General features: G+C 45.8%; 2 protein-coding genes, 3 long non-coding RNA genes and 1 pseudogene across 6 annotated transcripts in view; 1 reads left to right on the top strand and 5 right to left on the bottom strand.

Annotated features, from left to right (window-relative positions):
- Positions 1–464: 464 nt before the first annotated feature.
- Positions 465–45,909, bottom strand: P32 (complement C1q binding protein P32). Its single transcript, XM_065433704.1, has 6 exons — positions 45,548–45,909; positions 45,147–45,294; positions 42,255–42,351; positions 29,471–29,582; positions 16,065–16,153; positions 465–850 (listed from the first exon to the last, which is right to left on the bottom strand). Exons 1-6 carry the CDS (start codon positions 45,756–45,758, stop codon positions 701–703), a joined length of 807 nt encoding a protein of 268 aa, XP_065289776.1. The 5' UTR covers positions 45,759–45,909; the 3' UTR covers positions 465–700.
- A 260-nt stretch (positions 45,910–46,169) lies between these two features.
- Positions 46,170–51,348, top strand: LOC135903395 (uncharacterized). The gene is made up of 4 exons (XR_010564783.2): positions 46,170–46,632; positions 46,702–46,870; positions 49,176–49,408; positions 51,183–51,348. It is a non-coding gene; the product is annotated as an uncharacterized lncRNA (long non-coding RNA).
- A 365-nt stretch (positions 51,349–51,713) lies between these two features.
- On the bottom strand, positions 51,714–55,467 carry LOC139056412 (uncharacterized). Its single transcript, XR_011512356.1, has 2 exons — positions 55,316–55,467; positions 51,714–52,246 (listed from the first exon to the last, which is right to left on the bottom strand). It is a non-coding gene; the product is annotated as an uncharacterized lncRNA (long non-coding RNA).
- Positions 55,468–61,994: 6,527 nt separating this feature from the next.
- Positions 61,995–67,797, bottom strand: LOC139056411 (uncharacterized). Its single transcript, XM_070534620.1, has 2 exons — positions 67,426–67,797; positions 61,995–65,845 (listed from the first exon to the last, which is right to left on the bottom strand). The coding sequence occupies exon 2, from the start codon at positions 65,625–65,627 to the stop codon at positions 64,263–64,265; it is 1,365 nt and encodes a 454-aa protein (XP_070390721.1). The 5' UTR covers positions 65,628–65,845; positions 67,426–67,797; the 3' UTR covers positions 61,995–64,262.
- Positions 67,798–68,534: 737 nt separating this feature from the next.
- On the bottom strand, positions 68,535–69,392 carry LOC135897331 (uncharacterized; annotated as a pseudogene).
- An 11,292-nt stretch (positions 69,393–80,684) lies between these two features.
- Positions 80,685–121,896, bottom strand: part of LOC135897317 (uncharacterized) — a 115,842-nt gene continuing 74,630 nt past the window's right edge. For both annotated transcript variants that reach the window (XR_010563010.2, XR_011512355.1), the window contains exon 3: positions 80,685–80,823. This is a non-coding gene — a long non-coding RNA (uncharacterized lncRNA). The remainder of the gene's footprint in view (positions 80,824–121,896) is intronic.

Here is a 121,896-nt window from a genome sequence, read left to right as displayed (position 1 = left end):
CGAGGCTACACATTGTGCAGGATGAAATTAACCAGAATTTTGCACATAAAGCTAAAGCTAAATTACTACACATAAGACTTTTAAGCTTTGTTTCAATGCACATTACATAATTTTGTCTTGTAACCCAGTTTGGGCACTGGGTGTTCCAGCTTAATTTTGACCATTGAGGTTCACCCAAAGCATTATACTTGAACACTTTTTCACTGTACCCTCAACACTGGAATGAAGCCGCTGTGGTCAGGAGCCAAAGTGAAGACCACAAACATAGCAGAACACTAGCCACTGAGTTGCTGCTGTGAGTAGCTAGAAGACAGACTATCAATCATATAATTTCACTCCACAACCCACGGTATTACTCCTTTCGCAAATCCGAGTGCTGTCAACTGCTTTCAAATGGCCCGAAAGCATATTCCAAATTAGTGAAATGATGTCACTAGCATCAGTGTTTTCTTCAGAGCACAGAGTAAAGTGTATACACTGCTTCCGCAGTAACATTTATTGTTTACAATTAAAGAAATTTTTGTTTGTGTGAACAGAGTGAAAGCTTCAGCAGAATACACATTAAACAGACGTATTAGCAACGTAATGGACTGCGTGCACATCTGCTGCTTACTCACAGGATATAAATGTATCTACATCAACACAGGCATGGTACTACTAGAGTCCTTGCGGACAGGCTTCATGATGATGAAGCACAGCTCTACTTTTTTGAGACAAAGTCCTTCAGCTTTTCCAGCAGGCCAATGTAAAGACTATGTTCATAGATGGTGCAGAAGTTGACAAGATTGTAACCAAACTCGCTGGAAATTCCACGTTCCTCAAGCATGTTCATGAGCAGGTCATACAGATACTGAAAGAAAGAACACAGAAAAGGACCATCACACATTTGGCACTTATTGCTAAAGCAACTGCAGTTCTCTGGCAACAGTACCATTGTCCAATAAGCAGCCTAGCTAACGAAGAAGAAAGAAAAGCCTATTACTGTAATTTTCAACATTCTGCTGTTTTAAAAGGTGATAACTAAAAAGTAGCAGTTTCACCCGAAAGGTGAAGCATTGATATCGATAGCATGTATTAGAAAACTGCATGAAATAAGGCTTACAGGTTTATTAGCTGTGTAAACTGCAATAAGAGTTCACTTACTAATTAAATTAACAAGCATGGTGTCACAAGTGCACAGGAAACATGGACAAATTTCGATCAATTGTGAACACTCGGTACCATAACACCAGCATGATGAAGAGTAATGCATGTAACATAGCGCAGTAAGGACGAGGGACAAGTTGAGACAGGACAAGTGCATCATGCCAGAACATCCCCAACATGCCCAAAAATATTCACTTCTGAAGTGATCAAAAGTGCAGCCAGAAGGGAGTGAACATGTCATACTGCTCTCTTGCATCAACGTGCCCCTGAACCTTGAGATAGTGTGACCTCCAACATTAGAAGCGTAGGACGACAGCAAACAAGCCCACCAGCTATAGCCACTCACCCAGCCTTTACACCGCAGATTACCATTTAGACCGTACTAGAAAATTCAGTTTTGCACAAAAGGCGAAGCATTTGATAGCAACAGCAAAACACGTTACACAACTACACAAGGTAAGGTTCATAGCTTTATCAGTTCCAAAGGTTGCAGTAAACATTCGCTTATAAATTCTATTGGCAAGTGTGGTGTCATGCACGCACAAACATGAACAGATCTCACTCTACAGGGTGTCTACCAAGTTGACATTTCCAAATTCCCTTTCCAAATTTCGAGTTTTCCAGGTTTTCCTCGAGCACCTTTGCAATATTCCCTGAATGAGCCAGAACTTTGTTTTATGTCAAGACAGGCTGACACCATGTTGTCCGATGCTGTCACTCTCGAGTAAGCAAGTTGAAACAAAGAAATGACTTAATCCAATTTGAATAGTAAGGAGTAATATCTATTTTATTTAAAAAGAAAACAGAAGGAAGGTGTTAGTAAAATGCACAGCAAAAAAACAAAATGGTAAAACCCATGCCAAATTGAGTAAAACATTTTCCAATACGAATGAAAAGGAGATGCATACATAAGCAAATATTTTTGAATATGAGCTATTTCTGTCAACTGATAGCAAGCTCATCGGTATGAGGCCTGAACTTCGTCACAACTAAGATTCTCTCTCAGCAGCTGGGAAGTCAACCTCAACTGTCCTGACATACTCTCAGCCCGTACACAACATCTCAGTGTTGGACTTCACTGCTTTAAAGATCAAAAGCGTGGCAGTTTGAGAGAGTTGGTATGTCATGACTGTTTTAGGCTTGTAGCGCAGCTCAGAAAGAGCAAAAAGAGCTTATTTTGGTTTGGATGCGGGACACCTGCATCATGGCATCAGCCAACGCTTTGTTTTTTGAGCTCAAGCTCCTTCAAAGAGGCGGCGGCACGCTCCCTTTCCACTTAATTCCTTAGTGCATCGGTCCTTTCTGTTTTCATCCTCCTTCTGCCATGCTTTCACCCCCCGGATCATTTGAAGCATCCTCATGGTCAGTTGTACAGTCAACGTCCGATTTTTCGGACTTCCTAGGGGCCGCAAAAACATTCGAAAAATCTGGCAGACCGGAAAAAACTGAATGCATGTCTTTAACTGCAATTAAGGGCTAAAATTGCCACACACACGTCCGAAAAAGCTCTTAAGGCCTGCAAGTGCACTTATTAGGCATATCGGTGCTCGTACTGTGACAGGGGACAGGGGTGCACACGTGTATAATTAAGGAATACATGACTGTTTCAGGCTTGTAGCGCAGCTCAGAAAGAGCAAAAAAGGAAGGAGGTAAGGGTAATCAAAGGGAACAGAAAACAGAGTGAGCGACATACAAACTCGCCCTAACTGCCACGCTAAGGAATACATACCGTGTCCCGTGAAAATTTCCCCTTCCTACGCTTGTTATGCTTCACTGCTTAACACTGCTGTACTGAGGCAAAGCTAACTTTCGGAGACTGGCATTACGCAACGCGTTGTGCTCTGCGAGCTTCGAAGCCAATCGCGAGGATTACAAAGGCAGAGTCGGTGCAATTGCTGACAGCGGCGAATTCTTTCAATGAAAAACATCGCACCGCACGGCAAGAAGCAGCTAGGCCTAACGTTGCCGCGGTGGTGGCTACGGCTGTCAGCGGATCTGCGTGCGTGAGTGCCAGTTCGAGGCGGCGAGATAATCAAAATGGCGGCTGTGGTGGCTTTGATTAATGCCATTTCAGAGCTGCAGTCAAGGCAATATACATTGACTATATGGAGTACGTTGTGGTGCCTCAAAACCGTGCGAATTATCGGGCATGTCCGAAAAATCGGGCGTCTAGAAAATTGGTCGTTAACTACTCTGGCAATACATCGTGCCGATGATGCGGCGTCTATGACGATTCTTTGCAATTCCTCTGTTACTGGAGCCAGCATTAACACGACTTTCGTTCCCTTTCAATAAAGTTACAGCTAATTTTCCCTGATGATTGTGTTGTCTATCAAACTATCACTAATAGTAATGACTGCATTTATCTTCAAAATGACCTGAACAACATTACAACCTGGTGTGATCAATGGTTAATGGTACTAAACAATAAGAAATGTAAATCTACGTCAATTTCCCGCAGCCGTAATCGGCATGACTTTCTTTACACAATTAATGACATCCCAATCGACACTGTTACCTCTATTAAGTACCTAGGCATTACAGTCACGCACGATTTGAACTGGTGCTTGCATATAACTAACATCATATCATCTGCTAACAAAGCCTTGGGATTTCTGAAACGCAACCTCCGCAACGCTCCTCAACAGGTAAAACTGCTAGCATATAAAACACTAGTTAGGCCAAAACTCGAATACACATCACCCATATGGCATCCTCACCAGATTTACCTCAGCAACGCATTAGAAGCCATACAGAACCGCGCCGTAAGATACATTCACTCGACATATTCATATGATATCAGCGTATCACCATTAAAAGTAAAGTCTGGTTTGGACACACTAGCGCACTGTCACCATATCGCGAGCTTATCATTACTCCATAAATTCTACACCAGCTCGCTTCGCCACACACCTTACATTGTACCACCTTCACGCATATCGCTGCGCAAAGGCCACCCACTAAATGTTGATCGCCCTAGCGGGCGCACTGTCACCTGCTCGTCAACATTTTATCACCGTACAGCTAAAGACTGGAACGGCCTTCCCCACCACGTCGCTGCCATCACCACCTCATCTGCCTTCGTGGAAGAAGTAACGAGTATTCTGTCTGTAAAATAACATAGTGGGCAACCGCCTGTATTTTTGTACCACCCAACTCTTATGATACCCCACAAGGGGTCTTTAAGGTAATAAAATGAAAAATGGAAAATAGAAGCACAAATCTCGAGAGTATTTCCAGACTCTGTTTCCTGTTTCCAGACCCTGTTTTCCTGGTTGGTAGACACCCTGCTTTATGACCGCGAACACTCGCTGTCCCAACACTGTCCCAACCCAGAAATGGAAGCAGCCAAAGAAGTTTTGGAGTACGTTTGGAGCAGGAATTGTCTGTTTTGGAGTAGCTTGGTAAAGGTCAATATGAGTGAAATACAGGCATATGAATGTGTTCCTCATTTGACTTTGCAGAACACTATTAGGTTATGGCAGATCAGTTCTGCAGAAGCCTGCAAGGCGAGCAAAACTCATGACGGGAAAGCTGTCATCCTCTTGGCTGTAACTATAGGTGTGCACAGAGACACACCGCCACCACCAATGCAAACTGGGTGCCGCGCCGCCGCTTCATGCGGGTGAAATCGGCGCGCCATTTTAATAGGAATAAAGATTTGTTTTATGATAAGTCAATCCAGCTTCATCTAAGATATCGTGTTGTCTTGTTTAATTCTTTTGCCTGTTTCAAGCATTGAATCATGTAACGAAGGCAAGCAATAAACAACACAATACAGTCGCTGACTGATTTTCTGGACTCCAAAAATTCGGACATGCTTGACTATTCGGTCTGCTTCGCGGCACCACCATTCTCCCCATAGACCGTAATGTATAACAACTGTCGAAAGTTTGGACACCTTGCAACCTCTCGTCTGATTTTTCGGGCACTCCTTGAGCCAACTCGATCGGGTGCGTGGTTCGACTTGCTGAACACCATTTTTGTTTTGAACGGAGCCTCCTTGCAGCCCCACGAAGTGGCGCTACTGCAAATCCCTGCTCATCATCATCATTTCTGCCTGGTTCGAGGGAGTGGTTTTGCAGCAGTTTCGGTTTCAGCTTATAGCGTCCTCGATCACCCGCACCGGTGCGCACCAACCATCCTCGATCACCGGAAGCGCACCCTGTTGGAGCGGTTTTCCATTGCTCCGTCTCGCACCGAGAAAATCGGCGGTGCGCCGGGGTGCAATCCCAGCAAGCACTGCGGGACGCGCGCGTGCACTGCCGACTGTAGAACCGTGGATGCTCTGGCCCGATAGCTGCAGTTGCAACGGCGTTGACGGAGTTAGCCAGTGGAGATGTCGGCAATGAGAAAGGAAGCGCTGCTAATTGCCGCAATCAATGAGCTTTTTTCAAGTTCGGCTGACAGCGAAGACGGCATGCTTATCGACCTCTTCCAAAAACAATGTGGTGAAGAGCGGCCGAAAGTGGACAGGTTCGTTGAAAGGGTCGTCAGGATTAATTATAAGATTCATTGGTGTTTGCTTGCAACCAGGTATGTCGGAGCACGCAGTTTGACAAGGTTCGAGCGCTTGCCGCAGATGCTCAGCACCTGCAAACCTAGTGGTCATGAAGAAATCAGTGGTACTACAGTAGAACCTCGTTAAGCCGTACCCGCTTAAACAGTAGTTCCGTTTTAAAAGTAGTAAAGTGAAATCCCCGACTCAGCGGCCATTGAACATAACGCATTTTGTATCCGCATAAACCGTACCAGCTTGTCGCGTACGTATCGGTTAAAAAGTAGTGTTTTCACTTTTCGTCGCGCGATCACGGCGATACATCGTCCCCGTCGGGCGGCCCGGCAGAACAACAAGCCTCAGAGATCCGAACGGCCTCCAAGCGCAAACGCAGAGGGCGCTTGGAAGGGTGAAGCATTCATCCATCTCCCATCCGAGAAGCCACATCAACATCAACATCACTTCGGCGCCGTGCCAGAGAGTTTTTTATTTCCTACGAGAAAGCGTTGTGACGTCGTGCAAGCTAAGACTCGTCATGCCTAAGCTCGGGCAAAAACACCGCGTGCTTAGCATTCAGGAAAAAGTGGACATCGTTCGTGCCATCGAACGTGGCATGAAAAAGTCGGCGCTGGGACGCGAAAGGGATTTACCTCTAACTACCGTGTGTGGCATATGGAATGCAAAGGAAAAGTTGTTCAGCAGTGCTGCTGCGACCGCGAAAAGATGTCGTATACGAGGTTCGACTTTTCCTGACGTGGAGGAGGCGCTGGTGAACTGGTTAAAAGCAGCGCGGTCGAAGAACTTGCCTGTCAGCGGACCCCTACTTGTGGAGAAGGCCCTGGTTTTCGCTTCGCAGCTGAACCACGATGACTTTGTACGCAGCAATGGCTGGCTGGCGAGGTTCAAGGCGAGGCACGGCGTAAACACAAGAGTCGTTTCAGAAGGTGCCGCTGGCGACGTGGATGGGGCAGAACACTGGCAAAGTGGTCAGCTGAGGCACATCCTGACCGACTACGCGCCCGACGATATCTTCAATATAGATGAGTCGGCGCTATTCTTCAAGCTGCTGCCAAACAGAACGCTTGCGTTTAAAGGTGAGACGTGCACCGGCGGCAAGCATGCCAAGGACCAGATTTCGGTTGCGTTCGGTGTAAACATGTCGGCAACTGAAAAACTTCCACTTCTCGCGATTGGGAAGTCGGCCAAGCCGAGATGTTTTAAAGGCACCCGACTGCCCTCCGGAGTTGTCTACCGCAGCAACACAAAAGCGTGGATGATGTCGAAACTCTTTGAAGAGTACATGCGCCTCATCGACCGCCGTTTCGCGGCGAAAAACAGAAAAGTTGTTGTCATCTTGGATAATGCCTCGGCGCATGTCGCGCTTGATAACCTTGCAGCTGTGAAATTGGTGTTTCTGCCTCCTAACACCACAGCGATTGCACAACCCTTGGATCAAGGTGTCATTCGGGCTGTGAAACAGCTTTACAAAAAGAATTTGCTGCGCCGAATTCTTCTGGCCTTTGAGTGTGGCAAGATTTTTTCAATTGATCTGCTGGGCGCAATTCACCTGCTCGAATACTCGTGGCACCATGTTGAATCGGCGACTGTGCAGAACTGCTTCAAGCGCGCTGGCTTCACGGTGTGTGCGGGTGACGCCGAGGATGCTAGCGACACCGTCGACCAGTCTTCTGACGCCGTCGACGAAGCCTGCGAAACACTGCTCGCCGAAGTGCTGGAGCGGCACGGTGTTACCCAAGGCATTTCTTTCACTGACTTCAGGGTCATCAATAGCGATGTTCAGACTTCTCCGGACATGTCCGACGAAGCTATAGTTGCCGCTGTAGCCGAAGTGTCGCGTAACGACAGCGACAGCACGGGCGATCCAGGCCCGACAGTGGCAGACGCTGCACATTATGTCAGCCTCCTGCGGGTGTTTGCCGAGGAGAGGGGGCTGGTGGAAAAGCTGGCTCGAGGCTTAAGTGAATTTGAGGCGGCTGTCGTCGCTGCCAGGCCACCGCGCCATCAAACAAAAATCACAGACTTTTGTCGCCCGAAATGAATAAATAGTGTACGTTTTTTGCCCTTTCATTGCATTCTCTCAGAGTTCCGTTTTTGACAGGTAAGTGGGCGATCTCACGCTATTTCGGTTAAGCAGTACTACCGTTTAGTACGTACCTTTCCCGAGCTCCGGCCAACTACGGTTTAACGAGGTTTCACTGTACAAGCAAAGCAGGAAGCAAGAAAAGTCATTTTGAGAAGAAGGCTTTTCAAAGTTGTACCTTAGATTTTACATTATCAAAAGGCACTGGGGTTGTAGTCTTGTGTCCTTTTTAGTGCGCGGCTTCTTGAGTACCCTGCCTTGGTTTGGTGTGCCTTGCTTGACTTTTTTTTTCTACAGGACATCCTTTTCCACTGCTGTGCGAAGATGTACCGGTTGCAGTCCAAGTGTTGCACAATACTCAGCATACGCATGGCGGGCCCCAACATTGTATTTGCAGCCTGCCTCATTGACAGGTGTCTACCGCAACCAATGATACGTTTTTATCTTTTGGCAGCAGTGACTATATGACCGAATGAAGGCTTTCAGCCGCGTTTTGGGTTTTTTTCCTTAGGCAACGGCTGAGGAGCTGCATGTCAGAAAGGCGTTGGTACACGGGCAGCAATGCATCGGCAACATGCTTTCCAAGTCAGTAATTGTGAGGAGATGGAGGCTTCTCTGCTTCTGCAGCCTGATGTTGGCGCCAGCTTTTGGGCCCCTGCAGGCAAACGTCATGATGGGGGTCTTCATCGGTAGATATTATACGATAATATGTTGCCATCACGGCCTTTTGCATGTCTTGAACATTGTCGTTGTCATGCAGAGCCATGCCATAGTAATTGTCAGTTTATTAAATCTTGAGTGAGTCCACCTTTTCCCTCCAAGAGGTTGCCCTTTCTTACATTTTGTGAGCCGCCCCCATCCTTTTCTGGACAGGATTAATGCAGTCCTCCTTTGTAAATGGAGTAAATCCTTAAGTCTTGTCTTGACAGTGTGCTACAAAGGTTCTACTGTCATCATCGCAAACAATGTTTGTGCATAGCAAACCATGTTTGCTAAGGGACCTCCTGAATAGAGTCAGTGCTGCTTCAACCACCATTCTGTCAGAGTTCACATCTGTGTTTTTTTGGCAGACGTGTGATGCTTTCCAATCATCATAGCCTTCATCCCCTTCTTTGGGGCCAAGCGTGCAACAATGGCATCGGTTCGATAGGACCACACAGTTGAGCACCAGTACTGTGAAAAATTCTATTACAGTGCCAACACCTATGTGGGATGTATGGCCACGTGTTAACCATGTCCCATCATAAACCACCATTAGGTTGCTATTAAAGGTAGGGTCCATCTCTGTGTAAACATTGCGCACTGCCACAACAGCATCAGAAAATATATTGGCAGCAGCTGTCTCACTGGCAGGTCTGAACTCAGCCTTGAGATGTTTCTGAAATGTTTTATGATGCAACCCTCTATGGGACACATTCATTATTGACCAGAAATCGGTCAAAGCTCTTACCCTTTGCCAATACGTTTAACAGCCTGTACAGCTCTCATATTCACATAAAAAATTTTGCGACCTTCTTTTCGCGGCGATGACCACACCTTCGCGGCAGCGCCGCAGAACGCGCACGTCAGTATCACTTGCGCTGCTAATCCATGTCTTGTTCCCAGCTGAACTGAAGGTCCTGGTTGGGAGCACTGCTGGCACTTAGATTTGCCGAGAAGCACGTTCAGGGCAGTCATTTGTGCGATGACAAACTCCTCCGCTTGTTCCGTACCGGCAAGCACCTCGCCTTCACCTGTCAGTTCCACTTTCCGCGCGGTCGCCGACACCGAACTTAGTTTTGCTTACACTTTCGTGGCGACCTCCCGGGATGCTTCGGCCGATACAAAACATGGCTCCAGGTGTGCCTGAATGGTGCCGCCCGTACTTGTAGACGGCGTAGCAACATCGTACTAAGTGCTGAGACGACAATCGGACATATCCGAGGCGCGATCGCTGGATGCATCCGGCGATGTGGAACGCGCACGACAAGCTCAATGGTGCCACTGTTGCTTGCATGAGATGTTTCGCCCGCGTAAGAAATGCCAGAGAGCAACTCCTCAACATTGTCGACACAAGTGGGTATTCTACCCGCGTGTGAAGCGCTCGGCGGCGGCTTCTGAACGGCATCATCGGCACGTGTACGCATCCTGCCTGCATGTGGAGTCCTCGGCTGTGCATCTGTGACTTCTGCACTATAGTGCACAGTACTGCCACGCGACCTTGAAGCGGCCCTTTTCACCGCCGGCGATTTTTGTTTATGAGTGCCGTAAGCACGAGCTATCTTGTACTTCAGCGGTCGCCGACCTTTGGTCACCAGTAAACTTCCGAAACTACACACCCCAAACACTGGTGAATGCGTCGAGCCAATATGCCCAGAGTAGCGTATCACAACACAAACCAGCTTCCAAAACTATGCTCCTCACACACTGACAGCGAGCCGATATGTACACAGGCACATATCACAACACAAGTCAGCTACGTTCTGCAAGTACTGGCGATCCTGGCGAGCCGAGATGCGAGGAGGCGTCCTATCACTTGTGGAGTCTGCTGCCGAAACCGCTCCAAACGTGCTCACGAACAATGCGAGGCGATTATTAGATGCGGGAGTCACGGGCAATATCAGATGTATCAGATGAAATCATACATCGCGCACTGAGAGGCGCGGCCTGTGTGCAGCAGCAGAAGATGCGCACTGCCAACGAGACCAATGGCGAAGCTCCAATTGGCCACGTGACGGGCGTGACCAATCAGCGGCCTCAAAACGACCTTGAATCATTTGCTTTTTGTGCACTTGCGTCTGAATGGAGGAGGTGGCTGGCATGGGAAATTTAAAGGCGAAGAAATGTGCTTTCGTGCACTGGCAAAATGGCGGCGTTCAGTTGCGCCATTACGGAGATATTGTGCCTTGAAAAATGTTTTTTCGTGATTTCTGCGGAATTTTTTTGTCACATTGGCTGCTACAAACATTTTTTTTAGCACTTCTACGCGGTTTTCGGTGTTCACATTTTGGAATCAGATAAAGAAATGGTTATAGAAACAGAATACCGTAAAAACCGGAATATAGGTCCAACTTTTTTTCAAAAAACCATCACGAAAAGTCGACCCTCGACTTATATACCGGACATATTGGCGGAAAAACTACAAAAGTCTTGCAACAATGGGCGGATGAAGTAAACAGCCGCCTTCGCCATCACCATCAGCAGCGCGGCGTTGGTTCTTTATTCTATGGCGTGGCGACATTGTGGCACCACCGGCATTTTGCGTTTCCACTGTCGCAAAGTTATATTAATTAAAGGCTGCATTTTCATTTTGTTTCAAAATGAGCGGAAGCCGACGTCAATTCACCGTCGCCTTCAAGAAAAAGGCGATTGAGTACGCGGAAGCCCACGGCAACCTGGCGGCACAGCGCGAACTTGGAGTATCCAAAAATAGCATTCGGTAGTGGTGGAGGCAAAAGCAACGTATTACAACTTGCAGCAACCAAAAGAAAACGTCATTTCGTGGCCGGATCGCAGCGGACTGCAGAACTGGAAGGCAAGGTTGCGGAGTCCGTCGGAGAGCTGCGTGTAAGATCGCTGCCTGTTGTCGAATGCATTTGTTTGAAAGCGGTAGAGATCGCATGCGCCTATGGACTGGACAGCGAGAAGCAATCGTCATCTGACTCTGTTCAAACGTGTTGCTCTGATTCGGAGTAGCGCTTGCGGACTTCGTGCCCTTCTGTGTACAGTACACCCGACGAATTTTTAACAGTATCGCCCGACCGTCGACCCGCGTGTTTGTCAGCACCTTTTATCATCACGGCACGGAGCGGCGAAATAGCGAAAGTGAGCGCATGTGTACACATGCGCGTATCTCGTTTGTTTCGCTGCTGAGCGCCGTTAATACGGTGTTGACAAGCACGCGGGTTGATGGTCGCGCGATACCGCTAAAAACTTGGCCAGGTGCACATGCGAGCAGCATTTAAATAAATACTGTCACCATTGCGCAACCCGCTGAGTCGCATTTGTTTATAGGTAAGGGTGTCATGTCTTTCGGTACTTTCGCCAGTGAAAAAGATTTTTTTCATTTTTAGAATTCGTTAGTTGGGGGATCGACCTATATTCCGGTCCGACCTATAGTCCGGTTTTTACGGTATGTGCTTTAAAAAGAATCAATCTTTTGGTCATTTTTCAATATACGAAAGCCGTATCCCCCCTTAACTGGTCCACATATACGCAAACGCGTAACACTTTTATAAAACGTTCATAATGCATTGTATAGCACAAAACAGTTTTCATTTTCTTGTGTCCTAGTTACAACTATGCCACCAAACACACGCACACTCCAAAGATACGGACGTTAATAAGGATTGCTTAAGCTTGGATTGCAGGGCTAAGCGCTAGCCCATGAGTGCCTGAGGCTGTGTGTGGTTGCCATTAAATACACACATCTTGCTAAATTTGGTAACTTCATTCCAAATTACCGTATTCGCTCGCATAATCATTCCATAAAAAAAAAATGACGCAAATTTAGGGGTGTGGTTATTACGCAGGGTAAATCAACACTCTTAAATTCTTTCCAGTTCTCAAACTGCTGAGCGCCGCGTGACCCATTTTCATTGCACGCCGCGAGAGGGTGTGCACGACGGAGTTAGCCTGGCAAGGCGCAGCGTAGCAGCACGTTTTGGGCAGGTGGCCGCTGTGTGTAGCCGTCGTTTACTCACGTTTGCGCTCGCACTCGCGATATTTAATGTTTGTGCATCGCACTGCCAATCACATCAACTATGCCATGCTGCTTCATTCCAGGCTGTAAAAGCAGCTACAACTTCACGTGATCTGTGGACAAAAGACATTTTTTCAGGGCACCTCGCAATACTGAGCACCTTTCAACTGTGGGAGTGCGCCATACCACGGCTGGAAAGAAAGCTTTCAAGCTCATGTTCCATCTGCGACCTCCACTTCATTAATAATGACATTTTCATGGTCTTCAAACACAACACTTGTGGTGATATTGTGGTCATACCGCGCGACAAATGGACGCTGAAAGAAGACGCCGTGCCTTGCCTGTTTCTGAATTGCCCAAGTTATCTCTTGAAACCCACACGGAAACGCAGAGCACCAGCTCACAGACAATCACCAGTAAAACAAAAGCGGCATAAGAAACAAGGTGAGTGAGTGTGGATGCTGCTGTTGGAGTTGCCGACGATCAAGCGAGCTTGTCTACCGATGACAGCATGCCGGTGGAGAATGTGTTTCACGTGCCCAGTCTCATGGCGAAAGAGGGACAAAAAATTCTAGGTTGGTCCCTTGACGTTGTCGAGGCAACGGTCGTTTTGTACAAGCTCAAAATAAGGAACAATATCCCGCTTGTAGAAATGTCTGTGGTGCTGTCAGACAGCCTTAATTTATTTGTCAGTGCAGATGGTCGAGTTGTGCCACGCAGTGTGTATGCCAGGAAGCAGAACACTGAGTTCAAGTGTATGGAAGACTTCACATGCCTCGTGCTATACGTGGAACAGCTGAAGCTGTGCAAGGGCTGTCCTGCAAAGAAGTACCCAAAAATCTCTTCGTCAGTGGTGGCATCAAAGCATGGTGAAACATGGAGGCGCAACACATGCACGGTATTGAGCGTTAATGCTACATGTGCTCAGTGCCGGACTTTTGAGAAGCTTTTCTTGCAGCGAACAAAGCAGCAAAAAAAAAACTGCAAGAAAAAGCAGGCTGCTCGGTTGAAGTTGCTTCGTCGCAAAGCCATTCGGGCAATCTCAAGGCGAGAAAAACTGAAGGAAGAAGTCATTCTGATGAAGAGGAAGCTTAGTGCAATTACGGAAGAGACAACTGACAGCTCTCTTCATGCTACAGTTCGTAAGAATTGCAAATGACTCCATATCATTTTCCCTTGATCAGCCAGGTCTCTGCGGTGACTTATACTAGAAAGTCCTGGATGAGCTAGATAAGTGCAGTCTTGCTCGGCTGGGTTGTGATGAGCACAAGTGCGCGTTCACGTGCCAGATACTTCACTTTTTCATTGCCACGCGAATACATTTCCATGCGAGAGATGCGAACCGCCGCCTAGAAACATGAGAGAAAGCAGCCATCGCAAACAAAAAAGTTTGTCTTTTGTAAAGCCACCCAGCAAATTCATGAGCCGTATGCTGCTCCTGTAATAAAAGCTGTTGAACTTGTTGAGAGAAACAAATCTCTTGTCTTATTTCTTTCTCTTTTAGTTACTAGTAACTAGCCACAGCCACTGGATAAAAAGCAGCCGTGCTCCAGCAGACACAAACAGCGGTCACAGTAAAGGGTGGTCCGTCGCAGCTTTGGCCGCAAGTGCTTTCCTTGTTCAGTTGGCTAAGTCGTGGCCTTTTACCAACTTCGGAATAGCTACGTAATAAGCTGCAAATAGATTAGTGATGCGCTGTGCATATTTGGTGATTTCAACTAAAAGAACGCCACTCCCTAGGCAAACTACCAGCGCTTCGCAGCGTAGGGCGCCGAGCCCGGCCGGGCTAACAGCGGCCACCGCACCACCTGTTGAGTGGAAACGAAAAGGGGCCGTGCATCGACGGCCACCGCAATGGGAGTTTGACGACTGAAAGGATCTAGTAATGTTGGGGTAAACATACCACGAAAAAGAGAGAGAGAGAGAGAGACTTGTTCCCACGGATACTACGAAAATGCGGTGTCCAAGGGAACGTGCCAGAATGTGTTTGCTGCGAGATGACAGTAGGCGGCTGCCACTGTAACGGAGCGGGACATCAAAACAAAAGGGACAGCTGGCGGCACAAGCTGAACGCGACTTCTTTCTTTCTCATGAGTACATGACGTGCATCAAAACAGTTTCTACTGTGCCAATAATGAATAATGTCTTGAATATTGGCAAGCCTGCTGCAATGACATAGCCATGTTAACTCTGAGAGGACAAAAACGGAGATGGGCAAGCTCAGCTGCCATTGACATAGAAACACACGGCGGCATGCTGCGAAAACTGCGGCATTTGTCTTCACTACAATCCAATCACAGCAAGTTTCTACTAAGGGTGACAAATATCTTAGCTGTGTCATAAGTGCCAGTATATGAACAAGGTACACCTCTACTGCATGAATGCAAACGTGGCTAATGCTGTAGCCAGTCGCAATTTGTTGTATGCCCTCAAGTACAGACAATAAGAATCAAGAGGTGCCTCTTTTTCTTGTTGCTGACCACAAGCATTGTAAGCCAACAAATAATAAAGCCAAGACAAGTTTGGTGGTCCCCCCCTTTTTTTTTCTTGAAGTGCAGAAAGCGATAAAGGGAATGAAATGGGGCATCTCCTTAAGAATGTTTGGAGCATGCAGACCGTTTGGTATGTCTTGAAGAGTCATTTGTTCCTATGGGTGGGCAGCGCAACCCGGACGAAAGATGAGAGGAAGTACGCAATACAAGTGCAGACTAACAACTGGTTTATTTTTTCAAACAAGGGACTAAAATATACAGAAAATGTAAACACGTGTAAAGTGATGCTTACAAGGGTGTCAGCCTATCTTGCCATTCAAAAACTCAGTTTCTTTATCCTGTAGAGTGATAGAAGTCTGGCTGACGCATGCGCCTGAGTTTACATGCATGAAGTAGGCTTCCACAATCTCACTGTTGATTTGATTCATATTTTTATACAATATTTCCCTTTGTTCAAACATAGCTTTCAAACTCTAAAATGCACGGACAGACCTGTGGCATTCCTGATCGCACCTTGGTGCTTCCTAAGGCGGATGCTAAGGCAGCGTCCTATCTGCCCAAAGTACTTTTTGCCATATGAAAGTGGAATGACATAGACCACTCCCACCGAGCATGCCACAAGCTGCCCCGAGTGTTTGACGTGGCACATAGCCTTGGACGCCTGTTTAGGTCTATTGACAAGATTGCAAATCTTGTTTAACGAGTTCTTTGCTGAAAAGACGACTTGAACACCATATTTCATGGCTCTTTTTTAACACATACCCCATCTGATGTACATAAGGGATGACTGCATACTTTTTAACTTTTTCTATCTGTGTCTGGGGTGCTTCCCCCCTTTTTATTTACTTCATTAGCCCTTCAGTCATTTGTGTAGCATTCGAGAGAAGGTAAATTCTGTCATCATCAGCTAGATGTGGAGCACGACGTATTGCTGTGTCAAGTTTGGGGTGCGACTATTACATGAAAAAAAAAACAACAACAACAACAACAACAAAAAAACAATCGAATTCTAACAACGAAATTCAGGGGTGCAATCATTACACAAGTAAATATGGCAATGTTATGGCACAGGTTGGTGCAGCACTTTCACCTACCTACCATATGCACACACATCTTAAGCATGGAGAAGCAGGCTTCACAACTTACCCCATCCATGATGTCACCAGACACAGTGTAGACCTCATCTGTCCATTCTCCTTCATAGATAGCAAACTCAGCAACACCAAAACTGTCGGCTGAAAATAGAAATAAGGAGAGCAATGCAAGGAAAAACTGCCATAAGTGTATCATGTACATAAAACTATGAATAATGTTCCAAAGATGGCATGGACTATATTATTTAACAATGGCACCATGCCTCATGAACAACTCGAGTCCCAGACCAGAACGAATTCTTCTTCAACTGTGAGGATTTTCTCTCGAGGAACCCGTATGGGTTTTCTTTGTAGCAATTACTATGAATGGGTGGATGTCTGATTTTTCTTTTATTAGTTACTTCTCTCTACCTTGCGGGTTTCTGCAGAACTATTAGGCCAAACTCTTGCTTTTGCTTCAAGTTGTTGACAAATTCGACTTCGCCGTGCCATCTGCTAGCTGCCTGGTTAGCTCAGATGATAGAGCAGCTGCCCCAACAAGGCGGTAGTCGTGGGTTCGAGTCCTGGACCAGGACAAATTTTTCTTCAACTGCGAGGCTTTTCTCTCGAGGAGCCTGTATGGGTTTCCTTTGTAGCAATTGCTAAAAATAGGTGGATGTCTGATTTTCTTTTTATTAATGGTATTAATTTGACACTGCATGCACAAAAGGGCGATGCCTCCGCTCACCACTTTGCTCAAAGCGGGTTAAGGGGCCCTCACCAGGCCCCATAGCAAATTTTGGTTATACGCTGGAAGTTTTTAGGTGTCCTCTAGGGAGTGTTCTGCCACAAAAAGTTTTTGAATCGGCTCATTAATAGCAGAGTAGAAATATTTCTGTGCTGCGAACCCATGATTTCGGGAGCTGAGCTCCACTGCCAAGCAAGTCACTCTCTCTACTTGTCCCATCTAGCCCTCACAAGCGAAATTCCTTCCCTACGTTTTCCCATACTAGACCTCGAGGCTCGTGTGACACATATGTCATGGGCCCCGCCTTCATTTTTTTCTTCTTTGCTTTTTTGTGGAGCGGCGCACTTCTGCTGACGGCATCGCGCATAAGCTGTTGCAGTTGTCTCGTTTCGTGTAGCGCACGATTTTGCACACTGCACATGAGGACACCTGATTAGTGGTATAAGTCAGTGCTACACAAATACTGAGGCAGAACAAGTGGATCGCAGAGCATAATTAGACGCTGGAACATGGTTGAAAATGGCATAGTTTCAGTACCTGTGCACATGACCGCACGACCGTGGGAACAAGCCGACGAAGCGTACATCTCTCTTGCTTTGGTGCGAAGTAAAACAAACACAGACATTCCAGGGTGTCTACCAAGTTGACATTTCCAAATTCCCCGAGTTTTCCAGGTTTTCCCTGAGTGAATTAGCAATATTCCCCAAGTGACACTGAACTTTGTTTTATGTCAAGATGGGCTCCCTACATCATGTCGCCCAACGGTGTCACTCTCTATAAGCATGTTAAAAAATAAAAAACTTAGTCAAGGGGTAGTGTTTATTTCATTCAAAAAGAAAACAGAAGGAAGGGGTTAGTAAAATGCGCAGAGAATAAAGTATCTTCGAAAGAAATAGTAAAAACCACTGCAAATTGAGTCGAACATTCTCAAATACGAATAAGAAAGAGATGCATGCAGAATATTTTCGAATATGACATATTTCTATCAACTAATAGCAAGTTACAGTGAAACCTCGTTAAACCGTAGTTGACTGGAGCTCAGAAAAACTACGTACTAAACGGTAGTACTGTTTAACTGAAATAGCATGAGATCGCCCACTTACCTGTCGAAAACGGAACTCGGAGAGAGTGCGATGAAAGGGGAAAAAACATGCGGTATTTATTCACGTCGCGCGACAAAAGTGTTATTTTCGTTTGATGCCGCGGCAGCCTAGCACGACGACAGCGGCCTCAAACTTACTGATGCTGCACACCAGCTTTTCAGCCAGCCTCCTCTTCTCGGCAAACACTCGCATGGCAGATTTTGTTGGCGTTACGTATTCTCAGTGTACGCGCGCAATAGTGCTGCAGAAGTCCCGAGGGCCCATTTTCATTGCTGGGTGCCGGAGTTTGGAATAGAGTTATGTTATCGCGCCCCTGTTCTCGTTGCGACGATTGCATTCATTAGGCTGACTTAACGCGTAGCTTCTGCCACTGTCGGGCCTGAATCACCCGTGCTGTCGCTTTCCGTGTCGTCCTTATCACTGTCGCTAGGCAACACTTTGGCAACAACAGAGGCAACGATGGCGAAAAGTCGAACCTCGTAGCCGATACGTCTTCGCGGTCCAGCAGCGCTGCCGAGCAACTTCTTCGCATTCCAAATGCCATACACCGTAGTCAACAGAAGATCCTTGTCGGGTGCCAGCGCCGACTTCTTTGTGTCACGTTCGATAGCACAGACGATGTCTAATTTTTCTTCTATGCTGAGCACCCGACGTCTTTTTTATCCGAGCTTGGGAATGACGCGAGTCCTCGCTTGCACGACGCCATAACGCTCTCTGGCACGGCGTCGAAATGATGCTGACGATGTGGCTTCACGCGCAAACGCACAGGGCGCTTGGAGGCAGTTATTCCGATCTCTGAGGCTTGTTGTTCTGCCGCGCTGCCCGATGGAGACGACGCACCGCCGTGTTTGCGTGACGAAAAGTTGAAATGCTACGTTTTAACCGATGCATACGAAATAAGCTGGTACGGTTTATGCGGATACAAGACACATTATGTTCAATGGCCGCTGAGTCGGGGATTTGACTTTACTACTTTTAAAACGAAACTACTGTTTAAGTGGGTACGGTTTAACGAGGTTTTATTGTAGTTGGTATGAGGCCCGAAATTTATCACAAGTAAGATTATCTTGCAACAGCTTGTAAGTCAACCTCAACTCTCCTGAAATACTCTTAGCCTGCACGCAACGCCTCAGTTTTGCATGTAACTGTTTTAAAGAGTTATTTTGCTTGGATGAGGGACACCTGCATCTCGGCATCAGCCAACGCTTTGCTTTTAGAGTGCAAGCTCCTTCAAAAAAAAAAAAAAAAAAAAAAATGGTCGCATGCTTCCTTTCCTGTTCACTTCTGAATGCGTACGTCCTTGTCTTCTTGTTTTCTTTCGGCTGCTTGTTCGCCACACGGACTATTTGAAGCATCCTCCTGGACAATTGCACAGTCGGTGCTTGATTTTTCGGACTCCCTAGGGGGCCGCGAGAACATCAAAAAAAAAAAAAAAGGATGCATGTCTTCTACAGACCTTAAGGGTTCAAGTTGCCACAGCCACGTCCGAAAAAGCTCTCAAAACCGGCCAGTACACTTATTAGGCATAGTGGTACTTGTACTGTGACAGGAGATGGCGGGTGCACACGTGTATAATTAAGGAATACATACTGCGTCCTGTTACAGTTGCCCCTTCCCACACATGTTGTGCTTTACAGCGTAACTTTACTGTAATGAGGCGAAGCTGATTTTCGGGAACTGGTATTACAGTGAAATCTCGGTACAACGAACTTCAGGGGACCGCGGGAAAATGTTCGTTATTCTGAAAGGTCGTTATAGTGAAAGCCCAAAAATTAGCTATAACAATAGCATTTCAGTAACGCAAGCGTCCTACCTTTGAAACGGTACCTCCTTGAACTCGTTTCTCACACAATGCACACGTGATCGTCAGACAAGGCACATTTATTTGAAATAGTCCGTGATCGTCTTCTGACGGGTGCAGCACAGACTCTGCAGCACGAACGATTCCAGACCGTCCGCATTCTTATGCACGCCTTCGGTCGCTGTGCCGCTTTTGGCTATAAATATGCGGAGTTTTCGCAAGCAGTCCAACGCATCTGTGGCCGACACGGACTCGTCGCGGTCTTCGGGTGCTGCCGTAATGTGCAGCAAGATTCTTGCTGGTGCTTAAAGATTTTCTCCTTATCTTTGAGAATCGTGGCGATCGTCGACCGCGCCACTCCACGTTCTTTAGCCACGACGGATTGTTTCTTCCCGTCATCTATCTCGCGAAGAATCTCTACTCTCTCGCTCAAAGAAAACTGCTTTCGCTTCTTCGCCGTGGTTAGAGTTGTTGAGCTCATGGCAACGCGAACGCCGGCACGCACTTCTAACACAATAATATAACCAGAAGAAAAACAAGATGGACAGGCCTGATACGGGTGACAGCACGCGAACAACTGAGAAAACAAGCAAGAAAAACGTGATGCGTCGTCACCTCCGCAACAGGGAAAAAAAAAAGGCCCACTTCAGCGTTAATTACTACTTTTTTTTTTCTTCTGCTGCACCGTCTCAGGTTTTACGAGCCCATGCTCCCCGCCTCTCCACTCACAAAACCTGGTGCGTCGTTGCCTCCACAACGGAAAAGGAAAAAAAAAGTCTCCGCCCGCATCTTTCTCCTTCCACGCCATCTCAGGTTTTTGCGGGAAGCAAGTTGCAAGCGGCCCGCTCTTCGCGCTGCGTCGTCTGCTAGCTTAGAGCTCCGACTGCCGTGACGGATACACTGAAATCTAAGAATCCTCGCATTTCGGGATATGAGTTCGTAGTACTGAGGTGTTGTTAAGATGACACGGAAATTAAATAACGATCGTTATTCTGAAATGTTCGTTATCTGAAGTTCGTAGTAATGAAATATTTTTACATTGAAACTATAAGCAGTCGGCACGGGATTTCATAAAAGTTCGTTAATCTGAAATGTTCGTTAATGTGGTGTTCGTTGTAACGGGGTTTGACTGTATGCAACACGCCGTGCTTTCCGAATGTCGATGCCAATCGCGATGACCACAAAGGCAGTATCGATGCCATTACTGATAGCGGCGAATTCTTTCAATGAAAAACACGGCACAGAATGGCAAGAAGCTTAGGAGAAGGAGGAGGAATAAACATTTATTGATGAGACAAAAAAAAAAAAAAAATGGCGGAAGGGTGCGGTGCAGGGTGGGTCCCTATTCCAAGACTCCAGTGCCATCGCGACCCGCCCAGCTTGGTCCAAGAGGCCCTTCTGGGCCTCGAGGTCAGCAAGAGCGAGGATGGCCTCCCAGGGCTCCCTTAGCAAGGCGAGTACCAAAGGCGAATTAATGGCATGAGGTCTTTTGGCGCACTCCCATGTTACATGAGGCAACGAAGGCCATGACCCGCACCATGGGCAAGAGTTAGTGTACAAGGTTGGGTTTATTTTGTGGTATCTACCCAAATGTGGGTAGGTATCCGTCTGTATTCTTCTATATTTCTGCGCCTCCTCTACATTGAGTAGCTTGTGTGGTGGGGCATACTGTCGCCGGGTTCTTCGCTGGTGCTCCAGTATATCGCGGACCAGTAAGCGATCGTCTTTTTTATCGTTGTGCGTATCTCCAGCTCGGTTAGTAAAGCCTCGAGCTAGAGTGCGTGCCTGTTCGTTTCCCGAGATACCCTCGTGGCCAGGACACCATAAAATTGCATGATCCTCTTTCAATGTGTCGCCTATGATCTTAAGGGCGACTTGTGGTATGTTGCCTTGTAGATACATTCTGCATGCCACTTGTGAGTCGGACATTATTAAAACTGAGCTGTTTTGTTTTTCCTTGTATGCGATAGCGAGAGCAATCGCCGCTATTTCCACTGTTGCAGTGCACCTAGTGCGTATTGAGGCTGATGTGTGAAGCGTTCCGTGGCGTGTGGGTTGAACTGCCACTATTACATGTCCTTTGCTAAATCTAGCTGCATCAGTATACACTACGTCTTGATTACTGCCGAAGGTTTTCTGAATATGTTTAGCTCTCGCTTGTCTCTTAATACCAAACCTCGAAGCAGCTAGGCCTAGCATTGCCGCGGTGGTGGATACGGCAGCAGGCGGATCTGCATGCGAGTGTGCCAAGTCGAGGCGGTGAGGTTATCAAAATGACGGCGGTGGTGGTTTTGATGAATGCCGTTTCGGGCCTGCGGACACGGCAAAAAGTCCGGAAAGTCGGACGGCGAAGCGTTCTTGTGTCCGAAATTTTAAACGTTCTTATACATTGACCCTATGGGGTACGTAGTTGTGCAGCGAAGCCGTCCGAATTATCTGGCATCTGGAAAGTCAGTCGACTGTACTCTGGCAACTCCTCCAGCCGACACGGCGTCAAAGAATTAGTTACGATTCCTCTCTGTTGCTCTAGCCAGCATTACCGCGACTTTTATTCCCTTTTAATAAAATTACAGCTAATTTTCCCTGATAGAAGCACAAATTCCCCGAGTTTTCCCTGAGTTTTTCCAGGCTACTCAAAATCCCTGAGAATTCCCGGTTTTCCCGGTTGGTAGACACCCTGCATTCCATTCGTGTGTTTTATTATTTCTCTAAACTTCAATTTATCAATTCAATCAACAGATCACACAGATAAGAGATGTTGTCTTAAATAATTCTCGAAGTCACGTGCCCCCACGAGCGATGTCACACTGCGGACACGACCACTAAGCGCAAGTACACGAACACGTCATCGTCCGGCTTGGAGCGCGTTGGCCACAAGGAGAAGGAAAAATGGCATTCAGTTTGAAATTGCAGATCTTTCCACAATGCGTAGTGATGTAATACTGTGCAGACACGATCGTTATTGTGCAATGTATGCTTTGTGCTTGTGAGCTCAAAATGGCCAGCCCTGGTGAGAAGCCCTTTAGCTCTTTGAGGGCCAATGACATAAATATACGGCGCCGCAAACAAGTCCAAAAATAGTCGCTGACGCATATTTAAGGCGCCGTCTGTACGTTTAAAAAGCGCGCCAATTTCCAAACTTTTTCTTTTCTATCATGTGCCGCCACTCTGCGGGAATACAGGGACAGGGAATTATTTTCGCGTGCCTCCCTCTCTCAGTTTTCGTTGCATGGCTCGTTTGAGTGCCAATTTGCTCCCGCGCGTCTATATACAACTGACACATTAGCGCGCACGCGCGGGCGGCAGTTCGGGTTTTGTTCCACGGGCAGTTTCGGCTTCTTGCACTTGCAAAACTGATGGCTATCTCATTACTAATCGCACAAAGGGCGACCGCCTTTCTCTCGCTCGTTTAGTGCACACAGGGGTGCGCATAGGAAGGGTGCCGCAGTGCATGCATTTCCGTTGCTTTTCTTTTTTTTTTTTGAACACTGGCGAAAACTAACTGCCTCTGTTTGGCAATAAGATGAAGATTAGCAGAAGTTTGTCACACGTTGTGCTTTTGTGACGGGCACACAACCACAGTTTTCTTGAGTGCGTGCACCTACGCAGTTCGTTTACACTATGGATGTACATATTAGTGTAAGAGCAGGAACATTTGATTGAGTGTTGCGAAATATTCTCGTGTGCATATTTTCAAGGCCTTGAAATATGTGTATAAAAAAGCATGAAATTTTTCCTTTTTATTGTTGTTATTCATGAATGAAGAGTACATATACAGTCGCCGACTGATTTGCCCGACTCTGAAAATTCGAACATGCTCGATTATTCGGTTTGCTTCGCGGCACTGCCATTCTCCCCATAGACCATAATGTATAACTTCCGAAAGTTCGGACGCCTTGCAACCTCTCGTCTGATCTTTCAGACACTCCTTGAGCCAACTCGACCGAGAGCACCAAGCACCGACTCTGACCATTGCATGGTTCGACTTGCTGAACGCCGTTTTTGTTTTGAACGAAGCCCCCTTACTGCCCCACGAAGTGGCGCTACTGCAAATCCCTGCTCGTCATCATCGTTTCTGCCTGGTTTGTAGCTACAGCAGTTCCGGTCTCAGCTTAATATGCCATGTCAAGACAATCCAGCAGCTGATTTGTTTGTTTCTTCATGCACGACGCTGTGAGTAGGCCAGGTATTTCGTTTGAGCGACTGATGTCGGCGTGACGCCGTGGTGATGTTTGCTTTGTGTGCTGTGTCGAGGTTGCAGTGATGCAACGCGGCATACGGAAACATCGCGTCAAGTGTCTAATGGGGCCCACAGTGCCAGCGCATACTGTGCTGGGGAATGCCAGCAAGCGGGTGCCTAGGATATGTGCCTAGGACGCCTAGGATATGTCGCCTTCCGATGTGCTCCCTACTGACGCCGAAAATGCTCTGCCGAGACCTGCGCAGTGGTTGATTGCGATTCCGGACACCGTCTCATCTGACAGTTTCACAGGTGCTTATACTGCTGTATTGACATGAGCAGAGCTCGACGACGGCGAGATCATTCGTCAGGTTTCTGCTGCACCGCCGCACGATGACTCCGAGTCGGAAGATAACGCACCATGTGCTGTGCTGCCGTTGCATGCGGAGCGTGTACAAGCAGTGACTGTGCTTTCAGCCGCCTATAGTGACCATACGACCATCTCCGAGGTTAAGGCTTATCTGATTGCGCGTAAAAGGAGCAGCGTGCAACGGCGCATTCACGATTTCTTCACGCCTACTGCCGAGCCCGAATAAGTGCGTGGAAATAAAGGAATTTTTTTTTCTTAATCTGCTTTTTCGGACACCTGTTTATTCGGACATTTCCGCAGTCCCTGTGAGGTCCGAATAAATGGTCGGCGACTGTTTACCAATGCAAAATATTTTTTTCTCACTTTATGGTCACCCTACAATAATTGCGGTAATTTTTTTCGTATCAAGTCCCTAAGAGGAATCAGAATTTGCAATAAAAAATTGACCCTGAGCAGTCGTATATGGCAAAAAAAATCAACCCTCAAAGGGTTAAGCTATTTAAGCTCTTCCTTTGAGTGATGCAGCTTGAAGTGCATGCGTTTGGGTTGGGACTGGAATAAATATCGAATAAAGCAATATTTTGAGTAAAGCAATTTCGTTATAACGAGCGATTACCGTATATGGTATTTAGGGTGCCTTCTTCTTCGTACTGATTTTCGGGGTAGATTACACTGACCCTGCATCGTTCTCCGTGTACCTTTGTATGCATCTTCCATAGGATGGTCACTCCTGAGGTTCTCGTTGTTTTCTCTTGGAAATTTCAACCAGCATGTTGAGGATGTGGGGTACTCTTACACGAGTATTAAGCGTCCAAAGGGGATCATGCAGACGCCCGAAAGAAATGTCTGAATTAAGTGAATGTCGAATTATCGAGGGTAGCAAGAAAAACAAATGCTTACTACGTTAACACGCCTTTATTTACTGAGTGAACAAGTAAATCCCGCTTCTATTCTGCACAAAAGCAGTGCGGAAGTTGCAATCCTCATCATCTCGTAACGTCGTTCGCAGCGCAACCGCGGCGTGCGTCTTCATATGAGGCACAGTTTTCGCTACCGTGAGCACATGTTGATTATTTTTTCACCAGTGCCACCGCCCAGCGCGATGCCACCGCCCATCGCGCCCGTGCTCTTCATCCTCGACAGCTTCACAATGAGTAAAAATGAAACTACTGTTTGCCGCAACCGCCGTGGATGAAATCGCGGCCGTTGTCGATGTGATCATGGAGGGCGATCTTGCCGTTCTGAAGGCGCATGGCCGCACATGCACTGATTCAATACGAAACTACCGTTGGCAGCAACTGCGGACGAAACTGAGGTCACTATCAATGCGATTATAGATGGTGACTACACAGTTATGAAAGCACACGGCCGACGCGTATTAAGAGTCAAAACGAAACTACTTTTTGCTGCAACTGCTGCGGACGAAATCGCGGCCGCTGTCGACGCAGTCACGAAGCCACACCTCCAATGCGGTGTTATGAGCGGCGGTAAATGCAAGAATAAAGACTTTAAAGGCTTAGATAGCCACAAAGCGTTCTGGCGTTGCTGTCATTCACATAAGATTTCCACTAACGACTAAAGCACTGCGAACTCTGCCATTTTGTTTTGATGGATGCTAACGCCGTTTTTGCCATTTTGCTTCACATTTGCGGCACTCCATGCTTGCCGAGCTCCTGGAGTTCTCCAAATTAACCGATGTGCGCTCAATGCGTCCAAATTAACGTGAGTTTCATTAAAGGGCGAGTCCGAATTGTCCGATTTTCTGAATTAGCGAGGTTTTATTGTATATTAATATTATGTTTGCCGAGCAATAAGAGGTTTTCAGTCAGGGCCTGGATCAGACGGAATCCATCTTATTCTTGGATTCCCTTCCAGTGGAATATGACCCACATTATCATTCTGGCTATGTTGGTCCTCGTGGTTCTCATGGTGCGGATCGTACGTGATGCCTTGCAATCTTGTTGTACCCAAAAGCTTAAAATGCAGGCTTTGGTAACCTCTTGAATTGTCTGATCGTCCACCTGGATGTGCACGATCCCATTTGATTTCTAGCATATGCCATGCACTCGTATTAATTCTGACTTTTGGGGGGCACAGGAGGGGCCCCTCTCTCTCACGTGATTGTATTCTACGTTCGCCATGGTTTGGAGTGTAATCTTTTTCTCGTAGGGTCCCGTGTGCTGCCCAGAGGGTAACATCACCTTGCATATACAGTATATCCAGTTGGGGTATCCTGTCTTACCTTAAGGCCAGACTGCACAGTGCCAGATTAAATAATAATGGTGAAATGATTGCCTATCGTGGCGTGCCTTTGTTCAGCATTGTTACGAGTTTGGATTGAATACTTCCTATGCAAATTTTTTACATACGGTCTGTTATGAGGGACTGCACATAGGAGAATATTCTTTCCCTGCAGATAATCCACTGTAGCTCGCCCAAGATAGTGGTGCAAGGTATACAGTTGAAAGCGTCCCTCAACTTTAGGAGAAGAATCAGGTGCTCTTCGCCTTGCGAAATGTTTCCCAGCATCTCCTCCTGGAACAGGAGGTAGGCGGCAAACTGTGTTGTAAGGCCCTCCCTGAAACCTATCACTGTATCGTGGAAAAAACCGTTATCCTCAATATTAATTATGCAGCAGTCTTTGTACCACTATCTCGAATAGCTTACCCATACAGGACATGAGTGATATCGGGCGCAAGACCTCAATGGGGGTTTCCTTCCCTGGTTCCAGAATTGTTGCAATTCAAGCCTATTTCAATTCCGGTAGAACTGTGCCTTTCTCCCAGCATTTCTAGTTGAAGATTTCCGTTATTTGGTCAAGAGCTGCTCCATACATATTCCTTAATATGCCGTTAGTCACTTGATCTTCCCCTGTTGCAGTGCTCCATTTCACATCCTGTGCCACTGCGTACACTTCTGCCCGAGTGATGTGTGCATCCAGGTCAATGACTGTGGGGCTATACGGTCTGTGGGCTTGGACGAGCCCATCTACCTTACCCACGTACCACTCCACCAGCTTGGTGACCAGATTGTGCTAACTACCTTCCTAACTGTCTACAATGTGCTGAATCATACTATTAATTTTGATTTTTGTGCCTCCAGAGTTTAGTCCACATTTTTGTGGTTCCCAAGGTATTCCTGAAGGTCCCACAGAACGTTAACCATTCTTCTTTCGCTAACCTCTCCGCATAGTTGTCTGCTTCTTCCACCAGTTATGCTATCCTTTCCTGAAGTTGGCGGCTGAGCCTTTGCCTTTTCCTCTTCTAGTGAAGTGAGGTTTTGTCTTTTGTCTTACAGGCCCACCAGGTGGGCGTTCACCCTGGGTGCCTCCTCAGTGTGAGCCATCCATTTAGGGGCCTGCTTGTACGCATTCCTTACTTGTTCCACCCATCCCTTCATGTCCTTGGATGAATCTCTCTGTGTCTGACAGAGCTGTCTGTATTTTTTGCGAATCGGTAAGCTTTGTTTGCCCGAGGATGCATCGAATTTTAGGTAATGAAAGCAATGTCGCAGTATCAAGGTCATTTACTTAGTTCTCTTCTAACCTCGATCATTTTGCGTCCTAGATGTTGAATGCAATCGTGAGATCTGGTGCTGTATCCCTACTCACGCTGTTGCCTGTTCACATGAGGACTGCTCGGTGATTTTCCACCTTGAGGCCAAGGTCTTCGATGGCTTGCTCTACATTACGGCCCTTCAGAAAGTCTTTTGCGTAACCCCACTGTGTATACGAGGCATTGAAGACCCCACCCCCAGGAGTCTACCATTGTGGCCCGTTGTATGTTTGGCTTCAGTTTTTCGGCCATACAAGGCCGAGCCTCTGCTTTTGGGGGGAGGGGGGCGGGGGGCTGAGAGTGGAATATTTTGCGCTGTGACATCTCTGCTCACCAGTGTCACAATGCTGGAGTTTGGGGGGTCCCTCAGGGTGTAATAGCCTAGCATCTTGACGGGGCTACGTTTGGGACTGTTGTTCAAAAAATTAGAGATCAGACTGCTAGCAAAGCTTCTGCGGAAGGTTAACTTGTAATCAACTAAACGCTTTTGTGTGAGTGAAAACTCATGACGAGAAGAATTTCTCAAGAAACGTGTAAATATGCTGCTGAAACACTAATTAATAAACAGCACCCATTGTGGAAAAAATAAAGTTGCACAGGATATTATTCCAATAGAATATCCAAACATGCTCTCTTGAGAATGTGCTATGTTTGAGGCAAAGCAGCACAAACATCAGAGCGGAAAACTTAGACAACCCAAGAGAAGCTCCCAGGTTTTAAATTCCAGTCATTTAAAATTTATGTAGGAGAGTCGACCAAGGCGCAAATGTTGCCGATTGTGGAAGTGGTAAGAGTACTGGGGGCCAGTTTCAATGGTACTTCTTGCCAAAGTTTTAGTTTATCAAGATTCTTTATATGCCAGAAATTGCAAATCTGACCGAAAGTTAAGCTGCAGTCTTCATTTCATACAGAGCACGGTGATGCTTGTGGAAGGCTTCCGACGGCAATATTTCATAATGTGTCGAAAAGGTGCCCATCAAATTAATGGATATTTTTGGGCCCGGTAACGAAAGGGAACTATCATATTGCTGCTTTCATTAATTTCGCGAATTTCAAGCCCGTGCATGGGCCACAAATCACAAGTCGCTTATGATGAGTAATACCACAACTGGCTCATGCACCCTTTCTGAAATGTCTGCGACAACTGCCAACTTCATTAGCTTACTGTTTTTCATGGTATGCCCATTCGCCTCCATTCCACCCTGCAAAATGGATGTACAGCAAAGCTGCTCCCAACGTTGAGCACCACCACCACCACGAGCAATATACATCACGCACGCATACATGCTGAAGCGCAGCATACATTCTCATTTTTCTAGGCCCTCCACCAAGCGCAAGTGCCAATTCTGAGCCATAAAATTCTGAAGGCATTATGTTTTACCTAAAAAAAGTGCACACTTGCAATGGGTACGTAGTGACCATCTGATATTTTGGACATGAGGAGGACCTAAAACTGTCAGTATACCCCGGCTGCCCAAGGAAACAACCTTTACAGCCTACAAATTATTCTCAGTGTTTCAGTTTAGTAAAATAACGTCAACCTAAAATTTTGTGACATTTGATGTCAGCATATTTCATGACCACTTGCTAAACACTATTTCACATGTTCTCTGTGTACTGTGTACCACCATCCAACTTTTCTATGGATAACTTCAGTGGTACAGCTGAGCTGCCACTGTCACTCAGTCTTTCACGGTATGTCTTAACCAGAGTAGGTACTTACCATAGTTGTCAGACTGACCCTCAGGTTCAGCCCCTTCGTTGAAGGTACAGCTGAAGTAAAGTTTCTTTCCACCGCGCTCAATTTCGACGGTAAAGTTGGGCTTGGATTTCATCTGGAAATGAAAAACAAACCACATGGTGCAACTGTGATGTGAAGATGCCGTAACTCACAAGGTAAAGACTGCATCTGATGAGCATGTGTTTGTGTGGGACATCATGAAACTATGCTGTGCACAGCAAAAATGCTGCCCCTTTTCCTAGTGCTTCCAAGCAGTTGCTCACTTGCTCAGAATAGTCTAGCAGGCATTTTAGCGAACGTAATTAGCTGTTACCAGAATTCATAACAGAAACACCCCACGAAAAGAGCAAAAATTTGTCAATGCGCAATTCCCAATAGGCCTATCATTGTCTAACTTGCTGCCTTTCTTACCATATTTGTTTAATTTTCAGCGGCAGAAGTTTCTAGTCCAGCCTTTAAAAAAAAGAAAAGAAACATTGGCAAATAAGTTTACAAGGTATCCCGAAATCTTGCTATGACAGCAACCATTACTTATGTTAACCATTCTGCCACATAATGGCAGACAGCACAGTGTATGACAAAATATATTTCAAAAGGGGTCATGAACTAGTTCTTATAGAAGTCGAGAAATGCATTTAATATTAAAATAGACTATTTCAGAAATACTTTGCAGCAAAAAATATGTCAATGTGCTTGGCAGAAGTGGAGATATTGGCAATCGAAGATTGCCTACGATCCCCTTCTCGGTGCTCCCGGTCCTTATTCAATGCATTGCATTGCGAAGGGTATGGCAGAGCGGGGCCCACAACGTTCCATCTACTGAACTTCACCGTGGCACACAGTTCAAATTTCATTTTGGATGTTCAGATGCCACCAGTACTTGCTATTTTGGCACCTCGACACGCCATACCCAGAGGCTAACCCTCAGCATATGGTTGAGTTTACGGTATTTCGCCACTTTACTGTGCTAGTGCACTAGATAGCTACAGACAGCCATTCTAGCACTGAGTGACATGAGTAGCACTAGCACATTTCCTTTCACAGTTATCCCTATGACAATCACGCAATTTCCAAGGGTAGAATAAGCTTCACTTTCATGTTTGCTCCTACAAACAGGCCAGCAGCGCGCACACTGGCTAAGGATTCCTAACATAACGAACTTCGACCATGATGGTGACACACCTTGAGGATGAGCATCTTGGGAAGCAGACGACTTGTTTGTCAAATGTTGGCACTGAAGCCTTGACTTATGCCACCCACAGCATTCAGAGCAGGCTGTTCTTTTCAGCAAGCTGCAGTGAGTGTGCTTGTCGCAGCACCGTAGCAGCCATGGTATCTACGCTACACTGCGAATGCAGCTACATGCAAATGCACAACAGGGCTAGAGTGTGCGCTTGCAGTCATGTGCTCCAGTCTGGCTGTGCTATTTGGTGTGAACTAGCTTGGTCCTTCACTAGCTTGACCAATGGATAGTAGCCACATCAAAAGTGTGCATCCAAAGCAAAGCTTGCCAAGGCGTCTAGCCAGGAGCGCCCATGAGTGAGCACGCGCTGGCAAGCTTACGCCTCGTCAGTCCTTGTTTAGTGTGGTTTGAGCCCATCATGCTGGTAACGTGCATGCCGTTCCCGACTTGGAAGTACCGGGCTTGCAGTGTTTAAGAAAGGAAATGCGGGCTATACAGATGATGATTATTGTTCTGTGGCAAATATACACCCCAGTGGGCGCAACTGTTTTCAGAGTGCAGTGCAGGGGCCCTGCATGGAATGCGATCATCCGCGCATGCAGTCAAGAATACAATAACAAATAAGAGAGCTTCACAATATATACATGCTCACTCGTTCATGGCTGTAAATTGCTATAGAGTAGCATAGCCCCTTACGAATTTAAAGGCACCAAAGTAACAATTCGATTGAGCGCATGCCGATGGTAGAATACAGCTTGCTTAATCTGGTTATCCAAGGCAAGGAAATTCCCAGTGATAACTCGGAAGAAAATATTTTATTTTCAACACACTGCTTACGCTAACAACTCATTTTTTTTCAGGTGGCTTAGAATCCATTTAAAACAAACCATTTTCAGTCATCGATGATGTTTTGCTACGCGACACACCTGAGTGCTCTTTTCGCGAAAACAAAAAAACATTTTGTTTAAATAGTTTACAAGCAGTTCAAACAGAATATTGCCAGCCTCTGCTAAGCGATGCGCCTGAGCTTCAGGTGCTTCTTTTCATGGGAAGATGGTCTCCCTTTGTTCAGTGCCTTCGTGTAGAAGTGCAAGCAGGTGACCAAAAAAAATTTTGTAACCTGGTTGGTGAGGTTGGGGCCATGCTGTGCACAGCCTAGCATGGAGTCGATTTTTTGTAGGTAGGAGATAAGCTCTTCCAACCTTTCACTGTGCAGCTCGTTGTAACTGAACCACATCGAAAAAGTAGTTTCAAGGGAGGGTGTCTACATATGAGAAGAGCTTCTCAGAAGGGCACATGAAGCCCCGCAGAACTGTTCGTCGCCTTCGTTGGCGGAAACAAGGAGCTCATCGAAGCATTCCTTGCACACAGTCTTCATGGTTGTTTTGCATGCAACATACTCTGCCATGTAGAAGACTAGCCGTGAGTTGCTCATCTTTTTAGGGTACTCATGGTCGGGGAGCATTGTGGACTTCTTTATCATGTGAGAAGTTCCTTCTACCTTCCCACTATGGCTTGCATCCTCACCACTGAGGAGGAAGGTCAGATTGCCCCCTTCACAGTTGCCACTGCTGGGAGCTTTAACGAAGTAAAAACTGAGGCAGTACACGATGAGCAAGAATTGGGCAAAAGTGGGGTGGTCGTTGCAACCAGAAAATTGTCTAATGATACCAAAAAATTTCTCGAGGCAGTCTTGGCTCAGCTGGCACGTCAGCAGCTACTTAAGGCCGAGCTTCTCACAACGGTACTTCATATATCAAGCGTGGCCTGAAGGGTGATTCTTAGCCCCTTGGCAGTGGTTGCTGAAAGAAATCCGGTTGCTGAAGTTCCCACATGAGCCTCCCATTGGTTTAGGTAGTCTAATACATCTCTGATGTGCCTTTCATGTGCAGAGTCACGTTTCAACCCTTCAGATGAAATCCGTGCTGCCATTGCTTTTACTAGCTTCCACATCAGCAGAAGAAAGGCTTGAGTTGGCGTGGGATGACCCCAGTGCTCCTTTATTTGCTTCTTGTAGAAAAGCAGGCCCCAAAGCACCTGCGGACTGAGAATGTGCAATGCGAGGTTTACCTTCATCTTTTCAAAGTTGTTAGGGCTCACGTGAGCAAGAGTGATCTTCGGCACCACTTTAAGGGCAAATGGACACTTATCCTCTTTGTGTGCTGCTCTGATGTGCTCAGTATAAACGGAACATTGAGGTATTTTGTACCTTGCTTTAAGAAGGCCATTTCAAACATATTTTATCAGGTGTGGAAAATCCGAAACAAAGAAGCATCTTCTAGTGTCAACAGGATGTAGTGCAGATGCCTCTATAGACGTTGGGGAGCCAGAAATCCCCAAAAGGCGCCACACACTGAATGGTTCCATGAAACTCCATCTGCCGTGATATAATTCACTTTCAGCTCAGCCTTTTCTGCAAGCAACATGGCTTCTATTAAAATCTTGCACAAAAGCGCAGCCTTAACATTTCCCGTGGAAGCGAAAACTCCGAGTATCTGGTGTCAGGAACCAGTGAAAGACTGAAACATGATCACGAGACCATGATCGCAGGGAAGATGTTTGTTGTTTTCCAGTGTGAATTTTCCAAAGTCCACCAGGCCTTCCACTTTCCCACCGGTGCCAACGTTCAAGAACTCTGACAGCTTCAATTTGTCCACAATCAGGTTGTCGTGGCATTTGAATTCCTCTATGGATTTTGTTTTTCTTTCAATCCCTGTGATAATAGGGTTGAAGCGAAACCCATTCTTGTATTTCCGCATGTGAACCTTCTAACAGCTTCTGCTTGGGAGGATGAGTATGCCTTGCCGCCAAATATTCTCGTAGAGCCTTGGGCTTTTCATTCGCATTATTACGCAATCCAGCAACCAGTCCGGATCGTACTACATACCTTTTGTTGATTTGCGGTGAGCGGCTTGATAGCATTGCATAACCGCAAGTCTTTGCTTCGGCAGAAGGGCTTGTAACCGGTGTGCGAGGATGCCCTCTTCAAGTTCTGCACTTTGCCTCTTCAGTTTCTCAATAGTTTGAGTGTAAAGTGACACCTTGGCTTTCAGCCGGCAAGTGGCTTGTGCGTGCGCTCTTCAACGCTTTGAAATTGCTGCAGCAGAAAAAGAAACGAGCGCTACTTCCCACAGGTCAGGGTGCGTGGCTTTACTGAAGCAGCAGAGCCAGCGCTACTCACACCGGGCGACGTGTAAATGTCAGCGTGCGCCCCCTCGCGGCTCCCCTGTCGGCAGCTTCCCCCATAGGCGCTGCGTGCTGCTCGCCACACTTCCCCGTTCTAACCACTGCGGTTGAGGAGCTCACCACCACGGGGTCTAGGATGGCGGAGTTCGATATATCCATTTTACGTCCGACCCCATTCGAAATAAAAAATAAAAAATGCATGAAATTTTTCAGGTGATATAGAAGGTGTTTGATATATGCAATCATTTGATATATCCGTGATCGATATATCAAGGTTTGACTGTATTATGATTTGCAACACGGTACGACCAGACAGTGTAAAAAAAATATTATGAAGTGAAACCTCGGAGGATGTTCCAAATTTAATCACCACTACGTTCGTGTTCTCTTCTGCTTTGCCTCTCCAGGTCAGTGAGCATGCATTGCAATTGGTCCCCCGAGTTACTAAGCAAGGCAATATCATCAGCGAATCGCAAGTTACTAAGGTATTCTCCATTAACTTTTACCCCCAATTCTTCCCAATCCAGGTCTCTGAATACCTCCTGTAAACAGGCTGTGAATAGCATTGGAGAGATTGTATCTCCCTGTCTGACGCCTTTCTTTATTGGGATTTTGTTGCTTTCTTTATGGAGGACTACGGTGGCTGTGGAGCCGCTATAGATATCTTTCAGTATTTTTACATACGGCTCGTCTACACCCTGATTCCGTAATGCCTCCATGACTGCTGAGGTTTCGACAGAATCAAACGCTTTCTCGTAATCAATGAAAGCTATATATAAGGGTTGGTTATATTCCGCACATTTCTCTATCACCTGATTGATAGTGTGAATATGATCTATTGTTGAGTAGCCTTTACGGAATCCTGCCTGGTCCTTTGGTTGACAGAAGTCTAAGGTGTTCCTGATTCTATTTGCGATTACCTTAGTAAATAGTTTGTAGGCAACGGACAGTAAGCTGATCGGTCTATAATTTTTCAAGTCTTTGGCGTCCCCTTTCTTATGGATTAGGATTATGTTAGCATTCTTCCAAGATTCCGGTACGCTCGAGGTCATGAGACATTGCGTATACAGGGTGGCCGGTTTCTCTAGAACAATCTGCCCACCATCCTTCAACAAATCTGCTGTTACCTGATCTTCCCCAGCTGCCTTCGCCCTTTGCATATCTCCTAAGGCTTTCTTTACTTCTTCCGGCGTTACCTTTGGGATTTCGAATTCCTCTAGACTATTTTCTCTTCCATTATCGTCGTGGGTGCCACTGGTACTGTATAAATCTCTATAGAACTCCTCAGCCACTTGAACTATCTCATCCATATTAGTTATGATATTGCCGGCTTTGTCTCTTAACGCATACATCTGATTCTTGCCAATTCCTAGTTTCTTCTTCACTGTTTTTAGGCTTCCTCCGTTCCTGAGAGCATGTTCAATTCTATCCATATTGTACTTCCTTATGTCAGCTGTCTTACGCTTGTTGATTAACTTCGAAAGTTCTGCCAGTTCTATTCTAGCTGTAGGGTTAGAGGCTTTCATACATTGGCGTTTCTTGATCAGATCTTTCGTCTCCTGCGATAGTTTGCTGGTATCCTGCCTAACGGAGTTACCACCGACTTCCATTGCACACTCCTTAATGATGCCCACAAGATTGTCGTTCATTGCTTCAACACTAAGGTCCTCTTCCTGAGTTAAAGCCGAGTACCTGTTCTGTAGCTTGATCTGGAATTCCTCTATTTTCCCTCTTACCGCTAACTCATTGATCGGCTTCTTATGTACCAGTTTCTTCCGTTCCCTTCTCAGGTCTAGGCTAATTCGAGTTCTTACCATCCTGTGGTCACTGCAGCGCACTTTGCCGAGCACGTCCACATCTTGTATGATGCCAGGGTTAGCGCAGAGTATGAAGTCTATTTCATTTCTAGTCTCGCCGTTCGGGCTCCTCCACGTCCACTTTCGGCTATCCCGCTTGCGGAAGAAGGTATTCATTATCCTCATATTATTCTGTTCTGCAAACTCTACTAATAACTCTCCCCTGCTATTCCTAGTGCCTATGCCATATTCCCCCACTGCTTTGTCTCCAGCCTGCTTCTTGCCTACCTTGGCATTAAAGTCGCCCATTAGTATAGTGTATTTGGTTTTCACTCTACCCATCGCTGATTCGACGTCTTCACAGAAGCTTTCGACTTCCTGGTCATCATGACTGGATGTAGGGGCGTAGACCTGTACAATCTTCATTTTGTACCTCTTATTAAGTTTCACAACAAGACCTGCCACCCTCTCGTTAATGCTATAGAATTCCTGTATGTTACCAGCTATATTTTTATTAATCAGGAATCCGACTCCTAGTTCTCTTCTCTCCGCTAAGCCCCGGTAGCACAGGACGTGCCCGCCTTTTAGCACTGTATATGCTTCTTTCGGCCTCCTAACTTCACTGAGCCCTATTATATCCCATTTATTGCCCTCTAATTCCTCCAATAGCACTGCTAGACTAGCTTCACTAGATAACGTTCTAGCGTTAAACGTTGCCAGGTTCATATTCCAATGGCAGCCTGTCCGGATGTAAGGATGTTCTGGAGCATGTGATCCAAACAGTAGGATGGCAACTGTATTCCAAAGGCTACTCTCAAATCAAAACGATTTATCAAATATTGAAATTGCACCAAAGGTCTTCAGAAAAAATAACCACCTAGGATAGCTTTAAATTTATGAGAACTGTCTGGAGAAATTCTTGTTTTTTAATATTAACTCAGAAGGATCATTTTATGCCAAACGCCCTAACCATGAACCCAACCCTCTTAAATTTCTATTTCTAAAATTGTGGCCTATTACTAGACCTGGGAAATGCATTACTGATATTCAGCACAAAGAAGTGTCACAAATTTTTTCTGTGTCCGAACAACATTCTGCACTCCACAATAAAAGGCAAGACTGATGTACATGAAAAAAATAGCACGAATTTATGCTTTAATTTCACAAGTACAAGAATGTTTCACGAATAATTTCGAGAAATTACACTTGATACGCACCTCCTATTATAGGCCTTCATTTTATTTTTGCTGCTTCATTGTCGAAGCAAAATGCACAATTTGGGGAATGTTTTTTCTTTTTCATAAAAAATTGTGCTTAGTCCAATGTCATTTTATTATCTTTTATTGCTATTCTTATACATAGATAATTGGCTAAAATTGCTTAGACATGCAAACAATATGCAATGTAGAAAAACAGTCCCAAATTTAATAAAGCAGCCATAAATTATACGACAAGTTCAGCTGGAATTTACGTGTTGTTTTATTCCCTCTAAAAATAGTGATAGCGCATTTGGCAGCAGGGCATGTAATATAACCTGTTTGAGGGAGTTTGATTATTCAGTATCCTTTAGCATGGGAAAAACATTTTCGAAGTTGTGTTCCACTTCACCAACACAGTGTCAATCCCTGCAATGTCATGGCGTTTTTAATGTAAAAGCCCTGCAGGATTGCTGAATGCTGCAGGGGGGGGAGGGTATTCTGTAAGAGTCCACGTAGTGGACCGCCCATTTCGGCCGCTGCTGATTGGATGCAGCTGTTCGAGATAGGTTACGAGCGGCCCTAGCCAACCGGCAGCGGGCGAAATGGACAGTCCACTGGGTGGACTTTTGCAGAGTATCCCCCTGGATTGATTTCACTGGACTGCAACACAGTTTGTCCTATTGCGTCTTTAACTAATAAATACTGGCCGTTATTTTATCGGCTACTAATATGTGGTGAACCCAACCGAAAGAAAAAAGAAAGCAGCACAGTTTGTCATTGCCATGTTCTCTACAGGTGATATTTGTGCATGCTGCTTGTAAGTATGCTCCAGCACAATGCACGCTGTATTTCACTGCACTACAAGCTCCACATGCCAACTGTACCACACTAGGGTTGTGCGACTTGCCAGTGCTGCACGTAATTTTAACAATAAATTTCTTCAATGTGGCAACTGAGGAATAAATTTGCAGGAATGCTTACTTGGGGTTCTACAAAGAGCCTAAATGCTTTATGTGGTGAGAGACCTAGATGAGTGCTTATCTAGGGCAGTTTACTTAAACATTTTCCAAGACATAATTCAATTTTTTAAACATTTCCCGACTATACGATGCCTTTCCTAAGTGCCCAGAATTCCCTAGACTTTTCAAGGTTTTCCAGGTCGCTAGACACTCTGAAGTTTACATGTTTGAAGTATCTCAAAACAGCATAATTTTGCATACTACACAATTTAGGCAACTCTTGCTGCTAGATTTTTCATACTAAGGAACCTTTTCCACTATGCCATTACAACAAAAAAACCTTGGTCCATCTTTCCCACATTGCACCACAAAGCTTTGATACTTGTGCATACGTATTTCTCATTTTGATTTTTGTTGCCACCTCGAGTTTCTGAAGCAACCACAACAGTGAACCAGACTTTTAGGTAGCTAAATTTGATGTACCTCCTGGAATAAACACAGGCTGACGAAAGATGGCCAGTTTGTGTCAACAAAAGGAGGAGCTTAACTGAAAGTCTTTGGTACCCTTTCACACAAGCAACCTTCTTGATAATAGAAAGAGTTTGATTAAGGGACTGTGATGTGTGCCTGACTTTGGCATCTGCATGTGATCATTGTGAGGACAACGGCAAGGACATACATAAGATTTCAGACAATAGAAAAACAACACAAAGTGTCAGTGAGAGGAAACCTAGCTGATGTTTTAAGAATGAAGAAGAAAAGAAAGAAGAGCAGACGCTTCAGCAATGGCAATGACTAAAATCTGGCATGGAGTGCAGAGGCATGCGTTTGTAGGGCTATACGGACCCTGACGCACAAAGCCACCTAGCCACTTCGAAGCTTCCTCAAGGGCCTGGTCACGGTGACAGTGACATACCTTGAAGGCAGCTTAAGGATAAGGCAGCTGACATACAGAGGAGCATGACAGAAGGGTGCCAAGACCATGGTAAGCAAGACCATTTACTCAGCCACCTCTACCCTACTCTGATGGCATGGCAATGTGTGGCCAATGGCAGCACAATGGCCAGGCTCAATATGTTTGGCCAATGGTGATGCAACCCATGCACTCAGGTTGTTTAAACGTTGCTACATCAACCACACAGTGAGAGCAGCATTCCGGGCTAGTTGGTAATCCATTGCTTAAGTGATATTGCGCGACATAAAAACGACACGGACGTGAAAGAAGACGACACACCAAGCTTGGTGTGTCGTCTTCTTTCACGTCCGTGTTGTTTTTATGTCGCGCAATATCACTTAAGCAACAACACAGTCTCAATCTTTGTTGACAACTGCAGCCACAAATTCAGACTGACGACTACTTTCATTTATTTTTCCATTTAGAGTTGAATGAATTGTTATTGCTTGGATGAAGTAACTTACTAATGCAATGCACTGCACATTTATGGCTTTCTGCCTTTTATTTTTTCCTCGTTTCTGACGAAGCTTTCCTTTGAATGCAAGTGCTAATTTTTATGTGTTGTCAATAGATTCGCCAACCAGCTGATACAGTGAGTTCATTAACCTTGCAACTATTAAAATGACACTAAAAGGTAACAACAAATTATTATTCCTTTGACAGAAAAATCTAATCACTGGAATAACCCAGGCCAGCCTTCAGTTTTTAGAATTTCTCACTAACTTTAAAATGCAATGTTTTTTAAGAGTAAGCAACTATCTAGACCCCGGAAGATGGTGTCGTAAACCATCACATCACAGCAAAGTGACGTAGAAACTTCGAGGTGGCGCTGCCATTTATCTTTCATTCTCATAATTCCTTACATATTAAGGTAAGATAGGGTAATATTTCAGACGCATAATTTAATTAAACAACTAAACATAAATGGAAGCTTTAGCTTGGGGCCAATTCCTGTTACCCTACTCAAATATACCTATTAAACGCTGAAATGCCGTCAAGAGAAACCACTGGGCTGATTTGAATAAGATGTACTGCATTTGAGAAAGTTAAGTTCTAGCAACTGTAACAAGCAGAATTTTTTTTTAATTTGCAGGAAACCAAGCTTAAGAGTGTATAACTACACACTAGAAGCACATATCGCAGTTATGTAAACTGCACCTGTTAGAGCATCTAAAGCCATGCCTGCCAACCTCACGAGATAAAAAATTGGCAGACAGTTTATTCGCGCCAACGGGGGAAGGGAGGGGGGTGCATTCACTGTTCAACTTCCGATGGGAACGGGGGTGGGTGGGGGGGTTTCGTTCAAACTTTCAGGCAGTGTTCGAAGAGCCCTTTTGCAGGACGCTGCAGTAGCAGACTTTGATCAGTTCAAAAATTTGTCAGAGTAGCTTTGCTCAAAACATGGTCCAGACTGATGCCCCTTCACTAGCAGCAGGTGTTGGATGGTTGTGTTGAACTTTGGTCAGCGGAACTCAGTCCTAGTTTTTCGTACAGTGCTAAAAATCCTCTCACACTCCGCGTTGCTATGCGGTATCACGAGTAAATAAAGGATCACCTTAGCAACTCGGTCAAGCATGTTTTCCATCAGTGTTTTTCATTTTTCCAACCACAGACCGCTGTACGTCCCACCTCTCTTCATTCAGAATGTCCTCTGGAAGACTGTGCACCTGTAGTGTGGCAAACTCAGCTTCGAGAGCAGCTAAAGCGTCTTCAGCAGATTCATAGGAATCTTGGGGCAGCAGCTGAGGAAAACTCTGAATAAAGATACGAAGACTCGAGAGCGATGCTTGCGAAATAAATTTCAGGTTGGCCAACTCCCCATTCTTCAGAGTTGCGTCCACATCCATTGCGCTTCGCCTCGTCGCATTTCGGAAATAGTTTCCGTAGAACAGGCCCAACGTAGTCGCTGACACTAAGGGGTAGGTTGTGTTCTACGAGGAATCCCACAAACAGGCACTCCACACGTATAACACTGTCGTCGCAGTTGTTCAGGAGAAAGTTCACTATGTTGCCTTGCTGCTCAGCAGTGCCAACATAGCTTTGATGCTTCGCCGTGGAAATGTGCAGTTTCAAGTCACCTTTGACACCGCAAGACATGCTGACGTCGCATCCACACGTTGTACAAAATGCAAAATGTTCTCCTTTTCTTGATGTCAAGAAGCACGGAAATTCAGAAGTATAAGATCGCAAACACTTATGCAAATACCTTGGGCTTTGATAGTGCCATGGCATCAAGCACATGAGGATTCTAACTTCACACAGTGCAACGCACACAGATGGCCTAGCCAACACTAATCATACACACAAGTACAGTGGCTAGAATGGCCCATTCTAGCCACTGTAACACAAACAGCAGAAACAAGATGCACCATGGAGGAAGGCATGCATGAAATGCAAGAGCTACATTGGCTCTGGCTTTGGTCGGCTTACTAGGCACCATAGTCGGCTGCTCAGCCGATGATACCGATGGTGCTAGTGCAGCCGTTGTTGATGCCGACGACTATGATGGGGCTGTAGATTCGACGGTGCCAGTTTGGGAAAAACCATTATTGCGCGAACTGAGACCACTTTTTGGGAGATATAAGACAGTGATCGTACAATAGGAAAGTTCAGTGAAAAATCTGGAGTCTCCCGGGTGAATCGGGAGGGTTGGCAGGTATGTAAAGCTGACAATTGTGACTTTAGTTTACAGTTTATGTGAAAGTGTTACAATGCTTATGAGAGTTTTTGCAAAAGTCCCACGGATAAATTAGTGGTACATTTCAGAGCAATGTATAACACATCAATCTAGCCCACTTTACATCCCTGTCACGTCCTTTCACTTACAAGGTGAAAAAATTGGTACCCAACTTTTCTAAAATGTAATAATTTTCCACAATTTGTCGAAAAATTCATGTAAAAAACATGCTCCCTGCAGTGAGCAGAATTTAACTTTTAAATTCAACAAGCCTTATCAAGATTGGTGCAGTTGAAGTTGACAAAAACAATTTTTCTGTTCCCGTGTGTTTAGTTAGAAGCTCCTGCACTAAAGCTTCCTTTTTAGTGTGCCACAAGATACTATCATACACACATAAGGTACATTCACACCGAAAGCAGAGCGTCTAAGCGGCCAAGCAAATTTTCAAAGTGGCGGGGCGGTGAGCGCACGCGCCTGTTCAGACCGGACTGCTTGCCTGGCAGCCCACCCCGCCGAGGAAGCGGAGCAACTAGCGTTTTCGTGGCGCACGTGGTGCCATCTCGTGGCACCAGTTGTCCGTCCTCAATGCGCGCGAACGAGCGTCGTTACCGCGCCACCATCGTCTGGCATTTTGATTGGCCGCGGGAAAGCAGAGAGCTCTGGTGGGCGGAAAAAAATCGGTCCACGAGCGATTGGGCTCGCCACCTTGTTTTCCACCCGCTTTTACCCGCCTGGCGAGGAGGTTTGCCCGCTTTCCACTTGCCCACTCCGCCTTCGGTGTGAACATGCCTATATATAAAAATCAACCAACCTCTCCTGGCTCAGGTGCATTATCCTGCCTGGCAGTAAATTCATCTGCTGCATCCTCTGCATCCACAGAATGATTCACATTTAGGCGAACAGTGATCCTGGAAGGCAAGCATTTGAGAACAATGACAAGAAACACGGTTCTTGTGGATGGCCCAAGGCTGGTGACTAATGGAAAGAACGGCTCCTTAGCACAGAAGGAAGGAGTCTTGGGGAAACTAACAACAGAACCAAGCTCAATGCAAATAAAGTGCCCTGGTCATTTCATGGTTTTAACTACACTACTCATGCTCCTGTTTACTGTAAGTAAAAGGTGGAGAATGACTTTTTGGTGCTTGTCACTTTATCAAAATTGGCGCATTTCAGTTTGTTGCCACATGACAACATCAAGTCGCCAGTGATTAAGAAAAAGAATGTAAGGTAATTCTAATTACTACAATAAGCTCACTTCCCTTGCATGGTGCACCCTGGACTGCCTTGTTGCAGAAACGGAGGCAGCCAAAAAAACAAATAGGAGAAGCATTGCTCCCGACTACATTTCCAGTTCAACTTAACCTGTGTCGCCACCTTGAGAAACCTAACATTCACAATGAAGATCAGTGATTACAAATGGATGTTCTGTCCTGTTCAAAGAAATGGCAGCATATTGCATTTCTCAGTTTTTCATAAATTTCATGACAAAGAGCCTCAAAACACTATCAGGGATTCCAAAACCGCATGTCCATGTCGCATGGCTGACTCAAGAGCATTCAATTTTAATAGCAGCACATCTCATGGCAAGAAAAAATATTGGCCCCATTATACCTTAACATCAGGGTGCTGCGCAGTGTTATTACATTATTTTGTGAATCCCAGAGAACCGGAAAGAGAAGCTTTTTGGGGAAAACCTGCAGCTTTGTACACAGCCCACAAATAATCTTGGTGCAGTAATTCTGTTTGCAGTTTTTCGAGAGAGGCCCATATGTTACCGTAATTTTACCTGCTAGCTGTTGGATGCACAAACACAACTGCTGCATGACAGTGTGCAGTATTTATTAATGTTGCATAGCCACCTAGTTTGTGAAACTGATGGCAATTTTCTTAAAATTATGGCTTTATGCGCCAAAACCATAATCTGATTATGAGGCACGCTGTAGTTGGGTACTCTAGAATAATTTGGACCACCTGGGGCCCTTCAACATGCACACAAACATATGTACACAGGTGTTCTTGCATTTCTCCCCCATCAAAGGCAGCTAAAATGCTGCCAGTTAGTTCCTTGAAATGCAAGTTAGAAGTAGGCATTTCTGTGCTTGTTATTTAGTGGAATCTTGCATAGCCATAGTAATGACCCAAGCAACATGTATTGTGACCAATGTATGGAACATTGCCAATACGGCACAATCAGAGCCTAGCTCCGTTTAAATGTTGCATTATTACTCATGTTATGGGAAGTTGTCCTGCTATGTAGTTGGAGCTTGCTTGTGTGTGAAGCTGACATTAGTTGCAAGCTAAGGGAACATTCCTAAATATGTGTTCCACCCCCTGGGGCTTACCTTGTCTGACAACAATGATCGTCATATGTCTTGCACGTCTTCCCTTTCTTTAATGCTGCATGCTTGGTACGTCCAGGCCATGAATGACACGCACATTGTCAGCGTGACATAGTACTCTCTACAGGAAAGTAGTGAGCGCAGAATTATCAAGAAAGGAAAAGCAAGCAAGGCAGATGACGATTATTGCTGTGGGACCCCAAAGGGTGAAAACTTTTTAAAGAGTGAAGAAAAATGACACTTTGTGTTGCTGTCAAAATGGTGGACCATTGCACATTTGGGCCAAGGAGCAAGCAAGACACCACAAGCAGCGCTTGTGGTGTCTTCTTGTCTCATCTCTTGTCTACATTTTGCACTGTTACTAGCAGGAAGAAAACACATTTACATTTCTGATGTGGCATCATACTTCTTTCTTTGAGAGTGAATATTCTGCTGGCAGCCATCAGGGTCCTTTGGGAAATTTTGCTGACATTTCCTCCCCAATGGCTGACTTTGGTCAGACTGCAAGGGAAGGGAGACCTTGTGCAAGTACTAAGTGTAAACAATGTGTCATTATTTAGTATACTTTGGCAGCACCTCATGGACACCATGGCCACCAAAGCTGTAACGAGGACTGGTGGACAGCTGATTTAGTATGTGAACACCCGATGGAACACGGAGGCCTCGGTGAGACCCCAACCCATGGGTGAATTGTGTCCCAGCTTTGATCTCCCTGAAGGTTCTAGGCACCTTGGGGAGTCCTGTGTCGCCCATTTTGCTATAATCACAGATGCTCTCCTGAGGCCCCTGTTTGCCGGTATTAACGGCAAAGTACCAGTCTTTAATGCGTTGGCATTAGCAGTGTCACAGTGGAAAAAAGTATGCGTGTGACGTGTGGGAAGCCGGTCATGAGGTGGAGTGAGGATAGGAGAGCTTACAAGAGCATATGTATTACGTATGTATGTATGTATACCGTACAACTGACGGTGGTCTGCTTCAGGTCACTGTCAGTTGCACTTTGCTCCTCAAAGAGGCGGGACGTGTGTTGTGTGAGCTCCTGCACAACACTTTATAGTGTGGTGAAGGCGGCTTAAGTCATGAATCTGAGACCTCAAAGTGCGACATTTCTTTCGCGTTTACCGCTAAATCGACACTTCTTTTCTCGAGCGACTCTGCCAGCATTAGTAACGCGATCATGGCTAGCCAACGGTGTCTAACTGCCGGCTGCTGGCAGAATATCAACTCCTCTCGCTAGGCAGACCCCCCCAACACGCACATGGCGACGGTTGCAACAGCACATTTTCTGGACATGCGGGCTTCTACGGAAGCTTCGCTACCAGTTGAGATACACCCTACTTTATACGCGAAATACCAGGAACACTCACGTTTCCTTGTTGAAGGAACGCGTCAAGGTAACTTCGGATCCCTCTGTTTTAACGTCAAATCCTTCGATCTTCGGAATCTGCGTCGACTTCCTTGCCTTTTTCTCGGCTTCGATTTCTTCCACGAGAAAGTCGGCAAGCTCCTGGTCACCTACAAAGGAATACGAATAATCCCCTGGGCTAACACGATGCAAAGCACAGGTTTTCTCTCGCCGATTCTTCGGACGTATACGGCGGTATTGGCACATGACACGCTAAATGTGTAAGGAAAGAAAAAGTCACTAGGCATCGTACATACAATACAGTGAGCGTGCAGTCACGATTCTAGTTAGTCAAAACATCCACTGCTTCTGAGAACAAAGGAACCCGCTTCACTACGAGAACATGACCATGTGCCAAGTCACCTTTAGTACTTGCTTGGCTGTAGTTGCAGACCGCCGGCCGCACGGGGCTCGATCTTGCAAAGCGCCGGCACGCCAGTGTGCGGGACAGAGTAGAGCTGGACATGGACTTGTAACCGGGCTCACTTATAGGTTTCAGCGCCCTTGTAACAACACTGTATCGTGCCGGTTTTAGACAAACTCGGGTCACGGATCCAATAACGCTTACTGCCATGACTCACGGTACGCTCTAGGTGCAATATAGACAAACCTGCCCCGATAGGCCTAAAGCGAAAGCCCCAGAGAAACGTGCAGCAGCGTGCAGCAAGAACGTTCGAGCTAACCACGCAATACGGACCACGCCAGAAAAACGTGCTGCTGCAGTGTTGCCAGGTCGGACAAGGCGGCATCTCCCAAAGTTAGAGAAATTGCAGCCCAAATGTGGCCAAACACACAAAGAGGAAAAAAATTGGTAACCTAACATAGCCATTTTTATTTGCAATTTTATTTGTATATACATTTTCTCGTTCGACTGCGGCAAACTCTTTTTGCGCAACCCGTCGTAACAAAACGTCCAAGGTACATCCAAATTGGCGGCGAGGATAAAACGCCTCAATCTCCCAAAGTAGCGCCATTAGAAGCGTATCCCCGCAGGCCGGCTGTACCCGGTTTAGAGGCAAACCGGATGTGACGTGAGCCAGTGCCGTACTCCCTGCCCCCAGATAGGTACTTGTACGCCTAGGGAAAGACGCTGCTAGGTGCTGCTGCTAAATCCCTGTGGTTTCTGCCGGCTCACGTAGGCATAGGTGTTCTGTGACGTAGGTTCGTTCGCGTGGTCTTGTTACGCCTCGCTGGATCGTGTTCAGTCATGCCGTCCTTGCGCGGCGTCATTGTCGGCGAGTCAGGTTAAATTCTTTAATAGGTCGCGCCTGTGCCTAATTGAGTCTATTAAAGACTGCACATTCAGTTTTGCTGGCTACAATTCAGTGTGGCTGGCGTGGGCTGTCTCCACGATGCGCTTCGAGCGTGTCGATTTCGCCGTTCTTTATGTTGGCGGAAATGACCGTGAAAGCAACATGGATCTACAAGAAATATGCAACAACATCAAGGTAAGTCTACTGAAATCACAAAATTTGAAACAATAAGCGCTAATAGTTGTGTTTTCTTTTAAATTTTAGGCCTTGATTGTTCAGCGAGACGGCGCCCGTCGTGCTGGTTTTGAAGGTGCTCTCTCGCTGGCTAGAAGATGCTGATGCGGAACAAAAAATGCAAAAACGTCGCTTGCTCAACCGCAAATTGACGGCTACGCTGAAGCGCATGCCGTGTCTGCGGAATTTGAACCCCGAGGTATGGACCCCTTTTTTCCAGAGGCATGCCGTTACATACCGTCAGGAACACGCTTGGCTTATTTCTGACTCGGTAAAAAAATGTTTCACTTTTTCTCGCTGCTCGCTGCTGAAGAAATGCGGACCGTTTGTCGTAGTTGTCTCCATCACAGGGTGGCATTACTGCGGTGAACAAAGCAAGTGTTGCCGTACATACTGTGCGCACTTCACCCTTTGTTGGGCGGTCGGAAAATATTGGTCCCACTATTCAGGGCAACTTCGCTACTCTGTAGCGGTGAAGTGTAATTTCTACCATTGAACGTTCCTGTGTAGACATGTTTCTGAATCACGTTAAGCACATTTTTTCGTCAATTTCTTTGTCAAACATGCGATAGAGCGGTTGCGCAGATTGTTTACTTCCCTTTCTACAATGTTTGGTTTATTCTGTCGCCGTCCTTCAAACCACCACAGCGGCAAATCGACTCTTTTGATCGAAATTCCGCGTTTTCATAATAGCTGAATTTTGGTGCGGTTAGGTGTCTAAATTTCTCGTGCCCACAGCTACCAAAACAGGTGATCAAATTATTAGCATCGCGAATAAATCGCATTCCTACATATGCAAGCAGCTACATATTTTTGATTGATTGATTGAATAACTTTAATGAGCGGTTCTTAAAACGAAACCCGCTTTGCCTCTTCCTTGCTCAGTGGGTGGTGGCTGCTGCAGTCCTGCCAATATTGGTCACTGTGTATGGCACTGGATATGTGCTGCTTGGCATGTGTCCAAATGGCAACTTGGTTACCTGTTAAGTGCAGCTCAACATGTACCACTGGGTAGACACGTAGAACAAGAGGCAAGAAATTAAGTATACAACAGGAAATTTAAGAAGTCAGCCACAGAGAAGTCTGAAAGTCGGCATCGAAAGCAACCGAGTATGGACAAAAATGAACTAAACGAGACCAGGACATGCATTGTGTGCAGAATTATAGAAGTAAACGAGTGGTTGCATTTTACTGAACATTACAAAGGCTTCACTTATAACCGATTTTCACATATGCATGGAATCTGCTAACTTTTCTGTGCAAAACTCTACCGGAAAGGATATATTGCATCCATCGGTGTTAATATATTTCCTAGCATATTTTCTCTTTTTCAGCCAACATACACATCCCCGTTAAATCAAATAGATCACTGTAGATGGCTGCCACAAGCATATTACAAGAACTGTGAATTGGAAGCTGTTGGCTACCTGTGGCACGAAGTCATGCAAGGGTACATGTAGTCTTTGTGCGCACATTGACTTCATGTTTTAGCAGGGAAGAAGTTTGGGCGTGTTGGTGGTATGCATTCAGACTGGGATACATAGCGCAAGTTAGCGCTCGTCCTGTGTTCTGCTTGTCCCTGTGTAATTTTTTTGCGCTATGTATCCCAGTCTGAATTCATGTTTTACTCATTTGGCTGGCTCCTATTGCACTCAGGCTGAATAGCAATAACACACAGGCCACTTTACGCTCGAGAAGCCTGCGAAAGCTGCAGGTACATTCATAAAAGTTCATAAGTACATGGCATTAGTGAAAAAAATTAAAACCTTTTCTGGTACAGCCGTGCGTTGTCGGAAGTGTCTCAATGCATTGCAGTGATTAAACAGGCACATATTGGCTGTACCACTTGGATTTCAGCGTGCACGCGTTGGCTGGATAAAAAATTCTACCATATTTTAACACCGAACATTAGCTCACGGGTGGAAAGCGCTGTTTCTGTTGTAAATAGATGTGGCTTGCACACAAGGTATGCTGCATGAACAGAAGGTGCTGCAGCCACATAACCTGACCTTTGATCTTCATTATGCTCACAGATTAAAGGGATGGAACTAAGTGCGTCTTTTAAATGCTTGATTTCAGCCAGTTAAATTTGCCAACACGGGGGATTCAAACCACTGGTGTCCATCTGCTGTTGGGCTGGATTCTCAATTTAGTGAGAATACTTGCTGCGTTCATTGGTGCTGACAGATATCAAGTCAGTTGTAGCTCGGCATTTACTGTATTCCGTTTGTCACCAAAATGCTAGAGAACCACTCGAGATCCTTCGATGTCAGCATCGTCATAATCAGTGGGCACCCCATAAGAAAAATAGGTCAATTTTGGATGGTATCCTTGCAAGTGTGAGAAGGCTAGGCCACAGAAACTCTAGTTTCTGATTTGTGCACTATTCAGCCACGTTAAAATGTGAGGAGCCTAGACATCTAAAAGACGAGGAGCAAGCAAATTGAATGTAGCTACCAAGCAAAAAATGTGGAAGCGTAAGCTGTTGATTTTTTACTCTGAAGGCACGTTCACACTGAAGACGGAGCGGCTAAACCGGGCAAAGCTCTTGGCCAGGCGGATAAAAGCAGGCGTTAAACGTGGCAGCAAGCCCGATCGCTTGCGGACCACTTTTTTTCCTGCCCGCCAGAGCTGTCCGCTTTGCTGCAGCCAATTGGAACACCAGACGACGCTGGCGTGTGCGCGATAAGGATGGACGACCGGTGCCAGGAGACGGCGACAAGTGCACCACAAAAACGTAAGATACTCCGCCTCGGCGGTGCGGGCAGCCAGGCAAGCTGTCCAGTATACAGGGTGTTTCAGCTAACTTGTGCCGAGGCTTTAAAAGAGAGACCGAAAGAAACTAGGCCTGCAGTACTCAAATGCAATCAATTCAGTAAACTACCCTTTTGAGCAACTTTAGTACTTACAGCTCATTGAGAAACATCTGCTTTATTTTTATGTGGTTATTTTTTCAGGACAAAAGAAAGTGCACAAAATCGAAAAAAAGTACCATGCAACTATGCACTTTTTAGCAGTGATGAACAATGCGGCATGCAGACAGGATGTAAAAAATATGCAGTTCCGACACACTGAAAATTATGTAAGCAGCTTTCTTTGCTGCTTCTGTTCGTTGATGGCATTTGGCAGTGATGTGTTAAATGTTACCTTGCATGCACCACTTGTGTTTGTAGTACAAAGAGCTCACAGACAGACGTGCGCTCCGATGCTCAAGGTGGTGTTGTGCACCATCCATATCCTGTGAGAGTAGTGGCACTGTCATTCCCTCACATGGCGCATCGCATGGCGGGTGAGGTAGAGAAATCCGTTTATTGAATCCTTAGGAGAAATAGTTGCTGCCACGTCCTGTGCCCGACAGAGCAGTGCCTGCTGGCCACCCAGTGTTGCAGTGTAGGGACATTGAAGTTTTGGTGCTGGACCACCACTTGCATACTGTCGTTTTGACGGCGTGGTGCTGTATTGCAGTTTTGCATCTGCACATCCTGTGTCAATTGTTGGCATGGACACACTTGCCGTGTTTATTTTTTTCAGAAATAGCATAAACATGCCATACCACACCTTGAACTATCATTATATTTTTAGTTTGCCCACAACTGTCACCATGTCTAGTTGTAGTGTTTTTCTTTTAAAGAGACTCCATACGAAAGATGCTTTCTGATGGCATCTTTACCTTCTCGTGTGATCATTCAGCGAGCACAAAGTACTGCAGCTTCTGCAATGCTTTTGTCTATTCCTTCCAGGCACACTACTCTCAATGTATCATTAGCGCTGAAATAGAATACCACCTGTTGCTCAGAGCAGCTTCAATATAGATTCTAATCGGAATAGGCAGACTTGTGGCAGTATACAACTTTCTATAGCCATAAAAGGCAAGCTAGCATAGTGGGGCATCTCAGTGCTCGTAAAAGCATTCAACTGCATGTATCTCCAAATAACTAAGCTCAAGCAGACACTGTCAATATCTGTGCTTGTCACGGTGAGTTGGTGCGGGAACTTGAAGGTGTCGCTTTTCCTTCATATTTGTGTGTCTCTTATGTTTTTGCTAAGGCTCTTGCCACAGCAAAGTTGCTCTTGTGGTATTTTAGAAGGGTAATTTACTAATCACCTAGGCGATGTCATTTCCTACATTTGGTTGCACCGTGTGCATCAGTGCAATAACATGGGTCAAACGGCTTAATACGAGATGTTGCCAGGCCTTTTTGGCACGACACTTGTGGATAACATTTTGGTGTGGCTTGGGCGAGACCGAAAGAGAGAAATTTACACATACGAGCACAAAGGCCAGGCACTGTTCCCTTGTGGCCTGCACAACCACTAGAATAGCAGCTAGTCTTATCAATTCATACCGAGTATCACAAAGTGGATTATTGCAAGAACTGTAGCTTGGTTGATACAAGGCACTTACAGCTGCAGCTGAAACATGTGGTGTGATCAAAATGTACAAGGTTACAACACTCTTCACCCTTTTTGTATTTAAGACTTTTTAAACTTTGCCCGCAATTTGATTACAGCTTTCCAGAGTTCCTTGGAAAATCCGCCCATGCTCCTGCCATGTACATTGCCCCCCTCCTCGATGTGGCATGCAAGATGGCAGCAGCAGCTGTGGAACAGTTGAAGAGGCGAAGAAAGGTCCACATTATAATAGGTTGTATGTAAATAAAACTGATTGAACACAACCGATTCGGCTTCCACTTTCGTCAAGACAATTGTCAGCAAACAAATGGAGTAATTTCAGTAGGGCGATACTAATAGTGCATAGAAATTCTTGGAAGCCTCGTCAGCTTTCTTGCTGTTAACAGGCTGTGTTGGTGAGGTGGTTTAGGCAGGGAATGCCAATTCATGAGGGATGGTCATGGCCACCATGTTCAATGTATGTGCAGCATCAATCAGTTCTCTAGACCGAGTGCACTAATGTCATGGCAGGCCAGCACTTCGTCGCATGATATATTTTCAAACCTCGCATGCTTTGGGGCTCTGAGAAAATTAATGAAGCATGAAACTAAAATCGGCATGTTGCAGTTTTCAATACAACCATCACTGCATTTGTCCATTCTTGAAACAAATTTTATTGTACCAAATGCATACAGAATTGTGGAATATCCGAAGTACATTTTGCTTGTTTTGGTCAAGCAGCTGGCAGAACAAAACCACAAAGTTCCAAAGCAGGAAGGTAACACTTCTTTTGAAGTACACGAGTGCAAAACTTGCCGCCAATTAAAAAAAGAAGGGAGCTGCGACACACCATTTCTTGGTTCTTTGACCATTTATTTTTTCTTTTGTGGCTGATGTTTAAAAATCCTTGCTATAGCAAATGCAAAGACATCAAAAATCAACGCACGACAGATATTGGTACTATGGTGTAAAGTAATGAAGATATAATTTTATGCACATTATTTCGTCTGAAATAGAGGGATATAGCACAAACGTTGCTCTTCAATCCCAATAAAATATAAGGAACTCGGCTACAAGAGGGCTACGGATGATTGTTGAGGGCCTCGGCTTCTGTAATGTGCAGCTATACTTAAGTACACAAGCATTTTTGGAATCTGCCTCTACCTGGGTGCAGCTTTGTGACCTGGAATGAAAAGCCACAGCCATTGAGCTGCTGCAGTGGTGACATCACAGTAAAAGGGAATAGCGAAAAATTAAAACAATAATATGGCCATGCAACTTGCAACAAATCAGATAGGTCACCTGAAGCTTCTATTTCCAATTTTTCTGGTGTTGCATAGAAGGGCAAAAATCTTGAAATAGTGTACGACTTTCATGCATAAACAATTGTGCATATCTACTTTTTTTTAACCGTGCAGATATTTAGCAAAAAGTTTTGAGCACGAAGAGCCCAGCGTTTTTGCAAAGGAGTTTCTAGGTGAGGTGGACACACTATGCTGCTAATAATGCGAGTTTCAGAAAATTAATTTTGAAAAATTCAGTCACTTTTTTTATTAGTAACTTGGCGGCAGCCTTCTAAATGGCATATTTGGAGGCAGTCGCATGTGAACGCACACCCTTTCTTTTTCTAAATCTCGAAAATTGCACTTATTTTGAGATATTCATTATCACGCTCAATTGAGTACAATCAAAACTTGGTGCATCCTCCTCCACATCAGGCGGCAGTGCCCTGTCAAGAAGTGTGGGACAAAGCTTAAATGATAGCCTGATATGGCACACTGACGCACATGCTTGCCAGGCAAAGTGTGTCGTATCAGCAGCTACAATGACTGGCCAAGATGTTTCCATCTGATGAGATAGCGGGACCTTCTTTTTTGCACTCCCAGCACACTCAGTTCCAATATTGCCTCGATTTGCCAGTGAAATTCAATGATGAATATCTTGAATTAGGTGCAACTTTCAAGATTTGTAAGAAATGAGAGTGCATTAGAGGAATTCCTCTGCAAGAATGCCACATTTTCCGCGCTCATAACTTGAAAACAAGAAAATCTGTACGGTAATAAAAGACGCCCTATACGTATACAGTGCATTGGAGCATTTCATGCAACCAATATTCAAGCACCTTCTGTCTACAAAGAATTCATAAAGCAAATTTATGCACTAATACTGGAATCAGTTACGAGCACTGGAAATGCAAACACTGTTACGAACCCTGGTCACATGCCAGGCATTGTGTTGCTGCTCTCTGCGTAGGGCCTATGAATAAAAACCACCTTCAACATCGCACAGTAAGCTACTAATTGCTATGTGTAGGAAGACTTACAGTTCTTAAAATGCAATTATGACCTAGACATTCTAAAGCTTTTCTAATAATGTACTTTTAGTGAACAAGTCCCCAAAACTTGGAACAACTCTGAAGCTATAATGCCATTATTATCTGAAAGATGCACTACACATTTTTTTAACGCAGTAAGGAAACATTCATAATCGACAATGCCACCATAGACATGAGAGTCATAATATTGCACTGCGTGCAGCAAGGATAGCACAATCTCGCACAAAAGATTAGTCTCTCCCGCAGCCTTTGAGACCCCCTTTATTATGTCTCGCTTATGATGCCGTAACATAGTACGAAACCATGATGACGTAACTTATGATCGTGAGTTACTCTTGAAAGAAAGCTTGTGCACACATGCATATTCCTGCATTGTAACTCTGGAGTGCACTTACAGTAAGGACACTGTGAAAAGAAGAAAAATAAGGCCAACAGCAAGAACCAGGCAGCGCAGTGCGATTTGCACCTTCTCGGCTGTTGTCGGTTTAAGTCACCTTTGCTGCAGCAGAGTCGTGTTATGCGGCGAAGCATATTTATCATCAAGCAGTGAAGCATATCTGAAGTTAAAGGAGACACTGTCACGGGGCCCCTGCGGGTGCTTATGGTTACCCGACACTAGCTTAAGTACCTATACTGTGACCTCTTCATGCATTTGGACAACACCAATCGCCACGTGTAAACCTCTGTGTTCACTGCTAATCTTGCCAAGAGCCTAAATTGTTCCAAACTACAAATTTCACCAAGTGGCAAACTTGGCAATGCTTCTGGAACCTCATTCTAAAGTACTTTAATACTACCAGGATGCTTCAATGTCAAACTGGATTAACAACCTGAGATGAAATTGCGCCAGCTTCTAACTTTCTGAATGTTTGCTTCACCTCCTACATCAGTGAGTAGGCAGTGTTCAATTGGCGCTCCCGCTTCACCAAGCAGACGACCGCTGACGAAAGCACAGTGAAGGCGAATAATGAGAGCGCAAGCAAACATTCAGAATGCGAGATCTCGCCCTTGGATTTAGAGAAAGGAAGGGTAATTTCATCACCAAGGAACCGAAGTATGCATTCAACAACAAAAGCTTCTGAACGGGCCACTTCCACATCAGCACTGTGGAAAGACTCTGATGAGCTTATCAACCAGCAGAAATTTTCACTCGTGGCAGAAATTTTCACTACCACAATCGCAGGTTTAAAGATATTTGCATGATGACATTTTGGTCCAAAAAGAAGATCCGTTTGAGCGATGGTGTAAGCGTGGTGCCCACTGTTGGCTCGGCTTGCGAAGGGCGACCTGCTGATACCAGACACTTAAGCAGCTCTTTTTGATGTCTGAATCGATGGTGACATGCACTAGGTGTCACTGCTCTTCGAACATGTTGAGCTGTTGTCCTTGCTTCATGAAACATTAAGTAACTACAATTATGACATTGTCAAACAAAAGTGTTGTATTAGAGAATTTTGTTAACCACGAAGCATAATATCCCTGTACATTATTTGCTATGCAGTCTATGTAGTATAACTATTTTGCACCTCTGGTTGGTGAAAAGAAATGGATTTTTGCAATACCAATAGTATTAATATTCGAAAAATATTCGCTTCGCACTTAGGTTTCATTATTCGAATTAGCTTTGAAATTAAAAAATTGATATTTCCACACCCATAGTTTTTACTCAAATACCTGGAGCATAAGTCATTTGAGGACGTAACTTCAGGAATAGCAACAGTATGCCACCAAAGAGTCAACACAGTTCAAATTTTTTTTACATTCTTTTACAATTGTTTTCTACTGTACAACATTAAAACGATCTTAAGCCTCAATAATTGAATAAACTAAGCTTTGATAACAGCTGCATGCTTGGAACGAACGGTGCATGTTCCAGCCACTCTAGGGTAGCAGTTTAGGGTAAAAAATATCTGTTACTTAGGAATGCCACTTGGTGACCTTGTGCAGAGAAATCCCAGCTGGACTTTGCCATTTGAAGCTGCTGCGCACAATGGCTAATCACTGGCTTCTTTGGTCTTCTCGATGGCATCTACTTGCTTGAGAAGCTCGAGCTCAATGACGTCTGACCACTGGCAGCACATATTTCTGTTTATCACAGATAAAAATTGCCTATGAGCTCTTATTTCGCCCAAAACACAGACTTTTGCCACATTTAAGAAAGTGGCACTCTCCAAGTCAGTGTGGTCAGCATGTCTGGCATGCACTTTTATCTCCTGCGTCAGAGTGGAGTTACTATCCTAAATTAATGTGCTACAGAGATGACAGAGAGGTTGGCAAAGAAGTTATGTGCCCAGACAGAAAGAATGATAATATTTATGTCTACTGCAATCAAAGCCATCTATTTGAGCACCTTGCACCACCAGAGAAATCCTAATGGCTTCCTTTTCTTCCATCTCATAATGTGGGCGGTTACACCCCATTAAATGGTCCCTAAGATGGTTTTTGTCAACCCTGAGGAAATCTCTCACAGAAAACTTGTAGACAGTCTTGATAAGTGTTGTCAGATTACCTTTCAATGTGTCCTTTATCATCACTGTGGTGATCGTAATTTCAATTCATGTGCAGCACTCACACAGTGTGCACTCCTTGCAGACATCTGTAACTAGTGGCAGTTTACCAGCATACTTGAAGGGAGGAAAAAAGAGCATGGCCACACCAACCACATCACAGCATGTGCATACATCAGATGACATTGTGGAACCTAATTCTATGTCAGCAGGAAATGCATGGCTGCTGTCGCTATTTCGAGTGCAAATATTTGTCCCACGGGTACAGAGAAGTCATTATGGCAACCACATAATCCAGGCAGCTTAGTGCTGGGCAACTGCAATATTTATGAAGCAGCACACTGCATTCAAAGCCAGGCACTGTCACACTTGTCTGGGAAAATCGGTGCTTGTATACACAGGGGCTGGACCATTTCAAACCACAGTCACATTGGAACTCTGTCCACTCTCGTAGGGTGCATTTTCTGTGTAGTCACTGCCACTGCAGGAATAATTTTCTTCGAACTGCACAAACAGAAAATTGTAGCACTGTGCTCTGCAGTGCTTGGTGCAAAGGCAGAGCAGCCATGAGCCTTCTCCCATCCACAATTCAGAAATCCGCCAATACATAGATGGGTTACAGTGGCATCTCTACAGGCAGCACACACCACCTATATGCTGCCACTTAGATTGCAACACACTGAGGGTCTCCATGCCTTTATGTAAATGCTCAAATATACTACAGGACAGGATCTTTAGGGAATAAAGGTTGTTTCACGGTCCTCATATCTATGCTATGACAAAGCCAACTCCAACTGCACAGGTAGAAATTGCTGTGGAAAATTAAATTTTACAGTTCCATGTACCATATTTTCCATACAGTACTATAGCCTGCAGGATCTAATTTGGGCTGAAAAGCCCCTCTCATTAAGCACCATGGCAAATTTTAGTTATAGGTACATTGGAAGTTGTAAGATGCCGTCAAGGGAGCATTTCCTCAAACAAATATTTCTAATTAGTTCATTATTAAAGGAAATGGAAGAAATTGAAATGTTGCATTTTCACGCTGCCAGGACGCGAGTGCTAAAAGTGACAGCACTCAGCCCCTTTGCCTCCTAGTGATCTTCCTTCTTCATCTTCCCCCATGACGGAGCCAAGGGTTCACGTCATACTCGCTTACGAGCCGTCTTTTCTTTCCTTTTTTTCTTCTCTTCCTTTTTTGCTGTGGGGCACATATCCAGGGATGGCATTTAACATTGGTTGGCTTACGAAAGTCACGTGCCATGGTTGGTGATATTGCAGGCAGCATGTTTTACATAGAGACATTTGTGCATGTAACCTTGACTCTGGCTGAAGCAGGGCTTCGTTGAGATCATGATGGCTTTTGTTTAAAATTTCAGTTGTTTTCCCACTGTGCATCATTTTGATAATTTGGAGACAGGATTGTTAGTGTGTGATCTATGCACTGCACTTGTCGGTTTGCAACTTCCAATCTTGGTGAGATGCCTTTTCATATAACAAAGTGCAACTGAACTTCCTGAAGGCATTTGCCTCCTATGTTCAAGGGAAGCAGCCCACATCCGCATACCTTATTCACAGATGTCAATTCTTTTTTTGTTGCTGCTCCGTATTAAAGATGGGAACCCAAGACTGTGGAAGTAGCATGGGCTTGGTGGTCTGGAGCTTACCATTGGTTGTCGGATCGTGCCGCTGACTGCATTTTGCAGCGGCTCATGAGTGCCAAGGGGGCCAGGCAGGAGATACGGCAACAATTCAACGAGTAGCAATGAATGTTTACTTCACATTGTTACGGAGTGGTCAACTCTGCAAGTTTCCCGATGGTGAGCGACAGACATGCTAGTTTGCTCAAAAACTGAAGGCTGAAGTCCATTAGCGAAGACGTCCTTTATAGTGTTTGGAATACCCTCGCTCAAGAAAAGGAGAGAGAAAACACTCTCCACGCTGGCGGCTGCCGCTCGATACATGGAAGTGTTCAACTAATTTTCTAACCCCCACTGGCTCAGAAGGAAAGGCACTGACATGCGCATACACACACACACACGCACACAACGCTGGCATCTTCCCTGCCGAGACAAAGAGAAATAACGAATGCACACACGAAGCTTAATCGTCCCACTTGCTGAAGGGAGACAACACTGTGGAGACTAAGCAGACATCAGGGTGTTGTGCAAGCCGTGGGTAAGAAGGCGAAAATGCCTGCACAAATGATAAGGTCTTATTGCTATTGGGGCCTCCTAGGCGTTTTCCAACGGTTGCAGGCGGCTCGGCGTATCTAAAGGGTCCAGCCTTTCGCTGTTGCTTTGGTGGCGCGACACAAATCGTTGACCACACAGGCCAGTCATAACATCAGTTAGACTAGTTCTTGTGCACGCTCACGGACACTGAGCTTGAACGACGCCATGAATGCTCTGTCTTTTCAGTGCTATTAGAACTGTTCTTGTATTTTCTGTGTATACGAAGTCGATTATAAATCTCTTGTGCATTTTGCAACGTGGCCTTAAATATCCAAGCACTGAAACGCAGCCACATGATCAGAGTAAGCAGCATTCACTTGCATATCATGAGTTGCCAGAATAAATTGAAAATATTGTGCTGCGACTATCATTACTGCGTCATGAAGCAACCAGAAATGACAGTACCATGCTTCACAATGCGACTTTCATTTCTCCCCTGGTGCACTTGTACTTCTCTGGTCCCCTTTCCACTGTGTAGAGCTCCCAGAAAAGCTTTTCTCAGGACAGGGGACCATACTGTGCGCTCAACCAGGTGGCACCCATCACCACAACATTGCCCCAATCAGTCTCACCTTGTCATCTCTCGTCCTGTCCAGTGACGTTCTTCACATTTCAAGGATGAAGGTTTAGCACTGTGCTTCCGATGACTCTTTAGAGCTCTGGGACAGTGCTTCCGCTGCCAGGGATAATGCTACAGAACAGCGAGTCCACTGACGCAGGTACGCAATGTTTGAAGAGACAAAGATAAAACCTTGTGCAGGCTGTCCGACATGCATATACATCTTTTTCTGCGCCTCTTTCTAAGCAACAATGCTTTCACTGGTGAACAGGAAGGCAGCCTTTGTTTCTTTTTTTCATTATCGTTTCTCAGTTTTACAAGGCCATAAAAAAAATAAGGAAAACAGAAAAGATTGCGAACCAGCCCTGCAATTTTCTTGAATTATTGGAAACGAATATGTGCGAACAGAGGATGCCAAATGAAATGAACAGCCAGGTGCAACAACAAGTCACGTCATTCAGGTGGTGCAGGCGGTTTGGGAGGCCCATAAAATGCCTTAATAATGGGATTTATTTGACCGTGAACATGGTGAGAAGGCTGCTTCTGCCTTGCAGTGGTATAAAGACTGCTGCATGTCTGGAGGTTAAATGCTCATCATTCTATCATGCATGGAAGTATTCCGACTATTTAGTGGAGACATGGGAAAGCCACTCAAGCCTACATTAGCAAAATGTGTGGTACTGATTACAGCGAACGCACTCCCTCCATGTTCATGCAACCGAATGTAAACATACTGAAAGCTGAGGTGTACCTGACGAGTGTAGCATTGTGATGCTTGCCAACAGCCCATAGGACAGGAAAGGCAAATCCCTGTGCACGCATAGTGAATTCGTCACTACTGTGCATGCTCATTTCGGCAAACTGGCATAACAGATGTATTGCGAGTGCAATATGTGACTGTAAAGCATGTGGCGCGTCTTTGTCACCATAGCTTGAGCTTGGTGAGAATCAAGTGGTTTGATAAATGTACAACAGAGTCAGCAATGGTGGGACAGTTCTTAGAAACTTCAAAGCATGCCCGTCTGGCTCTACAATGTAAAAAAAAAATTGGCTTTGATCCAAGAGCCAGATCTTTCCGACTGGGCAACATTCATGCACCAGCTTTGTCAGTTTTTTTATGCTCCCACTACTTGTGCTGAGGTTGTGAGAAAGGCCTGGAGAGAGTATACAATTAGAGAATCATGTACCTCTTACATTGTGGATGTCCTGGAATTGTGCTAACGCATGAACACCACCACGTCTCAAAATGATCGAATGCGACATATTAAAGGCACAAGCACTGTTACCTTATATGCCCTTGGTATGCAGAACCCCAGCACTTCTAAGGAACCGCTTTATTCGTGCCGAGCTAGAGCTATGGCGAGGAAGAAGCGACACACTACGTACGGATGAGGAAGATGAAGGAAAGCCACATTGCGCTCACAATATCGCTAACGTGGTAGTTTCCCAAAGGAAGCGGTCACACTACTGCGTATAAAGTGTATGCACAGGGATACTCATGTCTTCCCTGTCCAAGGGATTGGTGGCAAGCACCACAGAGCAGCACTGGTCAGGTGCATTCCAGTTAAATTCTTAAGAATTGAGAAAAGGCCGATTCCACACAAAGCAACGACCTGACACCCTTGCCAACAAATATGTTGAACTGGCATTGAGTTTCAGGTATTTGCGGCCACACATAGGTAAACCAATGGGCAAGGTTCTGACTGGTGTTGTAGAAGTCGCGGGGCGCTTTTTTCGTTGCGACGATAGATCGGATTCATTTACAAGTACTGCTCCAGGAGGGCACATGTAACCGGCAAACAGAGGCCTCAGGAGAGCATTAGACTGGAAGCAGGGCGGTCCCAAACTGGAAGCAGGTTATGTTGCCCCAACCCACGGACCACCCTGACTCCTGCTTTCTTGTCCGCGAAAGCGGACAGCTGATCTTAAAATGCGTCAGAAAATTCGGGAAGTACGACTTACACACAGCCTACGGGCATCATAGATATACTACTAGCACGCGCAGGCCTCGGCGAGCCCCAACCCATGGACCAGTCCGGGTTCTAGCTCTGGTGTCCCCGTTACCGATTTGGTGTCCTGGAGACGCCGCCAATAATATGAAATAGTGACACGTTGTTACTAGTAAAAAAACACGATTTAAGCCGCTAACGCTACGTTCAGCACTGCCGCGCCCAACAACTTCTGCAACACCTGTGAGAACTTCGCCAATCAATGGTTGTTCTTGGCAATACTTAGAACTTGTGAATTTTGTGTACCGTTCATGCTTAACTTTGTAGTGCACTGTGGCTTAATGAAGCACTACGCTTGCGTGTAGCATACGTACACATCTTACCTGATAGACGGTGAACGGGGTCTTGTACATATATCCGCTGAAGAAGAAAAGACTACACCTTCACATGTGTTAAAACACATGCCAAACTTGAAAAAACAAACGTACAATGAACCTCCACACGTTAAAATAGCAAAAGAATCACTTATAAGGCGAAAACTATTGAAAACTTCGCAAGCGCCACGGCAAGCGCAAATCCGCCATTGCTGCTGATATTGATGTTGATCAGGCTGTCCCCTTGCGATCGAGTCGGCAAGCGCGCGGAAGCGCGTTTCTTTATTCTATGGAAGCGCAATTGGCGCAATGTAGCCAAAATAAGTAAATAAAGAAAACTGTGCATCAACTCCAAATACACACACGCAAAATAAAATAGTCGGGATTCTCTATAGCGATGTTTCCAACCCCTTGACTGATATTTCATACAGCTCGTTGCATTAATTAAAATACCTGCAGTGCATTGTTTTCGTAACGCGCAAAAAAAAAATTCTGCGCTTAAGTTTACCCGCACAAACACGCGGCGCAAATTCGTAGAACGCCACCAGTGCAGCCCCCACCCTCCAAGAATATATATAAAAGACTAGTCAATAATAATAGCATATAATTATAACGTGAGCGTCGGTGCAATCAATGGAGAATTCATTTTATTTGTTATAGAAAATCAAATGCAATGCAGTAAACAATGGATAGAATTCAGCATACGGCTTCCTGGAGTCTAAAAAAAAATCTGCCTTGAAACTTGACATGGTGACGAGGCAAATTGTGGGTATACGATTGAAAATAATTGCTATAATGTGTTCGCGTATGAGTAAGCTTCTCAAAAGGAGTTTCAAGTGTTTCCATGGTATGGCAAGCTTATATCTTGATTCATAAAGTTTTTTTTTATTCATATTGGTCAATTATTAGAATTAGAATTAGAATTGCAAATTTCAATGGTTTTGTTTTTTACCAGGGGAACACAGAGTTGAGCCACTGTTTTGAAACAAACTTTTATTTAAAGGCAGTTACAAGTAACGCCGACACCCTCACTCATGACAAAACAACTTTCACTTGCTGTGTCCAGACACTTGGTTCAAGTTGCATGTAATGCTTCATCTCCAAGCTTTGCGTGGTTTCTTAAAGGCATTGTGAAATCTACACGGTGTTTTTATTTTACACCTCCTCATCTCACAGCACAAGATCTGAAATGCGTGATTAAGAAGAATCAGGCCAGCACATATTCACAGAAACGAACTCTTCACAGTGCAGTTGACAAGTGCAAAAATTACAGCAGAAACTGTCAGTCACATGATATGAGCAAAACATAACTGTTCTTTTTGCGGGAAAGCCTCAGTCCCATGCCGACATTAACCCATATGGTGGTCATCACTGGCAATGTTTGAAAGATTTTCATAAATTAGAGACTGAATGTCTGGAGTGTTTATCATAAGGGAAGTAGAAACTCACACGTCTTCTAAACAGCACTTTGCAGTGCTAAATGTATGCTGGCTATTGATAGTAATAAATAGTATGACTGTTACAACTGTTAAACAAGACAAAAGCTCACAGGAATATGAAGGCTTGAAGTGATAAACAGTGTTTGGAGGGGGAATGTAGCTGTAATGAACCTTTTGACAAAGATTTGTCTTCGTCAGTGCTGCAATTAAGTTCTGCACAGCAATCTTTATGCACGCTTAGCTCACTTTCCCACACCGTCAATGTAGGATGAAGAGGAGAATAAGATAGTGCGTAGAATGAAGTTGAAGTGTAGAAAAGAAATGGGGAGACAGTGAAAGAGAAGGTAGGAGCATTGTTGTAGATTATTCTTCCAAGGTTGCTCTTCCAAAAGAAAAATATTAAATGTGTAAGGAAGCATTGCCAATTATTATTCTGCCACCATAAGCACCATAAAGGATGCAATATAAAACTGATCTGATATGTAGAGTGGCCTAAAGCTTTCTGCATAGTCTTTACTATCATTATGACACTGTCTGCTGCAGCCAAATATGCAGAAGTTTTCATTGAGTGCTCATGACCAGAGCAACTTATCCAGACTGCACACAACACCACTGCATATACCCTCTATTTTGGTAATCTGAAAAATAAAAGTTTATTCAAATGGGCAATAAAGAACATCACATGGAACACAACATCTAGATAGAATTATGAGGCATGCCACAGTGCGGGACTCAGTATTATTTTGACCACCTTGGGTTCTGTGATGTGCACTTGAATTCAACTACATGCTTTTTTTTTTTCATTTCACCACCACTGAAATGCAGCCACCTTTGCTGGGATTGAACCCGCAGGCTTGAGCTCAGCAGTGCAACATCATGACTACTGCACTACTGAGTGTTTACACAAATTTATAAGTAGCAAAACACATTGGAGGCTTTTGCACACTGAAACACTACAAACCGTCCAATGCGCTTCCTTACATCTATGTACAGACATACCAGCGGCTCATATGACAAGCATGGAGGCGTGCTCGAACACACTACTATCCAACAGCTGCCACATACCAGAGATAACCACTGGGTCTGTACCTATTTTCACAGAATACTTAGCAGCAGCTCATACAACAAGCATGGAGGCATCTCTCGTGCTCTAACACACATACCATCCAGCTGTGACATATGGCTGCACACCACAGACAAAAACAGACGGGCTAATCATCAGAGACCACATGTCATGATTTGTTTATATGCAAGCCCTCAACCTGCTTCTATAAGGCATGACAGCACAGCACTACTGCACCACTTCTCTCTTCCTAACTGCACTGGAGGCTTGTTACCAGTAATCGTGCCCTGCTGACGTGGTTATCTCTTCAGTTTCTATGTTGCTGTCCCTAAGCTGTTATTTAAGGACTTCCTTTCGAGCTTCAGTGGGCCTTGAAAGGCTAGATGATGGCTGCGACAATCTAGGGGTTTTTGTAGAGTGAAATCTTAACAGGTGCACAACTTTTTTGTTGGCTGGTTCATTTGAATGGTCTGGCATCTTTCTTTTTGGGTCACTTTCACTTTCCACAAGCATGAAAACTGGCTCAAACAAATTGTTTGCCTTCTCAGCCACACCCTCAGAGACTTCACCATCTGATATTGCCTGTCTGACTGAGTCCATTTTTGCTCTTAAGAGTGTTGAGCTTGACACTGCTTTGGCTGCTTCCAGCTTTGTTATACTCTGTACAATGTGCAATGCCCGACTTGCCTCACATGCTTCTTTGGGTGAGCTCTCATGGGCCTTGTTGCTGCTAGTTGGATTAGTGATGACCACACAGTGACTGTGCTTGCACACACACTGCGCATTCCTTGCACCTCAAAGGACAGCAAGCACCATCTTTCACTTTTGACACTTTATATGAGAGCCCTTTAATAGATTGAAATGGCACAGTCCATATGCCATCTTCATTTATTTTGGCACAAGCTGCCATTTCAATGCCAGACCTGTCGTTCTTCTGAATTGTTCTCAGCTCCTTACCCTTTGCCCCTTTCATCATCTGGCTAGCCCTTTTCATTAAAAAATGATTTGTCAAGTCCATGAGGGCAGAAATTAGTTTGTCACCATGCTTATTCTGTTTTCTCTCCAGCATAGTATGTTTTAACGTCCTGTGCTTGCTCTCAAGGTGCATGTTAGTGTTGACAGCTGCTCTAGTCCTAAAGCGATAGGCCCACTCTTGTGGCCTAACTGCATAGTGGTCTTTGAAGTACTTGAGGAAGTCCCTCAGTTTTTCTTCCTCACTAGAAAGGAATTGCTTAAAATAATCTTCAAATGCCTTTTCCGCGAGGAACTCTAAGAGTAGCCACACACTATGGTAAACATGTGGCCTTAGCTGTTTCTCTACACACTCGAGTGTCTTCTTACGCCAGTTGTTATCCACATGCCAGGCACAGAGAAGTTTCTGTTTTGCGGCACCTATGACCCTGGACCATGCTTTGTAGAATTGCGAGGCATCATCAGATATCAATGTCTTAGCGGCCACTTTTTGGGCCATGGCCGACTCCAGAGATTTGAAGAATGCTGTCAAAGTTTGCTCGTTCATCTGGTTGCAGATGAAATAAGCTATAGCTACACCTGATCCTTTTTTATCTAGCACCAGAAGAGTGGTCAGCTCAAACTGGTACTCTGTAGTTCCATGTGTGGAGTCAAGACACAGAGTCCCTGCAGGGCCCAATTTTTCTAGTAGCTCCTTCTGAGGCTCTGTCATCAGAACAAGAGCAAAGTCTGCTGAAGAAAATGTACCACTTGGGTCCACTGCACCTTGTGCCTTGTACAGGCAGACAAGTGTTTCACCTTTTTCTTTCATTACAAGCACCCACGTGTCTACACTGACAGCGTCATTAGTGTGACAACGTTCAGGAGCAGCAATGTTAAACTGCTGTTTGATGTTATGCAGGGTTGAGCACTCTGCCAAGTGCACTGGCCTCAGCTTGGATGCCACAGATGTCCTTATTCGCTTTAGTATGGTTTTCATGGGCACACCCCTTTCTAGGTTATCTGCTACACTGGCCTTTTCCTTGTCACTCATTCTCAAGTGCTGAATTTCTGGTTTATGACCATAATGGTTTCTTTGATACCTGACTTTTATGGTGGTGCCTTCAGGTGTCGGACTCTGAGTGTTGTCCATTGTGACGGTAATAAATGAAAGACATATCTTACCAGACCTACAGCTCCCCTGACTTTTCTCCCGACGGTCACTATGACCTTCCTTTTTCCTTGCCTCGCCTGATCTATTACAGTAATAGTGGATCCTTGTCTCTCCACTGGCCAGCTTTTTGGAGTCCCTGGGCAAAATGAACCAGCAGTTTTTGCTACCCTCTTCTTCTGCTTTCCATTCATGAAATTCTGTAATAAAAGCACAAAATAGCATTAGATGGTGACAAGTACTTTGTGGAGAGAGATGCAAACAAAAATAATCACTTTGAAGGCTTTGTACACGGGTAATGTAGCATTTATTTTACTCCCTCACCTTCAACTCGACTGTGTCATGAGGTCACCCTTGATATTGCTCAAATTTCTGTTAAAATTGAATTTCAAATATGCAATGCGCCATAACTTCAAAAAATTTATCATATTAGTTTTGTTTTAATAAGAAACAAATATGAAACTTAAGCATGATCTATGCTCACTCCTTCCTCAATATTGAATCAGACTGTACATTCACAGCAATGCTGTTACGATAAGACAAAGACAAACTGAGAGCACGTGGTGCAAGCTACGCCCCAGAGCAGTGTGAATCCCTTCTCTCAGTTTCTTCTTGAAAAGCTCCTTCTTTTCAAGAAGAGCTTGATTTTTTTTACTGTAGATAGGGGCTTGGCGAGGGAGTGTTCCATCGTCACGCGGTTATGATCTGGCTTGGGCATGCGCCTGGTTCGAGGAGGCAGCATTATGTGTGATTTCAATAAACCAGTTGCTAGTCTGCGTTCGTCCCGTCTTCTTCGACATTGGTGTCTTTTGCCAAGCGCAGTTTAAGTTCACAAAAAGATGTCTTACCAAGTAGCCTCCTAACACACTCTTAAAGAAAAAACGATTGCGCGTGCGTCAAATTTGGCTCTATTTTATGAAATCTACAACCAGAGTCCTTCAATTGAAGGACTGTGGTACTACTAAAGAATTTTCCCAAAGTACGCCGGGAGAGCAAGCCGCTGACAGCCGCAATTGCAAGTGTGGTCCTGGACATACGTCGTCTGCATTCGGACCTATTGCGGCCTGCACTGAGGCGAAGACTGCACCACACACGCAAGTAGCGCAGAGCAACGTACGTCAGAACGCAGAGCAAATCCCTCCTCTCGTTCAAGAAAAAAAAAAAAAAGAAGGGGGGGGGGGGGGTGCGCGAGCGTCACATTTCGCTCTATTCTATGAAATGTACTAATAAAGAGTTTGCCAACAATACGCTGGGAAACCATCCCGGCGACATCCGCAAATTCAAGTATGGTCCCGGTTCTGCGTCTCTGCCGCATTGCAACGTGATTGAGGCGAAGACTAGGCCACGCACGCATGTGGCACAGAGCAACGTCAGAACGCAGAACAGCTTACTCCTGTCGCTTAAAAAAAAGAAAAAAAGATGTACAAACGTCAAATTTCACTCCACTTGCTGTGCAGGAAAGCAGACCATGCCAAACGTACGTCATGTAGCGCATCGCTGGGTGCGCGCACACATGACCATACAAAACAAACAAATTATATTTAACGAGGATACAAAGTTCAACATACCCAAACGAAATAAATTGGGCACCTGCGCAAAAGCTGCTCTTCGCGAAACAGATGCAGAAAGAAAAAACAAAGGCCCGCAAGGTATAAACAACTAGCTGCTTTTGGAGGCACACTGCGCACAAGAAATTTAAAAAAGTCCGACATATAATATTGCGTTTAAACGTCATTTGCTCACGATGACTGAGAATAAACTTAATAAAACTGTTCCTCACCCTTATTGTTCCGGAACACAGGTGCACGTAGTCAGCCTCGAAGTTGTGCGCAGTGATCTGGTGCACCGAATACTTCTCCATTGTAAGCAGGGAAGTCCCACATACGTCGCATTTCATCAATTTCTTGACACCCACGGCCATTCTGTGAACGTTCCTGATGTGTTGCAGCATGTTCTTCCCCTGTATGAATAGTTTGCTGCAAAATTCGCAGCGACGATCGTCATCGCCGATGGCAGCTCGATCACATACGTGCGCCATTCCGAAGCGGAGAGGCGGCATTTGGATGCACGTGGTTTTGCGTCATTGCACGCACTAGGGTTGTTGTATATTCCGGCAATAATACAGGGAAGAAACCTCCCCAATCACGTGACACACTAGGTATTCAGTGGCCCCATAGGGACAACTGGAAACCAACTTAGGGAACCAACATCCGGGAACGCAGGGTCACGTGGATGCTGCCTTCTATTGTTCACCGGCCTCAGCCGGCCTGCGGGGAAACGCATGTGCGCCATTCGCTTCTCTCCTCCTCCGCTCGGCGCGGCCTCGACGGTGGCGTCGCCGGTGGTGGGCCTGCCGTGGCAGACGACGGCTAACACGCTACGGGAGGAAATCCGCAGAAAAGTTCGTTCGAGCCCTGCGGAGCAGTTTTAACGCGACAGCGTTAAGGAGCTCGTGTAGCAGAAAAGCCGGTGTCGTCGGCGGCGTTGGCCGTGAGCGATAAATCCCAGCAGGCACTTCATGAATAAAAAACAACTTGCAAGATGGGCTGGGTGGGATTCGAACCAGGGTCTCCGGAGTGTGAGACGGAGACGCTACCACTAAACTACGAGTTCGATGCCTTAAAGCGTTACAAAAGCGCCTCTAGTGAATGCGGTGTGACGCATACCTGAAGGCTCAGGCATGCGTCGCTTGCTCAGGCGCACATTTCGTTGCCGCGCCGAACGCTGTGTTGCTCGACGCTCACCGCGTCCGATGCGAGGCGCGTAGTTGCTGCGCCGCAGCCCATTGTCTTAAACCCCTTGGCGGGTCGACGGGAACGCTCTCGCGTTCCACTCTTCTGTCTGTCTGAAAAACATTTATTCAGATAGGTTTTGCATCAACACTAGGTGGGCTCCCCCTTACGGGAGCCCATTGGCGTCGGCCGCCGCCCGGGCCCGCTCGACCAAGGCCCGTTGGGCCGTCAGGTCAGAGCAGCCGAGCAGGACTGCCTCCCAGTCCTCCCGGGAAGGGTTGGGTAGGGGGGTTAGATTTGGGGTTTTTTGACATGCCCATACCATGTGGAAAATGTCTGAGGACTTTTCCCCACAGTGCGGGCACTCCCCCGTGCAAGCGGGGTCAAAGTATTTTAAGGCTGCCGGGCACAGCAGAGTTTTGGTATAAAGGCGAAGGAGAATGCGCTCCTCCGCCTTTGTGAGGCCCTTACAGGGCTTGGGATAGATGGCATGGCCAGATTGGTAGAGCTGAACGATCTCTTTGAAAGTATAGGCGGGATTGGGTTAGGGGTCCGGATCGGTGGGGGACGAAGGTGATGCCCGGAAAGTGAGCGCGCGGGCGACGGCATCGGCCGTCTCGTTTCCTTCGAGGCCCGTGTGAGCGGGAGTCCAGATAATCGTACGGTGCGAGGGGGCACCGAGATAGTCGTTGTTTTGCAAAATTTTGTAGGCAAGGTACGGTATGTGCCCCTGCTCAATATTGCGGCAAGCACCCCTCGAGTCGGTGATGATGACCCTTGAGTGTTGATCTGCGGCGGCTAGCGCGATGGCAACCACCTCCGCGTGTGTAATGTTGTGTGCACGGAAAGTGAGTCCATTTACTGCTGTGTTTTGGTGGACGACTGCGGCCGTGTACCAACCCCCATGGTACGGGCCGGAGGCGTCCACGTAGAAGACTCCGTGTTTGTGTCCGTAGTGGCAAGCCAAGGCTTCCGCCCGCGCGAGGCGTCTGCCGCTATGGTCCTCTCGTGTCATGTTGACCGGAAGAGGGCGCACGTGCAGGGCATACCTCCACTGCGATGGGATATGTACGTGCTCTACCGTATGTATTGAATGATGGACGTCGGGCAAGGAGGCGGCGACCCGACGGCGTTTTAGAGAGTCTCGTGTATTGGTTCATCAAGTGTGCCTCTCGCAGCTCTTTAAAGGTGTTCACCATCCCCAGGCCCAGGAGGCGCAGGTTGGAGGTGCTGACCGGGAGGTCGAGGGCACGCTTGTAGAGTTTACGGAGAATGACTTCGAGTGCATTCTCGTCAACTTTGCGTAGGTGGAGGTATGGAGCCGAGTAAAGGACTCGACTGGTTACAAATGCATGCGCCAGCCGCAAGGCGTCTTTGCATCATAACCCCCCGCGCTTGTTCGAAACCCGGCGGACCATCCGGCCCACCTGGTCCCCCACCTTACGCAATTTGGCCAATGTTGTGTCAGCTTTTCGATTTTTGTGAATAAAGAGCCCCAGTACTCGGATCTCGTCGTGTTCGGGTATGGGTCCACTGTTAAGGGAGAGGTCGATTTTGGTAGTGCACTTTGGTGAGGGGCGTATGTGCACAAATTCAGATTTGGACGGGGAGCACTGAAGGCCGCATCGACGGGCATAGTTGTCTACGATGTCCGCCGCTTGCTGCAGGTTGGCCTCCATTTCTCCTACCGAGCCGTGTTTAGCCCAGATGGTGATGTCGTCGGCATACAGCGCGTGCTGGATGCCGTCGACCCTCGCCAGCTGAGCGGGAAGTTTCATCATCGCCAAATTGAATAGGAGGGGCGAGAGGACCGCTCCCTGCGGGGTCCCTCGCGTGCCTAATTGGTATGGGCCGTGTTCGCTGTCCTGAATCCGAATGTATGATTGTCGGTCAGTGAGAAATTGCCTAATGTGGTTAAAGGTGTTTCGGCCGCAATCTGTTTGGGAAAGATGTGTTAGAATAATTTTGTGGGTCACGTTGTCGAAGGCCCCCTTCAAATCCAAAGCGAGTACTACTTTGTCACTTAGGGGATATTCGATCGGGTCTAGAATTTCTCGGTCAAGTTGAAGCAAGACATCCTGTGCGGACCGGTGTGGGCGGAATCCGAACATGGTGTCTGCGAAAACATTTTTGTTCTCCAGAAACTCAGACAGCCTGTCGCGCACCATCGTCTCCATTAATTTTCCCACACAAGAAGTAAGGGAGATGGGGCGGAGGTTGTCTGTGTTGATGGCTTTACCAGCTTTGGGAATGAAGGTGACCAGAGCGGTCTTCCAATCAATTGGGAGGGGTGTTTCCCCGATCCAAATGGAGTTCATGTAAGCGAGGAGTGTGGAGTAGGCAGAGTCGGGAAGGTTGGCAAGTAATTTGACAGTAATTTTATCCCGTCCCGGTGCCGTTCCTCGCTTCATTTTTGCTAGGCCCGCCTTCAGGTCATGCAGCTGGAACGGTTGGTCCATCTCCGCGTTCTCGGAACCTGCATACGAGTACGCGGGCCCTCGGGGGTCCTGCTGAGTACAGAGGTATTGATCTCGGAGTTTGCATGCCAGTTTTGAAGTGTCTCCATCGAAGCAGTGAATGGCTCGTTGGAGATGTTTTTGTGTTTCTGCTCGAGTTTGGGTGGGGTCGATTAGGGCGCGGAAGAGGCGCCACGTACTCCGGCTGGACATTTGTCGCGCGGCCGTGTTGCACCGGTCCACCCAGTTAGAGTCAGCGAGTTGGGCCGCGTACTCTGCCGCTCGTTGGGTGAGCTCAGCGATGCGAATTTTTGAGTTTCCGATTGTGTTTTTTGCCGGCGCCATCGGCGGACAAGGCTGTGCCGGGCCTCCCAGAGGTGAAGGAGGTGGTTGTCCACCTCCGGGGTCGCCTCTGAGAGTTGAATTTGAGTTTCCGTGGAGCGAAGGGTGGAAACCAATTGCTGGGACCAGACGCGGTACCCTTGCTCCTGAATGCGGGTCGAGTTGGTGTATGTTTGTCGGAATTTGGTCCAATCGGGCAATTTTGCCTGTGCGAAAGGTCTTGCCAATGGATGGGTGCGAATAGTTGTATTGAGTATGCAGTGGTCGCTACCGAGGGTTTCTTCGGTGTTGACCCGGTCTACGTATTGAATGTTTTTGGTGAGGGTTAGGTCCGGACACGTGTCCCGGGTCACGGAGTTACCCACGCGAGTTGGGTGGGCAGGGTCGGTGTGGAGAGTAAGGCCCAGCGTGGACATAAGTTCCGCCAGCTTACGTCCACGTTTCTCTTCACGCGCGTAACCCCAAAGTGTGCTGGGGGCGTTGAAATCGCCCACGATCACTAGGGGATCCCTGCCCGCAGCCTTTAAGGCGCGGCTAAAAAGGTCTGCGAAAGTGATGTTGGCTAACTTAGGGGAACAATAAATGTTGAGAACGTGTAGTGGTGGGTCCTGTTTTCGTAGCGGAAGGAGGGTCACCATCACGTACGAGAATTCTGTTTTGAGGTCAAGGTCAACGAAGTTGGCCGTGTAATTTTTATGCACGCAGATACAGGAGAGGGGGTCCTGCTGAAACGTGGTGTAATTTGTAGGCGTGGCGCCACTCCCTGGCTCCTGGAGGGCTACCACAGCAGGAAGGTGCTCGAATGTTGTGAGGAAAAATCGTAGGTTGGCCCGCTTAGCGTGGGCCTTGAAACCTCGACAGTTCCACTGGGTAATTAGGATGGGGATGGCCAATTTGGATCGGGGGAATTTCCTGAATTTAGGGGTGCCCGCCATGATCGGTAAGATTGGTAGGGGGTTGCGAAGACGATGCTCCATCGCCAGCACTCACGGGGAGGGGAGCATCCTCCATTCCGGAGAGTGAGCAACTGTCTTCATCATCTAAATCGAGTTGTCGTCGAAACATTTTGGGGTACCGGCCGGACACGTCTTTAATTGGGCCGGCTCGCCGGGTGGTGCGAGAGGTTTGCGCGATTTGTTGAGTTATGAGAGAGGGAATCATCTCTGTCAATTTGGCAATCGCGGCATTCATGGCTGCGGAGATTTGGGTTTCAAGAGCGCAAATCCGGCTGTCCATACGGGCCTCGAGGGTAGATGATGGTTCCATGCGAAGCTTGTTCTAGGAACAAAACAGTAATTACACAATTTTGTGCGACAAAACGGTAGGACCTCCTTGAAGCAATGTCCTTCCATTCACTGTTACACCCGCCGTGGTTGCTCAGTGGCTATGGTGTTGGGCTGCTGAGCACGAGGTCGCGGGATCAGATCCCGGCCACATTTCGGAGCCGCATTTTGATGGGGGCGAAATGCGAAAACACCCGTGTACTTAGATTTAGGTGTACGTAAAAGAATCCCAGGTGGTCGAAATTTCCGGAGTCCTCCACTGCGGCGTGCCTCATCATCAGAAAGTGGTTTTGGCATCCAACACCCCATAATTTAATTTAACTTAAATCGTTGTTACAATAATAGATGTTGTGGAAAGGTTAAGGCGAGATGGCTTTCGACACAACGAAAGGTCAGGCAAGTTTAGGGTTTTCTTCTTGGATGTGACACTGCAATGACGTGAATAATGTGATAATATGAAACGTACAGCGCGATTCTGAACGGCTTCAATAGTTTGAATGAGTGTTGTCTGAGTAGGATCCCATATGACGCATGCGTATTCTAATTTAGAACGTACCATGGTTTTGTAAAGTGTTCACTTCAGGGACGATGGGGCGTCAAAATATGTTCGATGCAGATAACTAAGCATGCGATTCGCGTTGTTAGTTATATATTCGACATGCGTATTCCACGAAAGAATAAAAGGAATCTGAACACCAAGGTAAATATAAATGTCAGCAGATGGTAATGACATATTATTGAGGGAGTAATCACGCGGACAATGATTAGTGGTGAGGCTAGAAACTTTCATGCTTTTACATTAGGTTGTCTTAAGTGTCACGAGCCATTCACTGCAACATTCAAATACCTTATCTAGATTGCGTTGAAGATTGAGACAATCGGCATGGTTAGTAATTTTCTCGTAAACTAGACAGCCATCTCCAAACAGTCACTCAGTTGAGAAATAAAGGCAAGTAGGAAGATCATTAATATAAATCAAGAAAAGCAGAGGCCCCAGAACGGACCCTTGAGGGACACCAGATGTTACGGCAGAATTGGGTGAACAAAAGTCATTAGCCGTCAAATACTGACTACAGTTAGAGAGAAATTCCTTAATCCACGCAAGTTCACTGGTGTCTGTGTTGATTAAGCGGGAAGTATATCGTGGGAGACAGAGTCAAATGCTTTAGCAAACTCGAAATATGTGCAACAAGTATCAAGGTCATGATCCGGGTTAATAAACAAGTCCTTGGTTTCGAACGAAACTGCTTCACGGAATCCATGCTGTTAAATACTGAAGAAGGAATTGGACTCAAGAAATTTAATGAGCTGCGAGTATATTATATGTTCTAGGATTTTTACTGGAATTGATGTTGATGGTATGGGACGGTAATTATTGGGGGAACGCACATCACCAGATTTATGCACAGGGACCACCTTCCCTATCTTCTAATTAGAAGGCAGCGTAGACATCTGTTACGACTGTTCAAAAATCTTTTGACAATATCAGTGAAGAATAAACTTGTGTACACTTGAGCATTTTTAATGAGATACAATGTCGAGATTGGTTTACTTGAATGTGTGTCCTTTTTGTGCCGTTATTAATGCTCCAAAATTTACAGGGTCAGAACGCAGTAGCAAAGGAAGAGCTTTATCAAAGAATTCCTTCTTGGCTTTTGAAAGCGCAGTACAGAATTCTCGGTTAAATTTTTTATAGCAATACCAGTGATCTGTTGTGGCTGCTAATTTTGCGCGTCAAAATATCCGCTTCTTTTTGTTGCGCATACGCTTTAACTGGTTATTAAATTATGGAGAGCGAGTGCTCGATGAAACTTTTATTTTAGGTGCAAAATGATCAATTAGAGAAATAAGTTTGTTTTTATAAAGCCACCAGCTGTCCTCAACCGACCGCTACTCAATACCTGCAAAGAATCGATCAACAAAGGCCTGCAATCCCCTATTCATTCCAAAACGTCTGCTTTATCATAGTCTTGGATGACCCTTATTTTTTTCTTGTTAGAAACCTCTGCCCCTTGAGTGAAGTGAATCATAGAGTGGTCGCTAATTCCCGGTGAATGAGTTAAGCAGGAAGCTAGGTCTGGTGCAGCGGTAAGTATTAGGTCTACAATAATAGCGGAAGTCGGAGCTATGCGAATGTGAAAGTGAACTACCTGAGTTAAGTTGAAGTCCTGACAAAAAAGTTAAAAATTCTTTGCTTTCAGCTGACTTGTGTTTTAAGGAAATCGAGTCACTTTCCCACCTAATGTCAGGAAAATTGAAGTTGCCAAGTATGAAGAGGGGCGATTGACAACATGGTGCAGTTCATTACAGGACAGCGATGCAGTTGGTGGCCGATAACAAACACAGAAAATTATTTCGTGACAATCACTGAACACGCACACACATACAAGCTCACGTGAGGATACAATTGGAATGACATGAGAAGCAAGGGTATCGGCAACCGCCAACAGAACACCACCACCAGACCGGTAATAACGATCACACCTGCAAAATTTGTAGCACTTCTCACAGTCCAAAATTTCTTCATTTTCAACTTTTGAAGAAAGATAAGTCTCCGCCTGACCAAGAATATCAGCAGAGCAGGAATCAATAGCGGAAGACAATCCAACGCGTTTATTCAGGATACTCCGTACATTGAAAAGAAGAATAGAGGCGTTTTTCGTTTTTTTTTTTGCGCAGGATCTAGACAGACATAGTTACGATGCACTGGAAGTGCCAGCACGTGCAGTTACGGTACCCGCGCAGTCTTGCGTATCTGTCGATCGTGGTAAAGCAGTATCGCGTACGCTGTCACTTACTGTGTAGTAAACGCACGTTTCTTAGATCAGTTTATTCAAGCGAACCGAGTAAGGCTTCCCGGCTACTTTTGCATTTAACTAGGTATGGAAAGCAAATACTTGGGGCAGAAAAGGAAGGAACTACGCTGGCGATTTGTGCGGACCTCTGGAGGCAAGGCTTTTGCCAGGAGGGATGAAACCTCGCCAGTACTCAGATTTCCGCGCTTGACTGATGTCGATAAGATGAGTGACCAAGGGCAATAGGCGGTTGCTTTGATTTTCGTTCATTTCTTATTTGTGCTGATTACACTCTAATATGGATAGTACTGGTGTAACATGTAATTATCATGATGTCCAATCATTTAATGAATATTTTTCGTGTACACGTAACCAATTTAAGATCCTTCATCTGAACACACGAAGTGTCATAAATAAAGAGGAAAATTTAGGTGATTTGCTCAGGTCTGTTCTTTACAGTTCTGGTGCATTAATTTACTAGTAAACTTGGCTCACGGAAAACGATAATCACCCATATTTTGAGAACTACTCGTACAATGGTCTCGTGTGGCAAAACAGTAAGGGTGGTGGTGTTGCTGTTTATGACAGGCGATCACTTAGGTACAAAATTCTACCCGTATTCTCAGTTATGAACAACAGTACTGAATGTCTCATGGGGCGTTGATAGCAAGCCACGGTTGTAGTTATGTACCGTACTCGAGTGGAAAACAAATGAGAATTTTTTTACTTTTTACAGCGTGTTCTGCAGTTTGTTGGCAGCTCACATATGTCTTTCATTATAATGGGTGACGCAAATATCAACATGCTATCATGAGACGCTACGTCAGACAGTTCACAGAACAGAAATTATTATCTCTTCTGCTTGTATGAATCTGATCACACATGCCACAAGAATAACATACAAAACAGCTACCTTGCTTGATATATGCATTACCAATTCCTACTCTAATGACTGTATTGCTGGCATTCTATCTGTTTAGATAAGTGATCATCTCCCTATTTTCTGCTGCTTTGCCTGTTCGCCGGCAAAACACGTGTTGAACTAAACACCCTTATCTCGAAGTAATAATGCCATAGCCTTGGAAAAGTTTCGTGTGCCTGTACGGTGTTAGATACGGGCCCTTTTCCTGGCATCCTTCGAGTTCACCAGACGACATCGAATCGCCGTCGCACCTAATTAAGGTGCGCAGAAGCGCATCTACCATGTTCCCTAGGCGCAGCACGTCCAGACAAGTTGGCGACGCCCCCCCCCCCCACCTCGTGCGCCGCACGTCGAGCTATTGTCCCACTGCTTGACTCTTCGCGAAAGTGAAACAGGAACCTGGCACGGTTCCAGGTAATCTGGGTCCCGAGCGAAGTTGTTTCGCAGCTCTGAAAGGTCGCTCGAAAACAGCCCGTCTCCTTTAGCTGAGTGCTTTCAGAAGGGGGTGCAACACCAAGGCAACGCCGGCTGTAAGTCACCATGAAGCCCTCGGAGCCACACCATCTGCCGATAGTGACGGCAGTTGCAGACATGGAGGCAATACCGGTGGCAAGTCATCCCTCGGACAGTGAAGCCCATGCATCAACCCCCTGAGCCGAAGGTGACTGCACTCGCACGGGCGCCTACCATTCGAGCGAAATGGCGACACCTGAGCGGGCTCGACGATTGGCCGAAAATGACGTGACCCCGAGACACCGAAGGGGTTAAAAGCCAGAGACAGGGAGCAGAGAGCGAGCATTCCTTCATTCATTCGTCTCTTTCGGGCTTCTTGTCACGGGCCGACGCGTCCGATTTGCTGCCGGCCATCAATGACTTTTTGACTGCTAATTACTTCATTTTTTACTGTAAATAATCTAAGTAAACCTCCAGTTTTCATCTCAATATCCTCCTCAACGTCGGCCAACTCCCGCACTCAACGGCAAGATCCAATAACTGGTGGACAGCGGTGGGATTGTCCTCCAGATCCAACAACGGCCAACGAGCTGGACAAACGTGCTTAAACGCGACAACCAGAATGTAACATATGACGCATTTGTATATAAATTGATGGCGTGTTACAACGAGATGTTTCCGCTCAAGCCCTGCAGCCCAAGGTTAAGGAGGGCAAGGAAGCCATGGGCTTATGTCAGACTTCTGAAGATGATCAAAAGGAAAAAATGAAGTGTATGATTCATTTGTAAGTACAAGAAGTATAGAAATACTGACTGACTATAGAAAATATTTATATATAAAGTAAACGCTCAGTTAGAATTCGCGAAGAATAAGTGCTATTAAATACTGATCTCTAGGACAAAAAATGATGCCAGAAAGGTATGTGCAGAAGTAAAAAAAATTAATATCTCACAGCTGCATGTAGCTACAAGTGCAGGGGACGTAACAGGTTGCGAAGCAACAGCCGACCTGAACGATTATTTTGTGACCAGTGCAAACTATGTTGACGATAACATATCAGTGCTTTTCTGTGTCCTAAATGATTTCCATCTAGTCAATTCTATGATACTGACACCAGTCTGTGCAAACGACTGGCAGGCAGACGTTATTGGAATGAATAGGGGATTGCAGGCCTTTGTTGATCGATTCTTTGCCGGTATTGAGTAGCGGTCGGTTGAGGACAGCTGGTGGCTTTATAAAAACAAACTTATTTCTCTAATTGATCATTTTGCACCTAAAATAAAAGTTTCATCGAGCACTCGCTCTCCATAATTTAATAACCAGTTAAAGCGTATGCGCAACAAAAAGAAGCGGATATTTTGACGCGCAAAATTAGCAGCCACAACAGATCACTGGTATTGCTATAAAAAATTTAACCGAGAATTCTGTACTGCGCTTTCAAAAGCCAAGAAGGAATTCTTTGATAAAGCTCTTCCTTTGCTACTGCGTTCTGACCCTGTAAATTTTGGAGCATTAATAACGGCACAAAAAGGACACACATTCAAGTAAACCAATCTCGACATTGTATCTCATTAAAAATGCTCAAGTGTACACAAGTTTATTCTTCACTGATATTGTCAAAAGATTTTTGAACAGTCGTAACAGATGTCTACGCTGCCTTCTAATTAGAAGATAGGGAAGGTGGTCCCTGTGCATAAATCTGGTGATGTGCGTTCCCCCAATAATTACCGTCCCATACCATCAACATCAATTCCAGTAAAAATCCTAGAACATATAATATACTCGCAGCTCATTAAATTTCTTGAGTCCAATTCCTTCTTCAGTATTTATCAGCATGGATTCCGTGAAGCAGTTTTGTTCGAAACCAAGGACTTGTTTATTAACCCGGATCATGACCTTGATACTTGTTGCACATATTTCGAGTTTGCTAAAGCATTTGACTCTGTCTCCCACGATATACTTCCCGCTTAATCAACATAGACACCAGTGAACTTGCGTGGATTAAGGAATTTCTCTCTAACTGTAGTCAGTATTTGACGGCTAATGACTTTTGTTCACCCAATTCTGCCGTAACATCTGGTGTCCCTCAAGGGTCCGTTCTGGGGCCTCTGCTTTTCTTGATTTATATTAATGATCTTCCTACTTGCCTTTATTTCTCAACTGAGTGACTGTTTGGAGATGGCTGTCTAGTTTACGAGAAAATTACTAACCATGCCGATTATCTCAATCTTCAACGCAATCTAGATAAGGTATTTGAATGTTGCAGTGAATGGCTCGTGACACTTAAGACAACCTAATGTAAAAGCATGAAAGTTTCTAGCCTCACCACTAATCATTGTCCGCGTGATTACTCCCTCAATAATATGTCATTATCATCTGCTGACATTTATATTTACCTTGGTGTTCAGATTCCTTTTATTCTTTCGTGGAATACGCATGTCGAATATATAACTAACAACGCGAATCGCATGCTTAGTTATCTGCATCGAACATATTTTGACGCCCCATCGTCCCTGAAATGAACACTTTACAAAACCATGGTACGTTCTAAATTAGAATACGCATGCGTCATATGGGATCCTACTCAGACAACACTCATTCAAACTATTGAAGCCGTTCAGAATCGCGCTGTACGTTTCATATTATCACATTATTCACGTCATTGCAGTGTCACACCCAAGAAGAAAACCCTAAACTTGCCTGACCTTTCGTTGTGTCGAAAGCCATCTCGCCTTAACCTTTCCACAACATCTATTATTGTAACAACGATTTAAGTTAAATTAAATTATGGGGTGTTGGATGCCAAAACCACTTTCTGATGATGAGGCACGCCGCAGTGGAGGACTCCGGAAATTTCGACCACCTGGGATTCTTTTACGTACACCTAAATCTAAGTACACGGGTGTTTTCGCATTTCGCCCCCATCAAAATGCCGCTCCGAAATGTGGCCGGGATCTGATCCCGCGACCTCGTGCTCAGCAGCCCAACACCATAGCCACTGAGCAACCACGGCGGATGTAACAGTGAATGGAAGGACATTGCTTCAAGGAGGTCCTACCGTTTTGTCGCACAAAATTGTGCAATTACTGTTTTGTTCCTAGAACAAGCTTCGCATGGAACCATCATCTTTCCTCGATTGCCAGCATAACTGATGACCATGATTTCAAGATAGCTTTACAAGATGCATTGTAATATTTCTTTTTGTTAACTGCACGTCTTGCCATTTTCCCCCACTCCTTTCTCTAGTGCCTTTGGGCCCTGAAAGTATCTCTAATAAATAAATAAATAAATAAATAAATAAATAAATAAATAAATAAATAAATAAATAAATAAATAAATAAATAAATAAATGGATAAATAAATAAATAAATAAATAAATAAATAAATAAATAAATAAATAAATAAATAAATAAATTGTCGTTTACACAGACCCGTGATGAAGACTGGAAACCCACTGTTCTTGTGTCCATTTTCGCCTTCCTTGCCTTGCTATAAAGGCATTCCTCTTTCTTCTATGTATGAACCGGACTAATATATTGGATTCATCGTGCCGAGCAGTGGGCTCACGGCGGCAAGTGTCGATATCTGCTTCACTTACTTCCTCTTGAATGATTACACCGGTCTGTTTGATTACGGCCGGCTGTTCAACATCAAGACAAACGCCCTTAACCTCGACATTGTTTGCGCGTTGATATTGCTCTAACTCTTCTAACTTCTGAGAAAGCTTAAAATTCAGCGTACGAAATTCTTGGTTTTCATCCAGTGCTTCCTTTATCTGCTCTTTGAACTCAGTAATTTTTTCAAATTTTTCTTTCAGCCCCTCAGTTCCAACCTGAGTTTGTATTTAAAATAATAAAATGCCTTGGATACGTCACGCAGATCTTTAAACGTGTGGCAACAGGAACAACAGTCCAGAAAGTAGAGCACTTGTCACAAAGAAAGCGCGAGATACACTATGGTGGCTCGGCGGCAGTGCACAGGCTATTGCATTGCGCGCAATATGTAGTGTTTTATGTAGTAAGGAAATTCTGCTCACCTGGAAAAGCAAGCGAGGAGTTTTTAGCTGCTGCTCAGTTGTGCAATGCCACCGAACTGCCGATGAACGCCCGTTCGGCTGGTCTCTTTCTGTAGTTTTGGTCCCTGACGTATTTCTTGCGTAGTGGGCGTTGCTTCGTCGATTCCCAGCGGCAATGCGCTGTCACGTGCGAACAGCAATGACACACGAAATTTAGGCTTGCGCCACACTTCGGTAGAGCACCGGGCGATGCTATGTTTTTGTTTTCTTTGAATTGTTCCTTATCACTTAAAAGCTCCAAATCATCTACATTTACACTATCATTACGATTAAATATCTTACGATTAGAAAAAACAAAAGCAAATTATGCATTTTGTGCAGATACAAGGCATTATACTTTTCGCGTGGCGGGGCTTAGTAGCTCGCCAAAGACTGCGTACGCAGTAAAAGAACCAGAAAACTCGCCTTCGTGCATAGGGTTCGCCGCCAGTGTTTCCAGGAAAACATTACGGTTACATAAGCTGCAGTTGCCGCGAAGCGTGAGAAGCAGTCAGGAATCTTTGAATGCTACTGTGTTCCATTTTTAAAGGCGGCGTCCTCCAACATTTTTGTTGAAGCAGCGAAAGTCTCAGAATGACTGCTACAAATGTTAAATAAGTTCCGATTCAGAAATACTTGAATGGCTAACATTGCTGCCTTCTTTTTTATCTCTCTCTTCAGAAATTCACTGTGTCACTATACCGCTCGAATGCTAATCGCATTACCACAGACAGTCATCGTCGGATGAGTTATGTTGTAACCTTTTAAAAAGTTCCACTTCTTAAGGCTGATAAAATTTAGCATTCTCTTTCAAATGCAGCAAATTTCATTCAAGTTGGTCCAGTGGATGCCCCCCAAAATAATTTCCACGTTTTGTATTTCATGGAGAAATCGGAGTGCGCCCCGAGCTAAAGCTTCCTCTTAAGCTTGCAAGTCGAGTGCGTGACCACGACAACCTAGCCAGGGATCAGGAGAGTAATAAAGCTTATAGCGTCTTATTTCCTTGCGAAACTGTTTGCTCAGTTCCTGCCACTAATCTGATCTCTCCCCCTCGCTCTTTCACCCTTTCTCAGATGTGTTCCCCCTCCCCTTCACGTGCGGTGTTTGACCGCAGCCGGAGGCATTACTAAATCGTGGATGATCATGCAGCTACTAAGCAGCTTCGAAGCCGACTGCCTTGTCCTACTATAGATCTCAAAGTCAAACAGAATTAGTAGCTTTCTAAGCACGTATAGTCATCAGCCAGATTACACCCTGAACTGTTGCGGAAGTTTAGGAAAGATCCTGTCGTGGTCTGTCTCCCCGTCACTGTTGCGCCAGCTAGCTACGGTTGTCTTAAGTGACCGGTGACACTAGCCGATCTCCAGGCGGGAGCCACCGTCCACGGGCAGTTGCTTCATAGCTCAGACAGCTGCATACAACGCGCTTGTCGAAACAGTCGTCGCTTCATCGTCGACATCGTCGTTTCGGTAAGTTCCCGCACTTTTCTGCACCATTTTCTTTCAGTACCTGCTGCAATTCTTGTGGGCACAATCCGCATGCAAGCAATGACGCAGAATTCAAAGTAAACTTGTCGATATCGAAAAGAAGTTACAGAGCATGGATCAAATTGAGAACAGGCTTACGAAAGTGGAAAGTTGCGTTGAGACACTAGATGTGCACGTGGCTGCCTTGAGATGACAAACTGAGGACTTGGATAACCGCTCTAGGCGAAATAATCTGATCATAACAGGAGTAGAGGAGGAAGACTCCGAAACAGATGAAATTTTGATGAAAAAGGTGAACGAGGAACTCATTGGAGGTATACTAAAACAAAAACTAAACTCGATCGAACAAATACATAGGTTAGGAAAGAAAATCCCTGGTCAAATTCGTCCGATTATTTTTAGAGTTACGGACGTCAGGGATAAAGTTAGAATTCTGAGCAACTGCAGGAAACTCCGAGGTACACAATTTAGCATTAATGAAGACTTTTCCAAGCGGGTCGTGGAAATCCGCAAGAAACTTTGGAAATCATCGGAAGAAGAAAGAATTAAGGGTGCCAAGGTTAAATTACTTTTTGACAAGCTCCGAGTTGATAAAACTATGTACACTTGGAATGATGTAACAAACGAGCGGAGCAAGTGGCACGCCTCTCCCGATAAAACTACGGCATGAACTCGTCACCCGGAATCCTCTGCTTTTAAAATCATAAATTTAAATGCCAGAAGCCTGGTGAATAAGGCCGACGCTTTGGCATGTGTGTGCTGTTTTGGAACATGACCCAGACATCCTGGTCATAACATAAACATTGTTACACACGGACATATGCGATGAAGAAATAACACCTTCCGGGTACATAGTAATAAGAAAAGATCGAGGGAGAAGGGGTGGTGGTGTTGCCATTATGATTAAAAGCAACATTTCATTCACGATTCTGCCAGTTGAGAGTGATATTGAAACTGTATGGATTAAAACTAACTTAGGCAGTCGTACAGTTTTCATAGGTGGTGTGTACCGTCCCCCCGGTTGCCCCATAGATGCGTTGTTTCAACTCGGGACCTTTATGGATGCGAATCTGCACCAAGGTGATAATATTCTGATCCTAGGTGACTTTAACTTACCAGGGAGTGATTGGCTATCCCAATCCCCTGGACAGGTAGAAGTCGCCAGTTGTGAACAACTACTAGAGCTCGCGTTTTGTTACGAGCTAGCCCAGGTTGTAACGGATTAGACACGAGTATACGGAACGACTTCCTCAATTCTTGATTTGGTTTTTGTATGCCCAGGCTTGATGTCTTCTCTTGTCTGCTGTGAAGTTGCTGAGGGTCTATCCGACCATAATTTGGTTTTATTATCTTTAACCGTTACTGCAGACATGCCGAGTGCTCATTCAAAGAAGTTCATCCTAGACTTTCAAGCTGCTGATGACGTTGGTGCACTTGACTTCTTAGAACAGTCCCTCGACAAGTTTTTAATGCATTATCGTTCCGGAGCCAGTACAGACCTGCTGTGGAACACTTTTTCGAACATTGTACGACAGTGCATCGAACGTTTTGTCGCCAAACGCCGCAAAATTGTCAGGAAGAAAACTCCTTGGATGACGAGGGAAATTATACATATTAAAAGGAAACTGAAAAGGAAACGAAAAGCCCGTTTGCAAAACTCCACCTCACAATACAAGGAACGCATTCGACAACTAAGTAAACAGTTAAAACAACTCGTTCGGGAGAGCAAGGACAGGTTTTATAGCATCACACTTAAAAAATTTCTTGCAGAAGACCCCGGAAAATTTTGGCGCTACATTAATCTTAAGGACAAGCGACCACACGTGGATGCGAGCCAAAATAACGATAAACAGGTTGACAGCTTTAGTGATTTTTTCTCGTCTGTTTTTACACGAGATAACGGTATGGTTCCGCACTTTGTAGACACCTCAGATAGGGTCCCGATAGAGGATATAGTAATTAGTGAAGAAGGAATTCTTAACTTGCTCCTCAACATTAATATAAAGAAATCACCTGGACCAGATGAAATACCCAACGAATTTTTATACAGGTATGCAGCATGGGTTTCAAAATATCTTGCCATTAAATTTCGCTCATCTATTACTACCGGCTGTTTCCCCAGTCCTTGGAAGTGTGCCAATATCGTACCCATACACAAAGGCGGCGCAACAGCCGATGTCAACAACTACCGCCCAATTTCCCTTACCAGCGCATGTTCAAAATTACTGGAGCACATTGTATCAAAACACTTAATTAAATATCTGGATTACCAAAAGGTATTATACAGCCGTCAACATGGTTTCAGAAGAAAACTCTCCACGACAACTCAACTCATAGAAATTGTGCATGACCTCTCCCAAACCATTAATTCACGTGGCCAAACCGACATAGTGTACCTAGACTTTGCAAAGGCGTTTGATAAAGTTTCTCATCCTAACTTATTACATAAAATAGACGCCATATTTAAGAATCCCGCAATCACGAAATGGTTCGCGTCTTACCTTCTTTGCAGAGAACAGTATGTTCAAATTGGAAACTGCCAGTCTGTACCCTCACTTGTAGAGTCTGGGGTACCTCAGGGCACGGTACTAGGACCACTCTTATTTCTCGTATTTATTAATGATATGCCTAATGAGCAGTGGCGTAGCTAGGTCGTCTGGCACCCGGGGCCCATAGGTCTTCTGTCACTACCCCCCCCCCCCCCCGGCTGTAGCCGGCAGACAGGGGTGTCTTCAGATGGGTATGGCACCCCCCCCCCCCCCCCCACTGGCCCCTTGCACCCGGGGCCCACGGCCCCCCGGCCCCCCCCTGTTGCTACGCCACTGCTAATGAGATCACTGTACCGTTGCGCTTGTTTGCGGACGACTGCGTCATTTACAAAAAGTTCAATCGAGACAAGACCAAGAAGAACTTAACTCAAATCTTCAAAAAATTAAAAAATGGTGCGACGATTGGCAAATGGTCATAAACCCTCAAAAATCAGTGTCTATGACTATTTCACGTAAGAAGTGTACCCTTAGTTACTCGTACTACATTGATGACAACAAACTCGAGAACGTTGAAAAACACAAATACTTGGGTTTAACGTTTACATCAGATTGACGCTGGAATACACACACAGAAAATGTGTGGAATGAATCGGGCAACCCCTGAAATTAAATGTCTTGCTTACAAAACTCTAGGTAGACCAATTATTGAATATGCTAAAATAGTTTGGGACCCACGCACCGTAACTAACTGTTCTAAACTTGACCGCATACAGAGGCTAGCCGCCCGGTTGATATTCAATAAATATTGTCGCATCCATTCTCCAACAGAGTTATGTCAATTAGCTGATCTAGCACCACTTGAGCTCAGAACTAAATACGACAGGTTAAAATTCCTCTTAAGTTATTCACAATCAAGTATACGTTAAACCAGATGATTATTTTGAGCTTCCTATGAACGCGTCAACGAGGCATCGTCATAGTATGTACATATCTCCTCCACTCGCCCACAATGATTGTTTCAAGTTCAGTTTCTTTCCTAGGGCTATAAGAGGCTGGAATTTGTTACCCGACTCTCTTGTAACCTCGATGTCCTCAACTACCTTTTTGGAAAGTCTTAAAAGCACCATTTTTTGTAATAACACATAGTGAATTACCCAATATGTATGCATTTACTTTTACATGCGTGACTCCTGTTGTGTCTATGACGATGCGGTGCCAAATTGTGAATGGTTCTTTATTACTTTCCCTTGTATGTTGTAGTTCATACTAGGTTACAAAAAGGTCAATCAAGGTAGTCTTTGGTGCGTGTGGCGTTGCATATAACATTAGTAAATCTATGTGAGTGTAGAAGTGTTTTAAAGTTGTGTGTCGTAATTGAGGACCGTAACATGTTTATATTGAAATCACCGCCTAGAACAAGCATATGCTGTTTTTGGTTTACATAATTAAACAAAAATTCCATTGAGAGAAAGAAGTTATCCATATTTCCACCTGGTGGGCGATAAACTACTGCTAAGATAAGTTTTTGGCAGAGCAAAACAAGGCCTTCGATGTCATCTGTCATACAGGTCATTTCATCAAGCAATTGACCTTCAATATTATCTTCTAGGTATACACTAAAACACCACAACCATGTCTTATTGGTCTGTTAACATAAAAAAAAACATTGTAATTTGCACGTCTGATGACGTCACTGTCCGAAGAGTACCAGGTCTCTGTTAACATGAGTACATCAAAGGAAAAGTTAAACTATCGAAAAGAGCGCAAAGGTTATCTTCTTTATTTCTAGCTGATTGTGTGTTTAAATGAAAGCGCGTCAATCCTTGGACATCATGAAAACTAATTATGTTAAAAAATTAAATTATGGGGTTTTACGTGCCAAAACCACTTTCTGAGTTTTAGGCACACCATAGTGGGGGACTCCGGAAATTTCGACCACCTGGGGTTCTTTAATGTGCACCTAAATCTAAGTACACGGGTGTTTTTGCATTTCGCCCCCAGCGAAATGCGGCCGCCGTGGCCAGGATTCGATCCCGCGACCGCGTGCTCAGCAGCCCAACACCATAGCCACTGAACAACCACGGCGGGTAACTAATTATGTTGTCTACATCTTCAGGCAGTATCGCCACTATTGAAAGAAAGAGGAAAAAAAAAGCGCAGGCTAAAATGCGCGCCAGGTCACACAATCTTATAATGTCGCGTTCACTTCGAATGTTGACCACATTGGATTGTTCATCTTTCCTTGCAAATATTTTGCAATCCCTCGTCCACATGAACTTCTACTTTTGTGCCTTCTTTCTTTCAATGGTCATGCCCAGAAATATCTTTAATGCTGGACAAATATGCCTTCTTCAGAAAGCTGTCACGTTTGGCACGGCTTCTCGAATGAACAATTGTGTTCGAAGGCTCAGAAATGTTGCGATCCTCGACCCTACGGCACACTTCGATTTCATCAGGCATCAGCGGTTCATTCACGAGAATGCCAACTTGACAAACAGTCTTTACTAGATCTTCATGATCTGCTTGCAGAATTCCTTCAATCTTCACATTGCACTTCCTGGAATACTGCTCACTTCTAATGATTCTCCGCTTCTGATCTTCCAGCATCTTTTTCATACTTTTGCATTGGTTTTCTAGAGCTGCGTTTGCTTTCTTTAGCGCACCAGTTTATTTTAGGAGACGTTCATTCATTTCCTTCCTTTCCTAATACATCTTGTCATAGAAATAAAAACTGTTCTTCATGTCTCCTAGTTCCTTTCTCGTCTCATTGAGTTCTTTCTTAGGTATCTTTCCATTTTCCCTTTTAATTCCTCCAGTTCTTTCTTAAATTCTTCCCAGTGTTCCCAGTGTTCAACGCGGTCGTGTTGCTGCTCACGTCAAATAGGCGCGCACGCTCGCGTCACACACACAGCTACTCGATCTACGCAAACACGTTGGTTCACCTGGTAACGCTTTGCAGAACGCAAAGCAATGCTGGATAGCCGGGTACCTGCTTATGTATGAACTTGGCCGACAACGGTGGCCGCATTCAAGCTGTCGCCCTTTGGCAACGACGGGTGCGCGAGTCCTACCAGTTTCCCTTGCTTGGGAGACAACACCACCATCGGAGCCTGTGGTCCTCATTTAAACGAATCGTGAACAGTATATCTTACGGTACCAAATTACGCTCGCTTGACATGAAAGAGAAATACGTTAAGTTAGGCATCCTACAGATTCGTGAGCTGTTTTATTTTGTCGTGTTGACGCGGTATTATTATTCAAATGAATATAAAACTTCTGTAAAAAAAGATGTTACATTGAGGAAAACAGAACATTTTGTTAAACCACGGCTCTATAGTAATTATGGTAAAAAGATGCGCAATTACTATGTACCAGCTATGTTTAATGAAATTCCTGATGATCTATGTCTTGCGAGGAACAAGAGAAAGATGTTGACAGGTTTAAGAGATTGGTGCATAAATTTATTGCCTTGTGTATAGCTTTACTTGTTTTGTACGTTATCTTGTGCTGTCAGATTTATCGGCAATGTCGTGTATGACACGAAAGGCATGTATATGAAGTTATTTTTTTTTGAAGATTCTCCACCTGCTGCCTGACCAGCCAACAAGCACAGTATGCTTAGGCAGGTCAGAATTTATGTATTTGTATGCTGTATTGACAAATAAACTTTGAAACTTTGAATCTTGGCAGAAACCATCGAAAGTGACACTGATCCCTCTGTAGGCTTGGTGGCTGCGCCTCTAAACGGAGCAACCAGCTTTCTCCCGTCATGCAGGTTAGTCGGTCATACAGCTTATTTGCTAAAAAAATCTAATAATTACTTTCTTGCCCAGCTGCCAAGCCTGCAGTGTTTGCTAATTATTGTTGGTGATCGCGCATCGGAGGTATGCTCTCTTTTGCTCGAGACAAATCACGGTCCCGACATGGCTGGCATTCTAGCAGAATTAAAGAAAAGCTATCTGCAGGACAGTAGAAATTGTTGGGCAGTGTGCAAGACTTAAAAACACAACAGAAGGAAGCAACCAACGCCCTTTCGAACCTGAGCAAGAGACTGACCACTGAGGAATCCAGCTGTCAGCATCTAGAATCCATGCGACAGCAGCTGCAGAGCATGCAAGCAGACACCGTTCAAACTGTTGGTCGTGTCTGTACTCTTGAAAACCGAATAGAGGATACCGAGAACGGCTCTAGACGAATCAGTTTGGTATCTAATGGCATATCTGACACTTCTTCCCACGAATACTTCGCGCGCTCAGAGGAAATAACCACCCGCCACTACTCCTGGTACCCAAACTTCAGTGTTAAACCTGATGAAATCGAATGTGCGAAATTGGCCTTGGAGGCCAATGTCCCGGCTGAAGCAGTCATATTATCGTTAAATTCAGCAGCTTTATTTTTTAAAGCAATTTTGGCCAACGGCCGAAAGTTGAAGAGTACAGCGTACAATATTGGCCGAGATTATCCCAAGCAAACACAGACCGCGCGCAAGCATCTTATCACATATACGAAAAGCAAATCCATACAGATTTCATTTCGGTATAGAACCTTACATATAGGAACCGAGCGATTCTTCTTTGAAGAATCATCCCGACAACTTATGGAATTACAGCTACCACGTAATAACTGACACAGTTAAACGTTCTACACCTATTCCTGAACCACCTTTTATCAGTTATTTTTTCTAACATACGCAGTTTTCTTCCGAAGCGTAATATCATATAATAATAATATTTGGGGTTTTACGTGCCAAAACCACTTTCTGATTATGAGGCACGCCGTAGTGGAGGACTCCGGAAATTTTGACCACCTGGGGTTCTTTAACGTGCACCTAAATCTAAGCACACGGGTGTTTTCGCATTTCGCCCCCATCGAAATGCGGCCGCCGTGGCCAGGATTCGATCCCGCGACCTCGTGCTCAGCAGCCCAACACCATAGCCACTGAGCAACCACGGCGGGTGTAATATCATATCAAATCTTCTGTCATCATATGAAAGCAATCTTCCTGTTCTCATCGAAGCATGACTTTTTGACGACATTTCTGACGCAGAAATTCTTACTGGCTTTCCTCATTTTGTTGTGTTCCGCAAAGATAGGCAGCGGTCTAGAGGCGGAGGTGTTCTTATTGCTGCGAATAAGCAGCTATCCTTCTCCATAATCGACGTATCATCAGAAATAGACATTATACGGCTAAAATGCAATGTTAACCCAAAGCTGCTGCTTCTTGGTGTTTGCTATTGCACCCTCCCCCCCCCCCCCCCCCCCCCCAATTACTGGCCTGTTGATTTTCCTCTCGAACTTAGCAATATCCTGAGAAACTTATCTAAAAAGTACTTTAATACATGTATCTTGCCCTTCGAAGATTTAAATTATCCAAACATCGACTGGTTTTCAGCACAATTATATTCAAGCCAAGCAGTTGCTAGACTTCCTTGACGTTTGTCTTAACTTTAACTTAGCGCAGTTGGTAACTAAACCAACATGCATAACACAGACTACTGAGAGTATTTTAGATGTTATACTAGCCACTCATCCCGAAAGCTTGTCAGTCATTGACTACCTCCGTAAAATTAGTGATCATAAAGTAATCCATGCCACATTCACCTTTACTCCCAGTTTACGCCGTTCATACAAAAAGATCGTCCAACTCTACGACAAAGGCAACTGCACTGCAATAAATCAAGAACTACGTGACTTTCATAAAATATTCGAATCAAGTTTTCATTTGAACTCTGTGGAAAACAACTGGTCTTTCTTTCAGAATAAACTTAACACCCTAGCAGATAAGTACATTCCAACTATAACCGTTCACGCTAACCGACATCAGCCATGGTTTAACAAAACACTTAGAACTCCCAAGAACAAAAAGAAACGTCTTTCTCGATCCGCAAGAATGAAACCAGGCTCCGGCGCCTGGGAAAGATACAAGTCTGAGCATGTCTACTTGGACGCTATCCGCAGACATAAGCGCTCGTTTTATCACAATGACCTTCATTGCATGATAGCTGATAACCCGAAAAAATGGTGGCACATCATTAATCTCCAGACACGTCGTACTAACGGTATTCCAAACGAAATACTGATCCTTTATCCGACGTTGACTGCACTAACGTTTTTAACACAACATTTTTGTCAGCTTCCACCACGGAACCTGATACGCCCACTCAAAACACTTCTGCTCCTGCCATGTCAGAATTACCTGCCATCATTTTTTCAATAAATTTTATCTGCGGCATAATAGAAAACTTCACGATGTCATCGCCTGCTTCTTATTTTTATCAGCAAAAAAAAAGAACACCAAAACCATTTCTGCTTCTTTTTTGATCTTGCTGTTGTCCCATTCATTAACTACAGGTAACATATCGATTGAATGTGTTGGCCAGAGACGCCGTGGAGTCAGGCATTTATTCGGACAGCAACACGAACATAACAGTCAGCAACGATTCAGTGGCTTCGCCTTATATAGGGAGCATGGGTGCAACCGAGGTATGCCATTGGCTAGCGATACAATAGCACATGTGAACAGTGACCGCGTGCATCAGATACGCGGCGCACAGTGACAAGAGACAACACGCTTGATAAACGTTGCGCAGGTACGACAGAATGGAAAGTGGGCAAGGTCGTTCCGGTCTACAAATCAGGTAATAGAGACTTACCAATAAACTACCGCCCAATTTCAATAACAAGCGTCCCTGCAAAAATCATGCAACATGTCATTTTCTCCCACTTAATGTACTTTCTCGACTCAAACAATTTCTTTCATTCAGCCCAGCATGGCTTCCGCAAGGGACTGCCTTGTGAAACCCAGTTGGCCATCTTTGTTGACGATCTACATTCAAACATCGGTACTAATACACAGACCGGCGCAATTTCCTTCGATTTCGCAAGATCTTTTGACAAAGTAGCTCATCAACGCCTGCTTCTAAAACTTTCACAGTTGAATATCCACCCTCACGTTTTAAGATGCATAAAATATCTTCTTACTAATCGCTCACAATTTGTACAAATCAATAACAATGCTTCTAATCCGCTTCCTGTAATATCAAGCGTTCCACAGGGTTCGGTGCTAGGACCGCTCCTGTTTTAATATATATGAATGACCTACCACTTAGTGTGTCTAGTCACAGCCGCGTATTTGCTGAAAATTGTGTTGCCTACCCTACCATAACTAACACCAGTGAACAAATATTGCTTCAGAACAACTTAAGCAATATTCAAAATGAATATGATGACTGTAAATTGCTACTAAATCCGTCAAAGCACAAAGTTATTTCAATAACACGCCGTCGAAATCCCCTTATAATCGCTTATGTCCCCTTATATCCTCTTATGTTATAGATAACAAGCCTATTGAACCAGTTAAATCCTTCAAATACGTAGGCATCACCATTTATCCCAACTTTGACTGGCGTTCGCATGTGAATAACATTATAGCGTATGCGAACAAGAAGCTCGCTTTTTTCAAAACGCCACTCACAGAAAGGTCTTCCCCACATAAAACTACTCGCAAACGAAGCGTTCACCAGGCTTACAACTTGAATACGCTTCTGCCATCTGGAGCCCTCATGAAATTTACTTCACTAACACCCTTGAAGCCGTACAGAATCGCGCTACTAGGTTCATTCACTCAGCATATTCTTCCTCAGCGAATCATCCTTAAAAGCAGACTCCAGTTTACCAACTATTTCGTATCGCCGTCACGTCGCCAGCCTATCATTATCTCACATATTTTGTTTTTACAGTCCTCTCGCCCTCGCACCATACATTTCACCACCGGCACGAACATCACGTCGCACATTAGGTGTCACTCAACCCAAAGTGCGCACCGTCGCTTTCCCGTCTTCTTTTTTCTCATCCTAACTAATACCATTTTTAACTATTGTTGTAATCCCACCCTTTATGCAATGCCCCCGTATCGGGTCTTTAAGGGGATAAATAAATAAATAAATGAATAAATAAATAAATAAATAAATAAATGATTCGCATAACATCTATTCCCAACAGTGCGTGCGATCTACACAACTTTTTATATGGCTCTAGCAATGGCCGCTTCTGTGTCCACGTTTTTTTTGTTAGCATATGCTTAGAGACGTGTACGTATAACCTAGTTATGAGAGTGTTAGCCAGCGCTACTCTTTCCCACGTAGGCTAATGTTGAACGTTCATTAAACAGCAGCGACAACGTGGTAGGTAGTAACGTAATAACGTAGTACGTTATCCATTTACAGGAACAGCCAACAGGCTAATAAATCGTCGTATGCTTTTCTAAGACACCAAATTTGCCACAGTCTAAACTCTCGCTATGCACCGAGGGAGAACAAGGGGAACCAAGCTACACGTGAATCTCTTTCGTTACGTCAGACCAGGGGTTGGGGAATTCTGTCCACCTAGCGGCCGCTGCTGAAGTGCTGAGTGGCTGGATTTGTGCGAGCGAGAACGAGACAAGAGCCCCCAGCCAGTCTGCTCCACGCCAGTACAGCTCCAGCACAGTGCACTAGGTGGATCTTTACAAATACCTCCCCCGCTCCCCCACCTGAATATCGGATGGCAGAAGCACATGCAACAGGCAATGAAAAGCCACAGAGCTATTCAGTTCACGAGTGTTGGCAGGCTACTCTTAGACCAGGAGTCTCAAAGCTACGGTCCGCGGAAGCCTCCCGATTGGTCGCGGATACGATGATGGCTGGCCCGCTTCCCCTCAAAGCCTCCGCTGCGCTTCCGCCTGCGAGCGGGGTTTCTCTACAATACCTTGCGCTACTGTGCTTTTCTTGGGAACCAGCTTCACTGCATATACTTGATCATGCCACGACACCACCTCGTCCGAGGCAGCACCAAGTAATCAAAAGCCTCACGCAACCATCGCGTGAGCAGCATGTGGCACTCACACAGGCCGGACCAGAGCGGCGTTGGCCGCACCGAACCACCACGTCAGAAGACGCGCCGAAGCTTCTCGACGTCACCCAGGGGCGCAGCGCTGAGCTTTCGTGCAGCTTTTCGCCCGCGAAACTCTCGTATGTAAATAGCTGTACATAGCATAAACCTCCTTTCTCCGGTCAACAGTATGCAACTAGCTTCAGTGCACGGCATGTATGGTATGATAACAAGAGAGGATATCTTTAAAGAATGAGAAAAGACTATATCCGCGTGCAGGGGTGTGGGGTGTGGCAGGCTTGTAGTGGGGCAAAGTAAAGTTTGTCATAAGTGAAATGGAGGGGGCTGGGAGACGTGTATGGAGTGAAAAAGAAGACTTGTCGCACAAATAATAAAGCTGCTGAAGTTGGCGGATTCTAAAAGCCAATGAACTTGCGCTGCATGATTCACGAGCTTACCATCCGTGGGAAATACATGGGCATGTCCTGTGTTCTGAAATCTATCGTTTCAGCTGCTAATTTAATGAGCTCGAATGGGCTCAGTCACTGTCAGTTCCATAAATTTCTAAAGGCGGCAAAATCTGAATCATAGGGGGGGGGGGGATAAAGAGTTCCTTGCACGAGAGAATCGTCCTGAGCCGCCATTGTAATGTTACAAGATGCTCTGGAAATCGGCCTTTTGCGTTGAATTAGCTGACCACAATGATAAGCTCAATGTCGGATTGCAAGAACAGTCTCAAGAACAGCCAGAGAATCGAAAAACTTACCTTCGCATATTATCGTCAGTCCATCACTAGAAACCTTCTTACAATCTTATGAGAGTCACCTACATGCATCGCAGACATGACTTGCTCACCTTATTCCACTGTGTTGCAAATACCATTAAAAACTTGTTAATGTTGTTCTCGGTTCCCTTAAATAATTCTATTCTCTGTAAAATTGTATAATTAAAAGAAATATATATATATATATAACCTCATCCACTTTGTGCTACCCTTTGTATTTGTGCATATTGATGACGTACTCTTGATGACTAATATTGCATGTTTTCCCTGAACATTGTAATACATTCACTATTCCACAAAAAATGAGTCCGCCTGTATATTCACTCTTCCATCTGTATTTTTTGTATTTTATGTTTCTTGCCCTCCCTGCAGTAATCCCTTCTTGGGATTGGCAGTAGGTTTAAATAAATAAATAAATAGATCTAATTCATTACCAGTATATGGACGTGAAAGGTTTCTGGGCAAAACTGCAGCTTTGCGAGAAGAAGGCCCACAATCAAAAATCCACAGCAGTGTCTATTTAAGGATTAGTGCGGAGGCCAATACAATAAACCGGAAACTCGCTCTTCTAAATCTCCTTGCTTTTCCTCCCTCTCCTTCGCTATTTGCGATAAGAATCCTCGGCGATCTGCACATTTACGAGCAATTCCCGATCGTGACGCCAGGAAGCAGAAACTACAAACGTTTCAAAATACATTTTGCTGCGATGTGGAGGCACTGCCAGGTCCCATTGAATTAGAAGTAATTGAACTGCAGTCAAACTAAACCTTGAACACAAGTACAGATAGTAAAATCTAATTAATTTCTATAAATTACTAGGCTCTAAACAGTCGCCAAACGCGAAGCCATTTGCACGTGGGTACGCGTAAACTTTTGGCGCTACCTACCGTTGTTAGCAAATTTTCTCCAGAATAAGAAAAGGGAAATCGAGAAACAAGGCTAGCTTATCTGAACAACACCTGAGTTCTCTGCTTATTATTGTCCCATCAGGCTTGGCGCCGCAGTTCAGTGAAATTGTAAAGTCAAAGCATTACTCATATTAGCCCCCGTTCTTCGTTTTACCAACGGGACGCAATTCCCATGCATTCAAAGATAGCACATTTTGCTTAGTGCCCTGTGCGAAATTTTGCTGTCGGAACATGCTTCCCCATTTGTACATATGTTACCATTGAAACTATGCGAATATGCCAATGCGAATGTGTGAGTATTTAATTTCCTCCTGATTTTTTTTGCACAGAATTCTACTTGACATTTAGTTATTGGTGTTATTATCACTTAAAATTTTTGCTGACCATCTACTTCTGCTATAATGTTTTGCAATTAGTATCTGTTCACGGTAACCTGCGTATGTGATATTGCGAAACCGCGAGGTTAGAACCATTTAGAAATAATGTTATACTGTGCTATATGCGAATAAACCAACGGAGTTTTTAGGCATCTAGGATCCTCTGGGCTGGGTTTCTCCGACATAAGGTGGCCTCGCCGCCTAGATGTCTATTTCACTGAGCTATCTCGGTTGCTTGGTTGCCATAGTGAGAAGATTAAATCCTCGGAACTTTTTTTAATCTGAAGGTGGTAAGCTCGAATTCACCTTGAATCATCTCCAGGTTTGGAGTGGCGCTTGACACCGGCACAAAATGCCGAGAGCCAGTGGGGCTATGCTAATCCAGGTACAACCAAATTAGGAAGGCCCATTAAGCTTCAGCAGGAGACACTCCCTCACCAGAACAAGAATTGGCCGCCCTGGTGCAGTATTCGGCCACTACCTCCCTGATGACTCCTTCAATCAACCAATGGCCCTCAGTCGCCAGCAACTGCGGAGAACCTGACCAAGGCGGCGGTCAGACCTGTAATGCAGCAGAGGGTGCTAAGAATCTCTGGGCCCGGACAGGCTGCAATTGGAAGCTGACCTTAGAAACGTCGAATGCACTAACGCTCTCGAGTGAAGCTAGCTTAGCAGGACCCTGAGGAACAACCATCAGGCATTGTTTGGGATGTCATAGGCCTTAGTGAGGTTAGACAAACTGGTGAGGCTTATACAGTGCTGACTAACGGCCATGTCTTCTGCTATAGAAGACTCCAAAATAAGAAGCGATAGGGGGTAGTATTCCTAATCTGTAAGGACATAGAGAGGCAACATTGACGAATTCTACAGCGTTAATGAGAATGTAGCAGTAGTCGTGATAAAACTAAATAGGAGGTATAGAATAAAGGTAGTAAAAGTCTACAGTCCAACCTCCAGTCACGATGATGATGAAACGTATCAGTTTTATGAAGATGTTGAATCAGCGATGAGAAAAGTGCAAACTCAATATGATGTAGTCATGGGCGACTTCAATGCAAAAGTAGGGAAAAGCAGGCTGGTGAACAAGCAGTTGGTAACTAGCGAACATTGTTTAACTGCGCGAGCAAAAGAACCACAAAGACAGCGAGAGACAAGGACGGGCGCAGTTGGTAACTACGGCATCGGTTCTTGGAATACCAGAGAGATATTGGCAGAATTCGCGGAAAGGAATAAGCTTCGAATAATGAACACCTTCTTCAGGAAGCGTAGCAACGGAAAGTCGACCTGGAAAAGCCTTAATGGCAAAACAAGAAATGACATAGATTTCATGCTTTCTTCAGATCCAGCAGATCCAGCACTTCTACATCCAGCATAGTGCAGAATGTAGAAGTGTTAGGTAGGGTAAAGTGCAGTCACCATATGTTAGTGAGGTCTAGGGTTCACCTGAATATGAAGAGAGAAAGAGTAAAATTGGTAAGGAAGAAACAGGAAAACTTAGACGCAGTAAGGGTAAAAGCAGATCAATTTAGGCTGCTACTTGCAAACAAATATTCACCCTTAGAACAGAGGGATGAAGACGACATAGAGGTAATGAGCTCAACCGCAACAAGACTGGCTTCAGAAGCAGCCGCTGATGTAGGAGGTAAGGCACCAACGCAACCAGTAGGCAAGCTCTTCCAAGTAACGAAAGACCTCATAAATAAACGAGAAAGAGTGAAAGTGCCCTACTCAAGAGATCAGATAGAATTCGCGGAACTGTCAAAAACTGATCAACAAGGAGAAAGTAATAGATATTTGAAATGACAACATGAGCAAGACCGAGTAAGCGGAAAAAATGGACGCGGCATGAATCAGTGAGAAGAAAACTTGGCATACAACAAGCCAAGATATAATCACTGAAAGAACGGTAATTTTATCAGCAATTTGGAAGTTATAGTAAAAGCAGCGGAAGAATTATATATCGACCTGGACAGTACCCAGAGCAACCAGGATACCTCCATTGGAAGTGGCAATGAACAGGTTACAGAGGCTCCTCCTATAACTAGCGATGAAGTTAGAAGGGCCTCGCAAGATATGAAACGGGGAAGTGTGGCAGGACACGGAATAACAGTCGATTTAATCAAAGATGGAGGAGACATCATGTTTGGAAAGCTTGCGGTCCTTCATATGAAGTGTCTCACGACTTTAAAGGTCCCAAAGAACTGAAAGAATGCCAACACTATATTAATCCACAAAATTCGACACGTTAAAGAATTGAAAAATTAGAGATCCATTAGCCTGCTTCCAGTATTGTATATAATATTCACCAAGATAATTTCCAATAGAATAAAGGCAACACTTGACTTCCCTCAACCAAGAGAACAGGCTGGCGTTAGGAAGGGATGCTCTGCAATAAGTCACATCCATGTCATCAATCAGGTAATCGAGAAATCTGCAGGGTACAATCAGCCTCTCTGTATGTCTTTCATAGATTACGAAAAGACATTTGAGTCAGCAGGAATACCAGCAGTCATAAAGATATTACGTAATCAAGGAGTACAGGAGGCTTACATAAATATCTTGGCAAATATCTACAAAGATACCACAGCTACCTTGATTCTCCACACACAAAAAAGTGGAAAGATACCTATAAAGAAAAGGGTTAGGCAGGGAGATACAATCTCTCCGATGCTATTCCCTGCATGCTTGGAAGAAGTATTCAAGCTATTAAACTGGGAAGGCTTAGGAGTGAGGATCAACGGTGAATATCTCAGCAACCTTCAGTTTGCAGATGACATTGCCCTGTTCATCAACACTGGGGTCGAGTTACAACAAATTATTGAGGACCCTAACAGAGAGAGCGTAACAGTAGGTTTGAAGATGTATATGCAGAAGACAAAGATAATAATCAATAGCCTGGCAAGGGAACAAGAGTTCAGTATCGCCAGTCAGCCTCTAGAGTCAGTGAAGGAGTGTGTTTACCTATGTCAACTAATCACAGGGAACCCTGATCACGAGAAGGAAATATACAGAAGAATAGGAATGTGTTGGAGTGCATACGGTAGACACTGTCAGGTCCTGACTGGAAGCTTACCACTATCATTGAAAAGAAAGGTGCACAATCAATGCATTCTAGCGGTGCCAAGATATGGGGCCGAAACTGAGATTGATAAAGGAGCTCCAGAACAAGGAACGCGCAAAGGACTATGGAGTGAAGAATGTTAGGCGTAACTTTAAGCGACAGGAAGAGAGCAGCGTGGCTCAAAGGGAATCTGGGATAGCGGATATTCTAATTTACATTAACAGAAAAGAAATGAGCTGGGCGGGCCATGTAATGCGTAGGTTATATAATAGATGGATAGTTAGGGCTACAGAATAGGTGCCAAGAGAAGGGAAAGGCAATCTAGGACGACAGAAAAATAGGTGGGGCTATGAATTTAAGAAATTTGCAGGTGCAAATTGGAATTGGTTGGCGCAGGACAGAGGTAATTGGAGATCGGAGGGAGAGGTCTTCGCCCTGCAGTGGACACAAAAATAGGCTGATGATGTTGATGATGATCATCTATGCCGCGATGGGTGCCATTCTAATAGTGCACTGTCCACCGCAGTCGGTGGTAACTATCATTCTTAGTCGAAAAATCCGACCCCATGCAAATTGTGCTTCGTGCCTTGTTTCAGTGCTGTCGCACGTCATCATTGCCGTATGTGGCATTTCCTGTTCTCTCTAAATATTGTGAGATTCCTACGCATACGGGAATGCCTTTATTTATGTTGGATGTGTTTTGTGTCACTATACAATGGGCTTAATATGTAAATAGGTAGTTTCAACGTAGACAGACTCGCAGAGGTCGCAAACCTGAACTACAGGGAAAATATCACCGATAGAGAGGAGATACAGTTAAAGACGGCCGATGGGAAACTCGTACCCAAGGTCGATAAAGTCAGGGTATTGGGGCTCCTCATCCAAGCCAAGGGCAACAATGGACAAACCCTCAGAAGACTGGAAGGAACTGTAGCGCAAATCATAAGGCTAATCAGGAGGATAGCAAACAAACATAGCGGGATGAGAGAGGAAAACACGATCAGGTTAATACAGGCCTTCGTAATAAGTAGAATAGTATACGCAGCGCCATACTTAAAATGGCAGGTTGCGGAAAATATACAAACTAGCCATAGGGCTACCGATCAGCACCAGCGCGGACAAGTTGCTGCAATTAGGCCTACACAACACGATAGACGAGCCCATTGAAGGCGCAATGTACGGCACAATACGAATGCCTCTCTAAGACTAGAGCAGGCAGGCACATCCTAGAGAGATTAGACATAGGTTACCAAACACAGCACGGTGTCAAGGTGGACATACCGAGAGAGACGAAGGAAACAATGTTAATACCCCCATACTAAAGAACATGCACCCAGAACACAATAAGGACAGGCGAGAGAACAGAGCGAAGTACATACAGAATAAATTCGGCAGCGACAAGGACGCAGTGTTCGTAGACGCGGCTCGATACAGTCGCAGACGGGGGTTTACGGCAGCCGTAATCGATAGGGAGAAACGGTGCAAGACGTGCGCGACGATACGCACCACAAGTAACGAGATAGCGGAAGAAGTAGCCATAGTGCTCGCAGTAGCTCAGACTAACGCAACCGTGATAGTCAGCGACTCTCAGATGGCAATAAGAAACTTTGCCAACGGCCGAATCTCCCCGGAGGCACTACGCGTTCTCCTAGCAGGAGGCCAAAATTGCAAAAGAAAGATATACATCACCTGGACACCCGCTCACACCCTCGCGGAGGACGGCAACAACGAGGCGGCACACGACGCGGCTCGAGGGCTTACGGATCGAGCCGCAGTCGCAAGTGACGCCCCGACACCCTCCGGACGTGACGGCGCAGTAAATGAGTGGGAGGACAGAAGGACCACATATAATGACATCACGAAACACTATAGGTTACGGAAGGGCATGTTCCCGTGAACTCAGGCAAAATTGACAAAAAAGCAGTCTGTCACATGGCTGCATTTACAAACTAGGACGTATCCGAATCCTGCGCTCTCGCACATCAGATATCCGGATGTATATCCAATGGACAAATGCAACACATGTGAATCCAGAGCCACTCTGGAGCATATATTATGGGAATGCCGAGGGATATATAACAATAAAGAAAACGCGGCCCCTAGCAGCAGCCTTCGCACGCGCTGGGAAGCCACGCTGCTCAGCCCCGCCCTCGAGGATCAACTTTGGGCCGTCCAGCGGGCCGAGGATGCCGCCAGGACCCACGAACTCCTAGCCATCACCTAGGCGGGGCCTTTGGCCCTCCCCACCAATTCGCAGGGCACACAATAAAGTTATTTCATACTCCTCCTCAGTCGCAGGCAATTTTACAACTAGATTAATTGGTTCAACCAGGCAAGAAAATAAGCTTAGCATGTCATCCGGAAATGCTTGTGAGCACCTGAATATATCTCTGCTAGAGCAACTCCTGTCCTTAAAGGGGCGCTCGAACACTTTTGAAGCTACCGTCTTTCTGTTGCAGGTTGTGCAGACTGACGGCCGGAGATGCTCTTAGCGTAGATGAAGCATCGATACCGAAATGATATTTTAATTACGTAAACAAATCACTACATCACTGCCGACTGCATCATCGCCCAGTAGCGCTCACCAGAGACATAATCGACAGCCCCGCTCGCTCCTCCGTGGTTGGTTAAAATCGAAGTTGCAGATAAGCACTCCACTGCAGCAGGAACGGTATATATTTTATTTTTGTTTGCTGTGCTTTTCATATTAAAACAAACAGACACAGTAATAAGAAATTACGGCAGAACTCACCTCACGATGACTGTCGACGGTAATGCGATTAGCATTCGAGCTATGTAGTGACAAAATATTTCTGAAGTGATGTTTATTTAATATCTGCATTGTTCATTGTGACAATTCCTTTGCTTCGGCTATACGCAACACACTTCGGTATCGTTCCATTTTGTTATGGTAATCACTTGCCAAGGTCGCCCAGGAGCATGGTAAGATGACGACGACTGCATAGCGCTGACGCAGTGACGAAGCTGGAATGACGAAGGAATGACATCGCTGGCAAGGCAAAGGCGGTATGGCGGCGACGGCATGAACACAATTAATGTGATGACGATTCCTGAACGATGAAGATGGGTATAACGGCGACAGCGTGACGAAGACATGAGGGCAATGGGATGACGAATAGCGTAAGACGACGATGGCACAACCACCGGCTGTCTGACGACGACGCAATGACGATCGCATGACAGCAGCGACGTAATCATGATTAACTGACGACAGCTTGATTACGATATAATGGCGAAGGACTGACGTCGGTGCAGCAACGATGGCATGACAACGGGTGTGACTGACTACTGTGTGACGACAATGGCATGACAACGACTGTGTGGCGACGACGGCATAAAGAGAGCTGGCTGCCGAATCCACAATGACGACGATGAAACGACCGCTATGGCATCACAACGAAGGTATGGCAACGAATGCATGGCGACGACTGCATAACGACGACACAATGATGACGATGACATGACTGGTATGAGGACACTATGATGACGAAGACTGCATCACAAGCCTGTATGACGACGATGACGTGACAATGACGGCATGACGACAGTCGGATGACGGAGCTAGAGTGACGATGATGAAACGACATCGACGACGTGCCGACGGTAGTGTGACAATGAATGCATGACGTTGATGGCCTGACGACGATAATGACGAGAACGCGACGGCATGAGGAGAGTCGGATGACAGAACTGGGATGACAACGTTACAACTACCACGATGGCATCAAGGCCACGAGCAAAAATCTAGTGCCATCACTTGGGCCACTGAGTCGGCGTATAGAAGGCACGACGACGACGACGGCGTGATTATATATCAAGAAGCCGGAATGATCACCACGGTATCACGACCGCGAGCACTTACGTAGTGACCCAAGCTTGATGGCTAACTATGCAGGCCTAAGATAGATAGATAGATAGATAGATAGATAGATAGATAGATAGATAGATAGATAGATAGATAGATAGATAGATAGATAGATAGATAGATAGATAGATAGATAGATAGATAGATAGATAGATAGATAGATAGATAGATAGATAGATAGAAAGACAGACAGATGAAGTAGGCAAGGAATGCTAATCGCATTAAAAAAATCACTACAACCACAAAACATTTTAGGGGCGCTGGCTGTTCTTTCGCCTCTGGTATGACAGCCTACCTCTGGCCTCTGAGCACAAAAGCCCCCATTTATCGCTTGTGTACGCTCGCGAGCAGCCTTGTCGCCTCGCTGCCGTGTTCACTTCTTAGCGGTTCGAGTCCATATGATCTCACGCATCATTCGTTTCACTGGTTTCCCGCTCACCTAGGGTCGGTCGCGGGTGCTCCCGCGAACCTCAATGGGTCTGCTCACGAGGCTGCGCGTGACCTCACCGACCGCGCTTCCTCTGTAAGGAGCGCCAACTCCCCTCCTCCCTACGGCGACAGGGACGCTCCTGCTACTCACAACGAGGTTATTAAATTCTTCATGTCTAGAAGCGCCTTTCCACCCCACCATCCCATCGTGAATAGGGTGCAGGCCGTTTCGCTTAGACTTCTACAGACCAGCACATATCCGTGTCTGTCCGTTCTACGCGAAGCTTACCCCGACGTATATCGCGACGACGCATGCCCGTCCTGCGGGCAGACCTCTACTCTAGCACACATGCTCTGGGAGTGCGGGTGGACATACCCCAAATTCATCAAGGAGGAGTGGGACACGCTTCTGCGTAGCCCTGCTCTAGACAAGCAAATCCTGGCTATCCGGCGTGCCCGCGACCGGGCCAATGGGCTAGACCTGCTGGTCCCAACGTGGGACTAGCCGGGTGTGCGACGAGTTCGCGTCCTCGCCAGACTTGCAATAAAGTTTCCTCACTCACTCACTCACTCACTCACTCACTCACTCACTCACTCACTCACTCACTCACTCACTCACTCACTCACTCACTCACTCACTCACTCACTCACTCACTCACTCACTCACTCACTGACTCACTCACTCACTCACTCACTCACTCACTCACTCACTCACTCACTCACTCACTCACTCACTCACTCACTCACTCAAACACTCACTCACTCACTCACTTGTTCACGTGGTGCAAGTTTCTCACCTCGGTGCATCTGGGGTGCTTCGATACGATGCTTATCGAGATGCAGCGTTGATGCCGCACCCTTTTTGTTTCACGGTGGTGCACTGAAGCATAGCTGAACCGAAAAAAAAGAGCTGTTGCACAGTCCCAAGTTGCTCGACCAGTAGTGGCAAACATCAAATGTGCTAGAATGCGCATAGGTACATTTTTTTTACCTCGATAATAGCGTCATCAACACACCTGAGTTACTGGAGTCCGTGAACATAGAACATGTAGACAACCATGGAGTGCGGAGTTCCGCTACATAGGTGCTTCGGGCTCTTACCATTGGCAGCGATGGGTTACGTTACTGGGTGAAATAAATGGGGACAGCGTAAAATTTTGAGAGCATGCATATTTTTCTTGTAATTTGAAATTGCTCACGATTGCTCGGTAACTTCGGACTGCGTAAGCCTATCGCTGCTTGTAAGCCTATCGCTGCTTGGTTTGTGAGTGGTGGCGCTGGCTAACACTCCCAGGGTTAGTTCTAGTAGTAAAAACATAAATACCCCAGAAAATGGATGAGAAAACGGCGCCGCAGTAGCTCAGTTGCTACGAGCATCGCACGCGTAATGCTAAGACGTGCACGGGTTCGTATCCCACCTGCGGCCAGTTGTTTCTTCATCTACTTTTATTTCCATTAAGTTATGACTCATTTAACTCATTTAGTAAGTACAAGTAATTTCCCCTTTGTTTTCCTTGGTGTCCTTGTGTTTGTTGGCTTCTTATGATATTGTGACACGCTGACGATGTTTTAATCATCGTCGGAAGAAGACGATGTTCTGGGCTTCGCGCTCTGGTTACCATCTTGTCACCTGATATAATTATTGTAAATATTCTGTAAATACACGTCTGAGTGTTTTTAACCCCGTAACATTTTTGGTGGAGGTTGCGGGATCATTATCAAGAGAGAGAGAGAGAGAATAAACTTTATTCAAGAACCCCGGTCCGGGTTCGCCCGCTTTGTTCTAGTTGTCTGCCAAGCCGAGCGTCGTGATGAGCTCGATCATGGCACGTACGTAGTCGGGGGAGGAGTCCGCCAGCCACTCCTCAAGCGTCGTAGGTCTACGGATGGGTGAGAGTTTCGCAAGGCTAGCCTGAATAGCGAGACGGCTCCCCGGACAATCCCACAGAATGTGAGCATTGTCCGGGAAGCCGCCACATGCCATGCAAGAAGGTTTACCATGCAGGCAAACCTTGTATGTAGTGTTGGAAGTGTGGGGACAAGAGAGAGTGCGTCTGTGCACGCCTCCATAGTACCGCCTCTCTTCGATTCATGTGTGTATCCGCTTGTGGATACTTCATGGAGTTGTTTAGTAAATCATCAAGTTTTTCGCGCCTTTCCGCCCGCGCGAAGGCATATTGCTCATTCAGACTCAGTGGGTCCGGCCGGGTGCAGCGGTGGCGTAGAGGTAGAACACCCGCCTCGCGTGCAAGAGGTCCGTGGTTCGAATCCCGGTGCCGGCAATTTTCCACCGGATTAAAAAAAAAGAAATTCGCGTGTTGATAAAATTGCATAAACAGGCCTGGAGTGTGGCCTGATCCCGGTGACCAGAACCGGTAACGCACTCCCTCACCAGAGCAGGATTGGCCACCCTGGTGCAGTACTTGGCCACAACCTCCTATATGAACAACACAATCAAACCCCGGCCCTCAGTCCCCAGCAGCTGTGAAGCAACTGACCACGGCGGCGGTCAGACCTGCCACGCAGCAGAGGGTGCTAAGAATCACTGGCTCCGGACAGGCCGCCATTGGAATATGAACCTGGCAACGTTTAACGCTAGAACGTTATCTAGTGAGGCGAGTCTAGCAGTGCTATTGGAGGAATTAGAGGGCAGTAAATGGGATATCATAGGGCTCAGTGAAGTTAGGAGGCCAAAAGAAGCATATACAGTGCTAAAAAGCGGGCACGTCCTGTGCTACCCGGGGCTTAGCGGAGAGAAGAGAACTAGGCGTCGGATTCCTGATCAATAAGAATATAGCTGGTAACATACAGGAATTCTATAGCATTAACGAGAGGGTGGCAGGTCTTGTTGTGAAACTTAATAAGAGGTACAAAATGAAGATTGTACAGGCCTACGCCCCTACATCCAGTCATGATGACCAGGAAGTCGAAAGCTTCTATGAAGACGTGGAATCGGCGATGGGTAGAGTGAAAACTAAATACACTATACTAATGGGGGACTTTAATGCCAAGGTAGGCAAGAAGCAGGCTGGAGACAAGGCCGTGGGGGAATATGGCATAGGCACTAGGAATATCAGGGGAGAGTTATTAGTAGAGTTTGCGGAACAGAATAATATGAGGATAATGAATACCTTCTTCCGCAAGCGGGATAGCCGAAAGTGGACGTGGAGGAGCCCGAACGGCGAGACTAGAAATGAAATAGACCTCATACTCTGCGCTAACCCTGGCATCATACAAGATGTGGACGTGCTCGGCAAGGTGCGCTGCAGTGACCACAGGATGGTAAGAACTCGAATTAGCCTAGACCTGAGAAAGGAACGGAAGAAACTGGTACATAAGAAGCCGATCAATGAGTTAGCGGTAAGAGGGAAAATAGAGGAATTCCAGATCAAGCTACAGAACAAGTATTCGGCTTTAACTCAAGAAGAGGACCGTAGTGTTGAAGCAATGAACGACAATCTTGTGGGCATCATTAAGGAGTGTGCAATGGAAGTCGGTGGCAACTCCGTTAGGCAGGATACCAGTAAACTATCACAGGAGACGAAAGATCTGATCAAGAAACGCCAATGTATGAAAGCCTATAACCCTACAGCTAGAATAGAACTGGCAGAACTTTCGAAGTTAATCAACAAGCATAAGACAGCTGACATAAGGAAGTATAATATGGATAGAATTGAACACGCTCTCAGGAACGGAGGAAGCCTAAAAACAGTGAAGAAGAAACTGGGAATTGGCAAGAATCAGATGTATGCGTTAAGAGACAAAGCCGGCAATATCATTACTAATATGGATGAGATAGTTCAAGTGGCTGAGGAGTTCTATAGAGATTTATACAGTACCAGTGGCACCCACGACGATAATGGAAGAGAAAATAGTCTAGACGAATTCGAAATCCCACAGGTAACGCCGGAAGAAGTAAAGAAAGCATTCGGAGATATGCAAAGGGGGAAGGCAGCTGGGGAGGATCAGGTAACAGCAGATTTGTTGAAGGATGGTGGGCAGATTGTTCTACAGAAACTGGCCACCCTGTATACGCAATGCCTCATAACGTCGAGCGTACCGGAATCTTGGAAAAACGCTAACATAATCCTAATCCATAAGAAAGGGGACGCCAAAGACTTGAAAAATTATAGACCGATAAGCTTGCTGTCTGTTGCCTACAAAGTATTTACTAAGGTAATCGCAAATAGAATCAGGAACACCTTAGACTTCTGTCAACCAAAGGACCAGGCAGGATTCCGCAAAGGCTACTCAACAATAGACCATATTCACACTATCAATCAGGTTATAGAGAAATGTGCGGAATATAACCAACCCTTATATATAGCTTTCATTGATTACGAGAAAGCATTTGATTCTGTCGAAACCTCAGCAGTCATGAAGGCATTACGGAATCAGGGTGTAGACGAGCCGTATGTAAAAATACTGAAAGATATCTATAGCGGCTCCACAGCCACCGTAGTCCTCCATAAAGAAAGCAACAAAATTCCAATAAAGAAAGGCGTCAGGCAGGGAGATACGATCTCTCCAATGCTATTCACAGCGTGTTTACAGGAGGTATTCAGAGACCTGGATTGGGAAGAAATGGGGATAAAAGTTAATGGAGAATACCTTAGTAACTTTCGATTCGCTGATGATATTGCCTTGCTTAGTAACTCGGGGGCCAACTGCAATGCATGCTCACTGACCTCGAGAGGCAAAGCAGAAGAGTGGGTCTAAAAATTAATCTGCAGAAAACTAAAGTAATGTTTAACAGTCTCGGAAGAGAACAGCAATTTACAATAGGCAGCGAGGCACTGGAAGTCGTAAGGGAATACATCTACTTAGGGCAGGTAGTGACTGCGGATCCGGATCATGAGACGGAAATAATCAGAAGAATAAGAATGGGCTGGGGTGCGTTTGGCAGGCATTCTCAGATCATGAACAGCAGGTTGCCATTATCCCTCAAGAGAAAAGTGTATAATAGCTGTGTCTTACCAGTACTCACATACGGGGCAGAAACCTGGAGGCTTACGAAAAGGGTTCTACTCAAATTGAGGACGACGCAACGAGCTATGGAAAGAAGAATGATAGGTGTAACGTTAAGGGATAAGAAAAGAGCAGATTGGGTGAGGGAAGAAACGCGAGTTAATGACATCTTAGTTGAAATCAAGAAAAAGAAATGGGCATGGGCAGGACATGTAATGAGGAGGGAAGATAACCGATGGTCATTAAGGGTTACGGACTGGATTCCAAGGGAAGGGAAGCGTAGCAGGGGGCGGCAGAAAGTTAGGTGGGCGGATGAGATTAAGAAGTTTGCAGGGACGGCATGGCCACAATTAGTACATGACCGGAGTTGTTGGAGAAATATGGGAGAGGCCTTTGCCCTGCAGTGGGCGTGACCAGGCTGATGATGATGATGATGATGATGATGGGTCCGGCCACCACAGAGGAGGGCCCGGGAGATTTGCGCGGGATGTGGCATGTGCCACTTCGTTCCCTCTGATCCCTGTGTGACTCGGAATCCACTGAATCCGCACTCTAATGTTAGGGTGTACGTTGAGGTGCGTTGTTAATGCTGAGTGTAGTGCCGCGGAAACGTTTCTGGCGGCGAGTGCCCTGCATGCAGCCTGGCTATCTGTTCGAATGAGCAGATTTCGTTCGTGTGGATTTGGCATGGTCGCGGCTTCCACGATAGCTGTAAGTTCCGCTTGATGTTGTGACGTAATATTGCAGTGCAGGCCCCATGATAAAGGTGTAGAGTCGGTTGCCACCCCTGTGCAGAAGCCTCGATTATTTGGAGAGGCGTCCGTGTATAGGATCCAGTCGTCGGTGTCGTCCTTGAGGTGTAGTGCTCGACTTTGTCGTCTTTCTGGTTTTGTGTCTGCCCCCATATTTCGAGGTATTGGGTCGACGGTAATATGGTCTAGCGTGTCCCACGGGGGATATTGTTGTTCCCTGTCTGGGCATTGTGGGACATCGTAGCCTAGATCACGCATAAATGCCCGTCCCTGTCTAGATAGCTTCAGGCGACTAAATTGTGCCTCTTGGTGGAGTTGTTTCAGCTCATCCAGTTTAGGCAGCACTGCCGTCTCATCAACTCGGTTGGATGGCGAATATTCAGGGGTGCCTAGAATAACTCTCGTTATCTGCCGGAGCATGGTTTCAAGTTTGCCTTTTTGTGTTTTGGTGACTTGTAAGTATGGATATTGGTACATTATTCGAGGTATAGCCAGGGCCATGGTGAGTCTTCTGAGCTGGTGCTCTTTGATACCACTCACCCTTTGTGTTGTTCTTGTAAGTAGCCTCTTGACTTCATGGAGCTGCCGAATTGTTTGCCGCACCCAAACGTCGGCCTTACCATTGTCCTGCAGCCAAAAGCCCAGAAGCTTGATATTATCAAGACGGATTTACGGAGCGGGCTCTCCTAGGCTGAATCTACAATGCCAGCTCAAGGCGAGGATGCTTCGGGCCCGTCGGCACCCATGCCCACCGTCATTTTAGCCCAACCCCGCGACCCAGGAACCTTTTCTGGCACCGACGACACTGATGTTGAAGACTGGCTTCAACTATATGAGCGGGCGAGCGCCAGCAACCACTGCGACCAGACCATCATGCTCGCGAATCTGATATTTTACCTCGTGGGCACGGCACGCGTCTGGTTTCAGACCCACGAGGAGGAACTTACCAGCTGGGACATTTGTAAACAGAAACTCAAAGATTTGTTTGGCAAGCCAGTTGGACGTCAGCGCGCCGCCAAAGAGAACTCCCTTCGCGTGTCCAGACATGCACAGAATCCCATCTCACTTACATCCAGGACGTGCTCGCTCTGTGCCGCAAAGTGGATCCGAAGATGTCCGAACCAGATAAGGTTGCCCATGTCATTAAGGGCATAGCAAATGATGCCTTCCATTTCCTTGTCTTCAAGAATTCTTCCACTGTGCAAGCCATCATTACCGAATGCCGGCGATTTGAAGAAGCCAAGAGTCGGCGCATTGCCCAGCCATTTCCCCGCCTTCCCAACACGGCTGCTACGTCCACCTGCGAAGACCTCCGCAGTCCGCCCACGCCCAATCGCTCTGATGACATCCTCCATGTCATCCGACGTGAAAGAGAAGCCGCATCTCCTGTCAGAACCCCAACCCATGGCCCCGACAGTTGCCAGGCGACCGTCTCATTGATACAGTCCGTCGTGCGCCAAGAATTGGCCGACGTTGGCTTGGTCAACGTCTGCTCAGTTAATCGGCCTGACTACACTCCGTCCAGCACTCTCGAACGCACCCGCAGCCTGAATGCCCCAACGCGGTATCGCAACCCGGCCGAATGGCGTACTCCAGACGACAGGCCTACATGCTTCACTTGTGGCCGTATCAGCCATATCTCACGTCACTGCCGGTCTTCGTGGAAGTCGACCCCCTGGTCCTACCACCCATCCCACGGCCCTCATGCTGCTCCCCGGTTCGCCCCGCAAACGCAGCCAGCAAATTCTGGCGACACTACTCGTCTATACTCGCTCTAGCCGCTCTCCTTCGCCACGTCGCCACTTCTCCCTATCGCCCCCATCTCGCCGATCACCGTACCCTAGTTCCTCCCCGGCGCATCCTTCCGGGAAACTAACGGGTGCAGCACCTGGAGGTGATACTGCCAAACCGACCCGCCGCAAAAATCCTCTTTTGACCTTGCCCACACATCGGGACCTCATTAACGTGAACGTGGATGGCGTGCCTGTTACGGCTCTGATTGACACTGGGGCGCACGTATCTGGGATGAATGCTCAGCTTCGGAATCGTCTCAAGAAAGTCCACACTCCTGCCCCTTCGCCTGTGGTTCAAGTCGCCGACGGTGGAACACCAGCCGTTATTGGCATGTGTCCGGCTCGCACGAGTGTCGCCGGATATCATACTTCTGTTTTATATTATGTACTAGAGCACTGCCCTCACGACTTCATCCTGGGCCTTGACTTTCTGTCTACACATTCCGCTTTGAGAGACTGTTCTGCTGGTGTTGTGCAACTCGCTCTACCTGCTGCTAATTGCATGACGACCATTTTTCTGTAGCATACATTTGTTCCGTAATCATCCGCAGGGCGTAGTGTTTTGCCAGTGTGGCTGTACAGCTTTCACAACGATTTACGGCTCAGATTGCATGGTGACGCAAGTTTTAGTACTTTCACATACAGCGTACAAAATGTTTTTCGCGAATCTCCAAGTGTATTGTATGCTCAGTTACATTAAGAACTAATTCATCGGCACGGCAGTTGAATTCACAAACTGTGTCCGTTGCCGCGATTGCCCTGAAGTGTATGGTATGCTCAACGACACAAATGAACAATGCATCAGCACGATGTAATGCTTTGTCACTAAATTCATCCGAGAAGACACCTCACTTCCAGACGTAACCCCCAGCGACTATAAAAATTTTATATGCTACCGTCGCAACAAAATAGCAACAAACTAACCTTGGGCACGGCTTCTTCGCCTTGCCGGCCACGCATTCTGTCGATTGCGTTGCCAGCTCGGCTAGGAACGAACGGAGCTACCAACTTTCTTCTCCGTAGTACCTAGGCGAAATCTCAAGGACCGAAAGTCCCAACATTTCTCTCTCGCGACCACAGCTCCTCGCGCATGCGCAGAAAGAGCGGAGAAATCCAATTATGATGTACTCGTGCTCCGACGTGGTCTGCGTCACGCGTCTTAAGTTGTATCACTCGCGCGCCTCCTAACCAGCACCGAGCCGGTGCTTCAGCCGCCGGGGGTCATGTGACACGCTGACGAAGAAGATGTTTTAATCATCGTCAGAAGAAGACGATGTTCTGGGCTTCGCCCGCTGGCTAACATCTTGTCAGCTTATATAATTATTGTAAATATTCTGTAAATCCACGTCTGACTGTTTTTAACCTCGTAACATTTTGATTATTAAAAATCGGGCGTATCGGTTCCCTTTCTTCTCGATCGGTGCCATTCTTGTTGCGCACTTCTTTCGAACCGTCAACCCACAAAACCCGCGACCAAGGGACGGTGGCTTGAAACATGTTCGAGGGCGTCTTTAAGGCAAGCTATTCAGTGCGGCAAAATTATTGTTCATTAGTAGCATACTGCAAAAAACAGCAATCAAGGATGCATGGCTGCGATCACAGAGAACAGAAAGAAGAAGAGAAAAAAAAAATGCGGCGGCTTTTCAAACGCGTATAGTTGCGTGACATTTCTAAGTCTCATTTTATTAAAATGACCTGTACTCCAACTTACACGAATCGTCTTTTCCGGCAACGCCTAAAAGAATGCCAAGAATGAAATAGTGCGATACACAGGACAGAGAGCAAGACGATACAAGAGCGCACTCTGCCCTGTGCATCGCAATACTGTATTCTTGACACTGCTGCGCCAACTGGCCTATTACTAACGAACGTAAACACTAAACCCGCAAGTTAGCACGGATTTGTGAAAATACCGGACTTGCGGTGACGACACCCACAAAACAAAGGGCCCTTTGTAAAGAATGGTGACGCTTCTTAGACCATCTCAATGTCCTGTAGATATCTGCTTGGTGTCGATATAATAACTTGGAACAAGCTAAAGAAACTGCCTGTTACCGGGAAATGTGAAAAGCTTGTTTGCCACCAGGAACGTTTAATATTAATTCTGATTGATATATCCACGGAGACTTGAAGGTGAAAGCCGAATTCTAATCCAGAAATAGTTATTTGGCTCCTTTTTTCGATGTTATGCACGAAGGTAAATGAAACAATAAAATAAGAAATTACTTGAAGACGGCATATCGCATAATTGGAATAATGTTTTTCGTCTACGCCCAGTATCATTACTTAGGTTTCGGTATTATCTTCAATAAAATTTATTTATTTATTTATTTATTTATTTATTTATTTGTTTATTTATTGTCCAGCCCTCAAGATATTACTGGTCGCCAATCCAGTCCTACATCCAATCCAGTCTAAAATGTTCGGATAGCCTTAGCCGTAGCCACCAATATTTCCCCAGTTTCAATGTCCAGCCGTACAACCAGCGCATCTTGCGAGTCCCGGAATTGAGCACATGGAGACAGAGATGACGGGGCGGTCGATGCCCGACCTGACGCTACAGGAGGTCACCCAACATCGTGGGTTGGCTAGACTCGTCCATCTCGCCGCAGGCAAAAAACTAACTAAAAGACAGGAAATCGTCTGGAAGAAACTCCAAACGAATACCTTTCCATTCTCCTTAAAGGGACACTAAATGCAATTATTAAGTCAAGATAAAGTATTAGTTTAAGGCTAGAGAATCCCTAAGGCGTCAATATTATCGCGAACAGAGCCTTAGTAATCGAGAAATTGACGTAAATGCAGGACACGATAACAGACTCCCCCGGGACATTCAAGTACATTCCCGATAACGAAGGCACTCCTCAAATAAATTCTGTCGCTAATACTCAACCACTTGTTATATAAACATCATTTTATTGCATTATAACACGAAAAAGAACGTTATTTCGCCAGTTTTATGACATTTTTAGAAAAACGACATCACTGACATTATTACCCTTGACAACGACGCGGGCGGTCTTAATGTTTAGCTTTCGCTCGAGTCTGCGTCGCCCGCGCTTTCGCCTTCCAGTAGTTTCGTTATCGCGTACTGCAACGCGCTGGTTTTGCGAGCTTGCAAAACGCGCACAACCTGCAAGTGGGAGAAAATTTCACTTCCGTGTGATATCGCGGGATGCCTGAACGGTCCCCGCAACTTGGCCAAAAGCAGCGGCGAATCCACCCCCTGTCTTGGCTCGATTTCTCCATGGCTTCGCGTTTGCGTTATGTGTAAAAGACCGTATCGCCGTCTGTTGGGCTCCATTTTACTCACCAACGACAGCAAAGGGCGGTGATGACATATGCGACGTCACCCCTCCCTGGTTGAGTGAGGAGAGATTTGAATTGCGATAAAGGTATTTGGACCCTTCAGATGCAATTTTCTCATAAGCCAAGGCTTTGCACAAAACAAGCATTGCGAGATTTCTGGAATGGTATTTAAACAGCCTACGGCGACTTAGTATTTTTCTTCGGTGTCCCTTTAAATATAGTCATACATAAGCCTCTCCATATGCTTTAGCTACGCCCAACTCTGCCTAACAGAATGAGCAGACCTCTATCACATTTCATGGAGTTCCCCTCACATGCCCCGAAATTACTATCCCCAGGGCTTGCGAATCGCAGCTCCTCAGCAGTGGGAGGCCAGGCTACTCATCTCGGATACAGACGTGCAAATCTGGGTCATGGAGCGGGCAGCGGCAGCCGCCAGTGTTAAAGGACTTCTGGCCGCCTGACCACAAGTGGCCTAGGCCACTAAGTGACATTTTTGTTCCGTCCTAATACGGTTCTCAATAAATGTTTTTGCTCCTCGTGCCCTGTCTTAGACCGAAGAAGTCAGTTTGGCTTGCAGGTCAACACGATGCCATCGGAGAAGGAGTCGAAGCTGGACAGAGAGCTGCAAGCCCTGCACGAGTCCTGCTTTGCGGACGGCCTGACGCGAGCCGAGCTTCGACATGTGGCGCGGGCTTTCGTCGAGAAGAAACGAGCTCTGCCGCGTCGCAGGCTGACCAAGAAGGCCATCGCCTGCACAGCAGTCGTGCTCTTCCTCTTGCTGGTGGGGGAGTCCATCGAGTGGAGGCTTTCCATGTGCGGCCGGCTGCTTCTAATTGCTGTGAGTGCCTTTAATTAGGTGTTAACTATACCCTTTAGAAAATATCAAGACGCTCACTCTTACTGGGAGAAGCGGTTTTGTAAGCCAGAAAATACGCAACAATGAAAGGAGGATGGGGTTGAAATTTGCACTCCGACCTCCCGGGACGTCTTGTGTTTCGACAGCGCCCCCTGCTGTCTGGTTACTTTCTATCAAAAAAAAAAAAGGAGGGGGGGCAGACACTCCCCACTAGGAAATCGCCTCATAGCTCGTAGCAGTCTTTAGAATCAATACTTATGAAGCTTATACTCTACCCTTTAAACCAAGACTACGGTACTTTAAGAGATAAGCAACTTCAAAGAATACCACGCACACTATTACGATCTGCCCAATAAGCTAACTCCTGCAGCGTAAGCGCTGTCTGTTGTTGTACTGCTTCATGTATCGCATAAGTTGCCCGATCACGCGCTCGTTTGCGTCCATTCTCCTCCTTCGTATAAGGGCTCTCTGTTGTTGTAGTGCTTTTCTTTCTCGCATAATTTGCCCGCACGATACGCACGCCTGCGTTTCAACAGGTCCTAATTTTCACAAGTTTCTCTGGTGCTCCAGATCCAATTCTCTCGCTGCTTGCGTTTTCCGCGCGTACATTGCCCGACCAAGCTCTCGCCTGCGTTCCAAGTTGGCTGCGTTCCGTACATGTTCCCTCAAAGCGTTTTGACGTCTCCGTTCCTCGTCACTGAGCAATTTTTTAGGGAGCGGCACAGTCACAGAATTTAAATATTCAATGTGATACAGCGAATGAACTCACCCAGAAATATTTACTGGCCTAATGGCGTTTTTCACTGGTCGATCTGGAGGGGCCACCGAAATCCTCGAGCGAGCGCTCAGGTTTCACGAATCCGAATCGGCCAGCGGAGCGTAAAAACGCTCCGGGGGGAATCACACAGGAAGTACGAGTACACGTCGCACAATCTGGTTCCGGAAATCATGCCCGACTTCCGCTCTGTACGTTTCCACAACCAAAGTCGCCGTACCCCGTGCGTAATTTGACCGCGGCCATCGCAAAGTCCGTCATTTCCATGTCGCGCCCGCAAGGATTGTGCATGGACAACGTACATAAAAGGCTTCGCACAGCACCTGCGTCACCTCGTAATTGCTTTCGTCCAATCTCATTGCTAAACGCGAGCTCTGCAGCAGCACCGAACGCAGCCATTTTGCGAAGCAACACAATGTGGTGCGTACCACGAGACGTTCATTTGAGTGTGCGCAGGCACGATTAAGAGCGGGCGCGAGACAGAAAATCTGGGGGCTTTTGCTGCTTGAATATATGACTCTGCCTAGGCACTACGGAGGAGGTTTCTTAGCGCGTGTTGTATGCGCTTGTACCGGCATTGCGGAGTGCGGTCGAGTTTGTTTACGCTGCGCCACTGGCTGCCGCGCGGTGAGGCAGTGGGCACGGACGCCCCATTTGGTGGTCGCTGTGTCTGAAGGGGCAAGGTTCTGACTGGCGTTGTGTAAGTCACGGGTCACTTTTTTTCGTCGCGACGATACATTGGATTCTTTACGAGCACTGCTCCAGGAGGGAACATGTAACCGGCAAGCGGAGGCCTCAGGAGAGCACCTGAGGTTATAATAATGCAGGTGGCGCAGGATCTCCAGGGCACCCAAGGGGTAGCGGGGGGATCAAAGCTGGAAGCAAGGGGGCCCTTGAGTTGCGGCTGCGGAGGCCGAAGCGTGCCCCGGGGTGTTCGCATAAAAAATTGGCTGCGGACAGCCTATATTATACACCCCTGGCACGCGCAGGCCTCGGCGAGCCGCAACCCACGGGGCAGTCCGGGTTCTAGGTTTGGTGACTCCGTTGCCGCTTTGGTGTCCTGGAGGTGCCGCCAATAATGCGAAATAATGACACGTTGTTACAATTAGTAAAAAAAACATGATTGAATAAATATAATTACGTCCATGTGCCAACTTGTGACGCCAATTTCAGCACTACCGCGCGCCGCGACTTGTGCAACACCAGTCAGAACTGTGCCTCTGAATGTACGTCGCACAGACTTTCTCGACCCTGCGGCGCCTGTGTTGAGTCAGTCATCGTCACCAGTGGCCTTTCACCCCCCTTACGTTCAACCGCGGTTGCTACGGCGCTCTGCCTTCTAGATTTTCAATATATGCGGCCCGGGCTCTACTACTACGGTCGCTGCTGCTCCCGCAGAAACATCTGTGATGTTATTTACAAGGTACATCGCTGTAAGGCGCGAGAAAACTACTATCCGCCACGACTGACTTAGCACAAGCGCCGCAGATGCGAGACACTCCGTCGGACACAGCGGTCGACGGATCGGGAGTAAAGTGCCCGCTGCTTCACCTATTTTACCGCGCTGGCAGCCAGCGTCCGAGCATTTGCCTCGAGCTCCACCACTGGAAAAGCTGGCGCCGCCGTCGGCATGACGTGCTTTTAGGGATCACGTGGACATAGCGGCCGCGTCGGCTGCTTCGGGAGCGCCGAAGCGAGCTGAAAACGAGAGTTTAAATTCCCTTGTACGCTGCGGTCCTCATTTAGTGGCGAGATTTTCCCACTTCAAGTGTCTCCTTTGCAACGCTGGAAAGCACTACAATAGGTAGTAGCTGCCTTTGAAGGCGCGCAACATGGTAGGCTACTGCTCGGTGCCGCAGTGCCGGACGTACGCAACGGAGCCCGGTGTCAGCCTTATTCACACGTAGCCGCAGGACAAGAAGCTGCGTGAAGCTTGGCTAGCGAAACATAAAACCTGCAAACAGTAATCGGCTACAACTCGGGTATGCAGCAAGCACAGACGCGAGGAAGATTTCTGCTACGGCGCCGGGTCTGCGATGTTCGGAAAAATGCGCACTGAGACGCTCGCCCGAGTCCGTTGCCCGACTAATGTCATGACGGTTTGGTCTATGAACTTGTGGATGCTATAGATACTGACAAGTTCACTGGAGCGGAAAGGGAGCGGTAAGAAGCACATTAAAAAAAGCATGGCATATGGTCATGTTTGTGTTATGAATTCTGTGCACTGGATTACAAAAAAACAAGCAGCGGGAGATCGCACGCTGAAAACACCAATAAGCATAAAGTGCGACGCAACTCGAGAAATAATATTGAAACGTCCCAGAATTTAGAAGAAAAAGATTGAATCGTCGCGACCGCACATCATAGTCCCCGTAGACGTCGAAGTCTCTACAATGAAATTGTTTTTCAACAGCTCTGATAGCGCCCACGCAACAATGGTTGCTTGTATACTGTCAAATGCTCATATTCTGCGGCCTAAAGCTCATGGCACGGTGCGAAAGCACGCACGCGGCGAAAGCGAAACAGTGCGCGGACAAGCATGCGGACGCGCAGTCGGTCGCTGCGAATCTGTGAGATCGCTGCATTGAGGCTTCATTCTATTACGCTCCATTTAGTTATACAAACACTATAAGAACATATTTTACATTGTTTGCTCTCAGCGTTTACCCACCTTTCACGCAAGAAAGCTGGTTCGGAAGTCTCCATCGCGGCGACCGCGCACAGTGGCGTTCATGTACGTATTCGGTAAAGAGATAGTGTCTGTAAACGAGACTGTGATTTCAGTTTGCCCAAGATTATTATTTAGACAGTAAAAAACTTCTCTCGTTTCGAAAGTGCTCACAGAAATGTCCAGGAGAGCTCGCGCGTGGTGTTTTCAGTGAGCGCTGACAGCAAAACCTATGAGGAGCGCGCCGCGTGATCCCTCATACTACGCCAGCGAGGCGCTTCCGATAGATGGCGACTCCGTAACTCCTCGTCGCCAATAAGTAAACTCGACCCCACTCCGCAATGCCGGCACGCCTAGGGACAAACGCCTCCAAGACGCGCTAATCTCCTCCGTAGAGCCTAGGCAGGAGCAAAAGCCCCCAAATTTTCTCTCTCGCGCGCACTTTTACTCGCGCCTGCACACAAGCGGCTTACCTGCAGCTTACCGATTTTGCTTGAAAATGGAAGTGACGCGGACTATTTCCGCCCGTATCCGCGCCTCGGTGGCGGAGCAAGTGAGAGCGATCCGACGCGGAGCGAGTTGATCCGAAACGACCAGCGGAAAGCGCGAATCCGCTCCAGATCGACCAGTGAAATTCGGATTCGTTGCTACGGAGCAAAAAATCCTGCTCAGAATCGACCAGTTGAAAAACGCCACAAAATTTGATGTACATCCCCCAATGTCAAGCGTACCGGACCAGCGTCGTCAAAGTTCTAGCAATAGTTTGGGCTTCGATCGGGCTCTATAGAGGCACCACACTTTGGGCGGTATCTGACTGCTTTCTGACAAAATACGGCGTCGGAGGTTTGTGCGCCCACAAGTAGGTGACGGTAAGCGTACAGAAGATTGTGTGACGATAGGTGACGATTGTCTACTGCTTTTGAGAGAGATTTACCTAGACAATACCGTTTGCGTTGAATAGGAAGGGATGAGGAGCGAGGAGAAAGTTGATATCAACAAGGGAATGAGGCAGGGGTGCCGTTTATCCCCATTGCTGTTTATGATGTACATGTACATGTTGAAGATGGAGAGGGCTCTAGAAGGAAGCAATATCGGGTTTAATCTCTCATACAAACAGGCGGGTACAGTATAGTAGATCAGCAGTTTCCAGGTTTATTTTATGCGGACGACATTGTGTTGGTAGCTAACAAGCAAAGTGATTTGCATTGTCTGGCTAATATCTGTGGACAGGAAGGCAACAATTTTGGTTTGAAATTTAGTGTTAAAAAATTAGGTGTAATGGTATTCAATGAAAACAGTGAACAGACAGTGGCAATACAGGGCCAGGAAATACCTCGGGTAAGATAATATACATACTTTGGTATATGGATAAACGAAAGCAATAGATATACGGAAACACAGGAAAGAACAATAACAGTGAAGGAGAAGATAAATGTCAGCCATAATGAAGCACAGGGTGCTTTAGGGATACAATAGCTAAGATGTTCTCCGGTGTATGTGGAAAGGTGTAATGGTTCCAGGACTTACTTTTGGAAATGCGGTTGTTTGCTTTAAGTCAGGGGTACAATGAGGACTCGATGGGAACCAAATGTCAGTGGGAACCCTCGCATTGGGCGCACACGGGAAGACTACAAATGAAGCTGTGCAAAGTGATATGGGCTGGACTAAAGTCCCCCTTAGGCTGGACTAGTTTTGAAGTGAGGGAAGCTCGCAGTAAAATTGATTATGAAAAACGACCGAGTAATATGGAAGAAAGCAAATAGGCTGGGAGAGTGTCGAGGTATCTGTGCAGGAAAAACATTGATTCACAGTGGATGAAAAGAACTATAGGAAGCTTACCAACGAGTATGCGGCCTGTAGGGTGGGCAACACAGCAACAAAGAACGTCAAGCGGAAAGCCAGACAGGCTGAAATAATCTCATCGGTGGCGGCAATGGAAAATAAACCTGCCATGAGTAACTACTTAAGAGGAAAAAACGAAATCGCGAAAGAAACAATTTATGGTAACTCAAAGGGAAGCTCATTACTTTTCGAAGCGAAATTGGCATGCCCTAGAACACGCACCTATAAAGCGAGATATAAGAAGGAAGAAGAAGCATGTGCTTGCTGCGGTAAAGCTAGGGAAACGATAGAGCATGTTTTATTAGAATGTGAAGGCGTCTATGCAGCGGTCGATTTAGGCACCACTGGCATCCTTGAAGCTCTTGGGTTCAGCGAGAGCAGTGGAAAAGTAAACATGTCCGCAATAGGGATTAGTAAGAGGCGATTGGAAGATTGGTGGAAGAAAAGTAGGGAAATGACAAAAAACGGAGACGTATAAAAGCAAGGTTCGCAATAGGGAATCAGAAAATTTGGTTGTGGGAGTTCATTGGGCTTTTTTTTTTTTATTTTTCAACCTAGGTAGGACATTAGGCAGTATAATAGCAAGAGATTGGTGGCGCAACCCACCACCCCGTTCCAAGAGGGGCGCTCATAACATCCATCCTTCATCCTTTGTGTATTCACCGAAATTCAGCTATTCAAGCATAGATGGCGCTAAGGGTTTTCTGGAGGCACAAAACGGGAAAGATGAACGGAACAGAGCCGGGCCAAAGAATACTAAGCATTAAGAAGGATTGTATTGCATTCTTAATGAACAACCTTTATACTCATCATAGGAAGTCTTGACATTTGTAGCGGTAAAACGATTTATATGGATTTCTTTAGATCTCTTGAAATCCACGACAACACTGACACACGGGCGCTGCGCTTTCGGTGCGAAGTTTAAAGGGACACTAAAGCGAAACAATAAATTAGTTTAGTCTAATGGAGCATTGTTTGAGAACCCTGCAGGCAGTCATTTCAAAAAAAATGGTTTGATTATTAGAGGAGAAACTGAAGGTCCAAGTATCAGTATTAGAATTTCGCGCCAAAACCCCAGCGCCGCTATGTCAGCGTGACGTCAGGGATTCCAAAGTATGTTTTCGCATTTGGGCCGCGTTGGCTGAATAAAGGTTCCCGAAACTTGCCATGTTTAATATTTGGTTCCTTTAGAACACTATGTAGTCAATCTGAACCGCTATATATATTTAATAGGCCCCAGAAGATGCCATAATAAAGTTTTTCATCCATCCATCCATCCCAGAAGATGCCATCAAAATCCAAGACGTCACAGCCTCCAGGTGCGGGAACTTAAGTAGGCGTCGCCACTCATATTTCGTTCTTGCGCTTTTTCTGGCTTACCAAACGTCTTATCGTTTAAGAGTGGTGTTTTTGGTGTTGTAGAACGGTAATTTACCGATGCAGAAGAAATCATTTTTCACTTTATTGTCCCTTTAAGAAACGGAAGTATCGGCCTTCACATTCCCCGCTGTAGCCCTTTTACAGCACCACACCCACGGACGTCGGCATAGTTGCTCATGCGCCAGCACCCGCCATTGAGCGCCTTCTGATCAGTTTTTGCTCACTTGTTTACTATAGCCACAGTGATGTCCTCGAGCCCCTTCCTCTAGTGCTGACAGCTATTGAAAGAGCTGTACGTCTCTTTATATGTCGCTGATGACAGGAGCCTTCAGACTGGGGGTAAAATCAGTTCCTTTACTGCACCATGCGCACTCGGCGCGTTCCACCCCAGCAGACGTCTACCCTCCAGCTTGATATAGCTAAGGCCACAGCTAGAAGTATTCTCTTGTAAGCTGTACTCTAAAGCTAGACCTCTGCAAGCCAGCTGGTTGATCAGCTAATGCACCCTCCACTTATCACTAGTAGCCATCTTGGGAAGCACTGCTGTAGCTGCAATGTAGACATTTGATTTTCAGACTC

This window comes from Dermacentor albipictus, chromosome 2, assembly GCF_038994185.2.
Source record: "Dermacentor albipictus isolate Rhodes 1998 colony chromosome 2, USDA_Dalb.pri_finalv2, whole genome shotgun sequence".
Classification (NCBI taxonomy): domain Eukaryota; kingdom Metazoa; phylum Arthropoda; class Arachnida; order Ixodida; family Ixodidae; genus Dermacentor; species Dermacentor albipictus.
Note: the sequence above shows the minus strand (reverse complement) of the source record. Positions and strands in the feature narration are given on the sequence as shown.

What these genes read in the sequence shown, in the direction of transcription:
- P32 (XM_065433704.1), bottom strand. Translation starts at nt 45,758, where the DNA reads ATGGCAGTAAGCGTTATTGGATCCGTGACCCGAGTTTGTCTAAAACCG. An exon ending in CGTTCCTTCAACAAGGAAAC is followed by an intron (nt 42,352 to 45,146) that starts GTGAGTGTTCCT and finishes CTTGCCTTCCAG; the next exon opens with GATCACTGTTCGCCTAAATG. An exon ending in ATGCACCTGAGCCAGGAGAG is followed by an intron (nt 29,583 to 42,254) that starts GTTGGTTGATTT and finishes TTTCATTTCCAG; the next exon opens with ATGAAATCCAAGCCCAACTT.
- LOC139056411 (XM_070534620.1), bottom strand. Translation starts at nt 65,627, where the DNA reads ATGGACAACACTCAGAGTCCGACACCTGAAGGCACCACCATAAAAGTC.